The sequence below is a fragment of the Podarcis cretensis genome (assembly GCF_951804945.1).
Source record: "Podarcis cretensis genome assembly, chromosome: 14".
In the NCBI taxonomy this organism is placed as follows: Eukaryota; Metazoa; Chordata; class Lepidosauria; order Squamata; family Lacertidae; genus Podarcis; species Podarcis cretensis.
In genome coordinates, this window is record NC_137183.1 from 16,158,263 (window position 1) to 16,300,490 (window position 142,228).

Below are 142,228 nucleotides of genomic sequence, written 5' to 3' on the forward strand. Positions count from 1 at the left end.
GTTGTGAAAAGAACAAAGTGTCTTATAGCAACTAGCGTTACTGAGACTGGATTACTGCAATGCACTTTCTGTGGGCTGCCCTTGATCCTGCTCTAGTGCTCCAACTTGTGCAGAATGCAACAGCTAGACTTCTGATGGGGGCACAGAGCTGCCAACATGCAACACCATTGTTAAAGCATCTGCACAGGTTGCTTATCCACTACTGAGCCACGTTCCACATCCTTGTATTAATTTACAAATCCCTGAATAACTTGAGTCCAGAATGTCTTAGGGATAGCCTGAACCTTTCAATGTCAGCTCAGCCACTGAGATCATCTGTAGGAGCGTTGCTGGTTGTCCCCTGAGTTGGGGAGGCTCATTTGACATGGACAGGGCCTGCGAATGCTTTGCCAGTAGGGATTCAGCAGGCGCCTTCTATCAGAATCTTAACTTTCAAATGTTTGCTGCAAACATATTTTTGATGCTAGCCTTATGCAGACAGGAGGAACATTTTCTGTTAATAGTCAGCTGGTGATCTGCTTTTGTAGTCGGCTGCTAAAACAGTTGAGCGCATATTTGTGGGGTAACCAGTCTCATATAACCAACATGCTTAAGTCTAATTTATGCACAAAGGGGTTAAGACCATAGAGTGAACTGTCCTGCCAGGTACGTTCACTTCCCCTCACCTTGGGAGGAACTAGGTAATCAAGTCTTTGTTCCCTCCCCAGGTTACCAGATGAACTCAACCTGTGAAGAGGCTAAACCAGTTGTTCTGCTTAGCCACTTGGCTCTCACAAGCCATTATTGAGTTCCCATAACAGTAATTTAGGAACTTTAACCACTTTGGAACGAAACCAATTTTTATTGCACGTGCAACCTTTCTGACTGATGTATAAAAAAGCACATGAACTTGACCTTTGGGGAGTTTGTAAGTAAACCATTTTTAGCCTACAGATTGTGTGGTCTTTTCCTATGCTGGGAGAAGAGGGGACTATTTTTGGAACCCACTTGGAAAGACATATTTTTTAAATCTAATAACCTATATTTTCAAACTTTGCTGCATGTTTCGTGATGTTAAATCACTGTCGGGGTTTGCTCACCATGGAGTACTTGCCCCCAACCAGGATTTGGCATCTTTTCTACTTATTTTTCCTTGAACTATCAGCATTACTATATTGCTAATACTACTTTGAAGTCATCCCCTTTTCTGTCACCCTCGCTCCAGCAGACACCCAGCTTTTACTCTACCAGCCCAGCTTTTGTTGTTGTTGTTTAGTCGTTTAGTCGTGTCCGACTCTTCGTGACCCCATGGACCAGAGCACGCCAGGCACTCCTATCTTCCACTGCCTCCCGCAGTTTGATCAAACTCATGCCGGTAGCTTTGAGAACACTGCCCAACCATCTCATGCTCTGTCGTCCCCTTCTCCTTGTGCCCTCCATCTTTCCCGACGTCAGGGTCTTTTCCAAGGAGTCTTCTCTTCTCATGAGGTGGCCGAAGTATTGGAGTCTCAGCTTCAGGATCTGTCCTTCCAGTGAGCACTCAGGGCTAATTTCCTTAAGAATGGATAGCTTTGATCTTCTTGCAGTCCATGGGACTTTCAAGAGTCTCCTCCAGCACCATAATTCAAAAGCATCAATTCTATTTGCCAGGAGGTGATGGGCCCAGTGGCCATGATCTTCGTTTTTTGATGTTGAGCTTCAGACCATATTTTGCACACTCCTCTTTCACCCTCATTAAAAGGTTCTTTAATTCCTCCTTACTTTCTGCCATCAAGCTTGTGTCATCTGCATATCTGAGGTTGTTGATATTTCTTCCGACAATCTTAATTCCGGCTAGGGATTCATCCAGCCCAGCCTTTTGCATGATGAATTCTGCATATAAGTTAAATAAGCAGGGGGACAATATACAGCCTTGTCGTACTCCTTTCCCAATTTTGAACCAATCAGTTGTTCCATATCCAGTTCTAACTGTAGCTTCTTGTCCCACATAGAGATTTCTCAGGAGACAGATGAGATGATCAGGCACTCCCATTTCTTTAAGAACTTGCCATAGTTTGCTGTGGTCGACACAGTCAAAGGCTTTTGCATAGTCAATGAACCAGCCCAAGCTAGATGATGCAATTCAGCTGGGGCTGGAGTGGCAGTTGTTGCTGGGAGCTGCTGAGTCATGGCTTCAGTCCTGCAAGAAGGCAAGAAACCACAGGAGTCCCACCGAGAAGCTGGCAACAGCTCGCAGCTGGTTCCTCTTCCAAAGTTCCTGGAGTCTTTCCAGAACTGGTGGCAGGGAAGACGTGACAGGCATCTTCCTTTTGTCACACTCCACTCATGACATCACCACCAAAGTGGCAAAGTTCTGTGCATCACGGTCTACTACTAGGAACTGGATGGCTAAAGCTTCTTACCAACCACACTTAACAATCAATAATTCGGTCTAGTGCTGTGGTTCCCAAAGTAGGGCACACGCCCCACAGGCGGGCAATTTGATTTTTAAGGGGGGCAATTTGAGAATGAGTTGTTCAGAGTGAATGGCCTTTTAGGCTTCCTTCACTTTTTGAATAACAAGTATTATATGTCACTGGGGTGTGTGTGTGTGTGTCAGGATTTTAGAGATGCTTAAGTGGGGCATGGCCAAAAAAAGGTTGGGAACCACTGGTCTACTGTGATCATCACACAACACATGCATAATCCTAGATCTTTGCCATGCTTTTAATCCCAAATAGCCTTTTAATGACCTGTACACTGTAAAATAGGGACGCGGGTGGCGCTGGGCCTAGGACTTGCTGATCAGAAGGTCAGTGGTTCGAATCCCCGTGACAGGGTGAGCTCCTGTTGCTCGGTCCCTGCTCCTGCCAACCTAGCAGTTCGAAAGCAAGTCAAAGTGCAAGTAGATAAATAGGTATCGCTCCGGCGGGAAGGTAAACGGCATTTCCGTGTGCTGCTCTGATTCGCCAGAAGCGGCTTAGTCATGCTGGCCACATGACCCGGAAACTGTACGCCGGCTCCCTTGGCCAATAAAGCGAGATGAGCGCCGCAACTCCAGAGTCAGCCATGACTGGACTTAATGGTCAGGGGTCCCTTTACCTTACACTGTAAAATGTCTATTATTATTATTATTATTATTATTATTATTATTATTTGTTGTTGTTGTTGTTGTTGTTGTTGTTGTTGTTGTTGTGTTTGTTTGTTTGTTTGTTTGTTTGTTTGTTTATACTCCTAAGGGAAGCAACTCTTGGACAGCAGAGTGAGCAGGTACACAGGTCATTTGGTCTCTTGTGAGATGGATTGTATTTAAATGATAGTAATAATTCATACATTTATATTTCTACATATATATTAGCATATACAGTGGTACCTCGGGTTACATATGCTTCAGGTTACAGACGCTTCAGGTTACAAACTCTGCTAACCCAGAAATAGTACCTTGGGTTAAGAACTTTGCTTCATGATGAGAACAGAAATTGTGCTCTGGCGGCGTGGCGGCAGCCAAAGTGGTGCTTCAGGTTAAGAACAGTTTCAGGTTAAGAACGGACCTCCGGAACGAATTAAGTACTTAACCCGAGGTAAAAGGTAAAGGTAAAGGTACCCCTGCCCGTACGGGCCAGTCTTGACAGACTCTGGGGTTGTGCGCCCATCTCACTTAAGAGGCCAGGGGCCAGCGCTGTCCGGAGACACTTCCGGGTCACGTGGCCAGCGTGACATCGCTGCTCTGGCGAGCCAGAGCCGCACACGGAAACGCCGTTTACCTTCCCGCTGGTAAGCGGTCCCTATTTATCTACTTGTACCCGGAGGTGCTTTCGAACTGCTAGGTTGGCGAGGTACTACTGTACTAATAATTGTTTAAAATTATTTATACCTAGCCCATCTGGCTGGGTTCCCGTGTGTGTGTGTGTTTGTGTGTGTGTGTGTGTGTGTGTGTGTGTGTGTGTGTGTTATATAAGTAGCCACCCTGAAGTTAATTCAGTCTCACCAATCTCAGTGTAGAGATCGGGGAGCAGAGATAAGGCAATGACTGTAACTCTATAATGCTTTCCAGTGTTTTTGTGGAAATTTAAAGGGTGTGATAGCCCTTTTCACTTTGTTTTGTTAAATTTCAGCAGAAGTATCCAGTAGAAGCTACCAGTCTGGTCTATGTTCCTTAGAAGAGGAGCAGCATAATTATATAATACATAGGAAGCTAAAATAAAAAATAAAAATGAAAAGGGGAAGGGATACTCAGTGATTCAGCTCAAGTTTACAGAAAATGAATTCACATATCCGTGATTCACATTCACCCTGCACCCAATATTGTTACCAAAAAACTGAATGACATTTTGGCGCCTCAGGCAAATCACAAGATGGAGCCCACCGCCCAGAGAGGAAGAAGAGGGTGAATTAATATCTATCAGGAACACGGCAGGGAATAAAGATCTACATCAGGAACAAGGGAGGGGGAATCAGATCAGCTTTACCTGAAGGTCGAAGTGGGAATCAAAAGCCGCCACAGGGTAGAATGGAGCTGGCTCTGATTCATGCCAGGTGGGTACAGAGCCCAGAGGGTAGCCCCAGTGGCGTAGCGCGGGGGGTGCAGGGGAGCCCGGCCGCACCAGGCGCAACATCTGGGGGTGCGCGCTCGCCGCCTCCGGAGTCGCCGAAGAGCATCGGGCGCAGGCTGTAGCAGAGCCCCATGTCTCGCGGAACCGACGAGCTGTGCGCGCGTCCGGGCTGAAGGCGTCTGGCAGGCAGCGGCTCTCAGCGCTCGCCGCGGTCCCCGCGTGTCAGGGCTGTGGAGGGCGCGCCAGGCAGCCCCTCCTCACAGTCCCGCTGCCGCCGCTGCTGCTGCAGCTGCTGGGCCATGTTGCATTTTCCTCGCCTCTCTGCCCTCCTCCTCCTCCGGGCAAGCGGCAGCAGCGCCAGCGGCAACTCGCCTCAGATCACCTGACACGGACCTGCCGCCGTCGCCGTGGCTACCTTACCGTAAATACCCCAGCCCAGGCAGCAGCAAGAAGAAGCTGGCAGTGGCGGCAGGTTAGGGGTTAGGGGCACAAATTACTTGCCTTGCCCCAGGTTAGGGGGCGCAAATTACATGCCTTGCCCCGGGTTAGGGGGCGCAAATTACTTGCCTTGCCCCGGGTGCTGACAACCCAAGCTACGCCACTGGGTAGCCCCCCTCCATTTCCTCCTAGGGGTATGGGGTGGGACCAGCAGCTCCTCCTGTAGGGACAGAATGAGTGTGTGGGGTAGGGGATTCTGCTGAGGCGGAGCACGCCATAGCCATTGCTGCCGATGCAGCAGCAACTCCTGATGCATTTCTTGAAGGCCAGATATGCTGCCCCTATCAATCCTGCCCCCTGAGGCAGTCATTTCATTTTGCCTCATGGGTGGGCCGGCCCTGATGACAGGGGCTTTGGAACTTCAGACCCTCCAAATGTCCCTGTTTTCCAGGGACAGCCCCGGATCCATGGAAGCCATCCCGGTTTCTGATTCGATCCCGGAATGTCCCGCTTTTCCTTAGGACGCCCCTATTTTCATCGAAGAAACATTGGAGTGTATGGAGTTATGTGACGCCCCCAAGCCAAGGAGATAAGTAACTATGCAACCTTTAAAGACATCTGAAGGCAGCCCTGTATAGGGAAGTTCTAAACATTTAACATTTTATTATGTTTTTACATATGTTGTAAGCTGCCCAGAGTGTCTGGGGCAAGTCAGTCAGATAGGTGGGGTATAATAATAATAATAATAATAATAATAATAATAATAATATCCTATTTTCAGTGCAGAAATGCGGGAGGGTAAATTAGGAGGCGGGGCTTAGGTCGCTTAGGGCTTTGAACTGTTTGAATTGCAAAACTATTTTGATCCATCACCCTAGTGGGAAAGAAACAGAACAAAAAAGAGAAAAAGTCAAAACTTCTAGAAACACTGGCTTAGCTTTATTTCGTGTTTATCTCAGAGACAACTTAACACAGAGACAACACTCAACACATAGGATATATTCCGGAGGGACCTCCTGGGGTAAATTGTATATGATGTTTATTATTTTCTGCATGGGTTTTTTTTCTACATGGTTGCACCATGGCTGGACCCCATTATGATTATTTACTGTGTACAACATTAAGAACACATTTTATGGAGCATAATAATAAAAACATAATAAAATGCATAATAATGAAATGATCATAATAACAGGCCCTACCCCAGCATTAACAGACCATAGAAGATCATTTAACGACCAAAGGAATGTTTTTGCCTAGAACTTAAGGATATGTAATGATGGCACCAGGCGAGCCTCTTTGGGGAGAGCATTCCACAGATGGGGAGCCACCACAGAAAAGGTCTGTTCTTGTGTGGCCACCCTCCAAATCTCTGAGTGAGCAGGGACACAGAAAAGGCCCTCAGATGACAACTGCAGGATCCTGGTGGGTTTCTGTGAGGAGAGGCAGTCCTTAAGGTATTGAGCTGCAGGAGGGCCAGGGTACCCTTAGCCATTTTCAAGTGATCCAGGGAGGGAAGAGGGTAATTCTTCACAGAACTCTAGCCCAATGGTTGCCATCAATTTGATTTGAACTGATTTTATAATGAAATGATTTTAGAATGCTGTATTATTTTACTGTTGTTAGTCGCTCTGAGCCTGGCTTCAGCTGGGGAGGGCGGGATATAAATAAATAAATTATTATTATTATTATTATTATTATTATTATTATTATTACTGATCTATGGTAAAAAAGGTAAAGGTAAAGGACCCCTGGACAGTTAAGTCCAGTCAAAGGTGACTATCGGGTGTGGCGCTCATCTCGCTTTCAGGCCGAGGGAGCTGGCGTTTGTCCACAGACAGCTTTCTGGGTCATGTGGCCAGCAGGACTAAAACGCTTCTGGTGCAACGAAACACAGTGATGGAAACCAGAGCGCACAGAAACTCTGTTTACCTTCCCGCCGCAGCAGTACCTATTTATCTACTTGAACTGGCGTGCTTTTAAACTGCTAGGTTGGCAGGAGCTGGTACAGAGCAACAGGAGCTCACCCTGTCGCAGGGATTTGAACCGCCGACCTTCTGATCGGCAAGCCCAAGAGGCTTGGTGGTTTAGACCACAGCGCCACCCGTGTCCTGATCCGTTGGATGTTATTTTGGCTTGGCCTCTGCAATGAGCTTTGGTTGAATTCAAAACAACAGAGTACTGTATTGCGTCTGAGGAATTTCCCCAATGAAGAACTCATTCAGTTCCAAATATTTAGCCTGGTGCAAATTAAATCTCTCTCTCTCTCTCTCTCTCTCTCTCTCTCTCTCTGTGTGTGTGTGTGTGTGTGTGTACCTCTTCCTTCCGTCACTGTTGCTGGTATTACCCTTGTTGGGCAACCTGTCGTAGTCATCTTTGTTTCCTGTTGCATTGAAAATATTAATAGAGTCCCTAATTTACTCAAGAGAAGGATGCTAGACATCAAAGGTATTCTTGAAGAGAAGCAGGGGAGCAGCAGTTAGGCAGGGAGTCATCATTTCCTAATAACTTGCTGACGTGCAATCTACCATGGCTGGCAGATAAAGGAGGGTATAAAAAGGGATGGAGAGCGGATGGGCATCAGTTGAGAAAAGGCAGAGGTGTCTGCAACCCATTTACCCGCTCACACCACAACTCAGTTTGGAAGAAGAGATTCCTTAAGAAAGCAGAATCATGGACCAAGAGGAATACAGACAGAGAGGTGAGTAAATGGATGAAGTCTTGCTGGAATTCCCACTGGGTTATGATAGTACTTTATAAACTTAAATGGTGCTTACGTTGCTGTTGTTGATTATGTTTACTGTTGTTGTTGTTGTGTCACATTATTATTATTATTATTATTATTATTATTATTATTATTATTATTTTCATGTGACTTAAGTTGGTTGCGTCCATTAATTTCAGTGGTCTCCTCTTAGCAGAACATTGGATGCAATCCATTATTATGATTTCTAGAACAAGCTTTATTGTAATTTTGTTTTTACATTGTGCATCATTTTGTGATTTTGACAAAAATGCTATGAAAACATTATCTATCCATTCATCCATCTGCATCTATCTGTCTAATTATACATACATGCATACATACATACATACTATAAAATAAACAAACAAAATCTGCTATTCCTAATAAGAAAAAGTGCTCCATTCAGTCAGACTACCAGTACATGAAATGTGGTGAAGTGCTGTGGGACGGGTCCACTCAGAAGCAAGTCCCAGTGAGTTCCACAGGGCTTACGGATAAATGTGCAGAGGACTGCAGCCTTGGACTCCAACTCCCATCAGACCCAGCCAGCATTGGCAATGGTCAGGGACAATGGGACCTGAAGTTCAGTAACATCTGGAAGACCACCAGTTCTTCATCCCTCCTTTACAAGCTTATCGCATGTATGTTTCTTCGGAAGCACCACTGTGTTAAACCAATTTAATTCCCCCCATATCATTTTTATTAAGTCTCCAACTATATTTCAGAGCACTTGTCATACCCCCCTTTTTTACATGTAACATTTCTTCTTGACTTCCCTCACCCCTTCCTTTCCTGATGTTTGTTCTTTACTCTTTTTTTATCAGCTGTTTTATAACACACATATTTTTATTATCTAAACCCCACTAGCATCAAATCTTTCAGTAATCCACGGCTCATTTTTCAAATCCTGCTTGTGACTTCATATATTGGTGATAATTTGACAGATATTCCATCAGCGATTTCCAATCCTACTTAAACACTTTCTTGTTATGTCCTCTTATTAATTTGGCAGTCAATTTTGCAGTTTCAGCATATTCCATCAGTTTCACAAGCCATTCCTCCTTAATTGGCAATCCTTTCGTTCAATCAATTTTATTGATAGATAAGGACACGTAAGATTGCAATCTCAGGAGTAAGCTTACACCCTAGTAAGCAGGTGTAAGGATTGCAGGCTTAAAACCTCCTTGGTTTCATGGCTTCTAGAACAGCATTGTGAGAGGTCTGGCTCCATCAAAAAAACTGTGAAGTTGACATCAGGCGACATCGAAAGAAATCTCCGTTTGTGGCGATTAATTGGTAGTGGCTGATTCACCCATGCAAGTCGTTATTTTGATACCGTGGTGATGAGCATCTGGGGTGAACTGACCCCAAAATCGATAGGAAAAGCTGTCTCAAGAGTTCACAACTTCTTCTTCTTCCAGGAAAAGAGATGGTGGACTACATTTGCCAGTACCTGACCAGCCTTAGGGAGAGACGGGTGTCTCCTGATGTGCAGCCCGGTTACATGAGAGACCAGCTGCCAGACAGCGCACCTTTCGAGCCAGAAAGCTGGGACAACATCTTTAAAGACATTGAGAAGATCATCATGCCTGGGGTAAGGACTTCTAGTGAGATGCAACAGCAGGTGTGCCCTGCTTTCATCCCCTACACAAGTCCTTCCTTGAGACCCAATTCTAAGGACCTGTTTGGAAGACTGTCCCTAAAGGAAGGGCAAACAGGGTCATCTCTCCCCTTTCATAAGAACTTGCATGAAAGCAGCCTTCCATTTTTTCTCACAGGCTCTTAGAAGTTCAGCAGAAACAGTTGGGCCTGGTGAGCATTTAACAATAATAATATTATAATAATTTATTATTTACACCCCGCCCATCTGGCTGAGTTTCCCCAGCCATTCTGGGCGGCTCCCAATCGAGTGTTAAAAACAATACAGCATTAAATATGAAAAACTTCCCTACACAGGGCTGCCTTCAGATGTCTTTTAAAAATAGGATAGCTGCTTATTTCCTTGATATCGGATGGGGGGGGGCGTTCCACAGGGCGGGTGCCACTACCGAGAAGGCCCTCTGCCTGGTTCCCTGTAACCTCACAATGAGGGAACCGCCAGAAGACCCTCGGCGCTGGATCTCAGTGTCCGGGCTGAGTGAGGGGGGTGGAGATGCTCCTTCAGGTATACTGGGCCGAGGCCGTTGAGGGCTTTAAAGGTCAGCACCAACACTTTGAATTGTGCTCGGAAACGTACTGGGAGCCAATGCAGATCTCTCAGGACCGGTGTTATGTGGTCCCGGCGGCCACTCCCAGTCACCAGTCTAGCTGCCGCATTCTGGATTAATTGCAGTTTCCGGGTCACCTTCGAAGGTAGCCCTACATAGAGTGCATTGCAGTAGACCAAGCGGGAGATAACCAGAGCATGCACCACTCTGGCGAGACAGTCTTTTAACTGATTGCCTGATTTCATGATAATTTGTTATACTTTGATGTTAGCCGCTCTGAGCCTGGTTTTGGCTGGGGAGGGCAGGGTATAATAATTAATAATTAATAATTAATAATTAATAATTAATAATTAATAATTAATAATTAATAATTAATAATTAATAATTAATAATTAATAATTAATAATTAATAATTAATAATTAATAATTAATAATTAATAATTAATAATTAATAATTAATAATAAATAATTAATAGCTGCCCTGGGCCAAGGGATGCAGGGCGGGGTGCCTACACCTGCTGCTGGCCAACGTGGCTGGCAACCCGGTTGCTTGGCCAACACTCCTGCCCATCTCTCCTTCCTTCCTAGAGCCAGCCAGGGAGGGAGGAGGTGGATGACCTCTGAAGCAGCGACAAAAGAAAAAAATAAAATGTAAAGCAGAGGAGATCTAAACTAGCAGATCCAAAGCAGCAGCAAAACCCCCAACAAAAAGTAATTGGGGGTCGGGGAAAGGAGAGGATACCACCACCATTGCCATAAAGAGGAGGAGACAGAGACTCACAATATGATTCCCCCCAACCACACACACCTTAGAGCATGGGTAAGCAAACTAAGGCCCGGGGGCTGGATCCGGCCCAATCGCCTTCTAAATCCAGCCTGCAGACGGTCTAGGAATCAGTGTGTTTTACATGAGTAGAATGTGTCCTTTTATTTAAAAGGCATCTCTGGGTTATTTGTGGGGCATAGGAATTCGTTCATCCCCCCCCCCCCATAGAGTCCGACCCCCCACAAGGTCTGAGGCACAGTGGACCGGCCCCCTGCTGAAAAAGTTTGCTGACCCCAGCCTTAGAGATTTCCCTGCCTATGTGCTTTCAGCTGCTTTTTCTTGAATGAAGATCTTTATGGGCTGCTGCATTTCTGATGCTACTGGAGTCTCATAATTTATATTATATCTTACTGTTCTCACTGAACTGTATGCTGATCATGTTTACTATTATGGTTGGTTTGGGGGCTTGCACTTTTATGAGCTACTTTGGTTTTAAATGTGAGTGTAGGGTTCTTTAAACTCCCGGTTTTCAGAGGGACAGGGCTGGAAGTTCTCTAAATGAAGTCTAACCTCGGTTACAAATTTAGTGGAGGTTCTTAAGTAAACCGGGCCTTCCCTGCAGTGGCTCCCCATTTGTGGAATTCTCTCCCCATGGAGATTTGCACTTTCATTATGCATCTTTAGGTGCCAGGCAAAAACATTCTTCTTCAACCAGGCCTTTCACAGGTTGACATCCGATGTCCTTGTGGGAGGAGGGATTATTGGTTCTTATATTTACTATGTATTTTGTGGTTTTTATGTAGTGAACGACCCTGAGATCTGTGGATGAAGGGTGGTATACAAATTAAATTATTATTATTATTATTATTATTATTATTATTATTATTACAGTGGTACCTCAGGTTACATACGCTTCAGGTTACAGACTCTGCTAACCCAGAAATACTGCTTCAGGTTTAGAACTTTGCTTCAGGATGAGAACAGAAATCATGCGGTGGCAGCGCGGCAGCAGTGGGGGGCCCCATTAGCTAAAGTGGTGCTTCAGGTTAAGAACAGTTTCAGGTTAAGTACGGACCTCCGGAACAAAGTAAGTACTTAACCCGAGGTACCACTGTATCATCATCATCATCATCATCATCATCATCATTATTCACTAATAATCTGTCAGACTCCAGCATTTGCAATATGGAGATAATGCTGTCTTACCTTGCTTTTTTTTGGTAAGGTACATGAAGCATTTTGAACATTTGAAAAGTGTGGTATCAATGCTCAGTAGTTATTACTTTTGTGATGGTGATAGTAGTAGCTGCAAAATTAACAAAAGCATTCGTTGTAATGCCAAGGTAGCAGATTCGATCCCTGTAGGGGTCAGCTGCGTATTCCTGCCAACATACGACAAATAATGAATATAAACAAGAAGAAAACTGTACTGTGATAGCTTTCTTCTTTGAAAATCTGTATCGCTTCCTCTTAATGGATGGGTTTCCATTTCCTCTTAAGAGGCATGCTTCGTTGAGATAAATGGTTTTGCTTTAGTGAGACATTTATCTACCAGTCCCACATTCTTCTATTTCCTTTGACATTAATAAAAAAAATGCACAGATGCTTCCATCAAATCTGAGATGACTCGGCGAGGACTGCAGTCCTCCCCCCTTTGCGGTCTAACAACCTGGGGTAGTTGAAGATCTTGTGCCTTTAATTCCAGGGTAGACAACTTCCCCTGTCTCCTGCCAAGCACTGCGTTTCCTGCAGGGGAGCAATCTGCATGACAGTGGTGGGTGGAGCCATGGTCCAAAGTGGGCAGGGCCAAAGCCAAAGTGGGTGGAGTTTGCAGAGTAGGCGGGGAGCTTTGAAAAGCATCCAAGAGCGACATGGAACGAAGCTGTAGGTTCCACACGCATCCTTTTAATTGTGCAGAAGATAGAACATCACTAGAAACAACAGAGAGGGCATTTGCAGGTGTGGCTCTCTGCTTTAGACCCTCCAAGTGTCCCTATTTTCCAGGGACAGTCCTGGATTTACAGAAGCCGTCCTGGTTTCTGATTTGATCCCGGAATGTCCTCATGTATCTTTATATTTGATGGAAGCTGCCTAGAGTGTCTGGGGCTGCCCGGTTAGTTGGCTGGGTATAAATACAGTGGTACCTTGGGTTAAGAACTTAATTTGTTCCAGAGGTCCGTTCTTTACCTGAAACTGTTCTTAACCTGAGGCACGCTTCCGCTAATGGGGCGTCCCACTGCCACCCTGCCACCGCCGCACAATATCCGTTCTCATTTTAAGTTCTTAATCTGAGGTACTACTTCCGGGTTAGTGGAGTTTGTAACCCAAAGTGTTTGTAACCTGAGGTGTGTGTAACCCTAGGTACCACTGTAGTAAAATTAATAGGATGTCCCTTCAGGCATAGCTGTCAACGTTTGCCTTTTTTTGAGGGAAATTCCCTTATTCCGAATAGGATTCCTCGCAAGAAAAGGGAAAAATTGACAGCTATGCCTTCAGGATATACTGTATTTTTCGCTCTATAGGACGCACTTTTTCCCCTTCAAAAATGAAGGGGAAATGTGTGTGCGTCCTATGGAGTGAAGACGCCATAGCCCCGTGACCCTCTCCCGGCTGGAGAGGTGACGCGCGGCTATGGCAGGAGCCTCTATAGCCGCGCGTCACCTCTCCAGCCGGGAGAGCGTGCGCGGGGCAAAAGAAGCCATAGCCCCACGACCCTCTCCCAGCTGGAGAGGTGACGCGCGGCTATGGCTGGAGCCTCTTTAGCCGTGCGTCACCTCTCCAGCCGGGAGAGCCCGCGCGGGGCAAAAGAAGCCCCCCGCGACCCTCTCCCGGCTGGAGAGGTGACGCACGGCTATGGCAGGATCCTCTTTAGCTGCACGCCACCTCTCCAGCTGGGAGAGCGCGTGAGGGGCTAAAGAAACCATAGCCCCGCGACCCTCTCCCAGCTGGAGAGGTGACGCCCAAAGAGCAGGTCGAAAGGAACCTGAAGCCTGGAGAGTGAGAGGGGTCAGTGCACACCGACCCCTCTCGCTCTCCAGGCTTCCAAGGTAGCCGCCTGAACGGCACCTTGTTTTAGAGCGGGAAAACAAGAGGGGGAAAATTCTCCCCCTCTCTGTGCAGCGCCTCCTGCCGCTTCGCTGAAGGGGCGCTAGGCAGAGAGGGGGAGAATTTTTTTTCATGTTCTCCCCCCTCTAAATCAAGGTGCGTCCTATTGTCCCGTGCATCCTATGGTGCGAAAAATATGGTACCTGAAGGAGCGTCTCCACCCCTATCATTCAGCCCAGACACTGAGCTCCAGCTCCGAGGGCCTTCTGGCGGTTCCCTCACTGAGAGAAGTGAGGTTACAGGCAGTAGCATCGCAAGGGGACGGGGGGGGGGCAGTGCGCACCAGTTGCCATGTCTGGGGGGGTGACAAGAAGGGTGCTCGCCCCGCTGCCCCTGGGCACGGCGGCGTGAGCAGCCATCGCGCCGCAGCAGCTGCATGTGGAGGAACCTCCGTTCGCGGCTGCAGCTGCAAGCAGAGGATCCCGCCACCGTCTGTATGTCATTCGAGCAGCGCTGGCAGAAAACTGCTATGTACAACACATGTGCAGTGTCACACACATGTGCTGTATGTCGCGACGCCGCACATGCACCCTACATCGCGACACCATTAATGCGTCGTACGTAGTGGCGCAACGAATGCGCAGCCAGTGGTTTGCCCCGGCCCGGGTCTCGGTTACCCTTCGTTCGCCCCTGGTTACAGGGAACCAGGTAGAGGAGGGCCTTCTTGGTAGTGGCGCCCGCCCTGTGGAACGGCCTCCCACCAGATGTCAAGGAAATAGATAACTATCATACATTTAGAAGACGTCTGAAGACATTAGGGAAGTTTTTAATGTTTGATGTTTTATCTCTTGATTATGATTGTGAATATGATTATGATGTTGGGAGCCACCCAGAGTGGCTGGGGAAACCCAGACATATGGACGGGGTATAAATAATATATTATTATTATTATTATTATTATTATTATTATTATTATTAATATTATTATTATCATCAATTTATTTTCATGTGAGAAATGTTGGAGGGCAAGTTAAGGTAACCTTTTGCTGCAGTAATCAACCCTTTCTCACCCTCTCATCAACTTCTCAACTCTTGTTTTTAACCCAGGTTGTCCACTGGCAGAGTCCACACATGCATGCCTACTTTCCGGCTCTCACCTCTTGGCCTTCACTCCTGGGCGACATGCTGGCAGACGCCATTAATTGCTTGGGATTTACCTGGGTAAATGACACCGCTTTTCTTGGGAGTTTTCATGTTGAATTGATGCTGCTCAACAAAATCATGGTTGTCGATTGCTGAAAGACTTTGTACCTGATTAACCTTTTAAATATACATTTATTATATCAACATTTGTTATGTTTAACTACCTATGTACATGGCTGGCATTATAATATCATTGCCTCTCTGAGATATTGTTTTCTCTTCAACCAGGCCTTTGGCTGACTGATATTCTACAGCAGTGGTTCCCAATTAGCTAATTACTGAGGACCCCCTATTTATCAAAAGCCAAGTCATGGACCCCCTACTGTTTAAATTTTTGATAACTCTATGGTAGTTACCTCTGCAAAGCAATTTTTTGAACAAAATGTGGAGTAGCTCCTAATAAGCAAAGGATTTTAGGTGTACAGTCGTACCTTGGATCCCAAATGCCTTGGTACGCAGACGTTTTGGCTCCCGAACACCACAAACATAAAAGTGAGTGTTCCTGTTTGCGAACGTTCTTTGGAACCCGAATGTCCGATAGTGCTTCCCCGGCTTCTGATTGGCTGCATGAGCTTCTTGCAGCCAATCAGAAGCCGCACTTTGGTTTCCAAAGTCGAATAGACTTCCGGAATGGATTCTGTTTGACTTCCAAGGTACGGCACTAGGGCTGAGCGATATCTGGTTTTCGACATCGTGATATATCAGCAGTGAAACACCGCAAATTGGAGATCAGGCGTGGGGACGAGGGAAGGAGCAGCTGCAGAGATCGGATGGGTGGGGGAGGAGAGGAAGCGAAGTCACTTGGTTTGAATGGGAAGGGATAGGGATGGGGGGGGGGGTTTGCATCAAGCCACTGTCAGCGGGGGCAGCCAGCGAAAATGCATGTCCACTGTGGCTTCTTCTAATTTCCTGCTGACTGAGAAAAGTTGCTCCACCTCGGGGCCAGGGGAATGTAGCGATTAGCTGTCCTGGTCTCCCTCAGCGTGAGGGAAGGCAGCTCAGATCAGCAGCGATATCGGCTGAGACCATTGTGCAACATTGGCAAAAGGGATGCGGGTGGCGCTGTGGGTGGCACTGTCCCTCTTGGGCTTGCTGATCAGAAAGTTGGCGGTTCGAATACCCGCAACAGGGTGAGCTCCCGTTGCTCTGTCCCAGCTCCTGCCAACCTAGCAGTTCAAAAGCACTCCGGTGCAAGTAGATAAATAGGTACCACTGTGGCGGGAAGGTAAATGCTGTTTCTATGCTCTCTGGCTTCCGTCATGGTGTCTTGTTGCGCCAGAAGCAGTTTACATTAGTCTTGCTGGCCACATGACCCGGAAAGCTGTCTGCGGACAAACGCCGGCTCCCTCAGCCTGAAAGCGAGATGAGCGCCGCTACCCCATAGTCATCTGCGACTGGACTTAGCTGTCAGGGGTCCTTTACCTTTACGTTTTTATCCTGCATTTTATTCTGTGAACTGCCCTGAGATCTTATTATGAAGGGAGGTATATAAATCTAAATAATGATAATGATGATGATAATAATAATAATAGTAATAATAATATTACCAGTGTGGTGTAGTGGTTGAGAGCGGTAGTCTCGTAATCTGGGGAACCGGGTTCACGTCTCTGCTCCTCCACATGCAGCTGCTGGGTGACCTTGGGCTAGTCACACTTCTCTGAAGTCTCTCAGCCCCACTCACCTCACAGTGTTTGTTGTGGGGGAGGAAGGGAAAGGAAGAATGTTAGCCGCTTTGAGACTCCTTAAAGGGAGTGAAAGGCGGTATATCAAATCCAAACTTATAATAATAATAATAATAATAATAATAATAATAATAATGTGGGAGTTGGATATTGAAAGCAAAGTTTGTGCTATAGTGTTAGAAAATTATTTCTCAACAAGATCCTGCTCAAAATCAATCATTTCAGTTCCATTTTTGTTACCCCCATTCCTTATCCCTAAATCACCTCTAGGTAAAGTCATATTAAATTAATTTATTTCCCCAAATTACTATCTTCCGCCATCCCTCTAATACAAATCCTCCCAAATTCATTACCTATGCAGAAGCACTTTGGGATGGGGAAAAGATTCAGGGTCAGTTCCTACCTGGACTGAACACAAGTAGTATTTCTTCCACTCACTGGCAGACACCCCCCCCCCCCCAATTAAAGCCAGCCTTCAGTGATACTTGTTACTTATGGAAAATCTTATTAAAAACATATTATTATTATTTTTAAAGCACTTATTTGCTTAGGCAAAACAGCTTCTTACAGATTTACTCTACCATACTAGTACATGATGTTAACACTAGAGGGCAGTCATGCAAAGTGTTTTAACAAAATACTTCTGTAAGATAGTGTTGGGGAAGAAATCCAGTAGTTTTCATTTTAACGCAATCTTATCTAATTTGCTCTGATATGCATACTGAAAGGCCCCGGTGCTTTTTTTATTATTGAGTTATATTGCAAATATATGCAAATCAAAACTTTTAAATGTGAAAGGAAGAGAAAAGATTTAAAAGGGTTACAAAGAACAAAAGAAGAAAAGAAAAAGAAAAGAAAGAAGAAAAGCAGAAATCTAAATAAATTACCGGTACATAAACTAATGCAATTAAATCTTAATGAAGATAAGAAAAAATCATAGATGGATGTTTTAAAATTTGCACTTCTCCAAATGTGACAATGCAATTTTCCAGCTAAACAAAACGCATACAAAATCACAAATATGCAAAAAAACAAAACAAAACAAAACAAAACAAAACAAAAAACCCCACAACCCATCATATTAAGGGAAATTGCTTTGCAGAAATATGCATGTGAGGAAAACTTGCATACAAAGATTTGCATGCCACGAGAATTTGCACTAAAATGATGATGATGATGATGAGTTTTCACAGGGATTTCAAACAAGCCACAAACTGCTGTGAGAATGTTAAGGGCTGAACTTAAGAGTGGAAAAAATGAGAAGCTGAAACTGAGAGATTCAAGCATCCCTACTCACGAGTAGGCTGCAGGTCTAGAAGCTTCCCTTTCCCTACACAATGCATATTCGTTCATCGGTCGGCTTTGACCCAGTAAAAAGAGATCCTTTTCCTCATCCTGTATCTTTTTTACACTTGCAGGCATCCAGCCCAGCTTGCACAGAACTGGAAATGAACGTGATGGACTGGTTGGCTCAAATGTTAGGTCTCCCAAATTTCTTCTTGCATCATCATCCAGACAGCAGGGGCGGAGGTATCCTGCAGGTAAGTAGCTCAGGAGGGCTGTGTTTTCTTTGCTTTTAGTCTGAACATGCTCACAACTTCTAGTGCAAGAGATGGGGAGTCTGGGGAACCCCAAAACTCCCATCTGCCACAGGTAGCATGACCAATGGTCAGTGATGATGCGAGTTCATCAACATCTGGAGGGCCACCATTTCCCTACTCTTTTTTTTTTTAAGCCTACGGCATCTAGTATTCCACAGTGGTCTCCCATCCAAGTACTAACCAGGCCTGACCCTGCTTAACTTCTGAGATCAGACAAGATCGAGCATGTTAAGGGTGCTATGTGTCGGCCTACACTCGAGTAGGACCTTGGTAGAGACACATGCCCGACTGGCAAGTTCTCTCCCTCCTGATCGTTCGGGAGCTTCAAAAGCTTTCTTCAGCCCGAACACCACAGCGACTGATGCCAACTGACACCGGCACACTTAGGGATCTGCAGAGTTTGTGCAGCTTGCGTCACAGACCTCAGCAACTCAGCATTTTGGCTAATCCACTTTATTTACATATAAACACACACGGAGCGCTGCAACATGGCTCCTTCTCTCTCTAGCATCAGACAGCAAAGAGAAAGAACAAAGGACAATAGTCCCACTTCATGCAGCACAGTAACACAAACATCCTGTCTCCGTCACTTCCCACTCTGTGGAGTCAAAACATATCCCGTCATGTGATAGACAACAATCCCATGACTGCAGTCATGGAGCAGGAATTTTAACAGTATGGGCATAGACATCATTTTCCTATTCTTGTTCTACCGTCTTTTCTGGACATGTCAAAATTGATTTACATCCTTCTACTGGGGAATAGTTTGTGACACGCCTCAAACAAAAAAGAAGCATTATTATATATTCATTTGGTTTTTCAGATTAAAGTTTTACAGTCACATATCCAACATACAACATAGAAAAAAGATTCCAAAGAATCTCTTGGGCTTCCCTCCTCCTCTTTGTGGGTCCTATTGTTAGTCATTTCCTCCTGCATCTTTTATAATAATCCAAATCTTTTACCTCTCCATTGTGTCCAAAATTCACCATTAAACTGCAACTGTTATTCCAATCCTACTAATGATTTTAACTGTTTACAATGGTTTTTAAGATAAATTATAAATTTCCCCATTCCTTATTAAAATTTTGGTCTCCCTGATTTCTGATTCTTCCAGTCATTTTAGCCATTTCAGCATAATCAATCAACTTGATCTGCCATTCTTCTCTGGTAGGGACTTTATCTTCTTTCCATCTCTGGACCAACAACATCTGCACAGCCGTGATCACATACATAAATAGTATTTTCAAAAAACAAGCATTATTATAAATGAGAGAGATTAATATCATTTCTTAGAGCAAACAGTAGGTGTCACCATTGGCCTATGATGAAATGATTCATAGATTGCAACCTGCAGTGGGGGACAAAATGAATTAGCAGTTTGTAGATTAAAACAGCAAGGTATAGTTTTCTAGCGGAAGGAGCCCGTAGCTCAGAGACACAGCACAGGCTCTGCATGTGGAAAGTCACAGGTTCAATCCCTGATAATTTCCAGTTAAAAAAAGAAGATGGCTAGGATGTAGATGGCAAGAAAAACCTCAGCCAGCTGCTATTCAGAAAGCTTTAGCTGAGCTAAATAGCCTGACCCGTATCACTTCCAGACAGAGGTGAACCTTGCACCCAGCCTGACCCGTATCACTTCCAGACAGAGGTGAACCTTGCACCCAGGGCTAGATTTAAGTTGGATGAGACCCTAAGCTACTGAAGATAATGGGGCCCCAGCTGTCCTTTGTCAACACCAAATTGTCGCTGTTTCTTGTGTTGAATATATGCTGTATGGTAATTTATGGACCTAATAGGTATCTAAAGCCATTTGCACTTGTTGCCATGCAACCAGGCCATGCGGAATGTAGACACCCTATATATAGAAATGAGCAAACCAGTGATATTTTAGGGAGCAGGCTAGCAGGCCGGGCCCATTACTTACATCATAGGAGCCTACACAACACAAAATACTGTTGCTGTATGTAGGTAAAGGTAAAGGAATCCCTGACCATTAGGTCCAGTTGTGGCCGACTCTGGGGTTGCGGTGCTCATTTCACTTTATTGGCCGAGGGAGCCGGTGTACAACTTCCGGGTCATGTGGCCAGCATGACTAAGCCGCTTCTGGCGAACCAGAGCAGCGCACGGAAATGCCGTTTACCTTCTCGCCGGAGCGGTACCTATTTATCTACTTGCACTTTGACGTGCTTTCGAACTGCTAAGTTGGAAGGAGCAGGGACCAAACAATGGGAGCTCACCCCATCGCGGGGATTTGAACCGCCGACCTTCTGATCATCGGAAAGTCCTAGGCTCTGTGGTTTAACCCACAGCGCCACCCACTTCCCTGTTTGTGATATAGGTTGCTGTTAATAATAAGGAGAGTTTGTTTCTTTGTTTCTGCAGAGCACAGTTAGTGAATCAACCTTGGTTGCTCTGTTGGCTGCAAGGAAGAATAAAATTCTGGAAATGAAGGAGTCTGAGCCAGGTGCAGACGATTCTGCTCTGAACTCTCGTCTCATTGCTTATGCCTCAGATCAGGTAAATGAGAGTGTATGTCTGCATGTATATGAGTTAGGCCCCATCTGGACTATACATTTAAAACAGTATCGTACTGCTTTAAACAGTCATGGTTTCCTCCCAAACATCCTGGGAACTGTGGCTGGGGAAACTCAGCCAGATGGGTGGGTATAAATAAATAAATAAATTATTATTATTATCATTATTATTATTATTATCATTATTATTATTATTATTATCATTATTATTATTATCATTTGCTGAGAGTTGTTAACCCCAGTTCTGGGCACCATAGTTTAAGAAGAATATTGGTAATAAGTGCAGAAGATGACCAAAACGATAAATGGTCTGGAAACCGAGCCTTATGAGGAATGGTTGAAGGAGTTGGGTATAATTAGCCTGGATAAAAGGAAACTTTTATGTTATGATAGCCACCTTCAAATATCTACAGGGCTGCTACACAGAAGATGAAGCAAAATTGTTTTCTGCTACTCCAGAGGGTAGGACTCGAAGCAGTGGGCACTCATTCTGATTTGTTTGCAAGGAGGTTAAATCACCTTGCATCCATGCCTTACCCCACATGTTCCTCATCATTAAAAAGTCTGATCTGTGGCGGAAGTGGGTTTTATTGTTCATGACTTCCCGATCAACTCTGATCGTGCAAAATGAATTTAGCTGTTTGGATGCCACTCAAAATTATCAACAGTCTGGAAGTGCCCCGTGTTTTTGATGAAGGCCTGCATGTGTAGGGGTGTCAGTTTTGGAAAAAGAAGGCTGCATAAAGGTAAAGGTAAAGGACCCCTGACAGTTAAGTCCAGTCGTGAATGACTCTGGGGTTGCGGCGCTCATCTCACTTTACTGGCTGAGGGTGCTGCCGTTTGTCCGCAGACAGTTTTTCCGGGTCATGTGGCCAGCATGACTAAGCCGCTTCTGATGAAATCAGAGCAGCGCATAGAAATGCCACTTACCTTCCTGCCAGGGTGGTACCTATTTATCTACTTGCACTTTTTGGCGTGCTTTCGAACTGCTAGGTTGGCAGGAGCAGGGACCAAACAACACCTATCCTTTAAAATATATGGGCTGAATATATGCACCGAGGACAAATCTGCTCAGGCCTTCAGCCAAACTTAATTGTAATTGTATTGACTAAATCTTCTTGTAGTATGGGCTTCTCTTGACCAACATTACCAGCACTTGAGTCCCTGGAATCTCCTTGCTTGTCTTCTCAGGCTCACTCCTCAGTAGAAAAGGCGGGTTTAATTTCCCTCGTGAAGATGAGATTTCTTCCTGTGGATGAAAATTTTTCCTTGAGAGGAGAAACCTTGAAAAAAGCCATTGAAGAAGACAGAAGCCGTGGCCTGGTGCCCATCTTTGTAAGTTTTGTTTTCTATATACTTGGAAGGCTACTGGCCTTGATAGTTCTCCTCTAGTTCCTTGGTTGAAGTATTGCTTCTAAGTGCCAGTTTCTGGAAAGGAGAGTGCTCTTGTGCTTGGTTTCTGCATGAGGTTTTCCCAGAGGCATCTGGGAATAAGATATTGGACCAGATAGATATTGGACCAGACAGATATTGGACCAGAATAAGATACTGGACCAGATAGATAGACAGATAGGCAGATAGACAGACAGACAGATAGATAGACAGACAGACAGACAGCTAGAACAGCAACTTTTTTAAGGAGCATAAAACTATGGTTGAAGAAAGACAGGTGACACTTGCTTTTCAGAGCTGAATGTTGTGGAAGCCCTGACGTTGTTTAGAACACGTCCAGCCATTCTTTCCATCTCTGGTTAAAACAAGTTGTGCAGGTTTTTCTAACACTTGCAAAACCTGTTTTCTCAGCAGCTGCCATGGGTCACCCCATGAGCAATGATATCTCTCCCGTATTGCCTTCAACTCCCTGAAAACTGATGGCCGACTTGTCTCCATCCTGCGAGTGGACATTTTGTTGACCAATAAATTCGTGTCTCTGGTGTTTTTGGATGTTCTGCTGTGCTTTCTTGACAACTCCCTGTTTTTGTCTAGGTTTGTGCAACTCTTGGAACAACTGGAGTCTGTGCTTTTGACAGCCTTTCGGAGCTGGGACCCGTATGTAAGTAGTCTCAATACTTCTCAAAAGGGACCATTATAACAAGTCTTAGATGGTGACCAACCCTTACCCCAAGCAAATCTCTGATTCTTGATTTTATGGCAACGCAACAGCTTGCGCAAGTATCAGCTATTGCACAGAAATCAACTGTTGCGCAGGAATCAGCTGTTGCGCAACAAGCTTCCACTAGTGCAATTGTTGCATTAGATCTCATTGTTGTGCAGCCTTTAAATTCGGTCATCTGCTAGTGCAAGGGCAGACAGAGAACATTCAATACATCTCTATACCTTCTCAAACATCACCTTCAATTACTCTTTAGGCTCTAAAGAGGGACTCTGGCTTCATGTCGATGCTGCCTATGCTGGGACAGCGTTCCTCTGCCCAGAATTCAGAACATTTTTGACTGGAATAGAACACGCAGATTCTTTTACCTTCAACCCTTCCAAATGGATGATGGTTCACTTCGATTGCACAGCGTTCTGGTGAGTGTGAGGCTCAAAGCATGCACACACGTGAAATTCTAATTCTCTGCAATTCCCCCCAATGACCAATTATTCCCCCCTGGTCCCCATTTGTATAGGATCAAGGATAAAAACAAGCTGCAGCAAACCTTCAGTGTTAATCCCATCTACCTCAGACATCCCAACACGGGGTCAGCCACGGACTTCATGGTGAGTAAACTGAATGCAAAAGGGGGCTATTGTAGACCAGATACCAGATTTCTGTGTTGGTTTGCAAAATAGCAATAGAGGGGCTGATTCTCTCCTCCTTTATCTTTTATCCCATGAGAAATCCCCCCAAATTATTTACCTCCTTAGGCGAAACATACATCATCACCATCAGTATTAACCTTAAGGTCCATAAATACCAACACCCTAGAGGTCCCGGGCCCTAAGGGAGTTACCGTAGATTAGCCTCAACCAGAGCCAGGGCCTTCTCAACACTGGCTCCAGCCTGGTGGAACGCTCTGCGGGATCTGATTTCTTTCCGCAGGGCCTGTAAGACAGAGTTGTTCCGCCTGGCCTTTGGCTTAGAATCAGTTTGATTCCCTCCCCCTCTTTCTTTTTCCTTTCTCCTCCAGTGAAGAGGCTGCATCCTAATGTTTTAATGTTGTATTTTAATCTTGTTTTTTAAATTGTATTTTAATCAACTTGTTTTTATTATTGGTTGTTAGCCGCTCTGAGCCCGGACTTGGCTGGGGAGGGCGGGGTATAAATAAAATTTAGTAGTAGTAGTAGTAGTAGTAGTTCTTACATATTAGTCTTCTTCCTCTTTGGTGATCCCTCGTAGCCGAGTAAGATTGTCTTCCATGAACAGTAAGTCCGTAAGTGGCTGTGGAGACCAATTCTGGATCCACACATCCTTCCACAGTGGGGACATAGGTTTCCAGGTGGGAGTTGATCACAGTGAGGGTTTGCCAAATGTGCCTTCCTCTTAGCTCATTTCTCCCTTTCGTCCTGAGTTTGAGCATCTTCAAAATCCATGACACCTTTGGTAAAGGCTGTTCTCCAACTGGAGCCAGTGTTTCCCAGTTATCAGTGTTTATACTACTTTTTCTTTTGCCTTGAGAGAGACCTCTTTTGTTGACCAACAGCATTACGCATTCCATTTTTAAGTTCGGAATAGAGTAGATGCTTTAGAAGACATATTAGTCTCTTGGATATGAATTAGCTGAATTAATTTTCAACAGGGATACAAAAAAGGGAGATGTGAGGAAGTCAAGAAAATAAGTGAATCAAAGATGAGAAGTAAAAAGAGGGATTTTTGTGTTTTTTTTCTTCTTTTTTCTTAAAATGTGTTTTTTCTTTTCTTTCTTGAAACTATTTTTCCTTTTTTCTTATGTATTTTATAACTTTGTATTTTTGTGTATTTGTTTTTGTTTTTTTCTCATGTTTGTTGTCTTTTCTAAAACTTAATAAAAATATATATATAAAAAAATGGAAGACATATTAGTCTCACATTAGTCTTATATATGTCACATATTAGTATGTGACATATGACTCCCATCAAATTATCCTGGGAATTGTCATTTGTTAAGGGTGCTGAGAGTGGGTGGCACTGTGGGTTAAACCACAGAGCCTAGGGCTTGCCGATCAGAAGGTTGGTGGTTTGAATCCCCGCGACGGGGTGAGCTCCCATTGCTCGGTCCCAGCTCCTGCCAACCTAGCAGTTCAAAAGCATGTCAAAGTGCAAGTAGATAAATAGGTACTGCTCCAGTGGGAAGGTAAATGGTGTTTCCATGCGCTGCTCAGGTTCGCCAGAAGCGGCTTAGTCATGTTGGGCACATGACCTGGAAGTTGTGCGCTGGCTCCATCGGCCAATAAAGCAAGATAAGCACCGCAACCCCAGAGTTGTCCACGACTGGACCTAATGGTCAGGGGTCCCTTTGCCTTTACCTAAGGTTGCTGAGAGTTGTTAGGGGACCCTTATTCCCCTCACAGAGCTGCACTCAGGAAGAGGAATTGATTGTTGAACTGCTCTGAGGACTGCACCTCTGGGAGGGGATTAGGGGGTCTCCTAACAAAAACCCTTAATAAACCACAGTTCCTAGATTCTTTTTTGGGGGGAGAAGTCATGACTGTTTAAAATGGTATCCTAATGCTTGAAACGCGTAGCGCATATGGGAACTTGGTTTCTGAAACCAGATGGACTGGGCTCAAATGGGTTTGGAGGGCATGCCCTGTGGCTAGGAAGGCCTTTGCCCTAATACAATTCTCCAGTTATTCAGTCATGAGGGGGAGATTTACTTATTTGCCTGATTTATATAGATTTATAAAGATTTGTACACCACCCTTCATCAGTAGATCTCAGAAGGAGGCACCGCTTTTTATTCGTTCTTTGTTTACCGGGGGGGGGGGGTACTAGGAGAGATTCCTGTGCCCGGTGTCTGTTTAATTCTAACTCAAATGAGGCCTTGTGGGCATCTGGTCTCTGTTTGGACCCACACAAAATGCAGACCGTGGCTGATGGGATCTATAGTCCAAAACAGCTGGAGAGCAACAGGTTTGGGAAGGCTGCAGGAGTGTATTATCGGAAACGCAGACAGATGCATGAGCTTTCTCTGCTGCCAAGGTACAGTTGCTCCCCATCAATAAGTAGAATGAGATCCCAGATATGTGGCTTTCGTGCCCTTGGCAGGTTTCGACATCCAACCCTTCTCCACCTTTTCCTCCTAGCTGACCTCTGACTGTTGTTTGATTTGCAGCACTGGCAAATCCCACTGAGCCGAAGGTTTCGTTCTCTGAAGCTCTGGTTTGTGATCCGCTCATTTGGTGTCAAGAAGCTTCAAGACCACGTCAGACATGTAGGTGAACTGGAGGTGTACATGTGTGACTGGGCAAGGGCGAAACTGTCAGTTTTGGTTTCTAATTTCCCTCACTCTTAAGTGCAGTTCTAATGAAAATCCATTGCGTGTCGAGCCCCCGCAGCCACCCCCTCGTTGGAAAATAACTCATACAAGGACACGGATACTAGCTTTATGTTATTGGGCAAATTTTGGCCACAACTTTATTGAATTACAGAATGTGAGCAGTATTGGCTTAGGCATTGATTGGACCTGATTATATCTGACTCCTGCCCATTGTGCAGGAAGTCCAGTAAGGGTAAGCCACTGGTAGGGGGAGCCCTGTCGATGCGAACCAACTCAAGCTCCCCCTGTTGTCCCCTTTGGGGTCGTGTCAAGGCCCTAGCCCCCAGCCGGGCTTCAGACTAGATCAACACCCCCGGATTCCTTTAACAGAATGCCTTTAAGCATGGAGGGGCAGGTGATGGCCACACCTCCCCTCCCCCACACAAGGTCAAACAATGCCTAGCCACCACAAGAGCCCAAAGGCTCGCCGCCGATTGGCTGGCCGGGCTCTGACGTGGTCCACCGCAACTCCTCCCCACTGGGAAGTGGAGCGGATTTGGCGGTTTTGTATGAATTTCTGCTAACAATATATCCAGCTGGGATAGCTCAGTTGGTAGAGCATGAGACTCTTAATCTCAAGGTTGTAGGTTTGAGCCCCACGTTGGGCAAAAGATTCCTGCGTTGCAGGGGGGTTGGACTAGATGACCCTTGTGGTCCCTTCCAGCTCTACAACTCTATGATTCTATATACATCTTTGTTGGCAACTTTGTGTAATATGCAGAACTTTGGCTAATGAGTCAGATAGGAAAGCAAGCTTGCTAGCCAGCAGCCAGGTACAGTTTTTAAGTGACAATGGCGAGTAGGTACCCCAAAGTTTCTCCAGCCTTTCTGTATGTTAAAATGTTAACTACTTAAAGCTTTGAGGAAGAAGAAGAAGAAGAAGAAGAGTTTGGATTTGATATCCCGCCTTTCACTCCCTTTAAGGAGTCTCAAAGCGGCTAACATTCTCCTTTCCCTTCCTCCCCCACAACAAACACTCTGTGAGGTGAGTGAGGCTGAGAGACTTCAGAGAAGTGTGACTGGCCCAAGGTCACCCAGCAGCTGCATGTGGAGGAGCGGAGACGCGAACCCGGTTCCCCAGATTAGCAGACTACCGCTCTTAACCACTACACCACACTGGCTCTCGAGGGTCCCTGAGGGTGGTCAGGGACGTCTCGTTGGTTCTGGGCAAGATCATGTTTCATTTTAATTCTGCATCCTATGACTTTTGCACTGCTCTGTTGGAAATGATAATTGCTTATGCTAAAATAAGAGGACAAAATGGTGATTTTTTTTATAGAAGAATGGATGCCGTTGGTGGATTATACCTATCAAACTATAATTGTCATATGAAATCACATGCAGGATTTGAGATAGGAGCAATGGAAGAATGTAGAAAATGGATTTTACAGGCTTAAAAAATAAATGTAGATGTGTGTTAATGCAGATATTAAGGGGGAATTTAAAAAAATCAAGGAAGGAGGGGGCAGGAAGTCAAGAAGAAAATGTGTAAAAAATAAACAAGCCAATACCTAAGATTGGAGTTATGTAATAATTTGGAAGATTTAATAAAAATCATTGTAAAACAATAATTGCTTATGCTTTTTTGGAAACTGTAGGGCACCGAGATGGCCAAATATTTTGAGTCACTGGTTAGAAGTGATCCCCTGTTTGAAATCCCTGCTAAGAGACACCTTGGACTGGTTGTGTTTCGTTTAAAGGTAAGAGCAAAAGTTCCCCCTCTAGAATTTAAAACAACCCACTTCACCCCCCCCAAAAAAAAACAGCTATGAAGAAAGAGCGTAGGAGAGAATGAATCACTGTGAGCATCTCTAGTATACATCAGATCTCCAATGAAAGGCTGAAGGGGGGTAGAATATAGCCAGGCCATTAACAAGGCTGCTTCATATCCCTCAGTGTAGATACAGTCTAAGTTACCGGCTCTTTCCACATCCTAGTTGCTATGGGTGAGGGAGAAAAATCCCCTAATTTATCCACTTCAAGTATAACTTTATAAACTTCTGTCATGCATACACACCCTCTACCAAGTCATCTTTTAATAGGAAAAATCATAATTTAAGTTCACAGACCTGACTCACTGGTGTTGGTCCAGATTCCTGGGTTAATCAAAGGCTGTGATGGGAATTGGAGCATTCAGTTGCATGGCTTCTCTCTTTGGTGCTGACCTTTAAAGCCCTCAATGGCCTCGGCCCAGTATACCTGAAGGAGCATCTCCACCCCCATCGTTCAGCCCGGACACTGAGATCTAGCGCCGAGGGCCTTTTGGCGGTTCCCTTCTTGCGAGAAGTGAAGTTACAGGGAACCAGGCAGAGGGCCTTCTCAGTGGTGGCGCCCTCCCTGTGGAATGTCCTCCCATCAGATGTCAAGGAAATAAACAACTATTTGGCTTTTAGAAGACATCTGAAGGCAGCCCCGTTTAGGGAAGTTTTTAATGTTTGATGGTTTATCGTGTTTTTAATATTCTGTTAGGAGCTGCCCAGAGTGGCTGGGGGAACCCAGGCAATTGGGCGGGGTATAAATAATAAATTATTATTATATTATTACTTTGAAAACAATTTGTACGTGGTTTATCACAATATCTTTTGAAAACAGGGCCCTAACTGGATGACAGAAAAGGTCTTAAAAGATCTGAACAAATCAGGGAAGCTCTTTGTTATTCCGGCAACGGTTCACGACAAGTTCATCATTCGGTTCACTGTGACGTCTCAGTTTACAACCCGAGAAGACATCCGACGAGACTGGGCCCTCATCCAACAGACTGCGGTGCAAGTCTTAAACATGCATCATACGCCCAAACCTGTTGCCATCTCAGAGGAAGGGGGCAAAGTTCCCAACGTGATAACCAGCCCCATTTCAAAATCAATAGGTGCTGCTCCCTTTTTTGACTTAGAGGAACAAGAAAGCAAAAGGTTCCCATGCAAAATAACTGTGCAGCCCCGAAGAGGCTCTCTGAGCCCTTCTCCGTGGTTGTTCGGTGAAAACGTCGGCGTGCCTGAGGATCCTCATTTGGACGACTGCTTCGCAGAAGGCAGCCTGAGCCCCACCAGCCACAAAGTGCCCTCGTTCTCTGTTCAAAGCAAGAAGAAGACAGCTCGCTCCCTCAGTGTCCCAACAGCTGGCTTTTGGGAAGCGAGTCACCCAAAGTCCATGGGCTTGGAGGTCCCCGGGAAGAGTGGACCTTGCACCAGCGAGAAACTCTTTTCCCAATTGCCCAGAGAGATACTGATGCTCAAGAAAAGCGCCCTGAAGAAACACCTGAAATTTTACAGCGTGCCCAGTTTTCCCGAATGCACGATTCAGTGTGGGCTCCAGCTGCCGTGCTGCCCTCTACAGGCCACCGTGTAGTCAGTCCTCCACCCTCAACGGCTGTCCCCTTCCTCTCCTCGAGGCAGCGAGAACCAAAGCCTGCTTATTCTCATGCAACGCAATAATCTATGACCCTCTCTAATAATATATAAAATAATTATATTAGTTACAGAAGACTCTGTGCTATTTTTTTTAAAAGCCTGTATATTTAATAAGTTTAAAAGAGAAATAAAACTATTTAGCATTGTGCTTGGCGTTTCATGTTTCATTGCAGATTCTCTGCTTCCAGATGGAATTTTTGCATTGTGGGTTGGCAAGCTATCATACAAAAGGGGGTCAGCAACTAGAGGCCATTAGTTCAAAACTGACCCCTTGAGAATTGGTGTGGTTTTTTTGTACAATCTTTTTTATTCAGTTTTACACTACGCATTTAAATTCAAACATTAGACGTCAGCATCAGCATTTAGAATTTCCTGAATCCCTAGACTCCCCTCCACCCTTCCATGATTTCCATATTCAACCTTTTTCGACTGCTTCACATATTTTCTCTATTTTTCTTAAATAATCCATTTTTACATTAGTTTTTAGTACATTACAAACGTTACTCAAACCTGCCAAAGTTTTTAGTTGTTTACAGTGTCAACAGATCTCATTTTCCTCATGGTATTTTCAGACCAGGAAATGCTGAACATGTAGGATTTCTGTCTTTTTGATGCACAAAAACCTTTGCTAAGATGAAAAGTTGTCAACTGTCCTCAGCCTTTTTTAGTTTCAGAAGAAGGAATAGCACCAACAAATGTTGCAACGAGAGGTGCTGTCAAGGAAACCATGTTCTTCTTTCTGTTGGAAAAACACCACGAACCAACAGCCAGAAATAAATTATACTTGAAACTCATGGGATCTGTTTTGCAAAACGGTAATTTACAGAAAAAATATTTTACACATTGTAATGGTTCTAAGGGGTTACTCGTGCGTAAGCAGGTGCCTATCTCCCTGGCTGGGTGCAAACACCTGGCTGGGCTGCCAAAGTGAACCTTTTCTGTCTGGACAGCCACTCACCCGTGGCTGACTCAGTCGCTGGCAGAATCTGTGAGTGGGCATTTCTTAAAATTCTTCCAGCAAAGAAGCTCTTTGACGCCTAGTCTCCTCCTACTCTCCCTGCGCGAAAGCCTTCTGCGCAGGGAGGGCGTGGGCAACGGAGGACCCCTACTCTCCCCGCTGGTCCCAGGCAAGGAGTCATGGGACCGCCTCGCCGCTTCCCCCATCTGCCCCCCTTCTCCACTGGTGCTACGCTGATTCTCTTCCCCAGAAGATGGGCTGCTCCTCCTGATCCCTGGACGCTCTCTGGAATCCCTCTGGCTTTTGCTCTCTCCCTCTGGCACTGATGGCAGTTCCCTGACACACATGTTAGTACATTGCTGCTGAGTTAGGCGCATCTACTTTATAGAACAAGGATATCCTGAAATGTGGGGACATTGTCCCAATAATTTGGCAATCTAGAAAAGGGTTGAATATGTCAAGGTGGTCTGAAGATTAATTCACTTACTCCAGGACCATTTTGATTTCCAGCAACCACTAGGCCTATCTACACAGGGATAATGGAGACGATCATTCAGTACTCAATAAGCCACATGGCAGGAACTCATATGCAGATCATGCAGATTTTAGTGCTAAAAGGAATGTGTATGTAAAACAAGAATACAGGAACTCCTATGACAGGGAAGGAGAACCTCAGGCCCTCTCTAGCCCAGGATCCTGTTCTCACAGATACCCACAAATGGGATCTGAGTGCAACAGGACTCTCTCGCCTTGTGATTCCCATTAACTGGCATTTGGAAGCATACTGCCCAGAACTGTGAAGGCAGAGTTGTAAAACAACTTCACCATCACCACTAAAATATCTGTTAAACAAAGAACATAATGGCAGCAAATGAACATAATCTGTTAAACAAAGAACTGTCGAACAGCTCTTACTGTCAGGAAGTTCTTCTGTTAAACAAAGAACATAATGGCAGCAAATTCCACTGTCAAACAGCTCTTACTGTCAGGAAGTTCTTCCTAATGTTTAGGTGGAATCTTCTTTCTCCAAACTACAAGAAAGAAGATTCCACCTAAACATTAGGAAGAACTTCCTGACAGAGCTGTTCGACAGTGGAATTTGCTGCCAAGGAGTGTGGTGGAGTCTCCTTCTTTGGAGGTCTTTAAGCAGAGGCTTGACAACCATATGTCAGGAGTGCTCTGATGGTGTTTCCTGCTTGGCAGGGGGTTGGACTCGATGGCCCTTGTGGTCTCTTCCAACTCTATGATTCTGTGATTCTATGATTTAAAATTCTATTTATTTATTTGAATTAATATACCGCCCTATACTCACAGATCTCAGGGTGGTTCACAGAAAAGATCACAATATATAAAATCAAAATAAGAATAACCCAATAACACGCGCCCCACCAACTACATAGGATGTCAATCAGGTCAACCAAAGGCCTGGTTTAAAAGGAACGTTTTTACCTGGTGCCTAAAGGTATAAAATGGAAGCACCAGGCAAACTTCCCTGGGGAAAGCATTCCATAGATGGGGAGCCACTGCAGAGAAGGCCTTTTTCTCGTGTTGCCACCCTCTGCACCTCTCAAGGAGGAGGCACACGAAGAAGGGCCTCAGAAGGTGATCTCACGGTACGGGTAGGTTTATATGGAAAGAGGCAGTCCTTGAGGTATTGCGGTCCTGAGCCGTTTAAGGCTTTGTAGTTCAAAACCAGCACTTTGAATGGGGCCCGGAAACTAATTGGTAGCCAATGCAGTCAGACTAGGATCGGTGTAATATGCACAAACCGTCTTGCTCCGGTGAGCAACCTGCCTGCTGAATTCTGCACTAGCTGAAGTTTCCGAAGCATCTTCAGAGGCAGCTTTACATATAACGCATTGCAGTAATCTAACCTTGAAGTTACCAGAGCATAGACAACAGTAGTTAGGCTATCCCTGTCCACATAGGGGTGTAGCTGCGTCACCGGCCGAAGCTGATAGAAGGCACTCTGGGCCACTGAGGCCACCTGAGCCTCGAGCGACAACAAATGATCCAGGAACACCCCCAAGCAGCGAACCAGCTCCTTCAGGGGAAGTGTAACCCCATCAAGAGCTGGAGCCCTCCCAGCCATCTGGTCTAGGGAACCACGCACTAGATTCTAGATACAAACACGCAATCACTTTCAAATCAATTTTGGTAACTTTCTAACATTATATAAAAACCGATTCTTGCTTCTCTTACAAACACCACCAGCCAGCAGCTTGGGGTGCATTATAGTTTCAGTTGGTTGCTACATATTGAATTATAAATGTCCTCCGTTAGGGGTACATATGTCTTTTCTTTGTCATTCAGGAAATACAGGGTGTCTTTGATAGCTGCTGGGTCAAATCCTTCTTGGGCTAACTGCACCTTCCGGTGTTTGAATGTTCCGGTGACCTCAATGGCATCCTGCAACAACAAGGGAAAAGGCAAAATTACAGTGCAATCCTATGCATGTTTACGCAAGTGTAAGGCACAGTATTCAGAGGGGCTTACTCTCAGGTAAACAGGATTGTAGCCTTAATATTATCAACTGGGCCATATCTTTACTGGAATCAACAAAAATGCCAAAAATAAAGACAAGTGTCTGAGCTCTCAAGAACTCTTTATCAGGGAAGATGTTACACAAAATATGAGGAAGTGGGGGGAAAGGAAAAGTACAAAGTTTGCCAAAAAAATAAAAAGGAAGTATAAAAATTAGTCTGGCTGGTGTAGCTATGAAGTCAGCTTTTAGGCTCATCTCCAAGGTGTAGGTTAAAGTTGAGTCCATCTCTGTTGGGTTTCAAGTTACACACCTAGGATTCTGAGACTAAGGACAGAATCGCACTGTACATTCAAAGCACACCCCACACATATTTAAAGCACATTGCTTCCCACAGAGAATCCTGGGAATTGTAGTTGCGTGTCGAGGTCCCCAGGTCCACCCCAATAACTCACACATCACACAGAAATTTTTGTTTAAGATTTCTGGCATAATTTTGGCCACAACTTTATTAAAATACAAATTTGTGAGTGGTTGCGTAGGCATTGGTTGCGACTATCTGCCCCCACCATGGGGGACAGACTGACATTCCGCACGATGCGAAAGTCAGAATGGGGGAATACACTTGGGGGTTACGCAGAGGAGGGAACCTGCCCTCACCCCAAATGCAACCAGGAGCTCATTGCTATGGCCCGAGCCCCCTTGTCAGAGTGGACAAGTAATAGTTAGCTCCCAAGTCCTTTAACGGAATCCCTTGCAGCAGCAGCATTAGAGGAGCAGGCACAGCCAATCCATGCCCCTCAACCAACCAAACCATAAACCAATGCCTAACCGCGAACCTTACAAGTTGTGACGATTTGCTACGCAGTAGGCAAAAATGGGACGCAGGTGGCGCTGTGGGTTAAAGCCTCAGCGCCTAGGGCTTGCTGATCGAAAGGTCGGCGGTTCGAATCCCTGCGGCGGGGTGCGCTCCCGCTGCTCGGTCCCAGCGCCTGCCAACCTAGCAGTTCGAAAGCACCTCCGGGTGCAAGTAGATAAATAGGGACCGCTTACCAGCGGGAAGGTAAACGGCGTTTCCGTGTGCGGCTTTGGCTCACCAGAGCAGCGATGTCACGCTGGCCACGTGACCTGGAAGTGTCTCCGGACAGCGCTGGCCCCTGGCCTCTTAAGTGAGATGGGCGCACAACCCCAGAGTCTGTCAAGACTGGCCCGTACGGGCAGGGGTACCTTTACCTTTACCTTTTAGGCAAAAACCAAATGGCCCCAGCCAATCAGCCAGATGGACAAAATTCCTACCAGGCCCTCGCTCCAAAGCAGACAACCCCATGACAGGCATAGCAAGGTCAAAGCAAACAACCCTATTCTAGGGAGGGGGGGGGGGGACGGGCAATCCAATGCACGGGCGAAAAGAGGAAGCCCTAGCCTCGTGCAAGGAGTTTTACTATTTCTGGCTGTCAATCAATAAATGGCAACATTAACTTCTTCCCAACAACAAGGGAAGCCCCAATCGCATCAGTGGCCAACGATCAATTAGCCCGTCCCCCAACTTTGGAGTGTCCTGGCGGCCCCCACCGCAACACGTGCTCTCCATGAAGGAGAACACGCTTTTCCCCCTCACAGAGCTACAATTCCTAATGATGATGATGATAATAATAATAATAATAATAATAATAATAATAATAATAATAATTTATTATTTATACCCTGCCCATCTGTCTGAGTTTCCCCAGCCACTCTGTGCAGCTTCCAATCAAGTGTTAAAAACAATACAGCATTAAATATTAAAAACTTCCCTAAACAGGGCTGCCTTCAGATGTCTTTTAAAAAGAAGATAGCTGCTTATTTCCTTCACATCTGAAGGGAGGGCGTTCCACAGGGCGGGCGCCACTACCGAGAAGGCCCTCTGCCTGGTTCCCTGTAACCTTACTTCTTGCAATGAGGGAACCGCCAGAAGGCCCTCGGTGCTGGATCTCAGTGTCTGAGCTGAACGATGGGGGTTGAGATGCTCTTTCAGGTATATAGGACCAAGGCCGTTTAGGGCTTTAAAGGTCAGCACCAACACTTTGAATTGTGCTCGGAAACGTACTGGGAGCCAATGGGAGATCTCTCAGGACTGGTGTTATGTGGTCCTGGCGGCCACTCCCAGTCACCAGTCTAGCTGCCGCATTCTGGGTTAATTGCAGTTTCCGGGTGACCTTCAAAGGTAGCCCCACATAGAGCACATTACAGTAATCCAAGCGGGAGATAACTAGAGTATGCACCTCTCTGGATTAAGTATCCTTAATCAACATTGCCCAAAGAAAAAGCACCCTCTCCTCCTTTGGCTTCCAGGATTCAGAGTCATACAGCCTCTGACTGTGGACATAGAACACATCCATCAGGGCTAGTTGCCACTGATAACATTATTCTTCATGAATTTAGAACCATAGAATTGTAGAATTTGAAGGGACCATGAGGGTCATCGAGTCCAACCCCCTGGCAGGCAGGAATCTTTTTGCCCAACATAGGGCTCGAACCCACGAGATCAAGAGTCTCAGGCTCTACTGACTGAGCTCCTCTTTTAATGCCATCCAAGCTGCTGGCCAACACCGCCCCTTGTGGGAGCAATTTCAAACGCACTGTGTTAAAAAGTACGGTATGTTCTTTTGTCCGTCCTCTTCCAACGTTTAGAATTCTAGTGTTATGATGCATAGGGAGAAAAACATTTCTCTGTCCTTTTTCTCCTTTTTATGCATCATTTTATACCTTTCTAAAGACGCCTGCTTCTTGGGAGGAAAGCAATGACAAACCTAGACAGCATCTTAAAAAGCAGAGACATCACCTTGCCAACAAAGGTCCATATAGTTAAAGCTATGGTTTTCCCAGTAGTGATGTATGGAAGTGAGAGCTGGACCATAAAGAAGGCTGATCACCGAAGAATTGATGCTTTTGAATTATGGTGCTGGAGGAGACTCTTGAGAGTCCCATGGACTGCAAGAAGATCAAACCTATCCATTCTGAAGGAAGTCAGCCCTGAGTGCTCACTGGAAGGACAGATCCTGAAGCTGAGGCTCCAATACTTTGGCCACCTCATGAGAAGAGAAGACTCCCTGGAAAAGACCCTGATGTTGGGAAAGATGGAGGGCACAAGGAGAAGGGGACGACAAAGGACAAGATGGCTGGATACTGTTCTTGAAGCTACCAGCATGAGTTTGACCAAACTGCGGGAGGCCGTGAAAGACAGGAGTGCCTGGCGTGCTCTGGTCCATGGGGTCATGAAGAGTCGGACATGACTAAACGACTAAACAACAACAACAACATCCTGTTGACTCTTGCTTGCCTTTTCTCTAAAAAAAAGCCTGAATGCCGTTATCAGTCTTCTTACAGGAGCGGTAGAATCATAGATGCGTAGATTCCTACCGTATTGTAACTTCCACTAATACTAGAACCTGTTCCATGGTGAAAATGGTCCTTAGTAAGGCAGACTTACCTGGATCCTCACGAAACAAGGCCTTGCATAAGCAGGCAGGTAGTCTACGACGTGTTTGTAGAGTTGTCCCCCATCAAATTCACAGCCGTCTGTTAGGCGTATGGATGCCATGCCTATCCTGCCCTCGTGACCTGCAAAGCAATCATTGGTGCTTGCGTTTCTTTTTTCTTTTTAAATCTTTATTGCATTTTAAAAATTACAAAGAAAGCATAAATTAAACATTACATCCAAATATTCAAAAATCAAAAGGAAAAATATAAAAAGAAAAGAAAAAAAGAAAAAGAAAAAAATGTAAATAATATAAAACGAAAAAGAATGAGTCAAGTACACTAATTGTTCAAAGGGTACAAACGGTAATTTGAATATTCTATACACCAGGTCTCAGAAATAAATACATTTGTAATCCTTATTTTCTTTCTTTCTTTATAGTCACTTTCTTTCTGTTCTGGAAAAACTAGTTTGAATCCCTGCTATATTAGTTGACTTCCCTCTATCCCTTTGCGGCTTCAACACTTCTCTTAAGTAACAAATATTATGTAATCATTTATTAAAATCAGTTTTTCCCATTGTATCTGTTGCTTGTGTTTCTAAACCACGTCTCAAGAAGTTCCTGATACAGCTTACTAGAAAATTTTTCGAACAGTGTAAATCATAAAAAACAGACTGTCTTGACAACTTGTCAAGTAGTCAAGGTATACTTGACTACCTCAGTATACCTGAAGTAGCGTCTCCACCCCCATCATGCAGCCCGGACACTGAGGTCCAGCTCCGAGGGCCTTCTGAAAGTTCCCTCACTGCGAAAAGTGAGGTTGCAGGGAACCAGGCAGAGGGCCTTCTTGGTAGTGGCGCCCACCCTGTGGAACGCCCTCCCATCAGATGCCAAGGAAATAAACAACTACAGTAGTACCTTGGGTTAAGTACTTAATTCATTCCGGAGGTCCGTTCTTAACCTGATACTGTTCTTAACCTGAAGCACCACTTTAGCTAATGGGGCCTCCCGCTGCCGCTGCACCGCCGGAGCACGATTTCTGTTCTCATCCTGAAGCAAAGTTCTTAACCCGAGGTACTATTTCTGGGTTAGCGGAGTCTGTAACTTGAAGCATCTGTAACCTGAGGTACCACTGTATCTGACTTTTAGAAGACATCTGAAGGCAGCCTTGTTTAGGGAAGTTTTTAACGTTTTGATGTTTTATCGTGCTTTTAATATTCTGTTGGGAGCCGTCCAGAGTGGCTGGGGAAACCCAGCCAGATAGGCAGGGTAACAACAACAACAACAACAACAACTTAACCCTTAGACCTTTTCTGTGCAAATCCAAATGAGTTGGAGAAGAAGACCATAGCTGCCTGAAGTCTACCGCTGCCCTACATCAAGAACATGAACTAGAAACAGCCAAATTATCAGGCCCATCTCTCCAGTTCGGTAAGTGCTTTGGGCACCTGGAGGTTTCAGCTGAACCACGGCTGTTTGACACTGTAGTCATGCTATGTGTGGGATGAGAGAGCTTCCTTGTACACATAGGTGAAAGGACTACAGTTTTTTAAGCCAAAACCTAAGGGGAAGGGGCTGGAATAGTCTTGATGGAACCAGCCTCCTCCCAGGGCTTCTAAGGTCTATGACCTTGAATGTTATTGACACAGGAGCCCCTAGCCAGGGCTGTGAAAACATGGTTGCATACTTTCTTCTGAGCTAATCTGTGCTTTTTGTCACTTGGAAAGGAACACCTGGCATTGAATACTGTTTACTCAAAGGATTTGTGGTTTGGGATAGAATATTTGGTGCTCACACCTGAATCTGCAAGATCGGCTCAAGTGTTTAGGAGAGATTCTGTCCCTGTGAACTTACGTCAGGTGGCAAATATATAGGATCTATCTAAAAGGGGTGAAAAGGTTTAGCCTAGGGATAATAAAAAAATGTGAAGGGTTACCACAAGTTGCTACTCTCCCCCTTGCTGCAAGACCACTTTGAAATTAGGCATTTCAGTCTTCTATTTGGTTTTTTAGGCCCAAGGGGAGCTGAGCTATATTTCCTCCATCTGCTGTAACATAATCTGAGGAGAGGATAAGGAACTCTGGACTATTATTCAGTTCTCTTGTTGGCGAAATCTTTCCCATGGCAATTAGGTGTTTACCTCTTCAACAGAGGTAGGTGAAAACAAAGGAAAGCAGCTTGAAGCACACTTGGTAATCAAGCTCTAAATGTCGGTGGCAGAAATGGAGCACCCAGCAAAAGACTCCTATTGTTTGCTATTTTTCCTTTTTCTTTTTTAAAAAAGACGTTTACTGAAAACATAACACATTTAATCACATAATCACATTTAATTCTTCTGATTGTTGTGCTTTGTAATGGTTTGTTTTATTGTTTTTAATGTTTGGTGTTTTATCGTGCTTTTTAATATTCTGTTGGGCAGGATATTACTATTACTATTATTATTATTATTAATGATAATAATTGTATTTTAAAATTTTGTATTCATTGCATTCATTTCTATATTTAATTGGGGGTGTTTCAATGCCCCAATGGAATTGTTATTGTGTATTTTAATTTGTATTGATCTTATGATTTGTAATTACAATTTTATTGATTTTATAATTGTAAACTGGTTAGATGCCATTTCAGCATATAAAGGGTATATAAATAAATACATATTTTTTTAAAAAATGTGCATAATTGTATAAATAGAACTTGTCGCTGATCTGTCTTTTATTCTTTTAGAGAAAAGAAAAGTATATAGTAAAATAAGGCTGCAATCCTTTGCACTTAGTCCTATAGAACTTAGTGTGGCTTTATGTTTGAGTAGACATGTATGCAGTGGTACCTTGGTTTACAAACTTAATCCATTCTGGAAGTCCGTTCTTAAACCAAAGCGTTCTTAAACCAAGGCGTGCTTTCCCATAGCAGCGGGGGACTCAATTTACAAATGGAACACACTCAACAGGAAGCAAAACATGTTCTTATTCCAAGGCAAAGTTCACAAACCAAAACACCTCCTTCTGGGTTTTGCAGCGTTCTTAATCCAAGTTGTTCATAAACTAAGCTGTTCTTAAACCAAGGTACCACTAAGTTAATATTTCTGTTCATACAAAATATCCACTTCTGTCACGGACTTCCCAATATTTAAAAATTGATTGCATTCATCCTAATTCAACTTCCCTTCTCTGCAACTCAAAATGTGTTTACAAATGCTGAAAAACAGTATTTGGTTTTGTCTAGAAAGTTAATGACTCCCTTCTCTGCTGCTATCTTTTTTTAATGTTGATACATTACTCTGCAATCATGGTTACAAAAAATTCAAATGTGTTATGAGGAAAATACAGAAGGTGGGACAGAGATCTTCTGATCACTTAGGGTGAGTGTTGAGGGAGTGTAGCAGCCACAATGATGGAAAGAAGGCCATTTTTCTCTCTCTTTTCAAGAAGCCACAAAACTATCACCTTTGACACCAGAGCATTCATACTATACCTGGAATGGGCACACCATATACATTTGCCTCCTGAATAAAGTTGATCAGTCCCAGAATATCTGCAACTTCAGTTGTAGCAACATTTTCTCCTTTCCATCTGAGATGGGGGGGGGCAGCAGGGGAGAAAATCCCATTAAAGCAAACAAACTCAGAGCAAGTAACATTGCAAAATAATGGACACTTGCGCCACTTTCCTTTGCAGAGATGTAGCCATACAAATTAAGTAACTAACCTGCAAGTAATATAGGTAAAGGGTAAAGGGACCCCTGACCATTAGGTCCAGTCGCAGACGACTCTGGGGTTGTGGTGCTCATCTCGCTTTATTGGCCGAGGGAGCCGGCGTACTGCTTCCGGGTCATGTGCCCAGCAGGACTAAGCCGCTTCTGGCGAACCAGAGCAATGCACGGAAACGCTGTTTACCTTCCCGCCGGAGTGGTACCTATTTATTTACTTGCAATTGCTTACGAACTGCTAGGTTGGCAGGAGCTGGGACCGAGCAATGGGAGCTCACCCCGTCACGGGGATTCGAACCGCCGACCTTCTGATCAGCAAACCCAAGAGCCTCAGTGGTTTAGACCACAGGGCCTAATGGCCACCCTGGGTGGGTGGGGCTAGTTCAGAGCCTGAGACCATATAAACCTCTGGAAGATGCCCCAAACTGAACTTCTGACTAGCTACCACATAGGGAAATGGATTTCCAAATCCATGGAAATGTTTTCCGGGTTCAGCTTTTGTGGCTCCAGCCCTGACACAATAATACGGAACCCCCTCTTCAAGGCCATTTCATGTTGCCATTTCTGCAGGTCAGTATGTGGACTGACTTGGAATAAGTCCACACATTCATCTGCTGATTGTTGGCATCACTAAGTGATGACTTGCATGTTGGTGCTACCCATTTCTGACAGAATATTTTTCATTGTAAGCTCACATATTCAGTAAGAGGTCAACAAAAGAGGGTGTGTGTGTGTGTGTGTGTGTGTGAGAGAGAGAGAGAGAGAGAGAGAGAGAGGTGTGTGTGTTTGTCCCCCAACCTGCACAGTGACATGATCACTCAAATTCTCTGCTGCACATCATCTTTCTGATGAGCTGCATACATTAAAAGGTAAAGAGACCCCTGACCATTAGGTCCAGTCGTGGCCGACTCTGGGGTTGTGGCGCTCATCTCGCTTTATTGGCCAAGGGAGCCGGCGTACAGCTTCCGGGTCATGTGGCCAGCATGACTAAGCCGCTTCTGGCGAACCAGAGCAGCACACGGAAACACCGTTTACCTTCCCGCTGGAGTGGTACCTATTTATCTACTTGCACTTTGACGTGCTTTCGAACTGCTAGGTTGGCAGGAGCAGGGACTGAGCAACAGGAGCTCACCCTGTCGTAGGGATTCAAACCACTGACCTTCTGATCGGCAAGTCCTAGGCTCTGTGGTTTAACCCACAGCGCCACCCGTGTCCCTTGCTGCATACATTAAGAACCCACAATTATTTGCTTTCACCTTTTAAAGGTCATAAATATACATAAAAAGCCAACAAACCGGAATGTGTCTCCAACTCGGTCATGGAAATAAATGAAGTTGTTATGGTCAATCATTAAAAGATCACCACTGTTGAAATATAAATCCCCTTTCTGGAACACATCTCTGAGCTTTTTCTTTTCAGTCTGGCTCTTGGCTCCCACATATCCACTAAATGGTGCAAACCGTGTTATTTTACAAACTAACAGTCCCACTTCACCTGTAGGGAACAAAAAACAACAACAAGCAAGTATAAAAAGGCAGCCCCATATTGGGAAGTTTTTAAGGCCTGATGTTTCACTCTGTTTTGTTATATTCTGTTGGAAGCCGCCCAGAATGGCTGGGACAACCCAGTCAGATGGGCTGGGTACAATCTATGTATCAATCTATCTATTATTACATTTGTTAATTGCTTTAAAAAATAAATTATCTCTCGCTTGGACTACTGCAATGCGCTCTATGTGGGGCTACCTTTGAAGGTGACCCGGAAACTACAATTAATCCAGAATGTGGCAGCTAGACTGGTGACTGGGAGCAGCCGCCGAGACCATATAACACCGGTCTTGAAAGACCTACATTGGCTCCCAGTACGTTTCGGAGCACAATTCAAAGTGTTGGTGCTGACCTTTAAAGCCCTAAACAGCCTCGGTCCAGTATACCTGAAGGAGTGTCTCCACCTCCATCGTTCTGGCCGGACGCTGAGGTCCAGCACCGAGGGCCTTCTGGCAGTTCCCTCGCTGCAAGAAGCCAAGTTACAGGGAACTAAGCAGAGGGCCTTCTCAGTAGTGGCACCCGCCCTGTGGAATGCCCTCCCACCAGATATCAAAGAGAAAAATAACTACCAAACTTTTAGAAGACATCTAAAGGCAGCCCTGTTTAGGGAAGCTTTTAATGTTTAATAGTAGCACCTTAAAGACCAACTAAGTTAGTTCTTGGTATGAGCTTTCGTGTGCATGCACACTTCTTCAGATATCTGAAGAAGTGTGCATGCACACGAAAGCTCATACCAAGAACTAACTTAGTTGGTCTTTAAGGTGCTACTGGAAGGAATTTTTTTTGTTTTGACTATGGCAGACCAACACGGCTACCTATCTGTAAATGTTTAATAGGTTATTGTATTTTAGTGTTTTGTTGGAAGCCGCCCAGATGGGCGGGGTATAAATAAATTATTACTATTATTATTATTATTATTATTATTATTATTATTATTATTATTAAATTAATGAGATAAAATAAAACAGACAAAACCAATCAAAACCCTCAAATTTAAAACAATGTATCATACAAAATACCCAAAATGCTCATCTAATAATGTAATATTGACAAGTCCTAGTCACCCCAGATAAACACCACCGTAGAGGAAGGCTCTCTTAGTTACAAAACATTTGAGTGAATATAAAGGTCTTAGTGACGGTTAGTGACGGTGTCAGGCATGTTTCCTTGGGGATAGTGTTTCACAGATGGAGTTGTTTCGTTCACAAGTAGGGAATTTGTGGCCTTCCAGATGTTGCTAGACTGCAATTCCCATCAGCTACAGTGAGCATGGCCAGGGTTCAGGGATGATGGGAGCTGCAGTCCAGCAACCTTTAAAAGGCCTATTGTTTTCCGCACTTCAAAATGATGTGCAAACAAGGCCTACTAAAATGGCAGCTCAAAAAAATAGCAGCACTGAATTTTACCGGCAAATAAAGAAGTAAAACATATGTACCTTTAGGAACTTTTATACAGTAGCCATCTTCATTTCGGAAAGGTTCATCTTTCTCTACATCATATTTAATCAGGTCATAGCGCATTATTTTCTAATGAAAATGGTGATGATGATGATAATGATTATTATTATTAATTGAATTTATATACTGCCCTATACCCAGAGGTCTCATATACATCACATTTACATATACATTGCATTTTTCTTCATACAGACCCCCAATACTGTTTATATAAAAAAAGAGAACACTTTAAGCATCATATACGTGCATGGAAGTGCGGTGGACTTCTTCAGCTGGTGCACTTAGAAGCAGCGACGGCTGCTGCGCTACCTTGAACATCAGCTGTTAGGCGGTGAGGCTAAGCAGCTCAACAAAGCCCCACTGCCCCTCCGGCTTGCGAGGAGATCCCCCCTGGAGCCTGAAGAGGTCCTCTTTGGGATCTGAGGCAGGTCTCCTTGCGAGTCACTAGGACTCTCCAGGGTGCTCCCCATTTTATGTGATTTCGCAAAAACACAGGGGCCTGGAACGGAACCCCACCTGTATTAATACAGAGGTTCAGATCATGATGCATGGATTCTGTTAGTGTGAGCTTCTGACAACGTTGTTGTATCTTCAAAATTAAACAAGCTTTGTAAATATTGTTATATATACATATTCAATCTGAAGTATCATGTCTAATCTTGGTAAACAGGGACCACTGAAACACATTTTCACTTACCTTATGCAAATAATTTAATCTTCCCACGGCTCCGATTTTCCCAGTATAGTTCACAAAGCCTACATTGCCTTCCGTGGCTGCGTAAAACTCAAAAATGCGTATGTTTCCAAACCTCCGGATGAATTCCCTCCAAACGTCAGCCCTTAAGCCATTACCCAAGGCAATTCTTACCCTATGGTTGTGATCGTTATCTTTCTGGAAATAAAAGGAAGAACTCATGATACCAGAAGGGCATTAACAGTGTTCAGTAGAGAATGAGCTAGCCATATTGCAGTATTTTATACATGCAAAAAGTAATCCACACTCGTCAGCAGAAGGTGGAGGCTTCTATGAGAAGCACAGGGAGCTGCCTTATAAAGGATTGGAATAATAATAATAATAATAATAATAATAATAATAATAATAATAATATATTGTTTATACCCCGTCCATCTGGCTGGGTTTCCCCAGCCACTCTGGGTGGCTCCAAACAGAATATTAAAAACACAATAAAACATCAAACATTAAAAACTTCCCTAAACAGGGCTGCCTTCAGATGTCTTCTAAAAATCAAATAGTTGTTTATTTCCTTGACATCTGATGGGAGGACGTTCCACAGGGCGGGCGCCACTATCAAGAAGCCCCTTTGCGTGGTTCCCTGTAACCCCACTCCTCGCAGGGGGGGAACCGACAGAAGGCCCTCGGAGCTGGACCTCAGTGTCCTGGCTGAGTGATGGGGTGGAGATGCTCCTTCAGGTATACTGGGCCAAGGTCGTTTAGGGCTTTCAAGGTCAGCACCAACACTTGGAATTGTGCTTGGAAACGTACATCAAAAGTCAGAATTGTCTTATCAAAACCAATGGTGCCCGTTCCCAGGGGCAAAAGTGGGCAGAGAAACCAATGCAAATCTTTACTGTGCCTTATACTGAGTCTGAGCATAGGTCCATCTAGCTCAGGGCTGTCTACACTGACTGGCAAGTGCACTCAGGGGGGTGGGGTCTCTCCCAGCCCTAACTTGGACATGCTGGGGATAGAACTAAGGAGCTTCTATATGCAAGGCAGTTGCTCTACCACCAAGCTACGACATCCTGTTGTACAACAGGCAAGTTTCTACATACTTCCTTCTCTTTCCTCCATCCAGAAAAACAAGAGTCATTATTCAGAGTTCAAGGACTGTCAGGGGAGAGATTTCATCAGGCAAGGCCTTGCCCCACCCTCTAGTCTCTGCTTCTCAATCCGTACTGTATTGTTTTATGTACAGTGGTACCTCGGATTGGGACGCGGGTGGCGCTGTGGGTTAAACCACAGAGCCTAGGACTTGCTGATCAGAAGGTCGGCGGTTCAAATCCCCGCGACGGGGTGAGCTCCCGTTGCTTGGTCCCTGCTCCTGTCAACCAAATAATTCAAAAGCACAAAGTGCAAGTAGATAAATAGGTACCGCTCCGGCGGGAAGGTAAACGGCGTTTCCGTGTGCTGCTCTGGTTTGTCAGAAGCAGCTTATTCATGCTGGCTACATGACCCGGAAGCTGTCTGCGGACAAACGCCGGCTCCCTTGGCCAATAAAGCCGCAACCCCAGAGTCGGTCACGACTGGACCTAATGGTCAGGGGTCCCTTTACCCTTTACCTTTACCTCGGGTTACATACGCTTCAGGTTACAGACTCCGCTAACCCAGAAATAGTACCTTGGGTTAAGAACTTTGCTTCAGGATGAGAACAGAAATCACGCGGCGCGGCAGCAGCGGCAGGAGGCCCTATTAGCTAAAGTGGTGCTTCAGGTTAAGAACAGTTTCAGGTTAAGAACGCACATCGAGAACGAATTAAGTACTTAACCCGAGGTACTACTGTACTGTGGCTTGCCATTGTTTTATTGATTATAGTTTAGAAATTATTTATTGGAACTGTTGAGTGGATTTCTGTTTAACTTTTATATGTTGACATTATTATTTTATACTGTTCTAATGATTGTTGAATGTTACTTTTTTGATGTAGGTTGCTTATTTTAAAATTTTGTTTTATTGTCACATTTCTGTATTGCTTTAGATTGTTATAAGATGTACATTTTTTCTTTCTTCAGCTTGTAAACCGCCTTGAGTATTGTAAGATAGAAAGACGGTATACAAATTGAAAAGATGAAAAGGACACTCTAGGACACAAGGTTGGGGGCAGTGAGACTTCTGAATGACAGCTACTGGAAGACACAGGAGGAGAGAGGACTCTTGTGCTCAAATCCTGTTCAAGAGTTTTCCCCACATGAATCTAGTTGGCTACTAGATTAGCAAGACAAAGGAGATGGTGTTGGACTTTCGGAGGAAGAGAGGAGAACTAGCCCCGCTGTACATCGGGGAGGGCTGTGTGGAGAGAGACTCTACCTTTAAATTCCTAGGAGTTTATCTCAGTGAAGACCTTACTTGGAAAATCAATACAACCCAGGTGGTTAAGAAAGCCCAACAGAGACTCCATCTCCTCAGAGTATTGCGAAAGAATGATGTCAATCAACATTTGATGATCTCCTACCGGTCCACAATAGAAAGTGTCCTTTCATAGTGCATCACGGTGTGGTACGCTGGTTTGACATCAACTGATAGGAAGTGCCTACAGGGGGCGGTGAATACAGCACAAGATATTATGGGCTGTCCCGTGAATCCGCTGGATGACACCGCGGAAGAATGTTGCCTCAGGAGAGTGAGGAAAATTCTCAGGGATGATTCACACCCTAGCCGGCACTTTCTTGATCTCCTGCCCTTGAGCAGAAGATATAGAAGCATGATTAGTTCACACCAACAGGGTAAAGAACTGCTTTTATCCATGGGCTGTTAGGCTGCTGAATGAAAAGATAATAACAGGGCAACTGACTTTAGGGTTTGGTGGGTGTGCGTCAGTAAACAAGAGGAATTAAGACCTGAGAGCTGAGTGGGGGGTGCTCGTCGAATCTCAATGTATACAAGTTGTACAAGTGACAATAAAGTACAGTGGTACCTAGGGTTAAGAACTTAATTCGTTCTGGAGGTCTGTTCTTAACCTGAAACTGTTCTTAACCTGAGGTACCACTTTAGCTAATGGGGCCTCCTGCTGCCGCAACTGCGCAATTTCTGTTCTCATCCTGAAGCAAAGTTCCTAACCTGAGGTACTATTTCTAGGTTAGTGGAGTCTGTAACCTGATGCGTCTGTAACTCAAGGTACTACTCTATTTCATATTTATTTCAATTTCAATTTACTGTGAGAACAGGATGCTGGACCAGATGGTCCTTGGTCTGATCCAGCGGGTTCTTCTTATGTTCTATCCACATGACACCACAATGGCTAGCTTTGGTCCTTCCATGTATTTCCCCCCCGCTCTTGCTTCTTTGACCATGGGAGTCCTGAGATTAATTTTTCCGCTTAAAAAGCTTCTCTAGGGGTGAGCTATTATTAACCCGCCGTCCGTCCCTCTGTTTTCCATTCATCCCTTTCCCCCTGAGTAAAGGAGATGACGCAAAATAAAGGCGGCAAAGGTTAGATCTGAGCTATGATCAAATCCAAAAGGAATCGCACCACAAAAATAATGTGCTTTTTTAAAAAGTCTGGTTATGAACCACTTACAATGTACTGATATTTGTTTATTTTTTTCCTGTTAACATTTCAAATATATGTAACTCTGAAAGGACTGTGATTTTTTTGGTGTCCCACATATATTTTGTCTCAGTTAATAAAATTCCTTTAAAGATAAAATAAAAAACCAATGCACCTGTAAACAGGGAGAGTGGAACATGAGAAAACGCTGTTACTGAGTGCAGCCGAACCCATGACGGAGCCTTCTCAGTAGAGGCCCCGGGTTTATGGAATGCCTTGCCTGGTGAGGTGTATGTGAACCCCTCATTCTTAACATTTAGGCAAAACATTACTGTTTCACCTTAGCATTCAGTGGCTAAATGATAATATTTCTGGCAATTCTGAAATCATCAGTTGTGAGGGTACGTGGTTGTCATCGTTGTTTAAACAAAAATGTTTTTAAATTGTATTGTTTTAACAGTTTGCCTCCCTGGGCTCCTTTGGATGGAAACACAAGATGACAATCGAAAAAATAACTTTTTTGTGTGTGTTGCCTAACATTGTGATCTTTATATTTATGTAAAAAAAACCCAACAGTTCTCGCTCCTCCTGTTTCTGTCATGGAAATTAAGCTCCGTGGTTCCCCTTTAATGATCTGTACTGCTAAAGAGTTTTATAACACCCGCAGGAAAAGCAAATCGCATCGCTAAAAGCAGGTGGCGCTGTGGGTTAAAGCCTCAGCGCCTAGGGCTTGCCGATCGAAAGGTCGGCAGTTCGAATCCCTGCGGCGGGGTGCGCTCCCGCTGCTCAGTCCCAGCGCCTGCCAACCTAGCAGTTCGAAAGCACCTCCGGGTGCAAGTAGATAAATAGGGACCGCTTACCAGCGGGAAGGTAAACGGCGTTTCCGTGTGCGGCTCTGGCTCTGGCCAGAGCAGCGATGTCACGCTGGCCACGTGACCCGGAAGTGTCTCCGGACAGCGCTGGCCCCTGGCCTCTTAAGTGAGATGGGCGCACAACCCCAGAGTCTGTCAAGACTGGCCCGTACGGGCAGGGGTACCTTTACCTTTACCTTTACTGCTAAAGAGTTTTATAACACCCGCAGGAAAAGCAAATCGCATCGCTAAAAGCCACCTTGTTTTGTATTACACCCTCATTATCACAAATATACATCTGTGGGCTTTATTCCCGGCTTTGAAGTGATTTCCTTGGATCAGGTAACTGAGCACGCCAACTTTGACAACAGTCTATGCCCCCGCCGCTGCTGCTCAGAGCTTAATTAAATTCTTAAAATGGCTGGCATAAAAGTCAGCTGGTTTTTGTAACTCTTCACTGGAGAGTTTTCTGTTGGAGGAAATGTGCAGAGTGTTCTTCCAGACACGACTGAAAATCCTTGCTGAACCACTATATTCATACTGCAAAACATAGGTAAAGGTAAAGGGACTCCTGACCATTAGGTCCAGTCGTGGCCGACTCTGGGGTTGTGGCGCTCATCTCGCTTTACTGGCCGAGGGAGCCGGCGTACAGCTTCTGGGTCATGTGGCCAGCATGACTAAGCCACTTCTGGCGAACCAGAGCAGTGCACAGAAACGCCGTTTACCTTCCCGCCAGAGTGGTACCTATTTATCTACTTGCACTTTGATGTGCTTTCGAACTGCTAGGTTGGCAGGAGCAGGGACCGAGCAACGGGAGCTCACCCTGTTGCGGGGATTCGAACCGCCGACCTTCTGACTGGCAAGTCCTAGGCTCTGTGGTTTAACCCACAGCACCACCCACGTCCCTTACGCAAAACATATTAACTGCAAGCAAATACAGGAACCTGTCTTAAGATAGAGATAGGTAGAGGAACTCAGTTTTCAGTTAGCATCCGTTAGTTTAGCCCCCAACTTTAGCTCTCTTTCCTTCTGGAACAGATCCCTTAACATTTCTTCCAGTGAGATTCATGTGTCTCTATACTTAGAGTCACATGACACCAGGTTTTGCTTCCTGAACCGGGCTCTAAAGACTGCTCATTTGATATCCCAAAGGATTGCTGGAGCCATTTATTTCTGTTTGGTTTGCAGCCAAACAGACTGAGGCAGGTGTAAACTTCCCACTATTCAGTTTAATTGCGTATTAACTGGAAAACCTGGTGTTCAATTAGCTACGCCCCTAAGGAAGATTAAATAAATAAAGTGTTCAGCTCGTGTTTTAAGCTCATGCATATCTCTGCTTGCAACCAAATGCAGCCATTTAAGCCACAATTTCCCTTGCTTAAATAGTGCGTACAAAACTCAAATCTAATAGAGTGGTACCTTGGTTCTCAAACGCTTTGGTACTCAAACAACTTGGAACCCAAACACTGCAAACCCGGAAGTAAGTGTTCTGGTTTGCGACATTTTTTCGAAAGTCGAGTGTGCTCTGTTTTGAGTGCCACACTTCCGTTTTGAGTGTTACGCTGAGGTCTGTCTGTTTTTGCTATTTATTTTGCTTTTTTATTTTTGCGGTTCTTTTTGTTTTGTTTTTGTGACTGTGTGGAACCCACTTCAGCTACTGATTGATGATTGTGTGACTGCAGTACATTGTTTATTGCTTTCATTTGATGGATCAATGGTCTCGTTAGATAGTAAAATTCGTGTTAAATTGCTGTTTTAGGGGTTGTTTTTAAAAGTCTGGAACGGATGAATCCATTTTGCATTACTTTCTATGGAAAAGCGAGCCTTGGTTTTGGAACGTTTTGGTTTTGGAAAGGACTTCCGGAACGGATTAAGTTTGAGAACCAAGGTACCATTGTACTGTTCTACAACTGGCATGTAAAGTGAACAGAGGGAAATATCTTGACCGTGGTATACCTATGGGGGTTCACCTTCCTCTCAGAGATTCTAGATCCCTCTGCACCATTTGACTTATTTGTTTAATAAATTTTTAAGCTGCGTTAGAAGAACGGTCTATTTTCTTTCAAAAACTGATTCTGCCCACCTAAGCACTGCTTGGCCATGGTGTCACAAAGGTGCTTTAAGGGGTGCTGTTTATAGAGTCAAGCTCAGCAATGCAATTGTGCCTGTATTCAGAGCTGCAGAGCTTTAAGGTCCTGAAAGACAACCCAGATACAGAAGACAATTTAGTCCGCCATAATCTATAGACTCCACCTCCCACCACTTGCAATGGACAATGCAGAGTGGGGTTGCTGGAGGTGCTTCAATTGGCATTGCACCAGCAAGTATTCTTATGCGGAACATTCCTGGTAGATTCCAGTCCCTCCTACAGTGCAAAGGGCAGCTGAGAAACTAAAAATTAAATTTCTTAGAATCGTTTAAGTTTCTGATGTACAAAGTCCACGGTACCTTAATTTACCTCCAGCTTGCATAACTTGTGATCCAAGCCAACTGCAGCCTACCAGCTATGGACTGCAGCCTGACAAACCTTTTGTTTTTGTAGCTACAGAAAAGCAGTAGAACAGAAGGTTTCTGAAGTTTCTGATGGGCTGTCATGTATAGCCGGTGGAATTAGATTCAGGTTGGAGCAAGAGGGGAAACCTCAGGTCCGGGGACTTAAATGCATCCCTCCTTGTCTCTCTGGCCTTTGGGACTTTCCCCAGGTCACAACCCACATAGGCCCTGATTCACTCCCTCCTCAAGTGCTTTTGTCTGGCTAGAATGTGCCCACGACCTCTGATAATGTCTCTTGTGGTCTGGATGGAAGGAGCTGGGTACATGAGTGTTATGTACTGAAGTTCTCACCCTGGGCCAGCAGGGGGATAGATAGTTCAGGTCCACATATGCAAATAAGGGATCGAAAGTGACATTAGTGATTGGATAGTTACAGAAAGTTGTTACAGTTACGTTGTACTGGAGCTCTATATAAGCAGGCTTACTGAACCCTTCAGTTCAGTTCTGTTCTGGCCTGTGAATAAACAAGAGCTGTTTGAAGAATCGCTGTGACGTCTGATATGTTCACCCACAATTTAACAATGAGAGCATGTGGCAACCAGCCTACCATACAAAAGGGAAATTCACTTCCATTGCTCTGCCCACTTTTGCCTTTGGCTCCACTAATAATAATAATAATAATAATAATAATAATAATAATAATATTTCATTTATACCCCGCCCATCTGGCTGGGTTGTACAGCTTCAGGACATAAAAGCATAATAAAACATCAAACATTAATAGTGACAATCTGATCCAATATAAAAGTCACAATAATGTTAAAATAAACAACTTATATCAGACAAAGCAACATTCAACAATCCATCAGAGTCTAATACTAAACAGTAAAATTGGTATGTTGCCCTTGGGAGGTTTTCCGGAAGGGAATGTGGCCCTTGGCGTGAAAAGCATTCCCCCCCCCCCCCCGGCTTAGAGAGTCACAAGTTGTGCAAGAGCGGCTTTAATCCGGAACAGCTGTGGATCCAACAAATGAACTTGGCCCAAGTCTTTCTTTAGAATTAATTTCACCATCTAAGAAACGGGCCTCTTTCGAGTTCATGTGAAGGTACAGATTTTAATTTTTTTTACAGAAGCTGTTATGTACTGAAGTTCTCACCCTGGGCCAGCAGGGGGATACTGTAGATAGTTATGCAAATAAGGGATCAAAAGTTGTTACAGTAAAGTACTGGAGCTCTATATAAGCAGGCTGGCTGAACCCTTCAGTTCAGTTCTGTTCTGGCCTGTGAATAAACAAGAGCTGTTTGAAGAATCGCTGTGTCGTCTGATATGTTCACCCACAACTTAACAGAAGCCACAAGTGCTAACAAACCATATATATAATACTATAAATAAATAAATAAATAAATAAATAAGGCATTGAATCAAGAGCAGTTCTAACAATATCTGTAGAAGCTCTCTGTCTGTCTGTCTGTCTGTCTGTCTGTCTGTCTCTCTCTCTCTCTCTCTCTCGCACACACACACACACACACATACACAGATGTCAGAGGAATAACTTACCTTGGGCACATTGCATAAATAGCGAAGCACCTCTCCGATGTACTGTATGACAGTTACGTTGTATTTTCTGCAGTCATCCCAAAACTGGGTAGCTGAAAATTTTGAACGTAATGCAAGAGTAGCACCTACAAGCAAACGAGGCAGTGGAATTAGACACTAACACACATACCCCTACTGAAGGATATACCGTATTTTTCCATGTATAACACCCCCACCGTGTATAAGACGCCCCCTATTTTGGGGGCTGCAACCAATCACCCGGCCCGTGTATAAGACGAGCCCTGTTTTCAAACATTATTTTTGAGTAAAAAACCCCTAGTCTTATACACAGAAAAGTACGGTGTGTATCATCTTCTGATGCTGCTGTGGGAAAAGTGCAAGCAGTCCTAAAGGACTGCACATTCCTGTCTGAGAGCCCATGTACAGGACCGGGTGGCAGAATTCTGGACTGCGCCAGTTCAGAATACAGTCTCACATTTCTGAACGCTCCCCTGCGTAAAAGTGTTGTGTGTAGTAACGCAGAACCGTTGAGCAGACACTTTGCTAAAAACTCATTCCGCCATCTTTGAGCCTGTGTGATGGGTAATCGTAGACACACCCACATAGTCCCTCCCTGGAAATTGTGCTTATAGATCAACTCCTCAGGCATACCGCACCCTCCTGAAATTCTCAGAACCCTGTGAATCGGCAGTGCATGGAAAAGGTACAAACAACTGGCTTACGGCATGGTCAAAGCTAACGCAATCAAGGTTTTAAAAGGACAACTCACTAAATCAGGGATGGGGAACCTGTGGTTCTCTGGATGTTGTTAAGACTCCCATCTTTGAAGGTGACCCGGAAACTGCAATTAATCCAGAATGCGGCAGCTAGACTGGTGACTGGGAGTGGCCGCCGGGACCACATAACACCGGTTCTGAGAGATTTGCATTGGCTCCCAGTACGTTTCCGAGCACAACTCAAAGTGTTGGTGCTGACCTTTAAAGCCCCAAATGGCCTCGGTCCTGTATACAGTACCTGAAGGAGTGTCTCCACCCCCATCGTTCAGCCCGGACACTGAGATCCAGCGCCGAGGGCCTTCTGACAGTTCCCTCATTGCGAGAAGTGAGATTACTGGGAACCAGACAGAGGGCCTTCTCGGTAGTGGCGCCCACCCTGTGGAATGCCCTCCCTTCAGATGTGAAGGAAATACGCAGCTATCCTATCTTTAAAAGACATCTGAAGGCAGCCCTGTTCAGGGAAGTTTTTAATATTTAATGCTGTACTGTTTTTAACACTTGATTGGGAGCCGCCCAGAGTGGCTGGGGAAACTCAGCCAGATGGGCGGGGTATAAATAATAAATTATTATTATATTATTATTATTATCTCTCACCAGTGCTAGCCAGCACTACCAATAGGCAGGAATGATGGGAACTGAACTTCCAACAATATCCGGGAAGGCAAGAAGTTCCCATGCCTGCAGCAAATCCTAATTTGTTTCCACTCAGTTCAAACGGTATTGTCCCTGAATGAGCAGCATCAAAACGTATTTCTGTCAGTTTGCACCCATAGTTATTTCTCCAAGAGCCTCTAAGGGCATGTGGTGTGGGAGCTGTTCCCTTGCGTCAAGATCCCAGGTACCTTCGGGGAAATGTATATGAAGGAACGATGGGGGCAAGGGCCAACAAATGCTGATTCTACACTCCTGGCTCAGTTCGGTGGCTAGAAGCCGAGTAAACATGCTACAGTGGAAGCTCATTGCGTGTCGAGGTCCCCAAGCCGCCCCAATAAAACACAATTCACACAGAATTTTTTTGTTTAAGGTTTTTGGCATAATTTTGGTCACAACTTTATTAAAATACAGTGGTACCTCGGGTTAAGTACTTAATTCGTTCTGGAGGAATGTTCTTAACCTGAAACTGTTCTTAACCTGAAGCACCACTTTAGCTAATGGGGCCTCCTGCTGTTGCCGTGCCACCGGAGCATGATTTCTGTTCTTATCCTGAAGCAAAGTTCTTAACCAGAGGTAATATTTCTGGGTTAGTGGAGTCTGTAACCTGAAGCGTATGTAACCTGAAGCATATGTAACTCGAGGTACCACTGTACAGAAAATGTGAGTGGTTGCTTAGGCATTGGTTGCGACTATCTGTCCCCGCCTGGGGACAGACTGACATTCGCCCGCCCGCGAAAGTAAGAAAGGGAAAACATTTTGGGGAGAAAGATGGAGCTGGGAACCATGCCCTCACCTCTCCCCAAATGCTCCCAGGGGCTCTTGCATGGCCCTAGCCCCTTGACAGGGGTTTGGACAAAAGCATGGCGAGCCCCTGGGTTCCTTTAACGGAATACCCTTGCAGCAACAGCACTGGAGGGGCAGGCACAGCCAATCCATGCTCCTCCACCGAACCAATTTATAAAAACCAGTGCCTAACTGCAGCCTTACAAGTTGTGACGATTTGCTACGCAGTAGACAAAAACCAAATGGCACCAGCCAATCAGCCAAATGGACAAAATTCCTACCAGGCCCCTGCCCCACGACAGGCATAGCAAGGTCTGTGCGAACAACCCTAAATATAGGGAGGGTGGGAGGATAATCTGATGCGTGCAGTGAAAAGAGGAAGCTCAACGTTGCGTGCAGGGAATATAAAACTTCTTGGCTGTCAATCATTAAATGGCAACATCAAATTCTCCCCAACGACAAGAGGAGCCCAACTGCAATGGTGGCTAACTACCTTTACCCGCCCAGCAACAGTGAGATGTCTTGTAAGACCCCACTGCAACACATGCTCTCCATGAAGGAGAACACGCTTTCCAAAACAAAGTCAAGTTATTAATCCAACTAAGCCCCGCTTACCTTGCAGGATGCAGCCATGTACCCCAATTAAAAGGGCAGCACTATGATAGAGTGGCAGAGCGGTATAGATAACATCTGCTGAAGTAACACCGCTGGCAATGATCAGACCACAGGCCAATAATGTGCGTTCATGGGTAATCAACGCAGCTTTCGGGAGACCTGTGTGAAGAGAAAAGTTTTGTTTTTCATTAGACGGGAAACAAGTACAGTTGTACCTTGGATCCCGAACATCTTGCAAGCATAGCTGTCAATCGTCCCTTATTTGGCGGGAAACTCCCTTATCCCAGCGCCGTGTCCCACTGCTGTCCCTTATGGATGATGTCCCTTAAATTTCCCGGGTTTCAAAGGAAGCAGCTCCTCTCCCTCCCTCCCTGCTGGCCAGGGAGGAGGGAGGCTCCAACTGTGTTGCTTGGCTGCGTTGCTCACCCAATAAGGAGTCTAAGAACGACTGGGGGGTGGAGCTTGCATGCCATGTGCCAATCAAATCGGCCGCGTTGCCTGGGGACTCACCTTTGCTCAGCGCTTCTCAGTGGAGAGGTGACGGTGGTTATCCTTGCTGCATCCCCTTTGCCGGGTTGCTGCACTGTGGGAACCACCGCTTGAGGCTTCGTTTGGCTGCTGGCTGGGCGTTCTGCCTTTGGCTCGGACAGGCTAAGAAGCTGAACATACCTGTGCTTGGAAAATCCCTTATTTTGGCTGTTGATCCCTTATTTTGGAGGCTGCTGGTCCCTTATTTTCAAATCTGTAAGTTGACAGCTATGCTTGCAAGTCAAACATTTTGACTCCTGAACGCCGCTAACCAGGAAATGAGTGTTCTTTTGAACTCGAATGTCCCACAGGTCTTCCACGGTTTCCGATTGGCTGCAGCAGCTTCCTGCAGCCAATTGGAAGCCGTGCCTTGGTTTCCAAATGTTTTGGAAGTCGAACGGACTTCTGGAACGGATTCTGTTCGACTTCCAAGGTACCATTGTACAGGGCAATGACATCTATGAACCTACTATAACGATTTCCAAACCTCTAATAACCAGAAAAGGCTTTATATGCCAATTCATCTCCTACACCTTATCCTCATTATTAAAATCTCCGTTCGTGTAACAAACAAACAAAAAAACTCTCATGTTAGGGAGAAGGCTAAGTTAGGACACATTCGCAACATGTATTTAAAGCACCATAGTAAAGGTAAAAGGACCCCTGACCATTAGGTCCACTCGTGGCCGACTCTGGGGTTGTGGCGCTCATCTCGCTTTACTGGCCGAGGGAGCCGGCGTACAGCTTCCGGGTCATGTGGCCAGCATGACTAAGCCGCTTCTGGCGAACCAGAGCAGCGCACGGAAACGCCATTTACCTTCCCGCCAGAGCGGTACCTATTTATCTACTTGCACTTTGATGTGCTTTTGAACTGGGTTGGCAGGATCTGGGACTAGGTTGGCAGGATCTGGGACCGAGCAATGGGAGCTCACCCCGTCGTAGGGATTCAAACCGCCGACCTTCTGATTGGCAAGTCCTAGGCTCTGAGGTTTAACCCACAGCGCCACCCGCGTCCCTAAAGCACCATAATGCCACTTTAAACAGTTGTGGCTTCCCCCAAATAATTCTGGGAGCTGTAGTTTGTTAAGGGTGCCTCAAGTTGTTAGGCGGCTCCTATTCCACTTCCAGGATTCCCTGAGAAGATTGATTGTTAAACAACTTTGGGAACCGAAGAGATAGTCATAATTAACGTTTGTTGGTTGTTTTCAGTGGGACTAAAATGTAGCCGACTTAGCTTGCATCCAACCTGGGGTATTACTGTTTTTTTCATCCAAAAGAAACCGTTCAAAAAACAACAATGCTCTCTTTCGTTAGTAGAGCAGTCCCACATCCATGGGCATAGCCAGGATTTTTGTTTGGTGGGGGGGAGGGCAGGCCTTTTGTTGGGGCAGAACCTCAATTAGCTATGTATTTTTACTGATTTTGAGGGGGGGCAGCTGCCTGACCCCCCTCAGCTATGCCCATGCCTTACATATGCTTTTGTTTGCAAACTACCACATTGCTTAATACACAGCTACAGTTTTGTCTCCCAAGCTTCAGACACTTTGGAGACACTGTTCTTTTCCTCAGGCACTTTCAGTGAAGTTTTGCAATATGTCAATTTGATTTCCTCGTAAGATATTTTAAAACCAGCCAGTGAATAAAATAAGCCAGCTGCAATTCTGTACAGCCAGTTCCCTGGAAATCAGTCCCACTGAATTAAACAGGATTTATTTCTGCATAGGGTTGACTGTAGACCAAGGAATCCCTAATTTGTGGGGTTTTTAAAAATTACTGTACCTGTAGTCCCAGAGGTATATATGTACAGGGCAGGACTTTTAAAAGTGACATTTGATCTCCAGGACACTGGAATAGGCTCATCTGAAGCAGCATCCATTTTGTCAATGAAACTGTCGATCCCCTCTGTCTCGGAGGTCCTGCTTAAGTAATAGATAGTCACATTCTCTTCCTTCAGGACTGGAAGCACTTCTTCAATGGCTGATGCTAATTCTTTAAGGAGGAGAGAAGAAATGGTTATTTGAAGGGGGGGGGGAAAGGCCCATTATTCAATAAAGGTTTGCGCTGTGATATTTTACTCTGAAATGTTTTTGTAGTACTCTTCATAGCATGGCCAGATGCAGGGAGGGAAAAAGGAAAGGAAAAAGAAAAGAGTTGTGTAGAAGGAGGGAATTTCAGGAGCTGTAGCTTCGAAACCTCAGAAAAGTCATATGCCGTTGCTCATTTCCACAATGGCGGAACAAATAGCACGGAACAAAACCTGAAAGCTATGTGGGAGATCAGCTTTTGGTGAAAAGGAGAATACAGGTCATCAAGTTACATTGTGGTCATGTTAAATGCCACTCACATATACAGTGGTACCTCGGGTTAAGAACTTAATTTGTTCTGGAGGTCCGTTCTTATCCTGAAACTGTTCTTAACCTGAGGTACCACTTTAGCTAATGGGGCCTCCTGCTGCTGCCGTGCGATTTCTGTTCTCATCCTGAGGTAAAGTTCTTAACCCGAGGTACTATTTCTGGGTTAGCGGTGTCTGTAACCTGAAGCATCTGTAACCTGAAGCGTCTGTAACCCGAGGTACCACTGTAACAGGGTCCACAGCAAACATCTTGCCAAATTTATTTCTACTGTACAAATATTTAGTGGTGCCATATAAAGGAAGGCAAAATACTGCAAGGTATCAGAAACACAGGTGTCATATTTTCACGATACATCTGGAAAAAGGCTAGCCGGCGTGTTTCCTAACAATCTGAAATTGCACGATGCCTGGATTTGTGTGTCACTATAAGGACCCTCATGAGATTGTTCATTATCAAGTATGAGGGTTCTCCACCACCACCTGTGTATGTCAGCTATTTCCAATGGGAGGGTGACGCAATATCCCAGGGAATTTCCTTCCTCTTTCATGCATCATTTCTGAAAGGCTCCCATAATGACATGGTAAATGTATCTGCGGTTATCTGTGTGCTCCTGTTCCACCCTGCATGAGACACTGCCCAAAAGCCACTGTGAGCATGGTTCTCTTTTTGGAAGGCATCCCCCAAACAGGAAGTGGTGACACAGATGAGTATGGCTCAGGGGTGCGGTTGTGACCTCCAGCAGGGTTCTCTGTGGCAGCACCCTTATTCCTCCCTTTTGTCTCCTACATGATCATCACTTAAACATAGCATTGTTCACTTAAGCATTTTCGTCCATGCATTTAGTACAGTGGTACCTTGGTTCTCAAACGCCTTGGTCCCCAAATGCCGAAAACCCGGAAGTAAGTGTTCCTGTTTTCGAATGTTTTTCAGAAGCTGAACGTCCGATACGGTTGTTGGCTAATGTTTCCGGGGTGCCTGCACCAATCAGGAGCTGCACCTTGGTTTTCAAACATTTCGGAAGTCAAACAGACTTCTGGAATGGATTAAGTTTGGTGCTTTGGTTTTGCTGTTTATTTTGCTGTTTATTTAGCTGGGAGCGAACAATGGGAGCTCACCTCATCACGGGAATTCGAACTGCCGACCTTCCGATCGGCAAGCTCTAGGCTCTGTGGTTTAGACTACGGCGCCACCCGCGTCCCAGCTCCAAACCCAAATGCCAGACAGTATCAACAAGAGAAGTACCATTATTCAGAACAAGGTTTCTGGGACATTTTGCTGTTATGTAAAGTATTAATGTAACAACAGGGACGCGGGTGGCGCTGTGGGTAAAAGCCTCAGCGCCTAGGGCTTGCCGATCGAAAGGTCGGCGGTTCGAATCCCTGCGGCGGGGTGCGCTCCCGCTGCTCGGTCCCAGCGCCTGCCAACCTAGCAGTTCGAAAGCACCCCCGGGTGCAAGTAGATAAATAGGGACCGCTTACCAGCGGGAAGGTAAACGGCGTTTCCGTGTGCGGCTCTGGCTCGCCAGAGCAGCAATGTCACGCTGGCCACGTGACCCGGAAGTGTCTCCGGACAGCGCTGGCCCCTGGCCTCTTAAGTGAGATGGGCGCACAACCCCAGAGTCTGTCAAGACTGGCCCGTACGGGCAGGGGTACCTTTACCTTTACCTTTAATGTAACAACAGAAGAGAAGCAGAAGAGTAGAATAGAAGCAGAATTTCCAAATTTTGTAAAAGGCAAAAAACCCCAAACTTTAAAAGGCAGACACTGCATATACAATGCTACCTGGGTTGTTGAACGTAATCCATCCCGGAAGACCGTCTGACTTCCAAAACATTTGACAACCAAGGCACAAAGGGCAGTTTGCAAAGTCAATGGAGAAAATGGAAAAACACGCTGTGGAAGCCGGTCGACTTCCGAGGCGCGTTTGAAAATGGAAGCAATTACTTCTGGGTTTTCGGCGTTTGAAAACCGAAATGTTTGGCTTCTGAGATGCTCGAAAACTGAGGTACCACTGTCATTGTCTCTGGCCCTGCACAGCATCCTTGGTTCTTCTAATTTCATTGCTGGCAATCTGAGGTAAGTAAAACTCCGTCTGGATATAACCACTGCAAGCCCATCTAACTGAATATTTCCTCATCCAAAATATTTCTGTAGCATGTACGAAGAGAGAGTTCTAGCTAAGTTAGAGGAATTTGGGGGTTGGAACCGCCCTGAAATCTCATGCAGAAGGACGATATATGTCTAATAAAGAAAGCAATAAATAAAAATACTGTAATAAAGAGCATTCAGCCATCAAAGCCCCCACCAGCAACCTTAGGTTTCCCTCCTTTCTGAATATGAGAGAGGAGTTTTGCAAAAACCAACCAGCTTACAGCCTGTGATTCTGGCTTGGCAGAAGATGCTCTGAAGTAAATAATTTACACACACTATTGTTTCTCTTTCTTGGGTCACAGCAATTACAAGGACAGATAAGAGAAAGGAGGGAGGAATTGCATTGCACTTCCAGAAACTATCATTTGCACAGGGAGGCTGATATCAGACCATCAGTGCATCAGATGAACTTGTTTGGTAACTTGTTTGTAGTTCTGTTTTCTTAATTCAGGTCATTGTCTAATCCTTCATTTTCCACAGGTAGGATTTTAAAACTCATAAAAAGGTAAAGGTAAAAGGACCCCTGACCATTAGGTCCAGTCGTGACCAACTCTGGGTGTTAAGTTGTGGGCGAACATAGCAGACGACACAGCGATTTCTCCAGAGCAGATCTTTACTTGTACGCTGACAGAACTGAACAGCAAACAGCTCAGTCGGCCTGCTTTTATAGGCAGCCGGCTGTCAACATTGCAGCAACAACAACCCAGAGTTTCCCACCTAAAATAACTGACGTGGACCTGAGTGAAAACTATCTACAGACCTGAGTGAAAACTATATACAGTATCCCCCTGCTGGCCCAGGGTGAAACTTCACTACGTAACACTGGGGTTCCGGTGCTCATCTCGCTTTATTGGCCGAGGGAGCCGGCATACAGCTTCTGGGTCATGTGGCCAGCATGACTAAGCCACTTCTGGCGAACCAGAGCAGCACACAGAAACGCCATTTATCTTCCCGCCGGAGCAGTACCTATTTACGGTATCTACTTGCACTTTGACGTGCTTTTGAACTGCTAGATTGGCAGGAGCAGGGACCGAGCAACAGGAGCTCACACCGTCACGGGGATTCGAACCGTCAACCTTCTGATTTGCAAGTCCTAGGCTCTGTTGTTTAACCCACAGCGCCACCCGCGTCCCTTTAAAACTCATACTTTATGCCAAGTAAACAGCAATAATTATCCATTATCTCATGTAGATATGGATATATCAGCAATGTGGGCATGTTTACAAGAAAATGCAGACTAACGTTCAAATAAGATATCTCTCCTAACTATTTAACAGGGAACAAGTAGCACCTTCTGCCTCCTATTTTAAGTTACTACCGTGACCTGTGTAAACCTAAGGTTGCAAGTTGTTTAACCCAATAACAGGTTACTTCCAACATTTTCAGAGCACTTTTCAAAACAAACAAAACTTGTTTAAACTTGTATGATCGTATCCAGGCGTATATTCTTATTACAAATCTCACTATTCAATCTGTTGTTGTTGTTTTTTTTAAAAAAATCTTAGTTATTATTTATATTCCACTTTTCCTCCAAGGAGCTCAAGGTGTTGTGCTTTCCATTTTATCCTCACAACAGCCCTGTGAGGTAGGCTAGGCTGAGAGATAGTGACTGGTCCAAGGTGAGCAAGCAGGCTTCGTGTGGCTGAGTGGGAATTTGAACACTGGTCTCTCAGGCCCTACCCCAGAGGTGGACTTTGGTAATCTTTCATAATATGGCGCCCTGTGCAAGGCCAAAAATTGGTGACCCCAAGTGAATCTTCTCAATTTTGCATCTCCTCGGCTCAGCACCTAGTGTGGGGGAACCACTCACACTGCTCTAAATCTAGAGCTGCCCTAGACCATCACTCTAAAGGTAAAGGTAAAGGACCCCTGGATGGTTAAGTCCAGTCAAAGGCACTCATCTCGCTTTCAGGCCGAGGGAGCCGGCGTTTGTCCACAGACAGCTTTCCGGGTCATGTGGCCAGCAGGACTAAAGCACTTCTGGCGCAATGGGACACCGTGACAGAAACAGAGTGCACGGAAATGCTGTTTACCTTCCCGTCGCAGCGGTACCTATTTATCTACTTGCACTGGCATGCTTTCAAACTGCTAGGTTGGCAGGAGCTGGGACAGAGCAACAGGAGCTCACTCCGTTGCGGGGATTCGAACCGCCGACTTTCTGACTGGCAAGCCCAAGAGGCTCAGTGGTTTAGACCACTGCACCACCCCCATCCCTCTAGACCATCACTCTAACCACTAGGCCACAGCATATAAAGTTACACGCATTTCCACTTTTATTTGTTGAATTGACACTTCCAGCTCAGTGACAAAGATCCAGCCAAACTCTTATCTCAGAACCAAAACGTCGCTTAACATTCTGACCCTAATCAAAGTACAGTGGTACCTCATGTTAAGTACTTAATTTGTTCCGGAGGTCCGTTCTTAACCTGAAACTATTCTTAACCTGAAGCACCACTTTAGCTAATGGGATCTCCTGCTGGCGCTGCGCCGCCGGAGCCCGATTTCTGATCTCATCCTGAAGCAAAGTTCTTAACCCAAGGTAATATTTCTGGGTTAGTGGAGTCTGTAACCTGAAGCATATGTAACCTAAAGTGCATGTAACCCGAGGTACCACTGTATACAGAAGCAAGTCCTAGCACAATAAATGGAACGGCTGAAAGCTTAAATCAGATAAAGCCAAGACCAAACGCGTTAGGGACAGATGTTCCCATCTGCACTGCATGCAAACAGAAATGCACCCTCTAAAACACATAATCTTATTTGAAACTTCAAAATCTCAAAGTAACTTAGCAGGAGAAAATGCAATAAAGGGAAGCAATTTAAAACTAGGAAACACAACAATGAATAATGCAAAATACATAAAATGTTTGCCTAATAACGTGAGGGCAAGTCGTACCAAAAAATATGCAGCTATAGGAGCCAACTTAATGAGATCCTGAGTTTTAGTCTGGCTAAAGTAGGGTTGCCATACGTCTGGAATTTCCCAGAATATTGCAGTCGGAAGCAGTGTCCGGGCAGAAATTGCTAATGTGTTTTTGCCCAAAAAGAATGTTTGAAAACCGGAACACTCACTTCTGGGTTTCAATTGTTCGGGAACCGATTTCTTCGGGAGCCAAGGCGTTTGAGATCCAAGGTATGACTGTATATTATTCACATTACATGACTAAGACTGCCATATTTTTATTTGACTCTGCTCCTTAGCCTTCAATAGCCACCTGACACACAGAAATAGGGCGGCTGAAGCATTTCCTAGGTGACAGCTAAGTGGTGGAACAGAAGACAAGCCCACAAGTTCAGGCCAATGGCTGATCTAGTCCAGCACTGTTCTCAAAGTGGCCAACCAGAGACCTATGTGAAGTCCTTAAGAAATTCAAGGCCACTCTCCCCTCCTGCAATTTCCAGTAGTTGGTATTCAGAAGCATATGGCTTCTGACCATGGAGGCAGAGCAGACCCTTCATGGGTAGCACTGATAGTCTTCTCCTCCATGAATTTGCCTCATCCTTTCTTAAAAGCCATCCAAATCGGCAGACACCGCTGCCTCCTGCAGCAGTGAATTCCATAGATTAACAGTGCGCTGTGCCAATAAGTATTTCTTTTGCCTGTTCTGAATCCTCCCAACATTCAGTTTCTTTGGATTTCTGTGAGTTCTAGCATTATGAGAGACGGAGGGAAAGTTTTTGCTCAGCTGGTTACAGTGTGGTACTGATAATGCCAAGGTTGCGGGTTCGATCCCTGCATGGGACGGATGCATATTCTTGCATTGCAGGGGGTTGGACTAGATCAGGGGTCAGCAAATTTTTTTCAGCGGGCAGCTGGTCCACTGTCCCTCAGAATTTGTGGGGAGCTGGACTATATTTTGAAAAATAATAATGAACGAATTCCTATGCCCCACAAATAACCCAGAGATGCATTTCAAATAAAAGGACACATTCTACTCATGTAAAAACATGCTGATTCCTTGACCGTCCGCGGGCTGGATTTAAAAGGCGATTGGGCCGGATCCGGCCCCCAGGCCTTAGGTTGCCTACCCCTGGATTAGATGATCTTTGTGGTCCCTTCTAATTCTATGATTCTATCCACTTTTTCTGTGCCATTTATAACTGTATACACCTTTATCCTGTTGCCCCTTGCAGTACAATGGTACCTCGGGTTACATACGCTTCAGGTTACATACGCTTCAGGTTACAGACTTAGCTAACCCAGAAATAGTGCTTCAGGTTAAGAACTTTGCTTCAGGATGAGAACAGAAACCGTGCTCCGGCAGTGCAGCGGCAGCGGGAGGCCCCATTAGCTAAAGTGGTGCTTCAGGTTAAGAACCGTTTCAGGTTAAGAATGGACTTCTGGAACGAATTAAGTACTTAACCTGAGGTACCACTGTAGTTGCCTTTTCTTCAACCATTCCTCACAGGAAGGTTTCTTTGTCTCCTCAGTCATTTTGGTTGCCCTTTTCCGACCCTTTTAAAACTCTACAATATAATTGCAAGGCAACCATCACAGACTTGTATAACTAATTTAATGATTCCTAGCAAGGAATTTGATCCCTAGCATGGAATTTGCCTTTTTTCACAGCTGCTGCACACTGAGTGAACATATTCATTAAATTATTGACTATGAGTCCCAGATCCCATTCCTTAATAGTCACCTGCAGGTGAGACCCCACTGGCATATACACATGAAAATAAAAATAAAAACAAAAATGTCCCAAAATGCATCACTTTACACTATTTTACATTGAATTGTACCTCACATTTCACTGTCCATTCACTCAGTTTGGATGGCTGCTTAGAAATTTCAGTGAGGTTCTTCTCATATATATTATTGGATTGTCACTTATCAGTCCTCTGTTTGCCACTGAAAGTCATAGTGATACTTGGTCATAACTGATTCTTGCTTCTTAATGAGCCTGTATCTACGACTCATGATTGTAAATGTACCTTTGCTCTCACTCACTACTCACACTGACCCAATGTCAAACTGCTGATAGAGCTTAATAAAAGATATGGAACGGCAACTACAGTGGCACCTCGGGTTAAGAACTTAATTTGTTCCGGAGGTCTGTTTCTGTTCTCATCCTGAAGCAAAGTTCTTAACCTGAGGTACTATTTCTGGGTTAGCGGAGTCTGTAACCTGAAGCATATGTAACCTGAAGCGTCTGTAACCCGAGGTACCACTGTATTCAGGTCACCCTATTGGTGGGAATAACCTCTTTTCTCCAGGAAGTCTCCTCTCCCTTTCATGGGAGAGAAATGCAACAGGGGACACCATGCTCCATGCCGAAAGTAAAAAAAAAAGTTGCACCTGCTGAACTGCTGCCTAGCATGAAGCTTAATAATAAGGAAGCAGTTTAAAAGTGTCACCTGCATTTTATTAAGGCATAATATTGCTGTCAAAACTGTGAATAATCTCGTGGAACCTCACATTTATGGTGAGTGTGAGGATTTTTTTTCTTCAAATGTGCACCTCAGATGGACAATACATCATATTATTATTATTATTATTATTATTATTATTATTATTATTATTGCAAAACCTATTGATCAGAGGCAACAAAAGTGAAAGACAGGGGCTTCAAGGCTGCCTCTCTCAAACCTGGTTTTGAAAAAGGTTGTTTTCTATTGACTTGATGGCGTGCAACACCAGGTTACTCATTATTCCTTCAAAGAGCTCAGCACACACAGCTCCACCATCCTTCTGGGAGCTCATACTCACAACACCCCTGCGAGGTGGGCTAAAGCTGAGAATGTGCGCATGACCCAAGGTCACGCTGTGGGATTCTGAATGGGTTTCCAACCATCATAGGAGCCAATTGCTAGGGGCTGAGGTACCTCCCCCCCATAAAATACAGTGGTACCTCAGGTTACATACGCTTCAGGTTACATATGCTTCAGGTTACAGACTCCGCTAACCCAGAAATAGTGCTTCAGGTTAAGAACTTTGCTTCAGGATGAGAACAGAAATCGTGCTCCGGCGGCGCAGCGGAAGTGGTGCTTCAGGTTAAGAACAGTTTCAGGTTAAATACGGACCTCCGGAACAAATTAAGTTCTTAACTTGAGGTACCACTGTATTTGAGAGGGCCAAGGCTCCCCCAGAGTTCATGAGCATTGCCACATCATGTACACAGTGACACATCATGCAATCCATTATATCAGGGTGGGGCTTACCTGCCCCTCTCCCATATTTTATTCAAGTTGGCACCCCTGCCCATCACTCTAGCCACCAGTCCCAGATTAAACCCTGTGGAGGCCTCTACTCTTAGGCAGTCAAAATCTCCAGAGGGGCCCTCACAAATTATCTCCTAATACGTTCTTGATTTTACCAACCAACCATTTTAATAAAGCTTCCAATCAGCTTCTCGTGAATATTTTACTAGGATCTGGGCTCGGTGGGAACGTGCACTAACTCACAGAAAGCTTCGTATCTGTAGATGTCTCATGGGAGTGGGGTAACGCCGAACTACGAAAGGTTGGTTGTAATTTTCTTTTGATCCTTGGTTGTGGGGGCCCTAAAATGTGTGGGTACCGCTACGCGGATGGCCACTAAAGAAAAGGTTAAAAAATGGTAAGGGACCCCTGGACGGTTAAGTCCGGTCAAAGGTGACTATGGGGTTGCGGCGCTCATTTCGCTTTCCGGCCAAGGGAGACGGCGTTTGTCCACAGACAGCTTTCCAGGTCATGTGACCAGCAGGACTAAACCGCTTCTGACGCAACGGAACACTGTGACGGAAACCAGAGCGCATGGAAATGCCATTTACCTTCCTGCCCCAGCAGTACCTTTTCATCTACTTGCACTGGAGTCATAGCTGTCAACTTTCAGATTTGAAAATAAGGTTATCAGCAGCCTCGAAAAAAAGGGATCAGCAGCCTCACCTGTCCTGGGGACAGCCTACGGGATATCTAACAATCCGGGATAGTAACGGGAAACGGCGCTGGAATAAGGGAATTTCCCGCAAAAAAAAGAAGGAAGGTTGACAGCTATGACCTGGAGTGCTTTCGAACTGCTAGGTTGGCAGGAGCTGGTGACAGAGCAACTAAGCCACTACCAGTTGCGGGGGGGGGGGGGGGAGAAGAGGATGTCCTCACCTGGGTCGGCCAGCAGCACTTTGGCGCCGCTGCACTGGAAGCAATGCACCAAGGACCTGGCCCTGATGTTGCAGTTGAGGCAGGCCATGGCGCAGCCCAGCTTGGCGCAGCCCAGCCACAGCCACACGTAGGCGGGCTGGTTGCCCAGGAAGAGCGCCACGGCATCGCCCTGCCGCAGCCCTGCGTGCTCCCTCAGCGCCCTCGCCACCTGGTTGCTCCGCCGCTCCACCTGCTCGTAGGTGTACACCTCGTCTCGGAAGAGCAGCATGGGCTTTTGGGGAGCCTGGCGCGCCCGCTGCCTGAACACCTCCAGCAGCGTCCGCGGCGGGACGCGCGAGGCGGCGCGGCGAGACCTTTGCGCCACGCGCACCAGCTGCAAGAAGAAGCCCAAATCCTGGAAGAGGTAAGGGCACGCCAGGTTCACCAGCAGAGGCAGCAGCAGCAGACCCGCCAGCGCCGTGTACAGGCCCGGGAACATGGTCTCGACGGCGCCTTGGGGAGACTCGACCCCCGGCGCCAGCTCGTCGCTCCTCTCTGCCCAGGCGCGCCGAGCGCACTGAGGCGCCTCGCTTGGTTACCGGCGCAAAAAGTGACCGGCTCCTGCCAAACGAGGGGCGGGTCCAGCCAGCCAGACGGGAGCGCGCGCGCACGCTCCCTTTCTCTCTCCAGATTTCCAGCCCGCCTGTCTCCTCCAGAAGCGGAGATCAGGAGTCTCAAACTTCTATTTCTTTGGCGATCACGAGTAAGATTGCCTTCCATAAACACGGTTTGGGGTTTGTTTTGTTTTATGTGTGCGCACGGACCAACACACAGTCTTCGCAGTACGGTTCTATTCCAAAGGCATGAGTATCGTTTTCCCAGTAGTGATGTATGGAAGTGAGAGCTGGACCATCAAGAAGGCTGATCTCCGAAGAATTGATGCTTTTGAATTATGGTGCTGGAGGAGACTTTTGAGAGTCCCAAGGACTGCAAGAAGATCAAACCTCTCCATTCTTAAGGAAATCAGCCCTGAGTGCTCACTGGAAGGACGGATCCTGAATCTGAGGCTCCAATACTTTGGCCACCTCATGAGAAGAGAAGACTCCCTGGAAAAGACCCTGATGTTGGGAAAGATGGAGGACACAAGGAGAAGGGGACGGCAGAGGACGAGATGGTTGGACAGTGTTCTCGAAGCCACAAACATGAGTTTGACCAAACCGCGGGAGGCAGTGGAAGACAGGAGGGCCTGGCGTGCTCTGGTCCATGGGGTCACGAAGAGTCGGACACGACTAAACAACAACAGAGTATCATGACGACTGGTAGATATCTTATGTGCTGCAACCTTCATCCGCCTTCACAAGCGGTTTTAACATACCACTCGTTTTTTGTTTTTTGTTTTTAAGTTATTATTGGGTTTTATAAACAAGAATAATGTTATACAAAAAAGTACGGTATACTAAGTTTTCTCATGTCATTTGTATATCACATACGGCTTGTTACCATCTGCCTGTTCTGCTCTTGATTCCCTTTTTAAAAAATAAAATAAAATTGCAGGAAAGAAATATTTTTTTTCTAAAAAAATTATTTTAACTGGATTTTACAAAACTGAAAATGAAACGACGAGTAAGGCATGATAACAAAAAGATGGCACCCTCACTCTTCCTGGTACAGAAATGGACCAGAAGTTGAATCCCCCCCCCCCACAGTACTGGCCATGGGACAGTGTCCTTTACCACATGGGGTGGGGGCGGGAAAGTAGGCTCCTTATGAACATGCGCAGATCTTCCCTGCTGCAGAAGCAGGAGTGCCAGAGGAGCAGCCCTGGTGTCCCCCAGCACCTGTGGGTGGTGGCCTCACTCTGCCTAATGGTAGGGCCGCCCCTGAGGGCTTGGTTGGTTCTGTCCTCAATGTATGTCAGTGGCGTAGCGTGGGGGGTGTAGGGGGGGCCGGCCACACCAGGCGCAACATCTGGGGGGGGGGTGCTCGCCGCCTCCGGAGTCGCCGAAGAGCCTCGGGCGCAGGCTGTAGCAGAGCCCCATGTCTCGCAGCCCCGCCGCCGCCGCCGCTGCTGCTGCAGCTGCTGGGCCATGTTGCATTTTCCTCGCCTCTCTGCCCTCCTCCTCCTCCGGGCAAGCGGCGTCATTTGGGCGGCAGCGCCAGCGGCAACTCGCCTCAGATCACCTGACACGGACCCGCCGCCGCCGTCGTGGCTACCTTACCGTAAATACCCCAGCCCAGGCAGCAGCAAGAAGAAGCTGGCAGCAACAGCAGGTTAGGGGTTAGGGGCACAAATTAGTTGCCTTGCCCCGGGTTAGGGGGCGCAAATTACTTGCCTTGCCCCAGGTTAGGGGGTGCAAATTACTTGCCTTGCCCCGGGTGCTGACAACCCACGCTACGCCGCTGATGTATGTTAGACTATGTAAAGCAGGGGTTGGCAACCAAAGGCCCACGGGCCACAAGCGGCCCACAGGGGTCGTTTAACCGGCCCCCGAGCCGCCCCCAAACCGAGCCAAAGTTGTTGTTGACCTTGGGGTGTGTGTTTGTGAAGTTGTTGAGCTTTACTCATAAAGTCTACTGAGTTCAATGGGAATTGCACCCAAGAACCTATGCATAGGATTGCAACCTAAAATCAGAACAAAGGGATTTGCAGAAGTGTTAATGGGATTAATGCTTCTTATGTCTGGTCTTCAGTTGATAAAATCAAAATCATCAAATCAAATCTTTGTTATGGTCATAGACCAGCATAAGGAAGGGGTGGGGTGGGTACAGTCATTTAAAATTTGAAAAACGATTTGAAAAACTAAAAAGTATTTAAAGTCTATAAAAATCTAAAGGAGGCAAGGAAAGTCTAAACGAAGAGTCAGGAACATTAGACGGGAGTGGCAGAGCATAAGCGGTTAGTATATATGGCTGTCAGTCTACAGAGCACTCTGATATGTGGTCATAAAATCTAGTTTGTGACACAGGTCATCGTCCGACAAATTTTGAGCGCTACCGTGCAGAATCTGGCAACCATGTACAGTATGTTGTAGCATGGTTGGTATCTGAAAGCAGCAAGAAGGTATAGAATTGTCCTGTGCACCCTGGGTATGAGTATGCAGCAATGGTAAGATGAAGCTAGTACGAATGACTCTGTAATATAGGCACCGTGGAAGCACATGCTCTGTTGTTTATAAAATTGAAACTTTCAGCGCAGGGATGTGCAATAGGGTGTCCAATCCTTGCAACGAAGGACAGTCCTGCAACAAGGTAGCATACCATAATTGCAGTAGGAAATGTACAAAAAAGGACACACTTGAGACAGCAGAGCAACTCTAAATATCGAAAGCCTGTGCAAGTTATGCTCGTTCATGTTAAACTGATATTATTCCAAACTTAAAAGGTAAAGGGGCCCCTGACCATTAGGTCCAGTCATGACCGACTTTGGGGTTGCGGCGCTCATCTCACTTTATTGGCTGAGGGAGCCAGCATACAGCTTCCAGGTCATGTGGCCAGCATGACTAAGCCACTTCTGGCAAACCAAAGAAGCGCACGGAAACGCCGTTTACCTTCCCGCCGGAGCGGTACCTATTTATCTACTTGCACTTTGACGTGCTTTCGAACTGCTAGGTTGGCAGGAGCAGGGACCGAGCAATGGGAGCTCACCCTGTCGCGGGGATTCGAACCACCGACCTTCTGATCAGCAAGTCCTAGGCTCTGTGGTTTAACCCACAGCGCCACCCGCTTCCCATTCCAAACTTAGGCAGAAAGAAAACAAGCCTTTAAAACAGATTGGACTGACATCACCCTTTTTGCTGGCATATGTTCCCCTGAGTTGTCAGTTCATGTGACTGTGCAGAACTGAGTTAGAATCCAGTGTGAGTTTCCCCTGCCTCATCGTGCTCCCAACCTGGAACACCCCTTCAGGGCTTGTGCAGGCAAAAGCTTAGTCTTGGCTCAGCCCTGGATGAGATGGGATGAGGCAGTTGCTACGGCATATTCTCCTGCTGAGCTGTGATGTGGAGCTTACACTGGTGTAGCCCGGCTGTGCCAGAAATAGACAGGCTATGCTGGAGTCCTGCTGGATTCCAACTCGCTAGATCTGGTAGATATTGGGTTTGGATTGCTCCCTTCGTTTGCCACTAGGGAGCGAACATGGACTACAGTGCATCAGTTCTCTTTAGGCAACACTGTAATCGAACAACTCTACAAGCAGAAACCCTCATAGTAAATATTAGAACAACAACAAACCAAACAGAAATCTATTTCCTCTGTTTACTCAACACACACTTCATTATTGCCTCCCAGAGCAAAACTTTGGAAAAAGAAATCAGGAAGCAGTTAGAGGTTTTATTAATTGCTCACTGTTTTGAGATTGTTTTTATTTTTTATTAAGGGTTTCAAAAGAACTATTTTGTAAATACATTAACAGAAAAGCAAGGATAAGGCATAGGGCTAAGACAGTTGTTGATAACATTACTGTGCTATTTTTAACACTTGCTTGATCTAGGGGTTAGAAGAATCTCTGCATACAGCCTATTTCCCCCCAACCCAAACTCATAACAGTATGATTAAGCTGACAAGTAATAATATATTTTTATTACTTTGATTAAACGTGTGAAATGCTTTGAGGCTTCTGTTTTAGAATGGGAAGGTGGGGCTTTAAAAAAGTTGTTTTTATGAAAATACAAGCACATGCTTTGCAAAATAGCACAATGTCATAAACAAACTTTTTACAAATGTCTACATTGATAAAACGACAACCCATTAAGTACCGTACTTCAGAAGGCACCGTAGGTTTAATGGAAAAGGGAATAAAACCTTGCCAGGCTGCCGCTGGACTTCTTACCGCTCAGGGTTATGAGGAGTGATTTTTCCTACCGCTTGTTAAAATTTGTGTCTAGGTATTCTCTGACCTCGATGTCTTACTTTTTCCTGCTCCATAATTGGCTCGGTTGTGGGGGTCCTTGCCATATTGTATGTCTTGGAGACCACAGAAGGCTAAAGACATTCACGTTATTTTTAACATGCATTGGATTTCAGGTGATTTATAGCCACGCAGAGCTCTTCCTAGAAGAAAGTGGCTTCGAATGCAGCATATCTGTTGCAGAAACTCTAGAGGCTGCTGCCGTTTCAATCTCTTTCCCCCTCCTCAACCTCACGATAGTATTTCTCTACTGTCATGTGAAACATACATGCCTGCCTCATGATTTGAACTTGGGCTAGATTCCTGCCCACATTCTCCCTTTTTCGGAGGAGATTGCTACAGGGATGTGGCAGTCTTCAGACCAGGCCAACAGTCATTCCCATTGGCTAATGGTACCCACAGTGTTCGCAGGCTGCAAAAGGACTGAGAGTTAGAGAGAGGGGGGGCTAAGACCTGCCATTAGGCTGTGAGGCAGCTGCCTTGAGTGGTACAGTCAAACCTCAGTTGTTGCACGTAGTCCATTCCGGAAGACCGTTCGACTTCCGAAACGTTCGACAACCGAGGTGCGGCTTCTGATTGGTTGCAAGAGCTTCTTGCACTCAAGCAGAAGCCATGTCAGGTGTTCGGGTTCCGAAAAACGTTCCAAAACCGGAGCATATACTTCCGGGTTTTCAGCATTGGGGAGCCGAAACGTACAATAACGGAGGTGTTTGGGAACAGAGGTTTGACTGTGCTAGGAATGGCAGTGAGATGTCCTGTGGCCCCTTAGGCTTCTGCCTTCGGGAGAATATTGCCCTGACACTAGTGTTGAAATAAGATTCAGCTGCCAGACCTGATCAACTTATTAAAAAAATTACTAATATTTATTATCAATTAGTAATTGTAATTTTATTATAAATATATGAAACACAACAAGTAATCATTGCTTTTTTATTATTGAAAATTAAGAATAACCATAATTCAATTTACAGATAGGTAGCCGTGTTGGTCTGCCATAGTCAAAACAAAATAAAAAAATTCCTTCCAGTAGCACCTTAAAGACCAACTAAGTTAGTTCTTGGTATGAGCTTTCGTGTGCATGCACACTTCTTCAGAGAAGCTGCTGAATTGCAACTTATTACCAAACTTAAAACCATGGAGAGACCTGGTCTGAACAAAGACATTGGATTCTTATCTCATTATACATGACAAAGCCATTTTTCACCTTCTCACCCCTTGCTTTTTCCTGTAAGACCTATTGCAGTCGTTAAGAGTCGTCAACAGGCTCATCACAGCTATCTGCCAATCACCCAATCCCACCACCCTTCTGAGTAATACCCCTCCCCACCTTCCCACTATTTAGAAGGGTCTGGTGACTTCTGTTTCAGTGTATCTGAAGAAGTGTGCATGCACACGAAAGCTCATACCAAGAACTAACTTAGTTGGTCTTTAAGGTGCTACTGGAAGGTATTTTTTTATTTTGTCATAATTCAATTTGATTCATTATACAGTCCTACCTCGGCTTACAGATGCTTCAGGTTGCGTTTTTTTGTGTTATGGACCGCCGAAACCTGGAAGTACCGGAACAGGTTACTTCCGGGTTTCGGCGGTCGCACATGCGCAGAAGTGCTAAATCGCTTTGCGCATGTGCAGAAGCACCGAATCACAACCCACGTGTGCGCAGACGCACCACTTCAGGTTGCGGACGCTGCGGGTTGCGAATGTGCATCCTGCACAGATCACATTCGCAACCTGAGCATCCACTGTATTTCTATGCTGCTTTTCATTCAAATGAATCCAAAAGCGGTTTACAAATAAACAACAACAACAATTTTGTTATTTATACCCCGCCGATCTGGCTGGGTTTCCCCAGCCACTCTGAGCAGCTCACAGCATATATCAGAACATACTAAAACACCAAACATTAAAAACTTCCCAATACAAGGCTAACTTGATAGAAAATAACAGAACATCACAAACACAGTGTAAATCATATAGAATAATTAACAAATCATCAGCGAAACAATTGCAGTCTGCAAAACACTGTTGCCGAAAGCAGATTTCCTTCAGAATGGATAGGTTGGATCTTCTTGCAGTCCATGGGACTCTCAAGAGTCTCCTCCAGCACCATAATTCAAAGCATCCATTCTTCGGCAATCAGCCTTCTTTGTGGTCCAGCTATCACTTCCATACATCACTACTGGGAAAACCAGAGCTTTGACGATACGGACCTTTGTCAGCGAGGTGATGTCTGCAACAGTATAATGCCACCTTAAACAGTCATGGCTTCCACGGATGGGACATAATATTTAAAGAGCTAGCTTTGGCTATACATACATGTATGTATGTATGTATGTATGTACATGTATACATACGTACATACATGTCTGGGTCATCCAGAAGTACATGGCGCCTAACTGGATTTTTTTTATTGCACTATATTTCGTATATGTCATTAATGTCATACATATACCGTAACTCTGAGTAACGAGCGTAGCATGTTCTGAAGCCGCGAAAGTTAGCTCCTAGAAGCAGAATGCTGTATCTAAGCCTGATTTTGTTTATTTCCAAAAAGAGGAAATACTTTGCCAAAGAAGATAACGAAAAGGGAACTCACATCTGCATAAAATATGCACGGACCAATTCATATATGTATATATTCAAATTTAGAAATAATTAGCATAATTTAGATAGGAGTGAAGTATGTCCTGACCTCATAGCCGGGAAAATTATGACTAGGTGACCTGTGTCCCTGCTCATTCTGCTGCCCAGCTGCTGTTGACCTTTGATGGGCAACTTCAAAGCCGCTCCTGCTTTCCTTTCATAGGCTTCTTTATCTTTCAGCCAAAATTGTTGTGCAAGAGAATGCACAAGGAGGTTGCTGGTTGCTTTGCTGCACAAGAGATGGGACAATTTGTTGCCTGATGAGTTTCTACTAGCACAACTGTAGCGCTGGATCCCTCTATTGCATAGCTGTCAACTTTTCCCTTTTCTTGCGAGGAATCCTATTCAGAATAAGGGAATTTCCCTCAAAAAAAAGGGAAAACATGTAGAAAACAGCATTCTTAGAGGAATCAAAGACTGGAACTGAGGGAAGCTGGTGGGGTGGGTTTGGGTGGGTTTTGTGTGGCAGGGTGGGGGGGAGGAAAAATGGGGGGGAATAAGGATGATATGTTTCTGGATAATATGTTTTGTTTTAATTTTGAATAAAAAACAGTTTATAAAAAAGAGAATTGGGGGGGGGGGGGGAGGGAAACGTTGACAGCTATGCTGTTGTGTAACGTTAAAACTCACCCATCTGCTAGTGCAAGCAGCCTCAGACAAGCAGACAGAGAACGTTGGATACAGCCCAATGCACAAGTCCCAATGCACATAGATGCAAGAACACCAAAGACCCTTTTATTTTTTCAGGGAATATTACACGTTCCCCATTAAATCCCGAGTGCACACATGATGCTATGCTGTTAGCAACCCCTCTGCAATTTTCAGCTCTAAGACTACTTTGGGTTCAACGTGAATGAGATAAAAAAATATATATATCTTTATTTTTTAAAAAAATACTTTTTTAAAAACTACGTGGCAAACTGGAAATGCTGAGCTGCCTGCAGTGTCTTTCCTGCAAAGAGCATGCATGCAAAAAAAGTGTGCGATTGCAAGTCTCCCCAGAACTGTTCTGCTTAGCGTTTGTGACTTGAGAATATTGTTCTTACAATCTAGGCCACTGGAAACCGCAGCTGGCAGGCTTCTCTTCCACCCATGCTGTGAGCAGCAAGCTCTCGAAGGAATGTTGGTAAGAATGAAATATATCCCAGAGAGCAGCTTCCCGAAACATCCGTGCCTTTCACTACTCAGCACTGTACTCCCTTTCAAAATAGCAGAGTGTAAGATGTCACGTATTAGAACCACTGACGGCATGGACTGGAGTGTATTGACATAGAAGTAAGTGCGCCCCATTTGGAAGACAGGAATGTAGCTCAGTAACAGAGCACAAGATTTGTATGTAAGATCAGTCCCTGGGAGGACTCGGAAAAGCTGGAAGCGCGAAGAGCTGCTGTCACTCACTCTAGTCTAGGAGTAGTGAATGTGACAGCTTCCAGATATTGTGAGTCGAGGACCCGCCACCCGCATGAGATTAAAATAAGACACAAAGACACATTATTTTTGGTTAATGGACAAAACTGTTGTTGTTTAGTCGTTTAGTCGTGTCCGACTCTTCGTGACCCCATGGACGAGAGCACACCAGGCACTCCTGTCTTCCACTGCTTCCCGCAGTTTGGTCAAACTCATGCTGGTAGCTTGGAGAACACTGTCCAACCATATCGTCCTCTGTCGTCCCCTTCTCCTTGTGCCCTCAATCTTTCCCAACATCAGGGTATTTTCCAGGGAGTCTTCTGTTCTCAGGAGGTGGCCAAAGTATTGGAGCCTCAGCTTCAGGATCTGTCCTTCCAGTGAGCACTCAGGGCTGATTTCCTTAAGAATGGATATGTTTGATCTTCTTGCAATCCATGGGACTCTCAAGAGTCTCCTCCAGCACAATTCAAAAGCATCAATTCTTCAGCGATCAGCCTTCTTTATGGTCCAGCTCTCACTTCCATATTGTCTTTGTTCATGGAGTTTTCTTGGCAGGGATACTGGAGTGGCTTGCCAGTTCCTGCTCCAGGTGGATCATGTTTGGTCAAAACTGTCGACTATGACCTGTCCATCTTGGGTGGCCCTGCACAGCATAGCTCATAGCTTCTCTGAGTTATTCAAGCCCCTTCGCCACAGCAAGGCAGCCACAACTTTATTGGTTATAGCATGTGCGTGGTATTGGCTTAGGCATTGGATAAAACAGTAATATATGACTCCACCCCACTCAGCGAGGAGTCATTTCAGGGGTTAACAACCAGTGGGATGAGCTTGTTGATGCAAATACAACTGGAAGCTTCCCATGAAGTCACCGGGGGTCGTGCCATGGCCCTAGCCACCAGCAGGGCATCGGACAGGATCCACGACTGCCGGATTCCTTTAACGGAATACCCAAAAGAGGAAGGGTAGATGATGGCCATACCCAGTCCTCCAACACAGTACACATATTCCAATGCCTAACCGCCAATACCAAAAAAAGTTGTGACAAGGCAACCAACCGAAGTCCATAGCAAGGTCAATATGCAGAGGCAGCTGACCTAAAGGGGAGGGAGGGCGGGAGATCCATAGCTGTCAACGTTTCCCTTTTCTTGTGAGGAATCCTATTCAGAATAAGGGAATTTCCCTTAATAAAAGGGAAACATTGACAGCTATGGGGAGATCTGATGCAAGCAGGAACCTACTGGGGTCAGAGCACTGCCACGCGGCTGTTTAAATGCAGCTAAAGCGAGATGAGCGCCGCAACCCCAGAGTCATCCGTGACTGGACTTAACAGTCAGGGGTCCCTTTACCTTATATAGAACAAGATTTAGCTAAAGGTGGGAAGAGTCAGGGGTGGGGCTTGTGACTTTCATTGAGGTCCTCCAAGCTCCCCCTTCTTTAGATCCGTCACTATGAAAAATTATACTCTTCTAAGTTCTTCAAAGCGGATTCTTCTTCTGGGTGTTCTCAAAACATAAGGTAAAGGTAAAGGGACCCCTGACCATTAGGTCCAGTCGTGACCGAATCTGGGGTGGCGGCGCACATCTCGCTTTATTGGCCGAGGGAGCCGGCGTACAGCTTCCGGGTCATGTGGCCAGCATGACTAAGCCGCTTCTGGCGAACCTGAGCAGCACACAGAAATGTTGTTTACCTTCCCGCCAGAGCAGTACCTATTTATCTACTTGCACTTTGACATGCTTTCGAACTGCTAGGTGGGCAGGAGCTGGGACCGAACAACGGGAGCTCTCCCCGTCGTGGGGATTCAAACCGCCAACCTTCTGATTGGCAAGTCCTAGGCTCTGTGGTTTAACCCACTGTGCCACCCGTGTCCCATTCTCGAAACATTAAATAACTAACAAAAGCTGGTGGTCAGTGGAGTGGAAGAAATTGAATTTTGAGCTCTATTGCTCAACAATTTCAGGGAAGGATATAAGTTAGACTGGTTCATCATCGCACAAGTTAGGTATGTTGCTCTGACAGCATTTATCCTAGCACTGTAAAGTGTTTTGTGTGCTCAGTGATCTGTGGCTCACTTGTGGGTCCATAAGGGAATCTAGCTGGGCAGATAACCTCAAGAGCCAACCTTTTGGTTGTTGTTCCAAATGTGATTTTTTCCCTTTCCAGAATATACTTTCCCTTGATTTCATTGGATGGCCTCAACTTGTAGTGTTGTGCCAGAATTTTACAATCTACTTTCTCCAGTCCACACCTTAATTTTATCAACTTTTAACATGTCCACTCTTGATTGCATCCCCCGTTCCTCTCTGATTTCTAGGATAAATGTCACATGTACGCATCTGAAGTACATTTAACACATATGACTTCCACCGAATAATAATGGGAACTGTAGTTTATTAAGGGGGCTAGGAATTGTAGCTTTGAGACATAAACTACTGTTCCCAGAATGCTTTGGGGGAAGCCATGCGCTTTAAATGCATGGTGTCGATGTGACTTGGGGTTCACATGATTCTTTAGAACAGACATTAGCTTTATAGGCTAATCTTTTCCCTCTGGCATTATTGGGGGCAGGCACTTAATGTTATCTATGAACTCTACCCTAGCTCCCCTCTGAGTACATTGGTACCTTGGTTCTCAAATGCCTTGGTACTCAAACAACTTGGAACCCAAACACTGCAAACCTGGAAGTAAGTGTTCTGGTTTGTAAACTTTTTTTGGAAGCCGAACGTGCTCCGTTTTTAGTGTTACGCCTCCAATTTGAGTGCCACACTTCCGTTTTGAATGTTATGCAGACATCTGTCTGTTTTTGCTCTTTATTTTGTGTTTCTGTTTTTTGCAGCTCTTTTGTTTTTGTGACTGTGTGGAACCCGGTTCAGCTACTGATCGATTGTTTGTGTGACTGCAGTACATTGTTTATTGCTTTCTGTCAGAGCTGCCTCCAGGTCCCAGCTCACAGAGGACCAACGCTAGGCTGTAGTTATGTACAAAAGTCTTTATTGAGATTCAGTCTCCATTTTAAAGCCGCAGCGTGCAGCTCTACGTCCCGACCTTAGACCGGCGAAGTCCTGTCTGAGTCTCCTCCCCCTCCACACCAGTTTAAGACTCTCGCTTTGCTCCACCTCTTCCTAAATTCCTTTCTCCTCTGGGCCCTCCTGCCCGCTAGGGTCTCATCCTTCCTGGACTCCTCTGACGCTGACCCTGACGATTCTTGCCCCTCCTTCCGGCGGGCTTTAGGACCTGGTTCCCTATCCGGGCTACCTTCTGTGCCGCTCGCCTGTACCTTTGAACTTGGCGCGCGCGCCCAGCCTGCAACTTTCCTCTTAACCGTTAACTCGCTCTCCGATGGAGGCGTGGTCCACCCTGACTCATCTTCTCTCGCTGGTGGTGCATATGTGGGCTCTGACACCTGGGACTCCTCCCCCCCACTACGCTCTGGTGGGGAAGCTGGTCCTGATTTGCAACTGCTGCTCTGGGAGTCCCCGCTGGCCCCTTGCTTCTGGGGTGTCCCCCTTGGGTCGCCCCTTGCCCTGCCCATCGGCGCCCCCTTCTGTGAATCTTCCGATTCGCTGGAGAGGCTCATGGAATCTATCGGGCTGCTGTCATATTCTCCTACGCTGCCCTCGGATTGCTCCCCCTCGCTTTCCATCTCCTCTCCTCCCTGCGCTCCCGCTGAGTCCCTGACATCCATCCCCCCCTCGAAGCCCCCCCTTCCCCCCTCCCCCTCTTCTGGCGTGGGTTCCGGGTGCTCCAATGCTGTGGGGGTGCATGCCGGATACCGGTCTTCCCCCCTGGCATGCTGCCAGTCCGTGACGGGTACATCGACGTCGCTCTCCTCCGCTTCCATCTCGTTGCCGGCGTGCTCGAAACCAGGATCCTCCCCCAACCCGTCCATGCCCCCTTGTTCCCCCATTTCCTCTGGGTAGTCTGCGTGCCAGGGCCCTCTGAGCAGACCCCTGCGCCACTCCTCCTCGGGTTGAGTGTCCCACCAATAAGAGCGCTCCGCACCCAAGTCTGAGACCAACCCCTCCGGCGAGGTAGTCTCTGGAACCGTCTCCTCAGCCGAGGAGAACCCCTGAAACGTACTGGCTGAGAGTGTGGGGGTGAAAAGATATTCGTCAAAATAATCCTCCGGCATGGGCCTGTGTGGGAAGAGTGCGTGGAACTCGTCTTTGAGGTAGTGCTCCTCCACCGCATAGTACGGCACCCAGCTGTTGTCGCTGGCCGGGGCACCTTCCCTTGCGATGAGATATTCGACTCCCTCTTCCCCCCATCTCGAGTCCAAAATCTCCGTCACCTCGTTGAGTGGCCCCGCCCTCGGCGACCCCCCTGTCATGGGTGCATCTCTAAGCGGATTGGGAGCTGTGCCTGGCTCCTGAAACCTGTGAGGTGCCTTGTAGGGCGTTAGCACCGATCTATGAAAGACCGGGTGCATTCTGGAACCCTCCGGTAGTGTCAAACGGAAAGCCACTGGGTTGATCTGTGCCTCGACTAGGTAAGGGCCCAACTGCTTGTGTCCTAGCTTCTTCTTAGCTAAGGATCTGGCCGGCACTGCCTGGGCCGCTAACCAGACCCAGTCCCCTACCCGTATGTCCTCCCCCACTCTTCTGTGTTTGTCTGCTTGCATCTTGTATACGTGTTTTGCTAGGTCTAACTGTCTACGGAGCTGTTCATGGACCTCCTGTAACTCCTCTGCCAATGCCTCTGCTCCCTGTGGCTCCCCCTCCCCCTCTTTCTCTAAGCCCGGGAAGGTCCTGGGATGTCGCCCGTGGTTGGCAAAAAACGGTGTCACCCCCGTGGACACGTGTTGTGTGTTGTTGTAGGCAAACTCGGCCAGGGGCAGATAGTCCACCCAGGTTGAGGGCTGCTGGTTGGCGTAACATCTCAGGTACTGCTGCATGACGGCGTTGACCCTCTCCGCTTGTCCGTTGGTCTGCGGGTGTCTTGCCGACGCTAGGTTGACCTTGACGTTCAGGATCCCCATCAGCTTCCGCCAGAAACTCGAGATGAACTGGCGCCCCCTGTCGGACAGGATAGACCGTGGCAGGCCGTGTACCTTGAACACGTGGTCTATGAACAGCTTGGCTGTCTGTTCCGCTGTGGCCACCTTCGCGCAAGGAATGAAGTGCGCCATCTTGGTGAACATGTCGACTACCACGAGTACTGCTGTTTTGCCCCTCGAGCTGGGCAGGTCAGTGACAAAGTCCAAGGCTACCCTCTCCCACGGTTCGGACGGGGTCTGTAGCGGTTCTAACAGTCCCGCCGGCGGTCTGTGTACTGGCTTGGCCCTTTGGCAGGTGTCGCACCTCGTGACGTATTCCGCGACTTCTCCCCGCACCTTGGGCCACCAAAAGTCTCTGGCTACTAATTCCACCGTCTTTTCCTTGCCGAAATGTCCGGCGCTGGGTGCGTCGTGTAGCTGTTGCAGTACTGTCGCGCGGAGTTCATCTCCCGGTACGTAGATGGCCCCCTTGCGGAGGAGCAGTCCGTCGCGTATCTGGAACTCGTCGTCCTTCGCCGTGCCGCTGCGCACCTCCTCCATCTTGGAGCGCGCGAAGGAATCTGTTCGCAGCTCGCGCCGTATCGCTTCCAGGTCTACTGTGGCAGAAGCGCATGCCCACGCCTTGGGTGCGAAAATGTGTTTGGCCGCTACCGGTGCTGCTTCCTCCAGATACTGCGGCTTCCTGGATAGCGCATCAGCCATGACGTTGTTGTCTCCGGGGATATATTCTATCCTGAAGTCGAAATCCGCAAAGAACTCCGCCCAGCGGATGTGTCTCTGGTTCAGGAACCGCGCCGTGCGCCAGTACTCCAGGTTCTTATGGTCCGTGCGAACTTGCACCGTGTGTTTGGCTCCGATGAGGAAGTGCCGCCACGCCTTGAATGCTGCATGAATGGCCAGCAACTCTCTGTCCCAGATGGTGTAGTTCTGCTCCGACTTGCTGAGTTTCCTGGAGTAGAAAGCACACGGCCTCCAATCCCCTTGCGGGTCTCGCTGCAACAGGACTGCCCCCACGGCTCTGTCGGAGGCATCCGTCTCCACCCTCATGGGCTTGCTGGGGTTCACATGCAGCAGTTGTTCCTCGGAAGCGAAAAGACGCTTGAGTTTCTGAAAGGACTGCTCCGCCTGCTCCGTCCAGATGAACTTCTTCTTCTTGGAGCTGAGGGTGTCCGTGATGGCCGCCGTCTGCATAGCGAAACCCTTGATGAACTTGCGATAAAAGTTAGCAAAGCCGACAAACCTCTGGACCTCCTTCCGATTGCGCGGGCTCTTCCAGTCCAGTACTGATCGTACCTTGGCACTGTCCATGGCGATTCCCTTGTCGGACAGCTTGTAGCCCAGGAAATCCACCTCCGTCATGTCGAACTGGCATTTCTCCAGCTTGGCGTAAAGCCTGTGCTCCCGTAGTCTTTGCAGGACTTCCTTGACATCTCCCTCGTGAGCCTCCTGCGATTCCGAGAAGATCAGAATGTCGTCCAGGAAGCAGACACACTTCTTGTAGAGGAGCCCCGCTAACACGTGATGCATGAATGCTTGGAAGCAGTGGGAGCCATTTTGTAAACCGAAGGGCATAACCCTATACTCATAGGTGCCCAAGGGCGTGAACATGGCCGTCTTCCACTCGTCGCCCTCCCGCATGCGTATAAGATTGTACGCCCCTCGTAGATCCAGCTTGGTGAAGATGCGTCCCTTCCTCACCGTCGCGAGCAAGTCGTCGATCTTGGGCATCGGGAAAGCCGTGGGCTTGGTTTTCGAATTTAAAATTCTGAAATCAACTACAAGCCTCTTCTGGGGCGTGTCCTTCTTCTTCACAAAGAACACAGGACTGCCCCCCACTGCTTTGGATTCTCGGATGAATCCCCGCTTCAAATTGTGATCTATGAACTCCCTGAGCTCTTGCAGTTCGTCTTCAGACATGGAGTACAGTTTTCCGGTCGGCAGCGTTGCCCCCGGCAGGAGGTCAATCTTGCAGTCGTAGGGTCTGTGGGGAGGCAGCTTGTCCGCTTCCTTCTCGCAGAAGACCTCCAAAAACGCCTTGTACTTGTCGGGTACAGCTTGCAGCATGCCCAGTTGTAGCTGTGGGTCATCCTCTTGCCCCTCGTCCTCCTGGTTAGTCATGATGCAATGTTCTGCGCAGTAGGAGGAGCAGAAGGTCAATTTACGCTGGTACCATGCCAATGCCGGGCTGTGCCTGTCCAACCAGCTCATGCCCAACACTATGGGCGTGTCTGACAGTTGGGTGACGTTGAAGCTGATGACTTCGCGGTGATTTCCAATGCGCATCACCATTGGCGGCGTTTGCTGTACCACCTGTCCCCCCAGCAATTCTCTTCCATCGACTGTCACTACTTTCAGGGGCATCGTGGCAGGCAGGAGCGCTATGCTATGTTGCTTGATGAAATCCACCCCCATAAAGTCTGCATTGCTACCAGAGTCAATGGTAATAGGCACTTCCATGGTGAGCCCATTGGGAAGCTGGAGTGTTGCGGTGAGCTGCACCACTGGTTTGGGCGGGAGGGGGTCTGTGGGCTGTAAGATTCCTGGGGACTGCTTTACTGATTCGTCTGGCTGGGCCCCAGCGGCTCTGCTTCCAGCCAGACTTCGTCGTTTCCCTGCTGCGGTTCCCTCTGCTGAGCTGCTTCTGTTACTTTTGCTGAGGCTGCATTGTGCTTGTGGAGCCTCTGGGGGCACTCTTTTGCCATATGCTGAGCACTTTCGCAGATGTAACACTTCCTGTTCCCTCTAGGAGGCTTCACCTTGGCTGCTCCTGGTGTGAGGGCTCTGGTCGCTGACTGAGCCTTGGCACCACCTATCTCCATCGGCTCCTCTCCCCCTCCCAGTGGAGGCGTGGATTGAGCGCGCGCTGAGTCTCTGGGAAAGAAAGGAGGTGCCCTTGCTGGCGTGCGTCCCCAACGCCCTTCATCTTTGCTCCAGGGACGTTCTTCCAGCCGCACACCAATCGTCAGCGCCTTCTGGACCACTTCTTGAGTGCTCCGTGGCCTCTCCCCCCTTGCGATTTCGTCTTTCACAGCCCCGTTGAGCCCCTCCCAGAACAGGTCCCTGACGGACGCTGAGTCCTTTTCCCATCCCAGCGCGTTGACCAATGCAAAAAAGCGGGAATGATATTGCCTTACAGTGGCTCTGCCTTGTTTCAGACCGTGAATCTCTTTTCTAGCGACATCCACATCTATCTCTGATAAAAAACAAGCGTCCATCGCCTTAATGAAGGCTTTTGCGTTTTGGAGGGCTGGATCATTATCTCTCCACAGATTGCGCAACCACGCTTTAGCTTCTCCATGGAGATGCGTTAGTATGAAGCCTACTTTCTCCTGCTCATCTCTAAAGTCCTTCTCCAGCAACTTTAGCGCAAAAACTACGTCTGCTCTGAAGTTAGGATATTGCTGCAGACTCCCATCGAAATGCGACACCAGGCTCCCCCTCTCTTCCCGAGCCCGATCCCTTCGGATTTGGCTGCCGGTGGCCCCTGTTTAGTCAACATTTCCAACCTGTTTTGCAGATCCTTGCAGACAGCATCTGATTCCTCTTCTCTCCTCCTTGCCGCTCGTATTTCTGCGTTAAGTTGTACCACTGCTTCTTGCAAAGCTGCCAGTCGTTCTTCTGTAGTCATCTTGTGCTGCTTTTGTGAGCTCGCGAAGCACCAATCTTCGCCCCTCGCTGCGTCCTCTCACGTTGCGAGGTTCTTTGAAATTTGAGACAGGACTTACTGTCAGAGCTGCCTCCAGGTCCCAGCTCACAGAGGACCAACGCTAGGCTGTAGTTATGTACAAAAGTCTTTATTGAGATTCAGTCTCCATTTTAAAGCCGCAGCGTGCAGCTCTACGTCCCGACCTTAGACCGGCGAAGTCCTGTCTGAGTCTCCTCCCCCTCCACACCAGTTTAAGACTCTCGCTTTGCTCCACCTCTTCCTAAATTCCTTTCTCCTCTGGGCCCTCCTGCCCGCTAGGGTCTCATCCTTCCTGGACTCCTCTGACGCTGACCCTGACGATTCTTGCCCCTCCTTCCGGCGGGCTTTAGGACCTGGTTCCCTATCCGGGCTACCTTCTGTGCCGCTCGCCTGTACCTTTGAACTTGGCGCGCGCGCCCAGCCTGCAACTTTCCTCTTAACCGTTAACTCGCTCTCCGATGGAGGCGTGGTCCACCCTGACTCATCTTCTCTCGCTGGTGGTGCATATGTGGGCTCTGACACCTGGGACTCCTCCCCCCCACTACGCTCTGGTGGGGAAGCTGGTCCTGATTTGCAACTGCTGCTCTGGGAGTCCCCGCTGGCCCCTTGCTTCTGGGGTGTCCCCCTTGGGTCGCCCCTTGCCCTGCCCATCGGCGCCCCCTTCTGTGAATCTTCCGATTCGCTGGAGAGGCTCATGGAATCTATCGGGCTGCTGTCATATTCTCCTACGCTGCCCTCGGATTGCTCCCCCTCGCTTTCCATCTCCTCTCCTCCCTGCGCTCCCGCTGAGTCCCTGACACTTTCATTTTATGGATCAATGGTCTGGTTAGATAGCAAAATTCATGTTAAACTGCTGTTTTAGGAGTTGTTTTCAAAAGTCTGGAACGGATTAATCCATTTTGCATTACTTCCTATGGGAAAGCCCACCTTGGTTTTGGAATGCTTTGGTTTTGGAACGGACTTCCGAAACGGATTAAGTTTGAGAACCAAGGTACCACTGTGTTAGGAACCTTCTAAAACAGTAGCTATGGGGGTCATCTCCTAGCTGCAGGTGGGCAGGATCCTCTTATTCCACCTGTAATCCAGGCACTGCTGACTGCCTGGCAGGCGGTCCATTTGTGAAAACTGATGTTCAATTTGTCTACTTTCCAACCTCCTGGCAAGAAGGCTGGTTATACTGGTGAGTTGCAGGAGCTAAGCAAACAGGCGTTTTTCATTCAGGTGGCCAATTTTATTTTTTATTTTTAAATCTAAGGTTGGCCTGAAATGAACTGAGACTGAGAGATAACAGCTGGCCACCGGCCACCAAGAGAGTTAATGGCCAAGCTTATGTCTTGGAAAGAGGATTTGTATTATTGGAAATGAGGACTCAATACTTGGCATGGGGATTTTTACAGTTCCTGCAGCAGCTGCAAAAAAGGAAAAGGAAAAACAACAACGAGGATTGATTCTTTTACGTGTGAGTAAATTGCAGCCAGTCAAGTCTAAATTTAAATAGTGAGAGATAAAATACTGATTATCTGTTTTATTCTAAAAAAGAAAATACAGTGGCAACTTGGTTGTCAAACAAAATCCGTTCCAGAAGACTGTTTGACTTCCAAAACATTCGACAAGCAAGGTGCAAAGGGTGGTCAGCAAAGCCAATGGAGAAGATTGAAAAAAAGAAATGGAGTGGAAGACTTTCGACTTCCAAGGTGTGTTCAAAAACGGAAGCATTTACTTCAGGGTTTTCGGCGTTCGGGTTCCGAAACGTTCGGTTTCTGAGAAGCTAAAAAACCGAGGTACCACTCTATTGTTGTTGTTGACTCCTGTCTTCCACTGCCTCCCGCAGTTTGGTCAAACTCATGCTGGCAGCTTCGAGAACAGTATCCAACCATCTCGTCCTCTGTGGTTCCCTTCTACTTGTGCCCTCCATCTTTCCCAACATCAGGGTCTTTTCCAGGGAGTCTTCTCTTCTCATGAGGTGGCCAAAGTACTGGAGTCTCAGCTTCAGGATCTGTCCTATGGAAAACCATAGCTTTAACTATACGGACCTTTATAGCCGCAGCCAATTGGCCCATAACAATTTTCTGTACCACCAGCTCTTAAAATTTTGCTAACGTGTGGGTCGCTTTTATGCTTCGGAGACTTCCACATTTTCTTTCATTTTGGTTGCCACGTGTTCAACTTCTCATACAATTTCTGAATCAAAGCGTGACTTTCTGTACCCAGATTGCTGCTGTTCTGAAAGCGTGGGTTCATCAGGACTCAAACTGAGGGGTCATTCAGATTGTTATGTACTGAAGTTCTCACCCTGGGCCAGCAGGGAGATACTGTAGATAGTTTTCACTCAGGTCCACATATGCAAATAAGGGATTGAAAGTGACGTTCAGTGATTGGATAGTTACAGAAATTTGTTACAGTTGCATTATAGTGGAGCTCTATATAAGCAGACTGGCTGAACCCTTCAGTTCAGTTCTGTTCTGGCCTGTGAATAAACAAGAGCTGTTTGAAGAATTGCTGTGTCGTCTGATATGTTCACCCACAACTTAACACAGATTTTCTGTGCTGCTATCCAGCGCTGGTTCCACCATGAAGCAGAGTGAGGCGGCTGCCTCAGGCAGCAAATTCTGAGGGGTGGAAAATGGCTAGAAAGGTGTTCCATGTGGTCTGCCCTGCAGCCCTGAAGCTGCCCTCATATGACTGGCGCACCAAGGAGACAACCTAGGTGGCACGCTCCTCCCACCCCACTGAGGTGTGGGTCTGGATTGGGGGTGGCAAGCATGAGTGGCAGATCTTGCCTCAGGCGCCAAAGGCCTTGGGCCAGCATTGCTGCTACCTCACTTGATGATCTGCAAATTGACACATCTGCTTAGTCTTCCCCAAACCTGGTGCTCTCTAAATGTTTGGGCCACATCTCCCATCAGACCCAACCAGCAAAGGTTTGGAGGGCACCAGCTTAGGGGGAACTGGCCAAGGCAGTTAAGCGTCCTCAGGTCCTAGAACAGCTCATCTGCTCAGGCTGACAGTTCTGATCCTCCTGGACAGAAAAGGACTTTAAATGGACTACTTGTCTGTGTCTAGCTTTGACTGAACAACAGGATCTTATTGAGCTCGGGGCATGCTCTGGTTATGTTTGTGTCTGACCACATGGTCCCAATTTTTTGTTTACTCATTAGTCCTGAATTCTGGATTGGTCCTTGGTGCTGGCCATTGATTCCTGCTTAACCCTTGACTCTGATTCCTCAGGTCTCACTCCTGGCTTGTTCCTTGGCTTTGAACTCTTATCTCCTGGTGTCAGGCTTCAGGAAATTGGCTTCCTCCGCCTGTGGCAGTAGATAAGCAGAAAAAAAGGAAAGGAGTCTTCTTAACCAGTTAGAAACTTTAATGATAACAGCAAGAGAACAAAGAATCCATTTTCTAGGAATGGCGGTGCTCCCAATTAACGGTTCCACCCACTTCCTCCCTAGTCACCCCCATCACTACCGCATCTTGTAACCTCATCTCGTAACCACTGTGCTTTCTGTGCTGCCACCTTACCAGCTCTTCTTGATTTTTGGGAATCTTGACAGTGAATCTGTTAACTCTCTCCCTCCTGGTGCTTCTTCTCCTACATCCCCCGAAAATAAGACCTACTTCCAGTTTTGCCTCTCGCTGTAATATGAGGCATCCCCCCCAAAATAAGACCTCACCGATAATAAGGCCTCCCCTGAACATAAGGCCTCCCCGGAATACCCTGTTTTCCCGAAAGTAAGACATCCCCCGAAAATAAGACCTAGCGCATCTTTGGGAGCAAAAATTAATATAAGACACTGTCTTATTTTCGGGGAAAGAGGGTAGCTGTTCCCCATCCAGTATTTCCCAGCTTCTGCCTTCTGAACTATGTCCCTCTGCAAACCACTGTTCCAAATCTATACTGTCCTCCTGCTCCTGGGAAGTTTCAGGATCCTGATCAAGAGCAGGGGAAGGGGGAGGCTCCCACCATTCCTCCTCAGAGCACCCCTCCTCAGCACGGTCCCTGACACCTGGTCCCCATGTCCAGGGTCATCTGGGACAGCTTGTCTATAGCTCAGCTCTGACAGGGGAAATGATATTAGATCATGCTTACAACTCTTCAGGGTCTGCAGGTTTCTCATTTTTCCACTCTTAAACTCAGTTTTCCACATTTCTGTAGAAATATGTGATTTTTTAAAAAGCTCCTTGTGAAAATTCACCAGCATTTTATGCGAATTTCTCCTAACGTGCACATTATTAAATTCGTTTTGAATAATAAACACATTTCTGCAAGCAATTTCTCCTAATAACTATCTTTGAAAGTTACTTCGGGGTATATATTTTTCTGCAATGTCTATATCTTTCTGCACATTTTCATCCGATGTATGCATTTTTGTACCCATTGTTGGTTGGAGAAACAGAGAAGTGCAAATTTCAAAAGATAATTGTGTATCCCTTCATGTATTGGTTAAACACATATGAATTAGGTGGTTCCCAATAAGATGCAAACCAAACTGAGTTTATCCCTTGTCCCTAGCCGTATGCTCAGGACAGTTGCACTAGAGTACAGAATTGCTTGAATTTAAAAGTGTTATTTAGCACGGTGATTCTGCTGGCACTGCAAACCTGTTTGCCCCTTGCCATGACTTGCAAAGTCAGAATAAATGATGAAAATTATACATATCTTTTTGAAATGAAGTAATGCAGTAAAATATAAACTATATGATGACAAGTAAGCAAGTCCATGCTTCATATGACTTGTAGAGTTCAGCTTTTCTTGGTGCAAATGCACACAGCCCCTAGACATATGCAAAGTCAGAGTTTTCCTAATCAGTCAAGTTGTTTAGAGGTGAACCAAAGTTTCAAAAACAGCTGATCAGTCAAGTTACTTAGAGGTCAACCAAAGTTTCAAAACCAGCAGATGGCATAGAGGGGGACCTTTAGAGTTAACCTTGAGCCAATAATTAATTACCTAAGTTGGGGCTATCTGAGTTGAATGGCCTAGAATTTTTAGGAATCTTAGTGGTCCAAATCCTTTATTTAAATTTTCTTTTCAACTGATGCCAGTTTTAGTAATAAAAAACCAGAGGATTCTCTCAATTGACTTCCATTAACCCAGTCTTAGCAGATGTCTGAGTGCACCATTGAATTGGGGCAACTGGGGGGGGGATTAATTTAGACTTGACTTAAATATGCATTTCTGTACAAGACATAAATATCACAAGTGTGTTTTCACCCATGGAGGCTCTTGCTTTAATTGGGTATGTAAAATAAACATAAACCCTGTGGTGGACAGAATTCTCATTTATTTTATTGATGCCTCTTCTTTCTTTCCTGGAGGCAGAGCAATCAGAGAGACAGTGGGACGCAATGAATAGGGTGGGCGAGAACTTGGAAGACCTGGCTGAAATTCCTTCTGAGCCATGAAGATTGAGAGGTGAACTTCAGCCAGTCACTCTCTCTCTCTTAGAAGAAGAAGAAGAGTTTGGATTTGATATCCCGCTTTATCACTGCCCTAAGGAGTCTCAAAGCAGCTAACATTCTCCTTTCCCCTTCCTCCCCCACAACAAACACTCTGTGAGGTGAGTGGGGCTGAGAGACTTCAGAGAAGTGTGACTGGCCCAAGGTCACCCAGCAGCTGCATGTGGAGGAGTGGAGACACGAACCCGGTTCACCAGTTTACGAGACTACCGCTCTTAACCACTACGCCACACTGGCTCTCCAGTGTGCTCAAGGGAGGTCCTACATAGAGTGCATTGCAGTAATCCAGTCTTGAAGTCACCCATGCCTGAGCTACTGAGGGCAAACTTTCCTGGTCCGAGAACAGTCATAGCTGTTATACCAGTCGCAGTTGGTAAAGAAGCACTTTTGGACATTGAGGCTACTTGGAACTCCAGCTGGGTTCAGAAGCACCCACAGACTATATACAGTGGTACCTCGGGTTACAGATGCTTCAGGTTACAGACTCCACTAACCCAGAAATAGTACCTCGGGTTAAGAACTTTGCTTCAGGATGAGAACAGAAATCATGCCGCAGTGGTACAGCGGCAGCGGGAGGCCCCATTAGCTAAAGTGGTACCTCGGGTGAAGAAGAAGAAGAAGAAGAAGAAGAAGAAGAAGAAGAAGAAGAAGAAGAAGTTTGGATTTGATATCCCACTTTATCACTACCCGAAGGAGTCTCAAAGCGGCTAACATTCTCCTTTCCCTTCCTCTCCCACAACAAACACTCTGTGAGGTGAGTGGGGCTGAGAGACTTCAAAGAAGTGTGACTGGCCCAAGGTCACCCAGCAGCTGCATGTGGAGGAGCGGAGACGCGAACCTGGTTCCCCAGATTACAAGACTACTGCTCTTAACCACTACACCACACTGGCTCTCAGGTTTCAGGTTAGAACAGTTTCAGGTTAAGAACGGACCTCCAGAACGAATTAAGTTCTTAACCCGAGGTACCACTGTACTTGCTCTTTCAGGAGGAGTTCAACCCCAGCCAGGGCAGGCAACTGACCAATTTCTCAAATGTGGTATCAACTCACCGACAGTACCTGTGCCTGCTATGGTTTCTTACAATTCCAAATATGCCACCAGGCCTTAAAAGTTTGGGGATCCTTAGCATAAGCTCTCATGGACTGGAGTCCACTACATCAGATGCATGAAGCGTTATCCTGAACTGACAGGTGTAATGCTCATATGTGTATATGCAGGGTTTGGGACTGTGAAAAATATATACATTAGCACCCCCATTGTTCAGCCCGAACACTGAGATCCAGCGCCAAGGGCCTTCTGGTGGTTCCCTCATTGAGAGAAGTGAGGTTACAGGGAACCAGACAGACGGCCTTCTCGGTAGTGGCACCCGCCCTGTGGAACACCCTCCCTTCAGATGTGAAGGAAATAAGCAGCTATCTCATCTTTAAAAGACATCTGAAGGCAGCCCTGTTTAGGGAAGTTTTTAATATTTAATGCTGTATTATTTTTAACACTCGATTGGAAGCCGCCCAGAGTGGTTGGGGAAACCCAGCCAGATGGGCGGGGTATAAATAATAAATTATTATTATTATTATAATGAGGTCAGAGGGAAAGTAAATGCATGCATTCCAGGCAGGGATAATTATATGAAAGCTTACGTGTTTGCAAAATGATTACAGTCGTACCTTGTTTGTTGAACACCTTGGAACTTGTCCGTTTTGTTGTTTTTTTAAAAAAATAATATTTATTCCAATTTTAAAGGTTACAAAAAGAAAACACTAAATTCACACTAAATACAGACAGACAAAAAAAAAAAGAAAAAAAGAAAGAAAAACAGCATAGAAAAGTTGGTGTTTCAGCAAATCCTTCCAACTTTGTTTTTATCCTAATAATTTATCTTGATATACTGTTATTCACGTCTTTCACAAATTAAAAAATTAATTTTAACCTAATCCTTATATCATTTCTGCTAAGACCACATTACTTCATTCCAACAACCTTCTAACATTCCTTAATTTTACAATGTTTCTGTAAATAGACTTTAAATTTTTTCTAATCTTCTCCCACCGACTCTTCACCTTGGTCTCGGATTCTGCCAGTCATTTCCGCCAATTCCATAAAGTCCATCACTTTCATCTGCCATTCTTCCCGGGTGGGTAGATCTTGTGTCTTCCAATACTTTGCGATGAGTATTCTTGCTGCTGTTGTTGCATACATAAAGAAATTTCTATCCCTCTTTGGCACCAATTGGCCGACCATGCCCAGGAGAAAGGCCTCTGGTTTCTTCTGAAAGGTATACTTAAATACCTTTTTCATTTCATTATAGATCATCTCCCAGAAAGTCTTAATCCTTGGGCATGTCCACCAAAGGTGAAAGAATGTACCTTCAGTTTCTTTACATTTCCAACATTTATTATCGGACAAATGATAGATTTTTGCAAGCTTGACTGGTGTCATGTACCACCTGTATATCATTTTCATTATATTCTCTCTTAAGGCATTGCATGCTGTAAACTTCATACCTGTGGTCCATAACTGTTCCCAGTCAGCCATCATAATATTATGTCCAACATCTTGTGCCCATTTAATCATAGCAGATTTAACCGTTTCATCCTGAGTATTCCATTTCAACAGCAAGTTATACAAATTGACAAATTCTTAATTTGGGGTTCTAACAGTTCTATTTCCAATTTTGATTTTTCCACCTGAAAACCAATTTTCTTATCCAAATTGTAAGCCTCCATTATTTGATAATAATGAAGCCAATCTCGCACTTTGTTTTTTAATTTTTCATAACTCTGCAGTTTTAATCTGTCTCCTTCTTGTTCCAAAATTTCCCAATATTTCGGCCATTTGGCCTCCATATTGAGCTTTTTCTGAGCCTTCGCTTCCATTGGTGACAACCACCTTGTCCGTTTTGGCTCCCGAACGTTGCAAACCTGGAAGTGGGTGTTCCAGTTTGCAAATATTCTTTGGAAGCTGAATGTCCAATGCGGCTTCCGATTGAGTGCAGGAAGCCCCTGCAGCCAATCAGAAGCCGCGCCTTGGTTTTCGAACATTTTTGGAAGTTCGACAGCCAAGGTACGACTGTATAAGTTCACAAAGGAGCACTGCTTTCTACTGTATGTACTGTTCAGTGCCAGATTCCTGCTGCATGCCACCCTTATTAAATGTTAAAGTTCACTCATTGTTCAAAAATGCACAGTAAACATTCCAAAGGTTCATGGCAGATCAAGAGGAAAGCAATTTCCCCGGGTGGGGGCAATGTTTAAACTTTTGGAACTATCTGATCTGGAAAAGGTTATCATGCGTTCCTGAATCATCATTTCAGGGATGGCCCTAGATTAGGGGTGGTCAAGTTTGTCATTTTTTGTTTCTCCACATTTCTCATTTTTTCCAATCTTAAGTCCTGTTTTCTCACATTTGCACAACAGTTTGTGATTTTTAAAAAGTCCTCCTTAAAATTCATCCACATAATTGTGTGAATTTCCCCCCAATAGACACATTATTGTATGCAATTTCTCCTGATGTACACATTTTTGGAAACCGAAGTCCTCTAATATAATGCAATTTTGTGTGTGTGTGGGGGGGGGGGTTTCCATGAATATATGCATTTTTATGCACGCTTTCCCCCAATATATGCATTTTTGCACACGTAAGGGGTGTGCCTACAGCCACAGAACTGTTCTCAATCCAGGAATATGCTGCCATCAATTTGGAAAGGAAAACCCCACTCTCTCTCTCTCATAGGAACCATGCTCTAAACATGCAAGAGTCAGGAACAGCCAGAGCAGTACTCATTTCCTTAGAAGAGGGGTGCTTAGCCAGAAGGCTACCAAGAGAACCTCCCCGTTCTGTGGTTTCCAGCAATCTATGCCCACATTCACATCATGCATTTAAAGTGCTATGACCCCACTTGAAACAGTTATGGCTTCTCCCAAAGAACTGTGGGAGCCAGTGGCATAGCATAGGTCGCCAGGGCCCAGGGCAAGGTGCAAAAGGGGCGAGGGGCTATGGCTCACCTGTAGCATGCCCACAGGAAGCTCCACTGGTCTGGCCTAGGAGCCAAGGCACTCTGAGAGGAGATATGACAGCCATCTTTAAATATCTAAAAGGTTGTCACATGGAAGATGGAGCAAGCTTGTTTTCTCCTGCTCTAGAGGGTAGGACTCAGACCAATGGATTCAAGTTACAGGAAATGTAACTAAGCATCAGGAAGGACTTTCTGACACTAAGAGCTGGGTCTTAGCTGAAGAGAGATTCCAACAGGTACAACAATATACAGTGGTACCTTTGTTCTCAAACGCCTTGGTATTCAAATAACTTGGAACCCAAACACTACAACCCTGGAAGTAAGTGTTCCGGTTTGTGAATTTTTTTTGGAAGCCGAACATGCTCTGTTTTGAGTGTTACACTTCCAATTTGAGTGCTACGCTTTTGTTTTGAGTGCCACACTTCTGTTTAGAGTGTTACGCTGAGGTCTGTATGTTTTTGCTATTTATTTTGCATTTTTGTTTTTGCGGCTTTTTTTGTTTTTGTGACTGTGTGGAACCCAGTTCAGCTATTGATTGCTTGATTGTGTGACTGCAGTACGGTACATTGTTTATTGCTTTCGTTTTATGGCTCAATGGTCTCATTAGATAGTAAAATTCATGTTAAATTGCTGTTTTAGGGGTTGTTTTTAAAAGTCTGGAACGGATTAATCCATTTTGCATTACTTTCTATGGGAAAGCGCACCTTGGTTTTGGAACATTTGGTTTTGGAAGGGACTTCCAGAACGGATTAAGAACCAAGGTACCACTGTAATTGTGTATCTGGCTTCCTTTGTGATGAACACTATATCAACATAAAATCTACTTAAGAGGTACATAAGGCCTGCAAGAATTTGGAAGAATTGAAGCTATTGATGCTGAAGGTCCATGCTGTAAACTTAAAGCAATAGCTCAAAGACTTCCCAATTCTACGCTTCACAAGGAATACTTCTCTTCATACTGTAGCAAAAACTCATGTATAATGTGCCTAATGTTCTTGTTGCTCTAAGGTTTTTTCTCACACTTCCAGTGTCGGTGGCAAGGGGGAATGCAGTTTCTCAAAGCTCAAGCTTATAAAAACTTACATACAATCAGCGATGTTGCAAAAGAGTTGGCATGGCAAGTATATAAGTTGAACATACTCAAGTATCAGCACTTGAAGAAGAAGAAGACCTCAACAAATTGCTGACAAAATCTGAACATTTGAAAAGGAACTGCTGGCAAAATTTGAACATTTGAAAAGGAGAAGTAAGGTTTTGATGTGCCTGAAATTGAAACTTTTAAGAGACTTGAATTTTAACATCACAATGGACAAGAGTATTCAAAGTGATTTGTGTGCTAAAACATTTTCTTTTGTATTTGAGAAAGATCATCAAATATTGCTGTGTTTCACATTCTTGCAATTTAAAATAAATGTAGCAGTTTCAAGTTTTTTGCTTTTCTTTTTTTCTCTTCAAGTATGTTGCTTTTCAAAAGGGAAGTTAGCATTTTTCGGGGGCTGAGGAGGGGTGGGTGCAAGTAGCCTTGCCTAGGACACAAAATAGCTCTCTTAGCAACCAATCTTTCTTCACAGGAAACTTTGGGAACTGTAGTTCTGGGAGGAGAATAGTGGTCCCCTAAGAACTCTCAGCACCCTTAACCAAACAACAGTTCCCAAAATTCTTTGGGGGAATCCATGACTGTTTAAACTGGTGTGATAAATGTACAGTCATACCTCATGTTGCGTTAGGTTCATGTTGCGTCTTTTCGGCTTGTGAACGCGGTTTCACCGGGGGCTTTGCGCATGTGCAGAAGCATTCTGCTTGCTTCACACATGCGCAGAAGCACTCTATCGAACTCTGCGCTTGCGCAGAAGCACCACTCTAGTTGCGGACTTGGCTTCTGTTATTTGTACCACAGCACTTTACTGTGTCAATGTGACCTATGAATGTTTACTCAGAACGAAGTACCATGATAGGTTTTATCCAATGCTAACCCTATTTACAGCAGACCCACAGAAATTAATGAAGCTAAGGCTGCCATTTCTCTTAACTCCAACGGGTCTAGTTTTTGCAGGCCTAGCACTGGCTACACATCCTATTAAAGGGGCTTATATTCCCAGACACAGGACAGCAGGCTCCCTCATCCATTTTTAAGTGGTAAAACATTCCAGAGAATTGCACCCTCCACATTGAGTCAGAAGTGGTGCAGTCCACGGCAGGGGCTCTACCACTTCCTTTTGCTGCAAGGTGCAACCAGGGCCAGATTTAGGTTTGATGAGGCCCTAAGCTACTGAAGGTAATGGGGCCCTTTATATGTCCAGCTGTCCTTTGTCAACAATAAATTGTCACTGTTTTTTGTGTTAAATATATGCTATATGGTAATTTATGGACCTAATAGGTCCATACACTTGCTGTATGTAGGTTTTATTTTATTTTATTTTTATCTTATATTTTGGAAATATACATCCAGGGTTTTTTTCTTAATTTTTTTGGGGCCCCCAAGGGACACAGGTGGTGCTGTGGGTTAAACCTCAGAGCCTAGGGCTTGCCGATCAGAAGGTCCGCAGTTTGAATCCTCATGACGGGGTGAGCTCCCATTGCTCGGTCCCTGCTCCTGCCAACCTAGCAGTTCGAAAGCACATCAAAGTGCAAGGAGATAAATAGGTACCACTCCGGTGGGAAGGTAAACAGCATTTCCGTGCACTGCTCTGGTTCGCCAGAAGCGGATTAGTCATGCTGGCCACATGACCCGGGAGCTGTTCACAGGCTCCCTGGACCTAATGGTCAGGGGTCCCTTTACCTTTACCTTTTAAGGGAGTGGGGCCCTAAGCTATAGCTGTTTAACTTATAGGTAAATCTGGCACTGGACAAATCCAGCCACGGAAAATTTAACAGCTTCTCTTAATTCTTCTTTCTAGGGACTGGAAGGAGTGTGCGTGTCTTGAGAGAAAAGTGGAATCTGGCAAAAAGTCAGGATTGGATGTTTGGAATTTCCAACGCAAGCACATTATTGCTTTTCAAATTTGCACTGGAGAGCTACCCTTGCCGAATATGAATTTTTTAAGACAATATATTTAACTTGCAGGTTTAAATGCCTTAAAAAAAATAAGGGAAATGCTTCCATTTTTATAGAACTATTTCCATAACTCAACTTCTCCAACATTCCATAATTTGGGGTGTGTGTGTGAATGGTTTAAATTAAAATATTGCTTACAAGAGATCTCCCCACACCCCACACCCCACACCCCCGTGGCTTTCTTAGAAAAGGGTGAGGGGCGGATCTGAATGGTCGTCTTTAACCAGCCCCCTTCCCCATTCATCCCTGCCAGAGAGGCGCCCCTGGAGGCTATAAAAGGCAACGGAGGCGCCTTGGCCGGAGGCCGCTTGCTAATTTGGGGCTCTCGCCCACCGCCTCCCTCCGCCCCATCGCTTTGGGCCAGCCAATCGCGAGGCGGCAGCTGCTATAAAGGGTCGCGGCCGTCCCACTGCCTCTCGCTTTTCGCTGCTAGTTTAGGGTAGGCGAGCTGTGTGTTCCCCGGAGGGGACGAGAGAAGGGATCATTCCTGTCGCCAGAGCCGCGGAGAGAGAGGGATGCTGCGCGTCCGGTGCTTGCGAGGAGGGAGCCGGGGGGCCGAAGCCGTGCATTACATCGGGTCCAGGGTAGGTGCGGAGACCCCGGTGCGGGCGATCCTAAACCTAGAATTACCTGGGCGCTCGGATGGCTCGCTCTGGGCAAGGGGAGGAAAGAACAGTTCTCCAAGGATCGAGGCCGTGCGCTCTATTTATATGGGTGCAACTTTAACAAAAGTATATTTTTAAATATTCTTATATTTAAAAACAACCCCGTCTCACTTTGCGCCATGAAAACATACTAGAATTTGCAGTGAAAAGGTTTCTCTCCCTTGGGACGGTGTTAAAAAAATTAACATTCGACTACTTTCTAGGCAAGGCAAGCCCCCTAAACAGTATTTTAAAGCAGAACTTAATTTGAGAGGAAGAAGGACATGATTGGGGGAAAGTGAATCTGTGCATGTGCAGAGTGCAGAGTGCATTCCTCTCGCCGCTGGACGCTGCTTGCTCATCAGAGCAGGACTTACGGAGTAAGAGCGTGACTTCGCTGAGGCTTGGAGACGCTCTTATCTTCTCCTATTCGGAATGGGACCGGGCTATGATTAACAGCTTCTCTTAATTCTTCTTTCTAGGGACTGGAAGGAGTGTGCGTGTCTTGAGAGAAAAGTGGAATCTGGCAAAAAGTCAGGACTGAATGTTTGGAATTTCCAACGCAAGCACATTCTTGCTTTTGAAATTTGCATTGGAGAGCTACCCTTGCTGAATATGAATTTTTTAAGACAATATATTTAACTTGCAGGTTTAAATGCCTTAAAAAAAATAAGGGAAATGCTTCCATTTTTATAGAACTATTTCCATAACTCAACTTCTCCAACATTCCATAATTTGGGGTATGTGTGTGAATGGTTTAAATTAAAATATTGCTTACAAGTTTGGGAACCAAATCCAAATTCACTTGAAACTCTTCCCCTCCCCCATCCCATTGTCCAAATTGCTTCCAGCTATTCATTGACTCATCTCTGGCCCTTTGTAGGGTATAAAATATTTTTTTTTTTACCTGATGCTTATGTGTGCATAAAAGAAAAAAACAGCTTGTGAAGGTTGCCTAATGTCTTCTTCTTGAGCTGATGATCACATTGCACTAACCTTAACCAAGCCTGTCTCTGCTCACACTGCAATCCTTGCAATAATCATAATTGCAAGAGTTGGAGCTTCATATTCTGTGGAGTTGTGTATATATCCGAATGGCATATGCAGGGTAGGTGAGAGACACAGAGGGGCTGCAGGTGTGTTTTAAAGCGGCTGATTGGGCACGGGGTTCGGTACTAGCTGAACAGCATCATGTATGCCACTTTTGCAAAATAATGCAACTCAGTGGTCCAGAATCTGCTTTGCACACAGATTCACTTCCTGGTATCTCCAGGTAGAGCTGGGAGAGAATATTGTTTGACATTGCTGAGCGAGGTGAACCCAATGGCCTGACAGCTTCCTGTGTTCCTCTGTTGCATCCTAGGCCCCTGTCTTGTCATGTAGAATCATAGAATTGTAGAGCTGGTAAAGGTAAAGGTAAAGGGGCCCCTGACCATTAGGTCCAGTCGTGACTGACTCTGGGGTTGCGGCGCTCATCTCGCTTTATTGGCCGAGGGAGCCGGCGTACAGCTTCCGGGTCATGTGGCCAGCATGACTAAGCCGCTTCTGGTGAACCAGAGCAGTGCATGGAAACGTCGTTTACCTTCCCGCCAGAGCGGTACCTATTTATCCTCTTGCACTTTGATGTGCTTTCGAACTGCTAGGTTGGCAGGAGCAGGGACTGAGCAACAGGAGCTCACCCCGTCGTGGGGATTCAAACCGCCAACCTTCTGATTGGCACGTCCTAGGCTCTCTGAACATACATGGCAGGTGGTCATCTTGGTAAAGCTGCTTTGGGCACAGTTAGTGGAAAGGCAGGTATGGATCTTTTCAAATAAGCAAAGCAATGATGGGTGTTATTTTGTAAATCTGATTTGACTAAGAATGCCCAGTAGGTACATGATATGAACACGCTCAACTGTCTCTTTCTGCGCCTTTGTGTGTACCTTTGGTTCCCAAACGGCTTAGTTGTTGAACAAATTGACTCCCAAACACCGCAAACCCAGAAGTAAGTGTTCCAGTTTGCGAACGTTTTTCGGAAGCCCGACATCCAACTCTGCTTCCGCTTGAGTACAGGAAGCTCCTGCAGCCAATCGGAAGCTGCATCTTGGTTTTTGAACAGTTTCAGGAGTCAAACGGACTCCCAGAACGGATTAAGTTCGAGAACCAAGGTACCACTGTACAGTGTTACCTCGGGTTACGTATGCTTCAGGTTACACACGCTTCCGGCTACATACGCTTCAGGTTACAGACTCCGCTAACCCAGAAATAGTGCTTCAGGTTAAGAACTTTGCTTCAGGATGAGAACAGAAATCATGCTCCGGTGGTGTGGCAGCAGCAGGAGGCCCCATTAGCTAAAGTGGTGCTTCAGGTTAAGTACAGTTTCAGGTTAAGTATGGACCTCTGGAACGAATTAAGTACTTAACCTGAGGTACCACTGTAATCTGTTGTGAGCGAGTTAAGGAAGGTGCCGCCTTGTCAACAGGACTTAACTTCAAGTCCTGGAATGTGCACTTTAGCAATGTGGACTCTCTCAGAGCATTCCTTCTCAGCCAGGTAAGAAGTTAGCCTCCAACACGACTTGCCTTACCAGGGAGGTGCCAAAGTTCAAGGTGCGCCATTCTTCTCAGATTGACACATAGCAGTTGTGTTGACAGCTGTAAGAGATTCCTCCCTCTCCTGCCCCAATCTGTCCATGTCTGCTAGTTGTGAAGTTGGCTATGTATTTCCTGCGGTAAGCAGAGGCGATATGCATCTGAATACCACTTGCTGGAACGGGTGGCACTGTGGGTTAAACCACAGAGCCTAGGACTTTGCGATCAGAAGGTCGGCAGTTCAAATCCCTGCAACAGGTTGAGGTCCCATTGCTTGGTCCCTGCTCCTGCCCACCTTGTAGTTCGAAAGCACATCAAAGTGCAAGTAGATAAATAGGTACTGCTCCGGCGGGAAGGTAAAAGGTGTTTCCATGCGCTGCTCTGGTTCACCAGAAGCGGCTTAGTCATGTTGGCCACATGACCCGGAAGCTGTATGCCGGCTCCCTTGGCCAATAAAGAGAGATGAGCTCCGCAACCCCAGAGTCATCCACGACTGAACCTAATGGTCAGGGGTCCCTTTACCTTTACTACATTTAGGGAGGCCACTGTTGCGCCCCTGTCCTGCTGCCTTATACTGAGCCGCTTATCCATCTTGCTCAGTATTATCTACACTGACTAATAGCATCCTTCCAGCATTCCAGACTGGTTTCTCTCCCAGCCCTACCTGGAGATCCTCAGGAATGAACCTGGAATCGTCTGCATGCAAGGGAGATGCTACTTGCGCTGGGCTGCAGCCCCTCCTAAAAAGCCCAGTCAAAGGCGACTATGGGGTTGCGGCGCTCATCTTGCTTTCAAGCTGAGGGAGCCGGCGTTTGTCCACAAACAGCTTTCCGGGTCATGTGGCCAGCAGGACTAAACTGCTTCTGGCACAACGGAACACCGTGATAGAAACCAGAGCGCATGGAAACACGTTTACCTTCCTGCCACAGCAGTACCTATTTATCTACTTGCACTGGTGTGCTTTTGAACTGCTTGGTTGGCAGGAGCTGGGACAGAGCTCAGAGTCAGCCACGACTGGACCTAATGGTGAGGGGTCCCTTTACCCTTTACCTTTCCGTGAGGCGTGCTAGCAGATGCAAAGGGGAGCCACACAATTGAAAGGGTTCCTCCCCCCCCCCCCCCCCGCCCAAGACAGGTCAGATCTTTGCTCTAACACAAGGAGACATCAGCGGCATCTACAGTAAGAAAGGGAAAGGGTAAAGGGACCCCTGACCATTAGGTCCAGTCGCGGACGACTCTGGGGTTGCAGCGCTCATCTTGCTTTATTGGCCAAGGGAGCCGGCGTACAGCTTCCAGGTCATGTGGCCATCATGACTAAGCCACTTCTGGTGAACCAGAGCAGTGCACAGAAACGCCGTTTACCTTCCCGCCGGAGCAGTACCTATTTATCTACTTGCACTTTGACGTGCTTTCGAACTGCTAGGTTGGCAGGAGCAGGGACCGAGCAACGGGAGCTCACCCCGTTGCGGGGATTCGAACAGCCTGATCGGCAAGTCCTAGGCTCTGTGGTTTAACCCACAGCGCCATCTGCGTCCCACGCCTCACGTAGGGAAGGGTTATTTCGCTCCCGCCGTTCCCTCTCTTTTGCTGAGCCAGCAGGCATGCATACCCCTCCCATATTGGGTCGGGGAATGTTGATCATTAACAGCCTGCAACAGGATAGGGCATATTTGCTCATCCGCAGCTTCGCTGTCTAGCCTTTCCCAACAGCTGGTGTGGAACAACTGCAACCAGCTTCTTTTAAGTAGCTTGGAATGCTCAGCTTTGCAGAGCAGGGAGAAATTGTCCTCAAGCCTGATCCAGTTATGCCAGAGCAGTTTTTGGGTTTTTTGGGAGGGGAGCAAGCAAAGCGTATATCCCTATGTGTTGTGCCTTGCATGGAAGTAGATGTCCCAAATTCAGAAAAGTACCTTCCACTGTGTACACAGGCACTGGAGAGCTGGAGCCAATCCTCTCTCCCTTATATTCTGCATTCTGGATAGGAAGCTAAGCCCCTGTAATGTGGCCCTCCAAGCCTCCTATCTGGCCCTTCCCAGCTGCACCCCACTCTCCACAGGCAGTGTTAGAAACTCAGATATATAATCTAGGCACCAAATGGCTCCTTAAACCAGGGTCAGTGTTGCCAAAACGGAATGCCTAGTTGCCATTTCTGGGACAGACGGCTCGAAAGTCATATTTTGCAATGTGACTTTTTGGTTCCTGAAATTCATTCTGATTGTGCAGATGAAATATAACAGGTAGAAAATTCTGCAGGATGAACTGTTGCTGATGTGTGTGAAGACAGTCAAGGGAAGTTTTTAATGACTGATGTTTTAATGCATTTTTAATCTTTTGTTGGAAGCCGCCCAGAGTGGCTGGGGAAACCCAGCCAGATGGGTGGGGTATAAATTATTATTATTATTATTATTATTATTATTATTATTATTATTATTAAGATCCCAAAGCACGTACCTCCAGATGTTGAAGACGTTAGGCCAGGGGTCAGCAAACTTTTTTAGCAGGGTGCCGGTCCACTGTCCCTCAGACCTTGGGGGGCGGGCGGACTATATTTTGAAAAAAATATATGAATGAATTCCTATGCCCCACAAATAACCCAGAGATACATTTTAAATAAATACATTTATATATTTTAAATAAAATGACACATTCTACTCATGTAAAAACACACTGATTCCTGGACTGTCCACGGGCCGAATTTAGAAGGTGATTGGGCTGGATCCGGCCCCCAGGTCTTAGTTTGCCTACCCATGCATTAGGCAGCATTCTGCCCCCTCCCCCGGGCATTTTCACTTGGTTGCAAGTGGCCAAAAGCCAGGTGCAAAATGTACCTGGTGAATTTCAAACTTTGCACCCTGCTTGAGTGATTTTGCCTGGCTGGAATGTGTCCTTGAGCTGTGACCAGAGGGATGCATGAGTGTGTCTTTAAATCAGCCTCGTACCAAAGGCATTATTTATGTTTTTTTCTGATGACTGTTGCCTCCTTCCACTGCTGACATGTGGCACCCAGAAGGTTGCCCATGATTGGAACTTGGCCCATGGGCTGCAAGAGTTTCTCCACCCCTTGAGACAAGGTGAAGCAGCCTGGATGAAGAGCAGTGCAAGACCACTGTGGCTCCAATCCTCATGCAGCGAAGGGAGTTCCAGACCAGTCCAGCATTGCTACATAAACGTCAGGGGGGATTGTACCAGACAATTTCCTGCATGTCTCATGTTAATTGTAACAGACCCTCCAGAGTGGCTGGGGAAACCCAGCCAAATGGGCAGGGTATAAATAATATATTATTATTATTATTATTATTATTATTATTATTATTATTATTTCCCTCTTTTCCAGGGACAGTCCCAAATATCCAAGGATAGTCCCAGATTTACAGAAGCCATCCCAGTTTCTAATTTGATCGCCCGGAATGTCCCACTTTTCCTTAGGACATCCCTATTTTCATCAGAGAAATGAGTTATCCAACTCCATAGCCATCTGAAGGCAGCCCTGTATAAAGGTAAAGGGGCCCCTGACCATTAGGTCCAGTCATGGCTGACTCTGGGGTTGCAGCGCTCATCTCGCTTTATTGGCCGAGGGAGCCGGCGTACAGCTTCCGGGTCATGTGGCCAGCATGACTAAGCCGCTTCTGGCGAACGAGAGCAGCGCATGGAAACGCCATTTACTTTCCCACCGGAGCGGTACCTATTTATCCTCTTGCACTTTGACGTGCTTTCGAACTGCTAGGTTGGCAAGAGCAGGGACCAAGCAACAGGAGCTCACCCCGTCGTGGGGATTCAAACCACTCACCTTCTGATCGGTGAGCCCTAGGCTCAGTGGTTTAACCCACAGCGCCACCCGCGTCCCTGCAGCCCTATATAGGGAAGTTTTAAAATGTTTAGTTATGTTTTTATATACAGTGGTGCCCCGCAAGACAAATGCCTCGCAAGACGAAAAACCCGCTAGACGAAAGGGTTTCCATTTTGGAGGTGCTTCGCAAGACGAATTTTCCTATGGGCTTGCTTCGCAAGACGAAAATGCGAGTTTTTCTGACTTTCCCCCCTTTCCCCCCCTTTTTCTAAGCTGCTAAGCCGCTTATCCGCTAAGCCGCTAAAAGCCGCTAAGCCGCTAATAGCGCTAAGCCGCTAATGGGCTTGCTTCGCAAGACGAAAAAACCGCTAGACGAAGAGACTCGCGGAACGGATTAATCTCGTCTTGCGAGGCACCACTGTATGCTGGAAGCTGCCCAGAGTGGCTGGGGCAGCCCAGTCAGATAAGTGAGGTAAAAAGAGTAAAATAATAATAATATGAATAATAACAAAATAGGATATCCCTATTTTCATCGGAGAAATGTTGGAGCGTATGTTGGAAGTATGGGGAGAGCCGTGGCTCAGTAGCAGACCATCTTTTGTAAAGATTCCTCTCCCCGGTGAGGTGTGTTGTGTTGTGTCATGTCCTGGCTTGGATACGTTTACATTAGCAACTTTTGTTGACTGCTCACTCCTGGTGCTGAAATTCTTACTGCTTGCTGTTCATGCTGGCCCCGCTCCACCGAATGTTTTCTGGTGATATAGGGCAGTCGGCACAGTCGCTTCCCTCCCTCAAGCGCTTTGCGTTTACTCTCCCTCTGCAAATAGACCCTGCACAGCTGTGCAGGATCTTGCATACAACACAGCCCCTTCTCTGGAGCTGCTGAAAGGGTTTGCGGGGCCCAGAGCAAACCCAAATCAGGTCCCATGCTTCTGGTCTGGGGTGTTGGGGACAGGACTTGTGTACACTTTTGTGCCTGCACCTGATTTCACTTACTGCATTTTCAGAATTTTTATGAGCACAAGAAGGCAGCAGTGCTTGAGCTCGTTCCTTTTTCCTGAACTGGGTCCTTGTGCTTTTGAGGCTTGAGAGTTCTCTTCAAGCACAGGAAAGTAAATTGCGCTGTTCAGCATTAGTCTTCTGATTTTTGTGCAATTGGCATGAAGGGCTGAAGGCTTTTAAAAAGTGTCTTTGACTGAACGTGCTTTGAAACCTCCCTTCGAACCGGTTCCCTTTCTTTGCTAATTGTAAATCTGAAGAGCGGCTGGAAGACATTGTGGAGGGGGGGCTTGCAGGCATGCTCCTGCAACCCCCCACTTTTACTCATTGTGTATTCAGGTGAATGTTCGAGCACTTGCGATGTTCCTGCTCACAGGAAAAAGAAATCACGATTCTGCACATTGCTGGTGCAAGCAATCTCACACACGAGGAGTTCATTTGCACAGATCATGCATGAACCTGCTTGCAAGTGTGTGAGGCGCTAAAATTTACTTTCTTTTTTTAAAAAAGAATCATGCACCACACGAAAACAAAGATCACCACAGCCAATCACAAACAAACAACCACATTCTAGGCCAACCCCAACCTCTCTCACCACCAAAGAAACACAAATAAACAGCAGAGAACCTGCATGAGCAACGCTGACACCAAACCCTACATACATTAAGCAAAATAGAGCTTAAGCTTTTAATGTTTAATAGATTATTGTATTTTAATGTTTTGTTGGAAGCCGCCCAGAGTGGCTGGGGAAACCCAGCCAGATGGGCGGGGTATAAATTTTATTATTATTAATAATAATAATAATAATAATAATAATAATAATAATAATAAATAATATCGCCAGCCGACCCCACCCCCACCCATCTCCCCCCTTCCCCCCGAATGTCTCAACAAATGAAACTGATTTGTAAAAATGTTACATGGAAAAAATACGAGAGACATTACACATACTTCTGTAAAACAAGAAAATCTTTAATAATAATAAAAAAGAATCTTGCCATTCAAATACTCGAGGCAAATGAAATGGAGAACCTTTCTTCCCTAGAAGAGAATCGTTGTCTTGGCCACTGTGAGGATGGAGCTTCTTGGATGTATATGTGTGTGTGTGCTGTCGAGATCATGAGGACTAGCTCCTTGGCTCCTCGCTTAGCAGAATGATGTTTAAAGAATCTAAATTAATGAAGTGACCTCCCCCCCCCACTTTTTGTTTTTTCATTAAAGCTTGGACGCGTCTTCACAGGATGGGTGCAGCGAACTTTCCAGAGCACCCACGCGGCTGCAGCCTCTCAGACGACCTGTGCTGTTGCTGATGAAAATAACAAGGCCCCTGACCCTGTTCCCGAGGATTGCCCAGTTTGCTCATACAACGAATGGGACCCGCTTGAGGAAGTCATTGTGGGGAGAGCCGAAAATGCCTGCGTTCCTCCTTTCTCTGTGGAGGTCAAGGTAAACCATTTGCTGTCTACGTCGCAAGACTTTATGTATGCCCTTTGCAGCTTCCCACTTCTGCAAACGCTGGAGAGGTTTTGCAATAACAGGCTTTTACAATGTCTGTTTTGCTACGAGTACCGAAGACTTTTAATAGCAATTGCAGGATTCTGGGTGCCTGCCTGCTACCCCCAATCAATAAAAGTTATTGCAAGAAAAAAAATTGGCTTGCTTCCAATTTCGTAGCTCTTACAAGGAGGGAATTGCAAGCTCAGACAGACAGTCTGCATCTAGAGTAGAAGCCTATGTACAGTGGTGCCCCGCAAGACGAATGCCTCTCAAGACGAAAAACCTGCTAGACGAAAGGGTTTTCCGTTTTGGAGGTGCTTCGCAAAACAAATTTCCTATGGGCTTGCTTCGCAAGACGAAAATGTCTTGCGAGTTCCTGCGGGGTTTTTTTCTCTCCCCCCCCTTTTTCTAAGCCGCTAAGCCACTTATCTGCTTATCTGCTAAGCCGATAAGCGGGCTTGCTTCGCAAGATGAAAAAACCGCTAGACGAAGAGGCTCGCGGAACGGATTCTTTTCGTCTTGCGAGGCACCACTGTATCATTCATAGAGTCCTGAATTGTTTAAGCCTTTATAGGTCAAAACCAGCACTTTGAATTGGGCCTGGAAACTAATTGGCAGCCGGTTTAGTCAGTGTAATACTGACTGTAAAACTGTTTTGCCCCAGTGAGCCCCTTGGCTGCCAAAGTCTGCACCAGCTGAAGTTTCTGAACAGTCTTCAGAGGCAGCCCTATGTACAGCACGTTGCAGTAATCTAACCTAGAGGTTACCAGAGCATAAACAACAGCAGTTAGGCTATCCCTTGCAGACAGGGGCGCAGCTGGGCCACCAGCCAAAGCTAATAGAAGGTACTCAGGGCCACCGAGGCCACCTGAGCCTCAAGTGACAGCAAGGGATTCAGAAGTACCCCCAAGCTGCATACCCGCTCCTTCAGAGGGAGTGTAACGCCATCAAGAGCTGGCAATCTCCCAGCCATCCAGTCTGGGGAAGTGCCACTTGTATGGCCTCCATCTTATCTGGATTGAGCTTCAATTTGTTGGCTCTCATTTCCATTTCTGAGGCAAGACACCCGTCCAGCACCTCCACTGCCATGCCTGCAGATGTACAGTGGTGCCTCGCAAGACGAAATTAATCCGTTCCGTGAGGCTCTTCGTATAGCGGTGTTTTCGTCTTGCGAAGCAAGCCCATTGACAGCTTAGCGGATTAGCGCTATTAGCGGTTTTGCGGCTTTTAGCGGATCAGCTGATAAGCGGCTTAGCGGCTTAGGAAAAGGGGGAAAAAACCCCGCAGGAACTCGCAAGACATTTTCGTCTTGCGAAGCAAGCCCATAGGGAAATTCGTTTTGCGAAGCGCCTCCAAAACGGAAAACCCTTTCGTCTAGCGGGTTTTCTGTCTTGCGAGGCGTTCGTCTTGCGGGGCACCACTGTAAAGGAGAAATAGAGATTTGTGTCATCAGCATATTGTTGGCAACATACTCTGAACCTCCGGATAACCCTGTAAGTAAAGGGTGGCCAAGTTCTGTACAGTGGTACCTCGGGTTACATACGCTTCAGGTTACAGACTCCGCTAACCCAGAAATAGTACCTCGGGTTAAGAACTTTGCTTCAGGATGAGAACAGACATCGTGCTCTGGCGGCACGGCAGCAGCAGGAGGCCCCATTAGCTAAAGTGGTGCTTCAGGTTAAGAACAGTTTCAGGTTAAGAACGGAACTCCGGAACGAATTAACCCGAGGTACCACTGTATTCTTGTAGTGGAGCTGGGGGTGGGGTGGGCTACCTACTCTATGCAGCTGTTGTAAAAGTGTGGGGCTGAAACTTTATGTCACCCCACAAAATCTCTCCTAAGTGCTCAGTGTCTGTAGTAGTCAGTAGCCTGCAGTAGTAAGAGCAGCCTTCATCAAGCTGGTTTCCTTCAGATATTTCGGAGTGCAATTTCCATTAGCTTTGGCTGTCACACGGAGGAAACATGGAAAACTGCTTTAGAGTCAAACCAGGGACGTGCAGTGATGGGGCCATCAGATCCGGCACTTAGGCTGCTGGTTGACAAACCCATATTAATTTTATTATATCATGCTTCTGCACTTACTTTCACAGTTTATTTAGAGAGCAAACCCTAAACACGCTTGCTAAGGAGGAAGGATTACGGAGCACAATGAGAATTACTTTAGAGTCAACATTCATTCAGCTGCGCTGTCAGCCCAGCATTCGTATTCCAGATCTTGTTTGACATTTGCATGCTGCCAGATTAATCTGGCTGCAAAGAACACTATCGGCTGCAGGTAGAGAAGTAAATACACTGATAATATTTGAGTGGCTTGACAGGCACATGGAAGCGATGCGGTTTAGAAAGTGAAGCAAGAAACCTCTAAGAGACGGAGCTGCTTCACAGGTCAATTTTCGGGGGGTGGGTGGGTTGCATAGGGTTGCCATATAAAAGGTAAAGGGACTCCTGACCATTAGGTCCAGTCGTGGCCGACTCTGGGGTTGTGGCGCTCATCTCACTTTATTGGCTGAGGGAGCCGGCGTACAGCTTCCGGGTCATGTGGCCAGCATGACTAAGCTGCTTCTGGCGAAACCAGAGCAGTGCACGGAAACGCCATTTACCTTCCCGCCGGAGCGGTACCTATTTATCTACTTGCACTTTGACGTGCTTTGGAACTGCTAGGTTGGCAGGAGCAGGGACCGAGCAATGGGAGCTCACCCCGTTGCGGGGATTCGAACCACTGACCTTCTGATCGGCAAGTCCTAGGCTCTGTAGTTTAACCCACAGCGCTACCCAGGGTTGCCATATATTGAAGAGCAAAAAGAGGGCAGCCTGAGATGTTGCCAACTTGAGACGGGGAAAGAGGTGCGCGGGGCTCTTGCTGCCACGCCCCTGTGCCTGTTTCCCAGCTCAGGTTGGCAGTGCCTGTGGCGTGCAGAACAGCCCGAGCCCCAATCCTTGGCATGACCTGATCTTTGCTGCGACAGCCTCGCTCCACTGCGACGCTTCTGGGGTACAGGACCCTCCCAAACATAAACATGCTCCCCAACCCAGACATTTCCTTTAAAATGTAAAAATCTGCCCGGATGGGCATGTTGGCACCCAAAATGAGGACACGTCCAGGTTTCCCCAGATGTCTGGCAACCCTAGGGAAACTGTTCTTAACCTGAAGCACCACTTTAGCTAATGGGGCCTCCTGCTGCCGCCTCACCGCCAGAGCACGATTTCTGTTCTCATCCTGAAGCAAAGTTCTTAGCCTGAGGTACTATTTCTGGGTTAGCGGAGTCAGTAACCTGAAGTGAATGTAACCCGAGGTACCACTGTATCAGGAAACAGTGTTTCCAAGCAGACCCCTATAATCTCGTACTTGTGTGGCTTCTGATAAGAGTCTCCAGGCCCCTGGAATGACACCAAGGGAAGTTTGCGACAGTTTCCCAACAGAGTTGAGAGGGTAGCTGTGGCGATCACACAGGGTCCCCGGACGTTTGACGGTCTATTGACCCTGTGCCACCACTGTGATTGCTTTCCCGCTGCCACCAACCCGTTTCTCTCGGGTACACACTGAGTCCAGACAATTGTTAACCTTAACAAATAACCAAGTTTATTTTATAGGCATGAAAAAGTTTATGGTTTCAGTTAATTTTTATTGGCAGTTTCTTAATCTTAGTTGTTTTACTGACCTATATGTTCCTAACAACTTCAAATTGATTATCCCAACTATCTATCTGACTCCACCTAACAGTTCTTCTCACTCTCTCACAACACAACTCGACCAACCCACAGACTTATCCTCCCTCTTCTCCAACTCCCAACTGACTTTCCAACAACTCCAACTCTATTTTTTAAAAAATAATATTTATTAAAAATTTTAAGGGTTACAAAAAGCAAAAGTAAAAGCACCATATTAAACAAGAACAAAACAACACATCAGAATAAGGAAAAAAGAAGAAGAAGAAAAAAACACAACTAATCTTCCCATAACTTATCTTTCATCTGCTTGTTTCATTGACCTCCCTTTTTTGTATTCTAATTCGGTTAACTATTTCAGCAAATCCTTTCCATCTTTTCCAATTTTTGTTCTGTAATTTATCTCAATATGATGTAACTTTACTTTCCCTCCTTTCACCAATTAACAGTCTATTTTTTCCTAAACCCTTATAACATTTCTGCTAAAACCGCATAACTTCATTCCAACATCCTTCTAACATTCATTAATTTTACAATGTTTCTGTAAATAGTCTTTAAATTTCTTCCAATCTTCCTCCACCGACTCTTCTCCCTGGTCTCGGATTCTGCCAGTCATTTCCGCCAGTTCCATGTAGTCCATCACCTTCATCTGCCATTCTTCCCGGGTGGGTAAATCTTGTGTCTCCAACTCTAACTCCTCCCCTTGGGTTCCCACTGGCCAATCACTTCACACTCATTGAACCCTTTCCTTATGATCCACCTAATAGGCAAACGCCATAGTACCAAACCACTTTTATATATTTTATTTGTAAAAGGGTGCCTATTATTATTTTTTAAAAGTGCATTTATCACAGCCTGCAATGAGTGGTTCGACATGTAGGTTCCGAGTTGCTGAGCTGGCAGTCTCTGAAGGTCGTGCTTATGTTACAGGTTTCATTCCAGGCCATTTCTGAGTCTCCAGGACTGAGTCCTGCTGGCAGAAAATCTCGGGCTGTGTACTGTACATTTGGCCGCCGCTGCAGCAATTCATCTTCTAGCTGTCTAAAGGCCTTCTTAACATTTTCCTACTGAAACTTAAATACAGTGACAGATGTTCACTGTTGGCTGAGCTCGCTGCTCTGCTGACCTCTTTTTTTAGCAGCCGGTGGAGGGGCAGGGGGCAGTATTTATTTATTTTTTTAAAGCCACATTCACTTATTCATTGACTTGTTCAAAGCCTTAATACGTGGCATTCACATATAATGAATCGCATATGTGCAAAGCTTTGCTTGCGTTCTGTGGAAGGCGGCTGGCTGCAACACTCATTCCACTACAGTGGTACCTCGGGTTAAGTACTTAATTTGTTCTGGAGGTCCGTTCTTAACCTGAAACTGTTCTTAACCTGAAGCACCACTTTAGCTAATGAGGCCTCCTGCTGCTGCTGCTGCGCCGCCAGAGCACAATTTCTGTTCTCATCCTGAAGCAAAGTTCTTAACCTGAAGCAGAGTCTGTGACCTGAAGCAGAGTTCTTAACCTGTTAGCGGAGTCTGTAACCTGAAGCGTATGTAACCTGAAGCATATGTAACCCGAGGTACCACTATGGGTTTTTTTCTGCATGTACATAAGAGGAAGGTGACAGATGTATTGTACAGTGGTACCTCAGGTTACACACGCTTCAGGTTACAGACTCCGCTAACCCAGAAATAGTATCTCGGGTTAAGAACTTTGCTTCAGGATGTGAACAGAAATCGTGCTCCAGTGGCGCAGCGGCAGTGGGAGACCCCATTAGCTAAAGTGGTGCTTCAGGTTAAAAACAGTTTCAGGTTAAGAACAGACCTCCGGAACGAATTAAGTACGTAACCAGAGGTACCACTGTATTGGTACTTCTCGCGGCCGCGGCCCTGAAACCGGAAGTTTATTTCAGGCATTTTGTACCCTGCCTTTGAAGGAAAAATGACCGTCAGAGCAGCTTACATAAATCCAGTACTAAGGTGGTTTCTGACTTGAGGCTCACTGTCTAAAAAGTCATGACACGTGAGGAAAAAGGAACTGGAGGGAGGAGGAAGAAAGCAGGCTCAAAAAAGAACGTTCGGGTCAGGCACCCCCTTCCCTCAGGCAGCTGACTTAATGGCAGCCACTGCACCCAATTCCTACAAGTCTTAACTAGGGGTGTTGAACAATTTTGATGGAAACAGGTGTAGAAATTGCCAGTGTAATAATGTTCCTTGTGTTTGTATATTTTGCTAGAAGAAGCCCAGAGTGGTGGCATATAAATAATAGAGGGGGGAAAGGCTGACACAAGGTTGCCCAGTTAACTTTGTGCTGAATGGGGATTTGAACTCAGGTCTTTCTAGTCTAAGCCCAGGACTCTAACTACTATGAAAAACTGTCCGGCAATCGCTCTTGTTTATCTCAGTGGAATTTCTCCTGCTTGCAGTTACAGGGGTGCCATGTGATTCAGGTGCCATGTGAATAGCAATAATTTTAATTTATTACCTCACATGGCTTGGTTCTGACAATTTAAAATACATTATTATTATTACTATTATTATTATTATTATTATTATTACAGTGGTACCTCGGGTTACAGATGCTTCAGGTTACATATGCTTCAGGTTACAGACTCCGCTAACCCAAAAATAGTACCTCAGGTTAAGAACTTTGCTTCAGGATGAGAACAGAAATTGTGTGGTGGCGGTGCAGCAGCAATGGGAGGCCCCATTAGCTAAAGTGGTACCTCAGGTTAAGAACAGTTTCAGGTTAAGAATGGACCTCCAGAACAAATTAGGTTCTTAACTTGAGGTACCACTGTATTTGAAATTATTTACCGCCCTATACCCGGAGGTCTCAGGGCGGTTCACAGAATAAAATCCAAATATAAAACCACAAAATACATAATCAAAATAAAAACAACAACCCAATAACCCCCACCCGGAAAAAGCACATTTCAAAAGGGCATAGGATCCTCACAGCATTTAAAGTAAGACCATTAACAAACCTAGACAGAAGCCACTCGTTGGAAAGACCATGATCTCAGAAATCTTTGCAGCAATATTTATTGGCAACCAAATTATCCAGGTGCCTTTCTGATACAAAGACAATAATAGCTTTGAAATAAGAGTGGGAAGGGAAAAAATTAGCTGTGGTTGTTGAGCAGATGTAATACTATTCAAAAATAGTTTTAAAAACTTAGAATTACAGAAAATGCAATCACCTGAATATACAAGTCCTATGAGATTGACATACTGTTGTTTAACTGTTAGTAGATGAATACAGAGTGATTCTTTGCAATATGCTGCTGGTTCATGTCTGCTTTTTCTCTGCTTTTTCTTTATTGATTACCAGGCGAATACCTATGAGAAGTACTGGGGGTTCTATCAGAAGTATGGAGGCCAGAGTTTTCCCCAGGATCATGTGAAGAAAGCAATTGCTGAAATTGAAGAGATGTGCAATATTCTGAAAATGGAAGGAGTGATTGTGAGAAGGCCAGAGCCACTAGACTGGTCAACCAAATATAAAACGCCTGACTTTGAGTCCACAGGTAATTGCTCAGTGACTTGGAATGTGCAGAATCGATTTAGAGCATGCCCACATCCAAGCCGTACATGTAAAGCACATGGGAATCCTGGGAAATGTGGTTTAAGGGTGCTGGGAATTGTAGCTCTGTGATGGGTAAGCTGCAGGATTCTCTGGAGGAAGCCATGACACTGAAAAGTGGTAAAAATGTGCTTAAAATGTACATTGTGGATGTGAACCATGTCTCCGTCTCCTCATTAGTTTATAAAGTATTGTTTATTCGTTATTGATGAGATTTGTTTCCTCTTTAAAAAAACACAAAAAAACTTTAAAGTCCTCGTGACAATTCATAAAGGACAACAGTAGCCTACTGTTAAGCAATTTAGTGTATTGCTATCTATAGTTTCACAGGGGATGCATGTTGTTTACAGTAAAACAGTACAGTCCCTTCTGTTAATCTAGATCAGGGGTTGGCAAGGCTTACTGAAATATACTCGGAGTCGAGAGTGGATTTCATGCTCTTTATTCAGCTCATAGTGGTGAGGAGGAATGGAAGTTCCCCCAGAATATCTGCTTTATATACATTATTTACACAATGGACCCCATGTGATTGGCTAATTCTGGGATTCTCCTGTAGGCCAATCAGGTTGCGGATTCACTTCCACCTGGAGCTGGATTGGGTGGCTCCTGTGGACCAATCAGGCTGCTGCATTCTGGATCCTATTCAACTCAGTACATAACACTTACCTTGCCTCCATGGGCCAGATTGCGGGTGCGTGTGAATGTGTGTGTCCACGATTTTCATCATCTGTGTCTGCGCAGACACAATTTCTGGCGCCACTCACGAGTCCCCACACTGCACTACTTCGGTTTAGCGCAGCACGTGGGGACTCGCCGAGTGGGTGGCTCGGTTTGGGGGCGGCTTGTGGGCCGGTAAAACGACCCCTGTGGGCTACTTGTGGCCCATGGGCCTTAGGTTGTCGGCCCCTGATCTAGATCTTGCTAGGCCTACATAGACATCACTGTTATGCAGTTGTGATGCGCTTTTAGGCACAGAGCGGAGCAGCCATGATGGATTAAAATGGATGACACGCTGAAACGTTTGTCTGTCCCGTACAAACTGCCTGAACTTGAGTGCACCGTTTTGCTGCTTTTTGATAAAGGCTTGGCACTCTGGTTAAGAGTGGCAGAAACACAGCCATGTCCCCAAAATAAGGTTGGGTCATAACACATTTTGGCAAACTGACGCTGGGAATCAGGTTGATTTGTTTCTGTTATGTTCAGTAGCCTGTTGTTTGTTTGTTTGCTTTACTCCCTCTTCCACTGGGTTGTTACCTAGCAAAATCGAACCTTGAATGGGATCCAGTGTGCAGGATTTGTGCCACTGTTGATTGGATCCCCAGATCAAACACTTTGTTCTTTTGGTAGGGATGTACGCAGCTATGCCAAGAGACATTCTGCTGGTCATTGGGAACGAGATCATTGAAGCGCCGATGGCTTGGCGCGCCCGTTTCTTTGAATACAGAGCGTACCGGCCCATCATCAAAGAGTACTTCCGCCGCGGATCAAAATGGACCACAGCACCAAAGCCCACCATGGCGGATGAACTTTATGACCAGGTATTACACGGGTGGCGCTGTGGGTTAAACCACAGAGCCTAGGACTTTCCGATCAGAAGGTCGGCAGTTCGAATCCCCGCAATGGGGTGAATTCCTGTTGTTCAGTCCCTGCTCCTGCCAACCTAGCAGTTCAAAAGCATGTCAAAGTGCAAGTAGATAAATAGGTACCACTCCGGCGAGAAGGTAAACGGCGTTTCCGTGCACTGCTCTGGTTCATCAGTCATGCTGGCCACATGACCCGAAAGCTGTACGCCGGCTCCCTTGGCTAATAAAGCGAGATGAGCGCTGCAACCCCAGAGTCGGTCACAACTGGACCTAATGGTCAGGGGTCCCTTTATCTTTACCTTTTATGATCCTTTTGGCTTTCAAGGAAGCAACTATGGTGGCAGGAGCAAGGGTACTTCCTGGTGTTATTGGAGTACAACTCCGATCATCCTTGACCATTGATTGGCCATGTTGGTGTTGGGAAAACGCCCTGGGAAGGCTGCAAACTTCCCCAAGTCTCCGGAGCATTCCCCGATGGCTCTCTCTGGCTATAAATCTTCCTCAGTCCAGAGTGGCTGGTAACAAGCGACTCTTCTCTCCTCAAAAGAGCACACCAGTCTTCTGGTATATCATAGCAGAAGAAAGACTCAATCGTAGTTCTAAAACTACTTTATTTACAGTCTTATATACAGAGGGAGGCGCATGGCACTGTGGGTTAAACCACAGAGCCTAGGACTTGCTGATCAGAAGGTCAGCGGTTCGAATCCCCGCGATGGGGTGAGCTCCCGTTGCTCAGTCCCTGCTCCTGCCAACCTAGCAGTTCAAAAGCAAGTCAAAGTGCAAGTAGAAGGTAAAAACGGCATTTCCATGCACTGCTCTGGTTTGCCAGAAGCGGCTTAGTCATGCTGGCCATATGACCTGGAAACTGTACGCCGGCTCCCTTGGCCAATAAAGCGAGATGAGCGCCACAACCCCAGAGACTGGACCTAATGGTCAGGGGTCCCTTTACCTTTTATATACAGAAACTCCATCAGTACACCTGTGCTCTCTGAACACCAGTACAGTGGTACCTCGTGTTAAGTACTTAATTTGTTCCGGAGGTCCGTTCTTAACCTGAAACTGTTCTTAACCTGAAGCACCACTTTAGCTAATGGGGCCTCCCACTGCCGCCATTCTGCCGGAGCACGATTTCTGTTCTCATTCTGAAGCAAAGTTCTTAACCCGAGGTACTATTTCTGGGTTAGCGGAGTCTGTCACCTGAAGCGTCTGTAACCTGAAGCATATGTAACCCGAGGTACCACTATACAGAACTGCAACACACACAGAAGTGAAACCAACTTCCAATAGTACAGTGGTACCTTAGGTTACATACGCTTCAGGTTACATACGCTTCAGGTTGCAGACTCCGCTAACCCAGAAATAGTGCTTCAGGTTAAGAATTTTGCTTCAGGATAAGAACAGAAATCGTGCTCCGGTGGCACGGCGGCAACAGGAGGCCCCCATTAGCTAAAATGGTGCTTCAGGTTAAGAACAGTTTCAGGTTAAGTACGGACCTCCGGAACGAATTAAGTACTTAACTCGAGGTACCACTGTACTCAGTTGGAAGAGATAACACACTTACTTTCTCATGCTCACTCAGACACTCACATGATCATAGTACCACTCGCTTGGATAGATAAAAATCCTAACAGTTGGCAGGGGCTGATGGGAGCTCAATGCCAACAATAATATCTGCAGGACGATCCGTGTTCCTCACCCCAGAACTCAGCGTTTGGCCACAGCATGTCTGCATTGGCAACCCTCCCTGCTAGAACTATCAGCCCTGGAAAAGCTTAGGCCAGGCTTCCTCAACCTCAGCCTTCCAGATGTTTTGAGACTACAATTCCCATCATCACTGACCACTGGTCCTGCTAGCTAGGGATCATGAGAGTTGTAGGCCCAAAACATCTGGAGGGCCGAGGTTGAGGATGTTAGTGTCTTCAGAACTCATAGGGTTAAGGAGTTCTGGGTGACGTCTGTCCATTCTGACGTGTGATTTGGAAGGAGGGAGGAGTTATTCCTCACTGCCTGTCTTTGTCTCTGAGGGAGACAGAAGCAGCCATGACTGCTAGCAGCCCAGGAGAATCTGAGTAATGCTGTTTTATTATTTTATTACTGCAATAAAGGACTGATAAATAAACACACTAACGACTGGGTGTGTTTGCATCTTTTACACCGGGACGCAATAGCTCCGCTGTGTTTTACTCTGCACTTAGTGGCGGACGGAAGGATCAGCGCAGCTGAGAGGGAAACGTGCCGGACCAGAGATCGCTGTAAGCAGCTGAGGCTAATTGGGTTCGTAAAACAATTAGCTACGCCACGTCAATTATCTAACAGGTTATGGACGCTGATTACTGCTATAAAGCTGTTGCGAAGTGTGCCGGTGTGCTTTGAAGTCAGCTGGGAAGACGCTGGGGCCAGCTGGGAAGACGCTGAGTCCTGCCCGATGCTGAGAGGCAGAGCAGCTGGCTGGAAGGAGCTGGAAGGAGCTGAGAGCTGAGAGCGGCTGAGAGCGGCTGAAAACCGGGTGCTGGAAGAGCTGACTGGTTACGTGAGTACAGCTGGGACCCCGGGAAGAAAATGGCAGACAGCCAGGTCTTTGAGGACATTCCGTTTGAAAAGCTCACTGCCCAAGGATGGGAAATCTGGTCCAGAAAAGTGCGGGGTTTGTTTTTGGCTACAGGGCTTTGGGATGCAAGCCAGAAAGAGCCACTACCCCTCAATCCAGGTGTTGATGGGACAGACGTTGCAGGCTTTGAGGCTGCGTTGCCTGAAGATAGCCAGCAGAGAATGCAAAGAGAGCTTGGTATGCTGAAAGCATGCGTACACGCATCGCTCTTGCCTAGTTTGGAGGGCATAGAGTCAGCAAGGGCTGCCTGGGAGGTGCTGAGAAGTTTGTGTGAAAGCTCAGCAGGAGGCCAGAGCCCTGGAGAAGTCATAAAGAGCCCAAAGATGGCTGAAGCCCTTGTCCCTGAGGTGAAGATTGGGGGGGCTGAGAATTCCAAAGGCAAGGTTGAAAAGTTTTCCACTGTGAGTGACGGAGTGGAATGCAGTTTCAGCGAGGGCAAGGCTGGCACAGAGAGCTCTTCCGGAAGAAGGGGGGCCAAGCCGGCTGAAAGGAGCCCTGGGCAGTATTTTTCCGTTCGACGTTGTTTTATTTGCAATTCAACTGAACATCTGCGTCGCTCCTGCCCCCACCGAGGCAGGGAGACGAGGCAGGATGTTGTCAAGGTCGCTTCTCATGGGAACCAGCCAGGTTTCCGTGGTAACCAGCCCAGAAAGGGGGCCAGACGTGGGAATGCGCAAAGCGGACCTGCTGGAGTCAGTGAGGATGCTTATCAGCTGACAGCCAGTCTTGCAATGTTTGAGAACAGCTCTGAGAGAGACAATGACCTATGCTTTGTCATCGACTCAGGAGCTAACCGCAACCTGATTCCAGAGACCTCTGCTGTCGAGATGTGGAATTGCAAGGCAGTTCCAGATGGAAAAACTGTTCAGTTTGCAAATGGAGAAAAGAAAAATGTGACTAACGTTGCAAATGTCTATTTTTCTGTTTTGCAGGAGCAGATGGAAGTTTGCATTGTACCTGGGTTGCGTCACTGTATTTTATCTGTCCCTTATTTGTTGCAGAAGGGGTTTAAGGTGTACTTTGAACAAGATGTTTGTACAATCTCCAAGGGAGGGAAGCAACTAGTCAGAGTTGAAAAGGGGCAGAATGATCTCTTTATTCTTAAAACGCCTCTGAGGGGTGAGGGGAAGGCTGAGAGGGCACAAGCTATGCGTGCTACAGTTCCCACTCATGTTTCATGTGCATGTGCATGGCACAAGAAGACAGCCCATAGTTCTCTTGAAGAAATCCAGGTGTTACAGGAGTGTACCAAAGGCTGTAAAATTAGGGAATGTGGAAAATCCCTAGATTGTAAGGCCTGCAGAAAGGCAAAGGTAAAAGGGTGCAGTTACCCCAGGGTGGACAGGGTAACCACAAAACCTTTTGAGCTTGTTCACATAGATCTGTTGGGCCCCATGGCAAAGCCAAGTCTGGGAGGGGCCAGGTATCTGTTAACAATTTTTGATGATCATACGCAGAATTCCTGGACACATGCTCTGAAATCCAAGGAAGATGCAGCACAACTGATTAAAAATTGGGTTGAGGAGGTGGAACTAAGGTTCTCCACCAAGGTACAGGGAGTTCGCAGTGACCGTTGTGCAGAGTTTACTGGGTCTGCTCTGCAGAAGTTCTTTCACAAGAAAGGGATACATCACAAGGTGACTTCTCCTCAAGAGAGGGGGGTGGCAGAGCTAAGAAGTGAAGCTCTGGTTAAGGCTACACAGGTGTTGCTGTCAGACTCTGGGTTACCTCCAAGCTTTTGGATGGAGGCAATTCGGACTGTGAATTTCACCTGGAATCGGTCCTACAATTCAGTGGTAGGTGACACCCCGTTTTTCATGCTTCACGGAAGGAAACCCCAGATTCACTTCCTCCGTTCGTTTGGGTCACCAGCCTTGGTGCCGGTGCCAAAGGCTTTGCAAAGGCCAGGTGGACCCAAGTTCCAGAAAATGATCTTCTGTGGGTATGAACCGTCATCTAAAGCATGGCGGTTTGCATATCCAGGAGGTGATCAGAGTAAGCTTTTGATCAGTAAACACGCTGAGTTCTATGAGCAGGGAGGTTGGTTAAAGACTCCTGCAAGGCGTGACGTTCTCTCAGAATGCCTGTCTGATTCAGAGGGGGAAGATTCTGATGAGGAAGGAGAGCCAGAGGCTGTGCCTGCTGACGACCAGGTCGATGACCAGGGTCAAGAACAGGGTGGGGCGTCTCCACAAGTTGTTAAAAGAGAGCCCAAGAGTGAGCCTGCGTCTCCTGTTAGCGTGATGCAGAGAATTCGAAGACGCTTTAAGTCAGAGGGGGAATCCCGTGATGCAGAGGACTCACCTGCTGACCACAGTGAGTCAGAGGAAGTACCTGAGTTTGTGCCCAGACGGTCAAGTCGCACAACAAAGGGCATTCCACCTGAAAGGTATCAGGCCACAGGTGTGTGGGTTGGTTTCGCACAATGTGAACCTGGGAGTTGTGAGGAGGTTCCACAGATGCCTGACAGAAATGCCAAGAAAAGGCGCAAGGCATTGGGGAAGGGATTGATCTCACAGAGGTCTGTAAAGGTACACTCACAAGTCACCTCAGGAATGGACAGAAGAGGGGGTGTTAGTGTCTTCAGAACTCATAGGGTTAAGGAGTTCTGGGTGACGTCTGTCCATTCTGATGTGTGATTTGGAAGGAGGGAGGAGTTATTCCTCACTGCCTGTCTTTGTCTCTGAGGGAGACAGAAGCAGCCATGACTGCTAGCAGCCCAGGAGAATCTGAGTAATGCTGTTTTATTATTTTATTACTGCAATAAAGGACTGATAAATAAACACACTAACGACTGGGTGTGTTTGCATCTTTTACACCGGGACGCAATAGCTCCACTGTGTTTTACTCTGCACTTAGTGGCGGACGGAAGGATCGGCGCAGCTGAGAGGGAAACGTGCCGGACCAGAGATCACTGTAAGCAGCTGAGGCTAATTGGGTTCGTAAAACAATTAGCTACGCCACGTCAATTATCTAACAGAGGAAGCCTGGCTTAGGCAGATCAGAGGTTGAGAAATGACGCCGTGTGATTGCCCCAAGTAGTGGGAACAGTCCTAGCAAAGGCCTGTGTGTGTTTTGTCTTTCTGAAACCAGGATTACCCCATTCGCACTGTAGAAGACAGGCACAAGCTGGCTGCACAGGGCAAATTTGTCACAACTGAATTCGAGCCGTGCTTTGACGCTGCAGATTTCATACGAGCTGGAAGAGACATCTTTGTGCAAAGAAGTCAGGTGAGCAGATTGGTTCCTTTTTTGCAGTATAATTTTTTATTAATTTTTTCAAACATTTGCACCATAATTTTCTTATCAAATAGTTACATTGTTTCATAAATTGACTTCCCACTCTCATTTCTGCAGTCTTTTTACTCAGACCATCTCTACTGCATTATATCTTTATCTATTACAAAAGTTTCTCTATAAAAGAAAAAAATTCCTTCCAGTAGCACCTTAAAGACCAACTAAGTTAGTTCTAGGTATGAGCTTTCGTGTGCATGCACACTTCTTCAGATACATCTAGAACTAACTTAGTTGGTCTTTAAGGTGCTACTGGAAGGAATTTTTTTCTTTAATTTTTTTCTTTTATTTTGTTTTGACTGTGGCAGACCAACATGGCTACCTATCTGTAAAAGTTTCTCTGTTGCAATTATTTTATCATTTTTCCTTCCTCTGCTTTTATCTAGAATCCTGCCTTCAATTTCATTTGGCTATAGTATTTTTAAAAATAGTCCATTCCTCTATGAAAAATTCACCATTTTGATCTCTTAATTTCACTGTCAGCTTTGCCATTTCTGCGTAGTCCAACAACAAAATTACATCCATTATCCGTTTTTTAGTTAGATTTATTTGTTGGTTAGTATCAACTTTTATGCCAACTTTGAAAAGCCTGCTGAAAACTTTTCTATTCCACTATGCCTATGCAGACAATTATGAATACACCCTCCCACAATGCTCTATTGATGTTCAATTTAAATATCTGCCTCTCTCTGTCCCTCCATTGTGTCAAGTTGGCGGAGTTTTGCACTTTGGGAATACGATGATCAGAGTTAATGCAGCGTGCGTTTATTAGCGGCAGAGTTTAGATGAGTGATTTATGTCATTCCCCCTTTAAAAAAGCTCAGCAACTCTTGTCAATCCTCCCCCCCCCAAAAAAAAAGGTAGATCACTGCCATTTTTTTAAAATACTGGGAGTAGATCGAAGTTTCTTGGGTGTTAGACGGGCCGGATATATGGCTTACTGTTGTTGCAGATATTTCTTCTGAAACAACTAAAAGTCTAAATCTTGCTCTCAAGGTTACTAACTACTTGGGTATTGAGTGGATGCGGAGACACCTTGCGCCGGAATACAGAGTGCACACCATCTCTTTCAAAGACCCCAATCCCATGCACATTGATGCCACATTCAACATCATCGGACCGGGCCTCGTGCTTTCCAACCCAGATCGTCCGTGCAATGAGGTAAGGGATCTTCAGACAAACTGGGGACAAAAATATAAGACCAGCCCTGTAAGATCTGGCCAAAGACCCATCTATTATTGCTATTATTATTATTATTTATTGAATTTATATACTGCCCTATACCCGGGGGTCTCAGGGCGGTTCACAGAACGAAATCAAAATATAAAACCACAAAATATGTAATCAAAATAAAAACAGCAACCCAATAACGCCCCTGCCCATTTTAAAAGGGCATAGGATGTCAATCAAGTCCTGGTTAAAAAGGAATGTTTTTGCCTGGTGCCTAAAGGTGTCTAATAAAGGCGCCAGGCGAATTTCCTTGGGAGAGCTTTCCACAGATGGGGAGCCACTGTGGAGAAGGCCCTGTTCTTGTGTTGCCACCCTCTGGACCTCTCAAGGAGGGGGCACACGAAAGAGGGCCTCAGAAGATGATCTCAGGATCCAGGTAGGTTCATATGGAAAGAGGCGGTCCTTGAGGTATTGCGGTCCTGAGACATTTAAGGCTTGACCATGGAGGCAGAACATAGCCTTTGTGGATGGTAGCCCTTGATAGCTTTCTCCTCCATGAATTTGTCTAACCCTTTTTTGAAGCCATCCAAATTGGTAGCCATCATTGTTTCCTGAGGGAGCAATTTCTGGTGTACTTCTAGGGCCCCTCCCTGAGGTGCTAGCTGATTATGTGCAGGGAGTTTGATGCAGGAGAATATTCAAACATCCTGTTCACACACCTCCATTCTTAAAGTGGTAGAGTCCTGCCAGAAGAACGGAAGAGTCCTGTTTAAACAGACCCAACGGCCAGTCTAGACCAGTGTAGGCCCACAGGTGCTTTTGGGAAGCTCACAAGCCCAGATTTTTCTGAACCCTTTGAACAAGTCGCTAGGTTTCTCATCAGCAATTGTTAACTAAGCCAAACATTATTTAAGCCCTTGTTTTTGCAGCTGACCTTGGGCAATTGCGTGCAAAGGTTGTGATTCCTTTTTACAGCTCTTAAATTTGTGTGGGCTCTTCCTTGGACACTTGATCTGTTTTTGCTCCATCTAACAAAAGGACTGTACAGTGGTACCTCGGGTTACAGACGCTTCAGGTTACAGACTCCACTAACCCAGAAACAGTACCTCGAGTTAAGAACTTTGCTTCAGGATGAGAACAGAAATCGCACAGTGGTGGCGCAACGGCAATGGGAGGCCCCATTAGCTAAAGTCAGGTTAAGAACAGTTTCAGGTTAAGAATGGACCTCTGGAACGAATTAAGTTCTTAACCCGAGGTACCACTGTAGTGAGGGACACGGGTGGCACTGTGGGTTAAACCACAGAGCCTAGGACTTGCCGGTCAGAAGGTTGGCGGTTCGAATCCCCGTAACAGGGTGAGCTCCTGTTGCTCAGTCCCTGCTCCTGCCAACCTAGCAGTTTGAAAGCACGTCAAAATGCAAGTAGATAAATAGGTACCGCTCCGGCGGGAAGGTAAACGGCGTTTCTGTGCACTGCTCTGGTTCACCAGAAGTGGCTTAGTCATGATGGCCACATGACCTGGAAGCTGTACGCCGGCTCCCTTGCCCAATAAAGCAAGATGAGCGCCGCTACCCCAGAGTCGGCCACAACTAGACCTAATGGTCTTTACCTTTACCTTTACCTTTACCACTACAGTAGATTGCTTCAGTTAGCAGAACTATTGCTCTGTTTGTTACCCTGGAGCTTCCTTGGACAGAAAGATGCATGTAGCCAGTGCCGGATTTACATATAAGCTAAACAAGCTATAGCTTAGGGCCCCACTCTCTTGAGCCCCCCCCCCCCCAAAAAAAAATAAAGGAAAAGAAAACGGGATATACATTTCCAAAATAAAAGATAAAAAACAAATAAAATAAAACCTACATACAGCAACAGTGTCTTGTGTTGTGTAGGCTCCTATGATGTAAGTAATGGGCTCCACCTGCTAGCCTGCACCCTAAAATATCACTGGTTTGCTATTATTATTTCATGTTATAGCAAGTTTCTAGAGACTAGATTATGAGTCTTTGTAAACTGTGTTTCTAAATGAACTTTTTTTATTGCCAAATGCCAATGTGTTTGCATTATTAAGTTTGTTATGAATAAAATATCGTTTTAATTTAGAACTTAATAATTATTTCACTATTAATATACTTCTTCTTAACTGTATTTCACTTTCAATATACTTCTTCTTAATTGTATTTCAATTCAACAATTGCTTTGATAAAATACATATTTTGTTATGTACAAATGGCTTTAGATACCTATTAGGTCCATAAATTACCATCTAGCATATATTCAACTGAAAAAAACAGCAGCAATTTGTTGTTGACAAAGGACAGCTAGACATATAAAGGGCCCCATTACCTTCAGTAGCTTAGGGCCTCATCAAACCTAAATCTGGCCCTGCATGTAGCGTATGGAGAATGCGTTTATCTACATGAGAGGAATGGCCTGCAAAAGCTGGCATGAGTGCTAGAGGAGAAGAAATTAGTGTGTTGCTCTCTTTTAAAATATTTTGTCCGGTGGGGGTGCTAGAATCATCTGACGGGCCTCTGTGGGAAGGAGAATAGTGGACAAGATGGACATTGGGTCTGATCCAGGATAGCTCTTGATCTTCATTTGCAGTTGGTGGCCAAAGGAGGATGTGGAGTGTTTTCTAGGGTGCTATCTGCACTATAATTTAAAGCAGTACAACACCGCTTTAAACAGTCATGGCTTCTGTGGCAACCTTCCTTAGTAAAGATGGGAGTAAGGTAACATGACCGGATTTGGGGGTGGTTTTAAAATTTAGACTCTCCCTGTCTAAATTTTTAGAGGTCTGCATGTCTAGGCCTGCACTGTGAAGTACAAAGTACAATATCAAACATTTTAAGAATATTTGAGCAATTGGAAAATATTAGACGCCAGTGTCAGCAGAATACATTTAGCTCCAGACTGAGATTGCATTCACATGGCAGTTTATTCCATTTTCACAAAATGTTTCCCTCACTGATAATTTCCACATTATTTTTCAGCTTTCATACAATGTAAAAGCCACCTCTGGAGCTATTGTGCTATATAGAAGCACTCGCTTCCATATTATTTGCAAATGGATTCTTTTCTGGAAGCAAATAACATGGACTTGACTGCTAAACCGGAACTATATTTCACCATAGTTACAGAAGAGGCTTTTACGATGTGTGAAAGCTCAAATATAATGTGGAACTTAGCAGTTTGGGGAAAGATTGAAAATGGAATGAACTGCCATGAAAAAAAAAAGGATGCTCGGTGTCTTTCTTTGATGTGCAAGTAGAGAGCCCTCTTGTGATGAAAACTAAGCAATGCAACATCTGCAAACAATACTACATTTTCCTATAAAGACCTTGGGGCCAAACTAGATTTGATGCAGAGTGCCTATTTTCATTTTAGCATGCATGCATTTTAACATGCAAATGCCAATAACAGCAATGGCGATCATAATAAGGATTTTAGGAGGCAAGGCCACGGGTTTGATCCCTGTATGGGTGCACATTCCTGAATTGTAATGGGCTGGACTACTAGTCCCTTCCAACTTTATTATTCTTAACACTTTCCTCTCCTTCTGTGATCCCGCAAGACACACCCTCTTCTGTGGGTGCTTGTTTGCATTGGGAATAAATCCCACAATGGTTAAAAAAAATCTCCCAATTTGAATCTCTATCTCTTTCAGATTGATCTCTTCAAGAACGCAGGCTGGACAGTGGTTCACCCTCCATTGCCCCTGATCCCTGATGGTATGTTTAGCTTATTCCCAATTTTGAAGACCAGTTGTGCAAAGCAGAAGTCCCAGACTTCATCCACCCAATGGGAGTGCTAAATAGTATTTCCTGTTTATATTTGCATCCAGACCACCCGCTGTGGATGTCCTCTAAATGGCTCTCTATGAATGTCCTGATGCTGGATGAAAAACGTGTGATGGTCGATGCCAACGAAACTCCAATCCACAAGCTGTTTGAAAGTCTTGGTGGGTCAAAATGTTTAGGGATGTGTATAGATGCCAGGAGAGGTTATATTTATTAGATACTATCCTTCCTCCCTCCCTCCCTCACACTTGTGAGTTCAACAGAATGCATCCCTTCGCAGCTTAAAAGAGCCAGTGTGGTGTAGTGGTCAAGAGCGGTAGTCTCGTAATCTGGTGAACCGGGTTCGCGTCCCCGCTCCTCCACATGCAGCTGCTGGGTGACCTTGGGCTAGTCACACTTCTCTGAAGTCTCTCAGCCCCACTCACCTCACAGAGTGTTTGTTGTGGGGGAGGAAGGGAAAGGAGAATGTTAGCCGCTTTGAGACTCCTTCGGGTAGTGATAAAGCGGGATATCAAATCCAAACTCTTCTTCTTAAAAGGGAAGCTTGGATAGGTTAGTTTTAGCCTTTTAATTTAAGGAAGACTGGATTCTCCTGATATTTCCCATATTCTCCCCTCTGAAAACAATAATCACCTATTGTAAAAAAAAAAGTAAAAGTAAAACAGTCTTATAAAAAGTAAAAAATGACATTTACTCATTCAGTGTTCCCTGTTGAAGAATTGCAGAGTAACAGCAGCTTTGTTCAGGCAGGCTTAAAACAGTAATCCAGTTACAAATACACACTTTAGTCTAGTTCAAAATGGAGTCGGTGTGGCTCAGACTTAGCATATGTTATACATTGCTGGAATGAGGCAAAAGAGCAAAGATAAAGTGCCCAGCCAGGTGAGGAGATTATATGTGGCTATGCCTTCCCGCTGTCAGGGCACACTGCAAGTGGCTCTCAAGAGTTCTGTCTAGCAAACTTACAGGAAAACTCTGTGAGCTTCAGCTCCTATCATGTCCCTGTCTAGCAAGCATGCATTGTTGGTTTGATTGTAACTTAAATATCCCATGCAATGTAGTGTCTAAAGGTAAAGGTAAAGGGACCCCTGCCCATTAGGTCCAGTCGTGGTCAACTCTGGAGTTGCGGCACTCATCTCGCTTTATTGGCTGCAGGAGCCAGTGGACAGCTTCCAAGTCATGTGGCCAGCATGACTAAGCCACTTCTGGTGAACCAGAGCAGTGCACGGAAACGCCATTTACCTTCCCGCCAGAGCGATACCTATTTATCTACTTTGCACTTTGACGTGCTTTCGAACTGCTAGTTTGGCAGGAGCAGGGACCGAGCAACGGGAGCTCACCCCATCATGGGGATTTGAACTTGCCCACTCGGCCAAGTCCTAGGCTCTGTGGTTTAACCCACAGCGCCACCCGCGTCCCTAATGTAGTGTGTAAGTGAAGCTTAAAGGAGCAGCTAATTGGCAGGGCTGCAGTCACATGACGGAGAAGGTGATGAATATGGCTCTGCCCCAGGGCCTCTCTAGGCCAGAAACAGGAAAACCTGTGACTCTTCTATGCAGGTCCTATCATCCTTGGTCATGCTATTTGGAGCTTATGGGAGTTGGGATCCAACCGTCAGGTCACAAATTTTCCCATCCCTACTCTCTGGCAACTCTTAAGGCAGGTGTGGGGGACTTTTGACCCTCCAGATGTTGCTGAACTTCAAAACCCATTACCCCTGGGCCATGCCAGCTGGGGAAGATGCAGAGATATGAAGAACCAGATTTAAGCCTGGAAAAATAAGAAATACGAGAGAACTGAAATTGACTGAGCCATTTGGGGGTAGCTTGGCCAAAATAATAATAATAATAATAATAATAATAATAATAATAATAATATCTTTATTGTCTTGGCCTCACAGGGGGATCCCATCTGTTGGGAGAGGGGGGTTCAAGCCCAAATCTCCTTGAAATATGCCCCAAACACTCTATGACACTGTGCTGTGTTATAAAGATAAAAAAAAGGTAAAGGACCCCTGGATGGTTAAGTCCAGTCAAAGGCGACTATGGGGTTGCGGCGCTCATCTCGCTTTCAGGCCGAGGGAGCCGGTGTTTGTCCACAGACAGCTTTCTAGGTCATGCCTTCCCCTAATGTAATGTCTACTTTTGACAATAATGAGTAAATTCCTTGCTCTGGGCAATCCTAGCTCTGACACACATTATTTTTTTAATGAAATTTCTACCCCACCTTTCCTCCCAATCTCATTTTGCTGCATTCACTGGGGGATTATGACACTGGTCATAATAATTAGTTCATAAACTATTGAATTCAGTGGGTCTAGGTGAAAAAGGTAAAGGACCCCTGGACGGTTATGTCCAATCAAAGACGACTATGGGGATGGGGCGCTCATCTCGCTTTCAGGCCAAGGGAGCCGACGTCTGTCCACAGACAGCTTTCCGGGTCATGTGGCCAGCATGACTAAACCACTTCTGGCACAACAGGACACTGTGACGGAAGCCAGAGAGCACAGAAATGCCGTTTACCTTCCCGCTGCAGCGCTACCTATTTATCTACTTGCACTGGTGTGCTTTCAAACTGCTAGCTTGGCAGGAGCTGGGACAGAGCAACGGGAGCTCATCCCATCACAGGGATTCGAACTGCCAACCTTCCGGTCGGCAAGCCCAAGAGGCTCAGTGGTTTAGACCACAGAGCCACCCGTGTCCCCTGACTGTGTTGTAAATGAAGGAGGAGCTGGCCATGGTGCCAGACATGCTTGCACAGCTCCTCATAACCCTGTGTGTAAATCTGAGTCAACCTTCACTAAAGGGCCTTGCTTCGCTTTCTTTTCTCCTGCAGGCATTTCGACAGTCAAAGTGAACATCCGCCATGCCAATTCCTTGGGTGGAGGCTTCCACTGCTGGACCTGCGACATCCGCCGTCGTGGTACCCTGAAGTCTTACTTTGATTAGGAAGGGTGCAGCTTTGTGAAGCTGCACACGGTTAAGTTTGCATGAGCTAGGCATAGGCAAATGAAGAAGAGGAGATCGGTTTCATCTTTCTGCTTAAAAAGGGTGCGAGTGCATGGACTGCAATACTTGGGACAGTGCCCACCTCCCCACCCACCCCAATGGAGGTAACAGGAACATTGTGCCCTAAGAGCCTATTCACACATTACACAGAGGCAAGCCCAAGATGTGCCTGTATGTTCCGTTTACTTTGTTTTTCCATTCATGCATATATTTGTTCAGAAGTAAGCTCCACTGTGCTGGACGTGGCTCATTTCTAGATGCACAGGATTGCAGCCTTAAATCACTAAATCCACTTATCTTTTTTAAAAAAATCCCTTTTTAGATGATGCCTACGCCTGCCAACCTAGCAGTTCGAAAGCACCTCCGGGTGCAAGTAGATAAATAGGGACCGCTTACCAGCGGGAAGGTAAACGGCGTTTCCGTGTGCGACTCTGGCTCGCCAGAGCAGCGATGTCACGCTGGCCACGTGACCCGGAAGTGTCTCCGGACAGCGCTGGCCCCTGGCCTCTTAAGTGAGATGGGCGCACAACCCCAGAGTCTGTCAAGACTGGCCCGTATGGGCAGGGGTACCTTTACCTTTACATTTTCAAAAGGCTCCTGCTACTCTTGCTTAGATCCAGACTGTTGGTTGCTGTTGGGTCCCAACTGAAACCAGTAGAACACTCTGTTGGTTAGAGCATGGCGCTGATATTGCCAAGGTTGCAGTTTCAGTCCCTTCCATTTCTACAATTCTATGGAAGTGACCTGCTGCTGACCTTATTTCCATAGGACCTCAGTGCATCTGGCTTACTCTGAATCTACAAAGCGCTGCTGAAACTTTTGTTACGTGAATACAATACTGGTAACGACACACACGATGTAACAGACTGTATGTAACTGTGTAAATTCTATTTCAAAAAACAATTCAACATATCATATCACAATATGTAATTCCATAGACCAACTTATCATATGAGCAGAACATATTCTGAGAGATTAAAGTCCAGCGGATTGATCAGGAGATACAGTCTATTCAGTTCTTATGTTAGGAACATAAGATCCTGATTCGACCTGACTGGAAGAGTCTGCGACCAAGAGGAGGAATACCAGGAAGAACGGATGGACTATTTCGCTAAATATGTTAAGATAACTTAATTGGAAAAGCTTGCAAATATTGGATAGGCTTAGGATTCAAATATGTAAGGATAGGAATTAAGATGCTTAAAGCTAAATTACAAAGAATGAAAGATGTTAAGTGATTAAGTTAAATTGATTTTGGAAAACTGTTAAAATGATATACACTGAAATTCAACCAGGGGGATTTGAGGAAGTCACTTAACGATGTTATCAAGATAAGTTTAATTACGGTTGGGATTTATGTTTGTTTATTTTTTTTTGGAAAATAAAAAAAAATGGGGGGGGGAGATCCTGATTAATCCGCTGGACTTTAATCTCACAGAACATGTTCCGCTCATATGATAAGTTGGTCTATGGAATTACATACTGTGATATGATCTGTTGAATTGTTTTTTTGAAATAGAAGTTACACAGTTACAGCCTGTTATGCCATGTGTGTCGTTACTCTGAATCTAACCTTTCCTGAATAGGTTCTGTAGCCTTTAAAACAACTTGGGTGCGCCCTCAAACACTGTAATGTGTGAAATGGCCCTTAGCTCATCTAGGCCAAAGTTGCAACTCCTCGTCAGCAGTACAGGTCTTCTGGCTGGCTTTTTGAAAGACTTCCACCTCCCCATGAAGTCCCTTCTTACATTCACTTCCAGGACGCACAAACTTCAACAGTACTTTTCAGCCTCATAGAGGTCAACTGGTTGATACTGCTCTACATCTACCTCTTTTCAAAAAGGCAGCTAGAAAGGTTAGACCTGAGTTTTAACAGAAATCTTTCCAGTATCTTTTCTAGTTTGAGTGTGTTTGTGGATACACATCACACTTCATAAAATTTAAGGCAAAATATTTAAATACACAGATCTTATATGGACCTTGGTTTTTACTGATTTTGTATAAGCTATTTAGGTTAGTTTGACTTGTGTTGTTGTTTTAAAAGGTTAAGCCCCACGCTGATGCGGGTGTAACTGAATTTATTAATCATGTAGGAGTCATATGATGCCCTCTGTGGACCAGCTTGACACCCATTCATTGGAGCAGGGGAACTATGTGCTTGCAATCCATCACACAAAGGCTAGCGATCCTCGTGAATTGAATTTGGTCTGCATTTTTAAGCAAACAAGCCTGATTTGGGGGTTCCTGGTTTGCTACACAGATTGGCCCAGTGCTATCCTTCTATTTTCCTCCCTTCTCTGTTCTTTGCGATACACTTCTGGAAGCAGTGGCCCGCTTCACACATATGCCAAACTATGACATGCATGTCTCCTGATGTACACTGTCAGAACTGTGCCTAACTCACTCTCCCTTTCCTGCGCATACAGGAAGCAAACCATTGTGCCTATGGCTTACAGTTCGGTGCCAAATTGATCCTCGAAGTCTGTTTCTTTCCAAACAAACCACAAGAGGGAGAGCTTTTTTCCAGCAGCATGTACCAGCATTGTTACGTGTTTGCAGCACGCCATAGCTTGAGTTTCTTTGATGGGTGAACGCAAAACCAAGTGCGTACCTTGTCATGAAATGCACACCAAAAGAATATGCAAGATCAGAAAAAGATTGATCTCTCCTTCCTTAAAGTTGGCACAACCTTTGCCCTTTGAAATGGGAGATTCCTAAAGGTCCAACTTAGGAGGCCGGGCCCTCATATATAACTCTGAACCTTATGCTTTTCCTAGATGACTCAGTTGTTAGAGCATGGCGCTGATAACACCCAAGGTTGCAGGTTCGATCCCCTTATGGGTCAGCTGCATATTCCTGCATTGCAGGGGATTGGACTAGATGATCCTCAGGGTCCCTTCCACCTCTACAATTCTATGATTCTAGTTAATATAATATAGAATTTTGCATGACGCAGAGAAACTGGGTAGATAATCCCCCCCCCCCCCGCTAGAACTTGGGGACTGAATGTTGGGAAGACTCAAGGCAGACAAAATAAAAGCCCTCAAGAATGATGATGATAATAATAATAATAATAATAATAATAATAATAATAATAATAATAATAATAAATTTATTTATAGGCCACCCATCTGGCTGGGTTTCCCCAGCCACTCTGGGCGGCTTCCAGCAGAATATTAAAATACAATGATTCATCAAATATTAAAAGAATCCCTAAACAGGGCTGCTTTCAGATGTCTTCTAAAAGTCCGATATTTGTTTATTTCTTTGACATCTTATGGGAGGGCGTTCCACAGGGCAGTGATGGCTACCAACGTGGATGGCTTTAAAATAATAGACAAATAAACGAAGAAACATAAAAGAATAAACAAGTAAGGCTATGTTTTACTTCTGCTGCTTCCGAATGCCAGCTGCTGGAAACCAATGAGAGCCAGGGTGGTGTAGTGGTTAAGAGCGGTGGACTCGTAATCTGGGGAACCGGGTTCGCTTCCCCGCTCCTCCACATGCAGCTGCTGGGTGACCTTGGGCTAATCACACTTCTCTGAAGTCTCTCAGCCCCACTCACCTCACAGAGTGTTTGTTGTGGGGGAGGAAGGGAAAGGAGAATGTTAGCCACTTTGAGACTCCTTAAAGGGAGTGAAAGGCGGGATATCAAATCCAAACTCCTCCTCCTCCTCCTCCTCCTCCTCCTCCTCCTCCTCCTCCTCCTGCTCTTCTTCTTCTTCTTCACTCAAGAGAGGGCTCTTGAGTTGAGGTTCTGCTTGCAGGTTCCCCTTAGGTCTCTAGTTGGCCACTGTTTTCATGAGGTGGTGGTAATGGCAGGAAATTCATGCACATAGCCCCTTACTCCAGTGGATGGGTTTGCAGATGGGTCAGCAGATGGGGCATGGTCACCTTCTTACACAATCACATCCGCATAGTGCTTTCTAAAGCTCTAAACTTTGTATCTAGTGCCCTGGTTTAGGAAGTAGTTCTTATTTCAATGTATCTTCTCTCGATGAACATCACTTCTGGTTTGTTTGTTTTTAAAGTTCCCATGTGTGCCAACACATTTGATTTCGTGAGCTTGTTTAGATAAACGAAAAGCTTTTTATTGTTGTTATTATTGTTAATAATCCTTAGGAGAAATGCCAAATCGTGGGAATTTTAAGGATACCCACCAGTGCTGTAAATTAAGTTTTCAATACTGATTTCCTCAATGTGTATTTTTATGCCGATAAAACATGTTTGCATTTGTGAACTGTTGGTGTTTCTCGTTTTGAGGGTTGATTTTCTGCCTTGGACAAGAATGGCTACACCCCGACCCCCACTCACCCCAGAAAACCCAAATCCTCTTTGTGTGTGTGTGTGTGTGTGTGTGTGTGTGTGTGTGTGTATTTTTGTCTTCAGACACTAAACATTTAAGGCACATTGAACACACATTTAAAACACATTACTTCACCCCCAAAATATTGGGAATGATAGCATAAGGGTGTTGGGAAGCATAGTTCTGTGACGGAGAAATGATAGTTCCCAGAGTTCTTGGATGTGGGGAGTCATGTGCATTGAATGTGCTTTAAATACATCTGCTCTCTGTCTGCCTCCCACAACCCACAAAACCCATTTTCAATAGGTTATTGTATTTTAGTGTTCTGTTGGAAGCCGCCCAGAGTGGCTGGGGAAACCCAGCCAGATGGGCGGGGTATAAATAATAAATTATTATTACAGTGGTACCTCGGGTTACATACGCTTCAGGTTACAGACTCCGCTAACCCAGAAATAGTACCTTGGGTTAAGAACTTTGCTTCAGGGTGAGAACAGAAATCGCACGGCGGCAGCAGGAGGTCCCATTAGCTAAAGTGGTGCTTCAGGTTAAGAACAGTTTCAGGTTAAGAACAGACCTCTGGAATGAATTAAGTATGTAACCAGAAGTACCACTGTATTATTATTATTATTATCTTTACTATTCAGTCAGCTTTAAGCCTGCAGATACATTTATTGATTTCATAAAATTTATACATTGCTTGGTGGTAAAAACACCTCTAGGCAGTTTACGCATACAGTGGTACCTCGGGTTAAGTACTTGATTCGTTCCGGAGGTCCGTTCTTAACCTGAAACTGTTCTTAAGCTGAAGCACCACTTTAGCTAATGGGGCCTCCTGCTGCTGCCGCGCCTCCAGAGCACGATTTCTGTTCTCAACCTGAAGCAAAGTTCTTAACCTGAAGCACTATTTCTGGGTTAGTGGAGTCTGTAACCTGAAGCTTATGTAACCTGAAGCGTATGTAACCCGAGGTACCACTGTAAAAGATAAAACAATTTTTTCCCCCAACCATACTTAACAACATACAGAAGTCAAAATACTAAAACAGATTAGAATTACCTTGACTTTCTAAGCACGTGGGCAGGCTTCTCTAAACAGGGATGTTTTTAGCAGGCGCTGACAAGAGTACAGTGAAAGCACCTGCTTGGTCTCAAGAGGCAGGGAGTTCCAAGTAGATAAATAGGCACTGCTCCGGCGGGAAGGTAAACGGCGTTTCCGTGTGCTGCTCTGGTTCGCCAGAAGCGGCTTAGTCATGCTGGCCACATGACCTGGAAGCTGTACGCTGGCTCCCTCAGCCAATAAAGCGAGATGAGCGCCGCAACCCCAGAGTCAGCCATGACTGGACCTAACGGCCAGGGGTCCCTTTACCCTTTACCTTTAGAGTATATTGAGAAGCAAAGCAGCTGGTAAGCCTGATCTCTATTAACTGTTGCAACAGGGTCCCCACTCGCCACACACAGGAGGGAGGCATAGCTGTCAACTTTTCCCTTTTCTTGCGAGGAATCCAATTCGGAATAAGGGAATTTCCCTTTAGAAAAGGGAAATGTTGACAGCTGTGGAGGGAGGAGGACCCTGAACAATGGTGCACAAGCCCTTATATGGACTTTTGAAATTGCCCACCCTGTAGCCCAAGACCCCCTCCTCCAAAAAAAAACCATACATACATCACAGAAGGAGGCGGTCTACAGCAGAAATCCTGCCTGCCAGGATACCTGATAATGGTCACTGATTGCTTTACCTGGCCAATCTTTTGTGATGGTTAATACTTTAGTTCCTAAATCCAGGTCACATGCTCACCCTAGTCATACAAAAATATGCCCTTAAGACAGGATTTGCAAGCAAAAAGACTATGGGAAGTTCCCCATTTGCCTCCCTTACTGCAGAGGAATATTTGAGGTTGCTGGGAGAGTCAAAATGGCTTCAGGATTGCTCTCCCATACTATTTCAGACAAATGGTTCATATATTTAGATATGCGTGTGTCAGAGCTGCCTCTAGGTCCCAGCTCACAGAGGACCAACGCTAGGCTGTCGTAATGTACAAAAGTCTTTATTGAAGTTCAATTTCCATTTCAAAGCCGCAGCGCGCAGCCCTACATTTTAAACCCTAGATCGGCGAAGTCCTGTCTGAATCTCCTCCCCTCTTACACCAGTTTAAGATCCTAGCCCTGCTCCACCTTTTCCGCTGCTCTCTTCTCCTCTGGGTCCTCCTGCCCGCTGGGGCATCCCCCTTTCTGGACTCCTCAGATGCTGAGTCGCTTAGCTCCTCCCCCTCCCTCCGGCGGGCTTTAGGACCCGGTTCCCAATCCTCATTCTCTGCTGTCCCACGCTCCTGTACATTTGAACTTGCCTCTCGCGCCAACCCAGTGACCTTCCTCCTGACCGTTACACTACTTCTGTCACTGCTTCCCTCTTCCGGGATACTGGCCGGATCTGACCTCCCCTCCATTGTCTGACTCTCCGATGGAGGTGTGGTCAGCCCCGACTCCTCTCCTCTCCCTGCTGGGGGAGACGCTACTCCCGATACCTGTGACTCTTCCCCCCCACTATGCTCTGGTGGGGAAGCTGGTCCTGATTTCCAACTGCTGCTCTCGGAGTCCCCGCTGGCCCCTTGCTTCTGGGGTGTCCCCCTTGGGACCCCCCTTGCCCTGGCCACCGGCGCCCCCTTCTGTGAATCTTCCGATTCGTTGGAGAGGCTCATGGAATCTCTCGGGCCACTGTCATCTTCTCCTACGCTGCCCTCACACTCTTCCCCTTCGCTCTCCATCTCCCCTCTTCCCTGTGCTTCTGCTCCTGAACCCCTGACAGCGTGCATTTATGAATATTTATTCTATATTTGAGACCTTAAAATTCTTATAACATTGGACTACACCTCCCACCTTTGCTGACCATTGGCCACACTGGCTGGGGCTGATGGGAATTGTAGTTCAACAACCTTGGGCAGGAGTAACCTGGCTTCTGCCTTTGGCAGGTGTCCCTTTGCTGAAATTTATTTCCAACCATAACTAGCAATGAGGAAGAAACTACTAAACCACGATCAGATGTGACCTTTTTTTATTACTGTGTTAAGCTTTTTGTTCAGAAAACAAAGGAAAACAAATTACAAGGAAGAAGAAACAATCAAACCATTCAGAGTAGCTTCTTTTACACAAGGGCATTTCCAGATTGCCAATTATTTATTATTTTTTGCTGGATTCAGTCACCGAACAGCACAATTACCGTTGCACAATTACCGTTGATTGCAAGGCTGATCGCACCACACAAACCCTTCTCCAAAACAACAAACCTTTTGCATTAAGGAAAGTGAAATATACTCAGAGTGGATTTTATGCTCTTTATTCAGCTCATAGTGGTGAGGAGGAATGAATGTTTCCCCAATATCTGCTTTATATACATTATTTACACAATGGGCTGCACGTGATTGGCTAATTCCGGGATTCTCCTGTAGGCCAATCAGGTTGTGGATTCACTTCCACCTGGAGCTGGATTGGGTGGCTCCTGTGGACCAATCATACTGCTGCATTGTTCTAGGACCAATCAGACTGCTGCATTCTGAATCCTATTGTTCTAGGACCAATCAGACTGCTGCATTTTGGATCCTATTCAACTCAGTACATAACAGAAAGTGATGGGAAATTGGGGAAGCGTTTCCTTGAATCCAGTGTCTTCTAAGCTCCCCACAAACAAATGAGATGGAGTGCTAACTCGTTAGTCAACATTATGTAGCCTTTCTGCAAAAAAGCAGGATGAATACTCAATAAAATACCCTCACCATGTGATGTTAACATATGAGAGTGCTGGAGGTGAAACAGTTAAACAGGTTACCCAATCAGAACCCAGGGGGGTGGAGTGAGAGGGACTATAAAACCAGCTCTGGGAGGGGTGAAGGGAAGAGTTCGTTGGGTGGCTGGTTGGGGTGGGAGTGAATTGGGATAGAGTCTATGGGTAGGTTGAGTTAGTGTAGTGAAATACTGTAAGCTGAGTCAGGAACAGTTAGGAGCTAGGAAGACAAGTACAGTGGTACCTTGGGTTACATACGCTTCAGGTTACAGACTCCACTAACCCAGAAATAGTACCTCGGGTTAAGAAATTTGCTTCAGGATGAGAACAGAAATCGCATGGCGGCAGTGCAGCGGCAGCGAGAGGCCCCATTAGCTAAAGTGGTGCTTCAGGTTAAGAACAGTTTCAGGTTAAGAACAGACCTCCGGAACGAATTAAGTACTTAACCCAAGGTACCACTGTAAATATCTGAGAGGTGGTTTAGTGAGTGAGAGCAGGTAGCAGAAGTTATAGGTCTGGAATAGGCACCCCATGATTGTAATTGCCCCACACAGTTTATGAAACCACACGCTTGTTAAACTGCAATAAATAAACAGAAATTTATGTTCCAATTTAACCCTGACTGGACTCAATATTGTACCAGGTAGTGCCTGGGTGGTGGCAGCGAGAAATAAAGCGGTGGCACAGGGATCAATAGACGGTGAAACGTCTGGGGACCCTGTGTGATCGCCACATACCCCATTAGAAGAAAGCAAGGAAGAAGGCAATAGATTGTCTTGCTGAAGACTACCTGCTTGAAAGCTTGTGATTCTTGCTGAGGGATATCTGCTTAAAAATAGTAATCTGCTCTTTACACATTCATTTCATTTATATTCCTCAGGTCCAGAGATGCACAGACACCTTAATTTGAGGCCAAATGATAGTTGTATTTTCCAAGCATTTCCTTAATACAGTGGTACCTCAGGTTAAGTACTTAATTCGTTCCGGAGGTCCGTTCTTAACCTGAAACTGTTCTTAACCTGAGGCACCACTTTAGCTAATGGGGCCTCCTGCTGCTGCCGCGCCACCGGAGCACGATTTCTGTTCTCATCCTGAAGCAAAGTTCTTAACCTGAAGCACTATTTCTGGGTTAGCGGAGTCTATAACCTGAAATGTATGTAACCTGAGGTACCACTCTACCTGCTTGAAATTGCTGCGGGATATCTGCGGGATATCTGCTTAAAAATAGTTATCTGGTCTTTACACATTCATTTCATTTATATTCCTCAGGTCCAGAGATGCACACTCTAATTTGAGGCCAAATGATACTTGTATTTTCCAAGCATTTCCTTTTAATACGTGCAATACCTCAGAGCCTTCTGCAAGTGCTTGAAATGAATGCTTGCAAAAAAAGAAAAGAAAGAAAGCAACATTTCCTGTCTTATTTTTGAAGAGCTGCCTGTGGGAAAACAGGCATGAGGGATGCTCTCACCACAGAGCACAGTCTTGCTCTCAAGTCTAGCTGTTATCTGCATCTGTCTCTAGAATGTTTCACATTGTTGTCGAATGGCTTGATAAGAAAGAGGCAGTAAAAAATTGGGATGCTGCAACGCTAGAGGGCGCTGTGACAGCAGCTAATTGTCTAGGGATCCGCTTGAGAAAGTACTGTAGTTTTATTGCTTAGATTTTATTTCTTAGCTGACTTTTGCGATCATAACAGCCTGAAGTAAACCAGCGCACCTTTACCTAGAAGTAAGTCCAAAAGAGTAGTGTAAACCTTACTCCCAAGTAAGTACCCAGTAGGATTGCAACCTTCACCGAGTTCCATAGGTGCCAACTCTCCGGGATCCTGGGTGCCCAAGCACCCACAAAATTCCCCATGAAGGGGCCAGGCACCCACAAATTTCGGTGCCATGGCCGTGCATGCTGCGTGGCACCCACAGTCGCAGAGCCAAGCTGGTACTCCTTCTGAGTCTAGTCCAAATGCCGTTGTTTGTTGAATTCACTATAGCAAGAGTTAGGCATTAGTTTAATGTTGCTAAACTATAACTGCTATCAGCCCTAGCAAGTGTGCCTAAAGGCCAGGGACCATGGAAGCTGGGACTTAAGTAACCATGCATAAAATTAAGACTTCTGGAGCTCATTTTAAGGCACTATCAACTAAGCAATAAAAACCATCCAATTAAAGAAATGGAATAGTTCCACAGGAAAAGAGATTGACTGTTAAACCACTTTCAGACCCTCTAAGTGTCCCTATTTTCCAGGAATAGCCCCAAATTTACAGAAGCCATCCCGGTTTCTGATTTGATCTCGCTTTTCCTTAGGATGTCCCTATTTTCATCGGAGAAATATTGGTGGGTATGGTAGGATGTCCCTATTTTCATCAGAGAAATGTTGGAGGGTATGGAGTTATGAGACCCTGAGCCAATGAGATGAGCAACCTAAACAACCTTTAGAAGACATCTGAAGGCAGCCTGGTATAGGGATTTTTTAAAAAAATGTTTAATGTTTAATTATGTTTTTATATATGTTGGAAGCTGCCCTGAGTGGCTGGGGCAACCCAATCAGATGAGCGGGGTACAAATAATAAAATGATGATGATTATTATGGAATAGGATGTCCCCATTTTCATTGGAGGGTATGCACTTTGCAAACTGCAGCTGTGGGAGGCAATAGGAAGGTCTCCTAGCAATTCTTTGCCCCTGTAACAAACTACAGCTCCCATAATTCTTTGGGGGAAGCCATGACAGTTTAAAGTGGTATCCTACAGCTTCAGAGGTCTGGTGCGAATGTGCCTCAGGCAGCTTCCTATGTTACACACACACACACACACACACACACACACACACACACACCCCATCTTTTCCCACACTACCCCTGATGCATACCTTGAGGCTTATCTGGAGGAAAATATTCAGATCTTGCTTCTCTGTTTGCTGACGGCATTAGCATTGTAGATTAACCTGTTCTTGTAAGTCTGTTGACCAGCTCCTGGGAACGCTGAGCTCCTTACTGATAACAGAAAATAAACCACCTATGTAAAGGTCCTATATAAATTTCTTGCAGGGAGACAGAAGGAATACAGTACAAACTTTTGTATATGCATATACTCAAAGTTCCTGGGAAATAGGGACACTTGGAGAGTCTGCATAGTGGTGGAAGGGGTTTTCCCCCATTCACATTAATGTCCCTCTAAAAAGGTAAAGGGACCCCTGACCATTAGGTCCAGTCGTGACCGACTCTGGGGTTGTGGCACTCATCTCGCTTTATTGGCCAAGGGAGCCGGTGTACAGCTTCCGGGTCATGTGGCCAGCATGACTAAGCCGCTTCTGGTGAACCAGAGCAGCTCACAGAAACACCATTTACCTTCCCGCCACCTATTTATCTACTTGCACTTTGACGTGCTTTTGAACTGCTGGCTTGGCAGGAGCAGGGACTGAGCAACAGGAGCTCACCCCGTCACGGGGATTCGAACCGCTGACTTTCTAATCAGCAAGTCCTAGGCTCTGTGGTTTAACCCACAGTGCTACCTGCGTCCCAATGTCTCCCTATGTGATTTTTTCCCCACATAAAGGGACTCGGGTGGCACTGTAGTCTAAACCACTGAGCCTCTTGGGCTTGCCGATCAGAAGGTTGGCGGTTCGAATCCTGCGACAGGGTGAGCTCCCGTTGCTCTGTCCCAGCTCCTGCCAACCTAGCAGTTCGAAATCACGCCAGTGCAAGTAGATAATTAGGTACCACTGCAGTGGGAAGGTAAATGCTGTTGCTGTGCTCTGTGGTTTCCATCGCAGTGTCCCATTGCACCAGAAGCAGTTTAGTCATGCTGGCCACATGTCCCAGAAAGCTGTCTGTGGACAAACACCGGCTCCCTCAGCCTGAAAGTGAGATGAGCGCCTCAACCCCATAGTTGCCTTTGACTGGACTTAACCGTCCAGGGGTCCTTCACCTTTACTTTTTTTTCCTTCCTACTTGCCACCCCAGAATAAGGGGCAACCTGGGCTGTGCACAGTGCACCCCCTTCCTGATCCTGGCCAGCGTGGGAAGCACCTGCCCCAGATCCAACCCTGAACCAGTGTGGGGACAGGATAAAGGCTTTTATAAAGGTCTTCATCCCCTCCTTGAGGGCTTGATCCTGAGAATGCCGCTTTGCATGGGTCTCTCCTGCAGCAAAGGTGCTTGCAAAGAAAAGAGGCACACTGAAGCATGAGCACTGAACCTTCCAGCTGGTGAGTGGACAATTCAATCCTTTTTTTAAAATCATGATTTTTATTGAGTTTTCCATGTTTCATTTCATCAACTTCCTTCCATCACTCTTTCTCACTTTCCTATTATTTTTACATATTTATCACATTTCTATAATCACTTCTTTACCATATGTAATTATTTAACAATCACCCTCTCATTTGTAAATTAGCTCCACATTACAAAACATTTCACGTTAATGCTACAAATGTTTCCAGGTGTTTACAAGTTTCTTTCAAATAACTTATAAATTTGCTCCAGTCCCTTTGAAATCTTTCGTAGGGTCAATTCCTATTTTTCTCCGTCAACTTCG

At 45.8% G+C, this 142,228-nt stretch overlaps 3 protein-coding genes across 4 annotated transcripts; 2 read left to right on the plus strand and 1 right to left on the minus strand.

Annotated features, from left to right (window-relative positions):
- The first annotated feature begins 7,406 nt into the window (after window positions 1–7,406).
- HDC (histidine decarboxylase) lies at window positions 7,407–29,750 on the plus strand. Its single transcript, XM_079954267.1, has 12 exons — window positions 7,407–7,650; window positions 9,117–9,289; window positions 14,821–14,934; window positions 18,017–18,139; window positions 20,585–20,719; window positions 21,928–22,071; window positions 22,723–22,789; window positions 23,106–23,268; window positions 23,367–23,457; window positions 25,992–26,090; window positions 27,794–27,895; window positions 28,788–29,750. The coding sequence occupies exons 1-12, from the start codon at window positions 7,623–7,625 to the stop codon at window positions 29,538–29,540; spliced, it is 1,992 nt and encodes a 663-aa protein (XP_079810393.1). The 5' UTR covers window positions 7,407–7,622; the 3' UTR covers window positions 29,541–29,750.
- A 2,073-nt stretch (window positions 29,751–31,823) lies between these two features.
- SLC27A2 (solute carrier family 27 member 2) lies at window positions 31,824–67,830 on the minus strand. The gene is made up of 10 exons (XM_079954274.1): window positions 67,278–67,830; window positions 57,473–57,682; window positions 55,166–55,324; window positions 52,338–52,462; window positions 43,907–44,101; window positions 43,188–43,278; window positions 41,501–41,699; window positions 39,972–40,069; window positions 36,512–36,642; window positions 31,824–32,969 (listed from the first exon to the last, which is right to left on the minus strand). Exons 1-10 carry the CDS (start codon window positions 67,753–67,755, stop codon window positions 32,793–32,795), a joined length of 1,863 nt encoding a protein of 620 aa, XP_079810400.1. The 5' UTR covers window positions 67,756–67,830; the 3' UTR covers window positions 31,824–32,792.
- A 30,011-nt stretch (window positions 67,831–97,841) lies between these two features.
- Window positions 97,842–133,856, plus strand: GATM (glycine amidinotransferase). 2 transcript variants are annotated; one of them, XR_013833219.1, is made up of 10 exons: window positions 97,842–97,995; window positions 106,636–106,860; window positions 113,903–114,098; window positions 115,502–115,692; window positions 121,439–121,576; window positions 122,636–122,800; window positions 126,476–126,539; window positions 126,653–126,769; window positions 129,444–133,062; window positions 133,366–133,856. XR_013833219.1 is itself a non-coding variant. In XM_079954341.1 (9 exons), exons 1-9 carry the CDS (start codon window positions 97,927–97,929, stop codon window positions 129,554–129,556), a joined length of 1,278 nt encoding a protein of 425 aa, XP_079810467.1. In that variant the 5' UTR covers window positions 97,842–97,926; the 3' UTR covers window positions 129,557–133,856. The 2 variants fall into 2 exon arrangements, 1 of the variants encoding a protein (XP_079810467.1); XM_079954341.1 differs by having other exon boundaries at window positions 129,444–133,856.
- Window positions 133,857–142,228: the final 8,372 nt, after the last annotated feature.

What these genes read in the sequence shown, in the direction of transcription:
- HDC (XM_079954267.1), top strand. Translation starts at nt 7,623, where the DNA reads ATGGACCAAGAGGAATACAGACAGAGAG. An exon ending in TTCGATTGCACAGCGTTCTG is followed by an intron (nt 23,269 to 23,366) that starts GTGAGTGTGAGG and finishes CCATTTGTATAG; the next exon opens with GATCAAGGATAAAAACAAGC. An exon ending in TGGTTGTGTTTCGTTTAAAG is followed by an intron (nt 27,896 to 28,787) that starts GTAAGAGCAAAA and finishes TTTTGAAAACAG; the next exon opens with GGCCCTAACTGGATGACAGA.
- SLC27A2 (XM_079954274.1), bottom strand. Translation starts at nt 67,755, where the DNA reads ATGTTCCCGGGCCTGTACACGGCGCTGGCGGGTCTGCTGCTGCTGCCT. An exon ending in ACATGGCTGCATCCTGCAAG is followed by an intron (nt 52,463 to 55,165) that starts GTAAGCGGGGCT and finishes GTTTGCTTGTAG; the next exon opens with GTGCTACTCTTGCATTACGT. An exon ending in CTGTATAAAAGTTCCTAAAG is followed by an intron (nt 41,700 to 43,187) that starts GTACATATGTTT and finishes TGTTCCCTACAG; the next exon opens with GTGAAGTGGGACTGTTAGTT.
- GATM (XM_079954341.1), top strand. Translation starts at nt 97,927, where the DNA reads ATGCTGCGCGTCCGGTGCTTGCGAGGAGGGAGCCGGGGGGCCGAAGCC. An exon ending in CAGATCGTCCGTGCAATGAG is followed by an intron (nt 122,801 to 126,475) that starts GTAAGGGATCTT and finishes TATCTCTTTCAG; the next exon opens with ATTGATCTCTTCAAGAACGC. An exon ending in ATTGCCCCTGATCCCTGATG is followed by an intron (nt 126,540 to 126,652) that starts GTATGTTTAGCT and finishes ATTTGCATCCAG; the next exon opens with ACCACCCGCTGTGGATGTCC.